The sequence below is a fragment of the Arvicanthis niloticus genome, chromosome 24 (assembly GCF_011762505.2).
Source record: "Arvicanthis niloticus isolate mArvNil1 chromosome 24, mArvNil1.pat.X, whole genome shotgun sequence".
NCBI lineage: Eukaryota > Metazoa > Chordata > Mammalia > Rodentia > Muridae > Arvicanthis > Arvicanthis niloticus.
In genome coordinates, this window is record NC_133432.1 from 677,723 (window position 1) to 799,618 (window position 121,896).

Below are 121,896 nucleotides of genomic sequence, written 5' to 3' on the forward strand. Positions count from 1 at the left end.
TCTGTCTAAAAAGTTCTGTTCAGTTTGTGTAAAAGGTGTTCTGTCTAAAAGGTATCCTCAGCTCAGTTCTGCTTCTTCACTTTGCCTCAGCACTTATACATCTTTTACAATACATGATCACATTGTAAATAGTTCACCACAGCTTAACATATAAATTCAAATCAGAAATCAAATAAGAAGTTTACAACAGACAATGTTTACGTGCATATTTATTAGGAGTGATTATGTAGCTAACCATTCATCATTTGTCACAATTCTACAGGTTCATGTAGAGTTAGAAACCATAACATCTTTGACAAAGTAATTAGTGAAGTTTTGTAAGAATAAAGCCAGTCAATATTATATTTTGTGCACTAGCACTTATAGTAAATTGTTAGTTCCCTTTTAAAGACCTTTGGTTAATGGTTTTGAAAGCTCTTGGAATGTGCTCTGAGTCGTAGTGCCTGATTGCTATCTCAGAAGCAAATAACTCATAACACTAAAGACTGGCAGAGTTCTCATTGCAGTTTTGGCTACCAGAAAGAATTTAATAGCATTGTATTATAAAGGAGCTAAAGATTACTATGTTTTTAGGAACTCCTCATGGATCATCATTAAGGATTAAGATATTGATTTATCAATGTAGCATCACTACAAGACATTATACTTCATCTTCAGAGATCTGCTCAAAAGGATAGGCTAATACCTAGTGGTTGTCATATATATTTACTAACAACAGGAAATCGTATAAATAGCAGGAATCATTCCTAGAATAAATGTCCCCTAAGACTTGCCTACAAGAGAAAATCTATCATAGAGTTTTTTTCTAATCTAAGACAGACCCATCTCAGGAAGATCACCTGCTAGTTTTTACCTTTCTCCTTGTCAACTCCTGGCACTAGTTCAGGAATGGAATTCAGAGATAAAAGAAGGTCTTTATGGATTTTCACAAATATAAAAAGTATCACACTAGAATAACATATTTGCTGAAATATGTAAATCATATTCAAACCCAAAGATCTCTAATTTCTGAGGATTATTTAAGGAAAAGTAGCACTTACACAGAAACTTAGCATTGCTCATAATACAAAGATTACTGCAATTGAGCAGAAATTTTCATATTTTGTACATCCTCGTTAATCTTCTCTATGCCTTCTTGTAGAACACCAGCAAGAAAATACGAGGGTTTTTTAGTAATGCTTTTTGCTACTGATGAGATCAACAAGAATCCTTATCTTTTACCCAACAAGTCATTGATGTTCACCCGTCGTCGTGGCCTGTGTGAAGACACTTTTGGATTTCTGGATGCAATACATTCCCCACAGAACAATGATTTTAATTTTATTAATTATAAATGTAAAATACAGACAACTTGTGAAATACAACTTACAGGACCATCATGGATGACATCCTTAAAACTGGCAATTACTTTTAGGACACCGGAGGTGAGAATGTGTGACACTGGATGAGTTAACAATGTTTATTCCATTCATAGATGCCTAGGGAAAAACCTTGGACAGAATGTGTTTTTTGTGTGTGCTGTTTTATACATATTATAACAGATTTAAAATCAGATCATAGGCACACTGTAGGAAATAGGCAAAAATTTTTTAGAAATGTTCACACTTAAGAAGAATAGTCTAGAATACAAAAGGAATAATACATGCTATTTATAGAATAATTTTACTATCCTTAATGGGAGTTCTGAAAGGTGAGTAATGTTATTTGTATATAAGTCCAAACTTCCTTAAGATCATATTCTCATGTGGATGTTTCATCTTCTCTGCTACATCTTTTAGATTTTCTTTGGACCATTTAATCCTAACCTGAGTGACCATGACCAATTTCCCTATGTCTATCAGATAGCCACCAAGGACACGTATTTGTCCCATGGCATGGTCTCCTTGATGCTTCATTTTAGATGGACTTGGATTGGACTGGTCATCTCAAATGATGACCAGGGTATTCAGTTTCTCTCAAACTTGAGAGAAGAAATGCAAAGATATGGGATCTGTTTAGCTTTTGTAAATATGATCCCAGAGAACATGCAGATATACATGACAAAAGCTAACATATATGATAAACAAATTATGGCATCATCAGCCAAAGTTGTTACCATTTATGGTGAAATGAACTCTACTGTAGAAGTCAGCTTCAGAAGATGGACATATTTAGGTGCACAGAGAATCTGGATCACAACCTCACAATGGGATGTCATCACAATTAAAAAAGATTTCAGCCTTGATTTTTTTCATGGAACTGTCACTTTTGAACACCACCACAGTGAGATTGCTGAATTTAGAAATTTTGTGCAAACAATGAATACTTCTATGTACCCAGTAGACATTTCTCAGTGTATGCTATGGTGGAATTATTTCAATTGTTCGGTATTTAAGAAAAGCAATAGCAAAATGGATCGTTTTGCATTGAACAATACAGTGGAATGGTTAGCGCTGCACAAATTTGACATGGCTCTGAGTGAAGAAGGTTATAATTTGTATAATGCTGTGTATGCTGCAGCCCACACCTACCATGAACTCATTCTTCAACAAGTAGAGTCTCAGCAAATGACAGAACCCAAAGGAGTGTTCACTGACTGTCAGCAGGTAAAGTTTCTTACATTTCATTGTACTTAGATTTATCAATGTGATCTTTTAAATGGCCCCTGAAAAACTCACACAAATTTGTTAGAGATTATTCTTAGAATAAAAAGGTTGCTATACTATAAAACTACCTAATGAGTCTTTTACATGGTTATGTAACATGCACAAGGATAACAAATAATAGAAGACAATATTTTTCTATGAATGTCAGTGAGTTTTTGAAAATGTGTCTCAACATTTCATCAAATGAGTTCAACATTTAAAATAGGAGTCAAGAGTTTTATCATAAAAGCATGAAGTGATAACTAGCTTAGAATAATTTTCTCAAGAATAATTTTCTCAATAATTGGTACATTTGCTGTGATTAATAGTTATTCATTTAAAGTAACAATTATTTATAAAAACATAATTGATGAACAATATGAATTTTAATAAGTTTATGTTTATTTCATATATGAAAACTGTATGTACATGAATGACACACTACCATCTTTTGTTTACACAACTTTGAGATATTCAGACTTCCCACTCATTCTCACCTACATGGCCTCAATTTTAAAAATTATTCTTGACAAACATATGCACACAAACACAGTTATTCAAGAACAGACATACATCTACACACACTCACATCATGTTACTTGTTATTTGGATAGCATTTATTTTAATACTTTTTGTCTTGGAACATTAAAATGAAGTCTATGATTTTTTTAATTACCCATGAGTTATATTATATAAAAGTACATGGGATTATTTTAATATAGCTATGTTTTCTGAAAAACATTAAAAATTAGGGGACATTTTCAATTTTACTTGTCCTTAATCGATATGTGCATGTAATCATCTGATGATGCATCTTATTTAGGTGGCTTCCATGCTGAAGACTAGAGTATTTACTAACCCTGTCGGTGACCTGGTGAACATGAAACAGAGGGAAAATCAATGTGCAGGGTATGACATTTTCAACATTTGGAATTTACCACAAGGTCTTGGATTAAAAGTCAAACTAGGAAGCTATTTTCCTTGTTCACCACAGGGCCAAAAACTTCAAATATATGAAGACTTGGAGTGGGCCACAGGAGGAACATCGGTGGGTATACAACAATTTTAATTTTTTTCAGAATATCTAAATTTTAAAATATGAGGCATTGAAGTTATAGTTCTGTAGTTAATACCAGTTGCTGTTCTTACCCAACCTCAGTTACCAGCATCAAAATTTAATAACTCACAATGTCATGTAAATCTAGGTCATAGGAATCGAAGGCCTCTGGATTCCATGTTCATTTGTACCTGCAAGCCTATCCACCCCACACTACATAAAAAACATTTATTAAATTTAATGTAATATATACATATTTAAATTTTTAAAGCAATATATTAACCATGAAATTTTTGTTTCTGTGTGAACATCATTATATCCTAAAGAAGTACAACACTCATTCATTAACAGAAATATTTCTCCAGGTTGAAGGTTTTTTTTCAAAAACCTTAGAAAAACTCCATTGGATTTATGAGCGTTTTATATGACATGCTTTGTTGATATTCATCAGACAACTCTTTCTTGATTTATCCTACCTTCTCTCCCCACACAACTCAATGACCTCATTTTTAATTTATAAATCTTGCAAGGGAAACTGATGCCACACAATCATTCCTATTGGATTAATGAGTTTAGAAAAAAATTTAAATTGCTACAACCTAAATGTTGCATATAAAATATTAAATGATATAATAAGTATTATGTGAATTGAGCGCATTGCAGGGTAGTAGAAATAATAAAGTACCTGAATTTGATAAGTGATGCTGGTTAGCAGAGAAATAAATATAGCCATATTGGTTAATATCCAATGAAGAAATATATGGGTTATTATACATACAATGAATACATGCATTACAAAAATACATGCACAGGTATATATGTATTGCTGTATGTATATATGTATGTATGTATGTACATATACATAGGTATATATATATATATTTACCTCAGGTTCCTACCTCCATGTGTAGTGTGACATGCACTGCTGGATTCAGGAAAATTCATCAGGAACAAACAGCAGACTGCTGCTTTGATTGTGTCCAGTGCCCAGAAAATGAGGTTTCCAATGAGACAGGTAAATGTTTGCATGCAGAAAAAAAATTGCTGAATTCTAATATTTTCTCATTTCAAACTAAAAATGTAAAATGGCCAAGAAAAAAAAAACTATAGATGGAAAAACTCTTTGTTTCTGAATTTAATCATTTGAATGGTATCAACTTCTTTTGTATCCTGCAAATAACCTGCATTATCTTCTACAAACAACTCATTTCTCTCACAATACGGTGGCTATTGATTTTATATTATGCAGAAAACATTTAGGGGACATACATCTGTAACGATTTTAAACAAAACTTTGGCAAAACTATACATAAGTTTAATCTTACATGATCCTTTGTACAAAGTAACTGGACTGCATGATCAGTCCACAAACTTTCCCTCCTATCATTCAGCTTGGTCCCCAATAAAGACCAGGTGCTTAGGGTAGGAGCTGATGTTTAATGAAATACATGCATGGAAGATTTAAAAGATTAAGTAGTTCTTGTCAAAGAATTAGAGCAAGAGTGAAGATTTCAACAATGCACCCAGAGATGTGATAATGCATATCAGCAATCACAGCTTACATAAGGAAAAGGGATTAGTGTCAGTTCCAGAAATTTCATGACATCTAGCTTGGAATGCATAGTTGGAAAAAATGATATCTTACCTCAATGAGGGGAACATGGATAAGTCTGTGAGGTACACAGCTTCAATAAGGTAAATACTCTTCATGCAAATAATATTTTGCAAGAGGAATTGCATATTGTTATGTCTATGTGAATATACAGACAAAGGGCACAACCCTCAAACCCAACAAAGTTCATACTGCAGTTCGTCAACTGGCATGGAGAACTATGTCTGCACACTGCACATGTCTGTGAGTAGAAAGTTTATGCTTTTAAAAATTAAATAATCTGAGATTATGCATGTTATTATTAACAACATACTAGAAAACATGTTTTCTTTCTGCTTAATAAATAAATATTTTTTCCTGCATTTTCCATGATGGCGTTTTGTTACATCACAAAGCATAGGTTAATACAGAACAGCCTTACTTACATCAGTGCGTCCTGCAGCAATAAGGAATGGAATTAATGCTCAACACCAAAATATGTTGAGGGTGTCATCTGAATAGTACAAATACTTATTAAGTTTATACATATGGTATGATATAAGGGATTTTTGTTCTTAACCAGCAGATATGGAGCAGTGTGTGAGGTGTCCAGATGATAAGTATGCCAACTTACAGCAAACCCACTGCCTCCAAAGGGCTGTGTCATTCCTGGCTTATGAAGATTCATTGGGGATGGCTCTAGGCTGCATGGCCCTGTCCTTCTCTGTCCTCACAGTTCTAATACTAGCCACTTTTATAAAGCACAATGACACTCCCATTGTGAAGGCCAATAACCGCACTCTCAGTTACATCCTGCTCATCTCTCTCATCTTCTGTTTTCTCTGCTCATTGCTCTTCATTGGACACCCCAACCAGGCCACCTGCATCCTGCAGCAGACAACATTTGGAGTATTTTTCACTGTGGCTGTGTCTACAGTGTTGGCCAAAACAATAACTGTGGTCATGGCTTTCAAGCTCACTACTCCAGGAAGAAGAATGAGAGGGATGCTGGCATCAGGGGCACCTAACTTGGTCATTCCCATTTGTACCCTAATCCAACTTGTTCTCTGTGGAACCTGGTTGGTCACATCTCCTCCCTTTATTGACAGAGATATACAATCTGAACATGGGAAGACCATCATTATTTGCAACAAAGGCTCAGTCATTGCCTTCCACTTTGTCCTGGGATACTTGGGCTCCTTGGCCCTAGGGAGCTTTGCTGTGGCTTTCTTGGCTAAGAACCTTCCTGACAGATTCAATGAAGCCAAGTTCCTAACTTTCAGCATGCTGGTGTTCTGCAGTGTGTGGATCACCTTCCTCCCTGTCTACCACAGCACTAAGGGGAAGGTCATGGTGGTTGTGGAGGTTTTTTCCATCTTGGCTTCTAGTGCGGGGTTGCTAGGGTGTATCTTTGTCCCAAAGTGTTATGTTATTTTAGTTAGACCAGATAAAAATTTTAGACAGAAGTACAAAGATAAATTGCAATATTGAAAGTTTAGTAGTATAAAATTTTAGATGATATTCAACATATCTTTGCCTTTATCTTAACAAAAGTAGCACTTAACCATATAGAAATTTAAGTAATATACAAATTTGAACTTACAAACAGGAGAGCACTGTCCATTGTCATACCAATTACTGAAGTTTATTGAAAATGTTTTCATTTGTAAGTACACAAACCTGCAGATATTGAGAACCAGGGATCTCAATTGAGGAATGGCTACCATCATTTTGACCTGTAGTTTTGTGTGTGAGCCATGTACTTTATTAATCATTAATATAAGGTGACCCTACTGACTGTGGACAGTGCCAACTCCAGACAAGTTGTTCTAAAAGTTATAAGAAAGAGGACTGCAGATGACATGGACATGAAGCCAATAATCAGCATTATTCCATTTGTTTTCATGGAGTGCCTACATTTAGTCTCATGCTTTGGCATCATTCAATATACTTTGACAAAGGTATATAAATAAATAAACACATTTCTTACATGTTTCTTTCAATCATAGTGTTCGTTACAGTGATAGAAACTAAAACATCACCTAAACAATAAATTGCTTCTATTAAGATTTGGGATATCATAGACTCCTGATGCAATAAAAGGTACTGATTTGAAAAGGAAAATGAGAGTGAATGTCAGCAGAGTGTGAAGCACAGGGACAGTAATGCATATTTCTATGGTCATCACAAAATATAAAGATATTTTAGAATATCTTTACTATGTACTGGGAAGATGTTAAGAATATTAAGAAGGGAACATAGTTTGAAAAGGGGGTTCAGATTGTGTCTGCTATATAACACACTAACTTTATGTAAAAACACACAATTTCATTATGACTGACATGGTTGTGTTTCATTAAGTAAGGAAACCACTAATGGGAATATCCCACACAAGATCTTTACCAGATTAATGTCAGTGAAGTATACAAACATATTAGTTGTGGGAAAAATAAAACCTCACAGGTGAAGTCCAGCAATGGGGACCCATGGCAGTCTGGCAGCGGGGTCCCGGGCAGGATTCCCCCACCACCGGCAGCATAGGGTCCCACATTCACACAGCCGCTGTGGACAGGCCAGCAGCTGCAGTTCAAGATTCCAAAGGCTGGGAATCTGGCGGCAGGCACAGGAAGGCCCAGGCGACACATGGAGTCTGGTTTTCCAAAGCTTTTATTGTTTATGGTATGGTGAATGGGTGTAGATGGTGCGTGCTCCCCACAAAAGCCAGGGGAGTCTGACTTTTATAGGGAGGGGAAAAAGAGGAGGGAATAACTTAATTAGCCACGCCCCCAACCTTTAGATAACTCATTAATATTTTAATCTCTGGAGGTGGAGACATGATTGACAAATCATGCCCTCTACCTGCATCCTACATGACTGATGGTACAGGTCAAATGGCCAAGGCCCAACAATTAGTCACTGTAGATGAAGGGTCTCATCATTAATTTTATCAAAATATGAGTACTAAAGATTATTTCAGTTTCATATTACACACACAAACATGTGCATACAAGCCCATACACATTATTTCTTTACATCAGGTGTTGCAGGTCAGTGTCAGGTGTCTCCCAATGTTCTATTTGTTGCTCTACTTTTTAAATATTACTTGGTAGTTTATTTTTGACATTGTAATTTAACTGCTTTTTTGTTTACAGTTCCTATCTTAAAAACACTCTTTGTGCCCCTCCCTGAACTCCTAAAATGTACATGCCCTCTTATTTCATCAGTTCTTACTGAATGTGTGTATGAATTTGCATATTCATAATGTTTTGAGATATAAATTGTAGAGAATGTTTAAAATTGCATATTTTTATTCTGATGCCTCATTATTGGTAGGATATCACCAATATCTGTTCTCTGGTTGTCCCTGAGGATGAAAACCTCTTCCATTCCCAGGTTTATAGTTTCCTGAAAATGGTTGTATAGACTATACATTGTCAGCTTCCTTCCTTCCAAGCTGTCATGCACACTGTGACCCTTTTTCTCATTATGTTTTGGAGGTCATATTAGCAAGACTTCATGGTGTACCTTCTGCCAATCCTAGAAAATATATGTTCACAGCTAGCTTCTTTATCCTTTGACTCTCAAGATCTTTCCTACCTTCTTCACTTTTCCCTGAGCCTTAGATGAGGGACCTGCTTCTTTTTAAATGTACATTTTGAAGAGGAGGAATCTTTATGTAGTAGGACCCACTTGGTCTTTTTTCCTTTTACCCTTTCCTCAGGTAGCATGTGGTGTACTTTTTAGCAATTAGAATTCCAGTCACCAGAGGTAAAGCTTCTAGTTGGGGACCACCTCAACTTTTCCATATTTGTTGACATAAGGATGGTTTGTCTTCAGGATTATCTCCTTACCACTGGTTAATATAGAACAACAACACAACTCAGAGCTCAGGGATCTATGTGTAAAAGCATATCAATAAGTATAAGGGACGGAGGTATTAGGTGACGTCAGTAAGACAGTATCATTAAGAAAAAAAGGATGGTTTATTTCTACCCTGAGTTTGATTACTTCCTGCTGTCTACTTCTCATAGGTATATTTGCTTCTTTTTGTTCTAAAGCTTTCTGGTGTGCTGTTAAGTTGCTAGTGTAGGATCTCTCTGGTATCTTTATTAGGGCACTTAATGCTATGAATTTTTCTCTTACCACTGCTGTCATTGTGTTCCATAAGTTTGGGTATGCTGTACATTCATTTTCATTGGATTTTAGAAAGTCTTTCATTTCTTTATTTCTTCCCTGACCAAGTTATCATTGAATAGAGTTGTTCAATCTCCATGTGTATGTGGCTTTCTCATGATTTTTTTGTTTTTGAAATCTAGCCTTAATCTGTAGTGATTTTATAGGATGTGTGAGACTATTACAATCTTCTTTTATCTGTTGAGGCTTGCCTTGTGAGAAATTATGTGGTCAATTTTGGAGAAAATACCATGAAGTGCATATACATATATATATACATATATATGTATATATAATTATATATATATATATATTTCATATATATACATATATATGTATATATAATTATATATATATATTTCATATATATACATATATATGTATATATAATTATATATATATATATATATATATATATATATATAATTGTTTCAGGGTGAAATGTTCCATATAGAAGAGTCAGAGAAAGGACTTACAAAGATAAAGAGGATGGCAACCTCATAGGAAGAACAACACTGTCAACTAACACAGACACTTCAGAGCTTACAGAGTGTAAGCCAAAAACCAAGGAGCACAGAGAGGTTGGTTAATGGCCCCAGGCATGTGTGTAGCAGAGGACTGTCTTGTATGGCCACAATGAAAGAGGGTGCACTTGACCCTGTAGAAACTTAATGCCCCAGGGAAAAAAGATGCTGGTAGCATTGAGGTTCTGGTGGGTGGGTGGGTGGGTGGGTGAGTGGGAGAGCACCCTCTCAAAGGAAGTAAGGAGGGAGATGGGGAGAAGAACTCAGGGGAAAGGGACTAGGGAAGGAGGCAACTTTGGAATATAAATAAATTAAATTTAAAAAAAAAGAAACATAATTGAAAAAATATATACATACATTGACTTTGGAAAAGATCAGATGGTTTCCTGGCAGAGAAAATCTTTGACCTGGCTACTATGTGCAATGTTAGCTGCTGTGATCTGTAACATGACACACAGCTACAGCCAATGGCCTGTGTTTCAATCATCTGCACTTTGAAACCAACTATACAAAGATGATAGAGTCCTTAAAGAGGAAATGACTAAATCACTTAAAGAAATCCAGGAAAATACAAACAATTAGAGGAAATCAACAAATACCTCAAAGACAGCCAGGAAAACACTCACAAAAAAGTAGAGGAAAGCAAAAAATCCTATAAATAAAGCCAAGAAAAGTAACAAATCAAGAGTTGAAGAAAATAAAACTACTCAAGACCTAAAAACAGAAACAATGAAGAAAACACAAACTGAGGGTATACTGGATATAAAAATTTAGGACTGAAAATAAGAACTACAGAGCCAAGTATCACCAACAGAATATAGAGATGAAAGACAAATCTCAAGCATTGAAGAAACAATATAAGGAGTTGATACATCAGATAAAGAAAATGTTAAATCGAAAAATTCCTGACAAAATATCCACAAAATCCAGAACATTGTGCAAAGATGAAGAATACTAGATCAAAGTCTTGGAAAGTATTAACAACAAATCTTAGAAAAAATTTTTCTAACCTAAAGAGGGAGGTATCTATCAACGTACAAGAATCATCAAAACATCAAACAGAATGGACCATAAAATGAAGTCTCTTCCCTGTATAATAATCAAAACATACAGTACCAAGAAAGAATACTAAAAGCTGAAAAAGGAAAAAGCCAAAAAACATATAAAGGAAGATCTATTAAAATTACAGATGACTTCTCACTGGAGTCTGTAAACTCCAGAAGGGCTTGCACATATGTGCTGCAGAAACTACAGATGACCAGATTATTATATGTAGAAAAAAATTAATCACCATAACTAGAAAAAATAAGATAGTACATAATAAAGTCAAACTTAAACAATATCTATCTAAAAATACAGACCTACACAAAGTGATAGAAGGAGAATTCAACCCAAGGAAGTTAGTGATACACATAAAAACACAGCTAGTAAATAATCTCGTATTATCTGCAAAAGAAGGGAAAGCACACACACACACACACACACACACTCACACACACACATACTCACACACACACCACCACCACCATGAGCAGCAGCAGCAACAACAACAAAATACCAGGAGATAACAATCATCGTTCACTGACTCAATATCAATGACCTCAGTTCACCAATTAAAAAGTCACAGGCTAACAGAATGTATGCTAACACTAAATCTATCCTTCTATTACATAAAAGAAATATATCTCAACATCAAGAACAGGCTTTGTTTCAAGGTAAAGAGTTTTAAGAAGATATTCCAAGCAAATGGGGCAAAGAAGCAAGCTGATTTGACTATTTTAAAATATAGCAAACTAGATTGTAAACAAAAAAAATCAAGAATTGGAGAAAGACAATACATATTCCTCAAAGGAAAAAAATCATTAAAATGACATTTAAATTTTTAACATCTATGCCTTAAACATATGGTCACCAACCTTTGTAAAAGGAAGAGTTTTAAAGCTAAAATTACATCATAACTTTCATACACTTATACTCACAAATTTCAACATTTCACTCTCACCAATTGACAAATTCACCAGAACAAAAGTAAACAGAGAAATACTCCAGCTAACTGACAACATGAACATGAATCCAGCTGATATTTAGAGACCATTGTACTGAAATAAAAGAGAATATACCTTCTGCTTGGCAACTCATGAAACATACTCGTAAACTGACCACATATTTTGACACATTGCAAGTTGTCAGAGCCATAATGGGACAAGCTAATAATTGGCAGATGATCATTCTGAAATGCTTGCCTTGGATTATTATATAATCTGTGATGAGTGTGCCCCATTAGCAAGGCTGTGGTGGATGTGATTTTAGGAAAGATTCCTGCTACTAATATGCTTTTCCTATTATTATTATTATTATTATTATTATTATTATTATTATTTCACATATCCAACTATCACTAAGCAATAGCACACCCCTTTGTAGCAGATCTCTGCAGATCCAAGATGTACTGTCTTGTAGTGATACTATATAGACAAATAGATGACTTCTTAAGTCTTGATGATAATACTATAAGAATTCCTAAAATTATATCAATGATTACTAAGCTCTTTTATAACAGGACTGCTATTAAGTCCCTCAGGCATAGTCAAAACTGCAATGAGAACTCTACCAGTCTCCTGAGTGTTATCAGTTAATTGCCCTGAAAAAGATAGTAACAAGACCTTCTCCTGCTTAGAGCATATTCCAAGAGGTCATAAAACAATTAACCTAGGTCACTATAGGGAATCCATGTTTTATTATACGTACCAGGACAGTAGAGAAAATATTGCCTGGGTTTATCTATACAAAACTTCACTAATTTCTTAAGTTATAGTTTCAAACTTTCTGCGAACCTGTGGAGCTAGACAGGTGATGAATGTCTAGCTAGATAATTACTCCTAATGGATATTCATGTAAATGTTCTGTGTTGTAAACTTCTATTTCAATTTATGACTTGAATTTTGGTGTGAACTTGTGATGAACATTGTAACATATGACCATGTACTCTGAAAGATGTATAAGTTCTGAGGACAAAGAGATGAGAGTGAGTTAGAATAGTGAGTTAGAATGAAGTCAGTTAGTTAGAAGCCCTTTGTCTTTTCCTTTTCCTTTTCCCCCTGCTTAGAATTTTTCTCCCTTAGAGTTTTTACTTTGTTAGAATCTTTTCTTCTTCCCCACTCAGGACCTTTCCATATAGAACAGGTGTTAATCACCCTATCCTACAGTCTCTTACACTCAGAAGTTTTTAGGATAGTACAAGGCTACTTAAATTCTTGCTGGCCCTAGGGACAGGATGCTGACTGCAGGTCAGCTAGAGTAGCATAGGGGCTGCCTCATGAAGAACCGGACAGATGGAGGAGGAGAAGAAAGAAGAAGCAGCTGCATCTCTCTCCCCCTCACACCCAAGCCGGGGCTGGCCCCTAGCAACACTCTATCGTTTGTCAATTTGACACATACTTGTATCTCAAGTCCACATGGAAATAATCCCCAGGCCATAATAATGCCTATCATGATACAGTTCTCCTTCACACAACTTCACATCCATATATTTAGGTGGATGGAATCTTGCTATAACATCAACATTTCTTTAATGCCATCAGATATCTTTGATCACAGGATTTAGCTTCATTCAACTTCCTGGTGAGCCTTTTCTCTTTGAACCTAACATTTTCTATTTTTTCCTTTCTAAGGTTACTAAGCATGATCAAAACAATCACCATGAGAGTAAACACAGGCCAAAGGCTATGCCTGGCTTTCCTGAGACTTTATTTGCCAATGCAATCAACATAAACCTCCTCACCTTAGCCTCTAGAACACCCTTCAGACATGGGGAAAAGGCAGCAACATTCTTCACCAAAACATCATTAAAACAATATACAAAGTTCAAATCGCCCTTAGTACATATGTGTTCCATATTCCTAATAGAATGGACCATTAAGTTCCACTTAATGCATGTACCAATCCAAAGTCTAAAAATCCACATTGCTCTAAACAAAAACATGTTCAAGCCTATCATATCAATACTTCTGTCTGGGGTACCAACTTCTGTCTTAGATAGAATTTCCATGGCTAAAAAGAGACACTGTGACCAAGGCAACTGTTTTAGAGGCAGGTGTTTAATTGAGCCTTGCTAACAGTTTCAAATGTTTAGTCAATTTCCATTATAGCAGGAAGAATAGCAGCATGCAGGCAGCCATGATGCTGAAGATGAAGCTGAGAATTCTGCATTTTCATGAAAAGGCAACCAAGAAGAGACATCTTCCAGCCAAACAGTGGGAGGGTCTGTTTTATCCTGGACAGAGCTCCGAAGACCATCATCATAGGAATTCACTTCCTTCTAGACAGTACTATCTATTCCAACAAGGCCAAACATCTTAATAGTGCCACTTCTTAGGTCCAAGCATATTCAAATCACCACAGTACATTTCTACTATGAATTCTTTCATTCATTTAACTGTGATTAAGACATGCAGAGGCTTTAACATGTTGATTACTTTCAGAAGATTTCTCTCTAGTATGTGTTCATTTTTTTATTCAAAGACTACTGTGGCATGTAAAGGATTTTCCAATTTGAGTACATTCACAAGGTTTCTGTTCAATATGTATTTTTTCTGTCTTTGGAAACTACAGTGATATGCACAGGCTTTTCCATGTTCATTTCATTCATAAGGTTTCTCAGAGTGTGTGCTCCTTCAAGTATTTAGAGAGTACAGTGACAAGCAAAGGCTTTACCACATTCATTAAACTCACAGGGCTTCTCTCCACTGTGTGCTCCTTCATGTATTTGGAGACAACTGTGATATGCAAAGGCTTTCTCTCCTACACATTTTCTTTTGTGTATTCAGAGATGACTGCCCTGGAAAGGCGTTACCTCATTCATGACATTCATGCAGTTTCTCTACAGAATGTGTTGTTTTATGTATTGGGCGATAACTATAACTCGCAAAGGCTTAATATACTGACTACCTTCATAGGGTTACTCTCTTGCATGTGTTCTATTATGTATTTGCAGATGACAGTGAATTGACAAGGTTTTACCACAGTGATTACATTAACATGGGTTCTATCCAGAGTGATTTTTTTGTCTGCAAAGAACGATGATATGTAAAGGCTGTACCACATTGAGAGCATTTATGTGGTTTATCTCTTCTATGGATCTTTTATAAGACTGCATCCCATGTGCAGGAACCAAAGGTAGATGCTGATGTAGATGTCAGGAAGCACATGTTGACAAGGGCCTGATATAGCTGTCTCCTTAAAGGTCTGCCAGAGCCTGACATATTCAGAGGCAGATGCTCACAGCAACCACTAATCTGATCAAGGGTTTCCCAATGGAGAAGTTAGAGAGAAGACTGGAGGAGCTGAAAGGGTTTGTGGCTCCATGAGAAAAGCAACAATACCAACCAACCAGAGCTCCCCAGGGTCTAAAGCACCAGCCTGGGAGCATATAGGGAGGGAGCCATGATTCCATCTGTTTATGTAGGGGAGGATGGCCTTGTGGGGCATAGGTGGGAGAAGAGGTCCTTGGTCCCATGAAGGCTGAACACCGAGTGGGGGAGATAACTCGAGGGGGGAAGGTGGGAGTCAGGGGGTAGATGGGGGCACATCCTCATAGAAGTAGGAGGAGGGGGGATGGGATAAGAGGTTCCTGGGAGGTGGGGGAAATTGGCTAAGGGGATAAAATTTGAAATGTAAATATAATATCCAATTTTTAAAAAGACTGCAGATGACTGTGACTTGCAAATGCTTTAGAATGCTGATTACATTCATTTGTTTTCTCTCTGGTATATGTTCTTTTATACTAATAGAGACTACAAGGTTGTGAAAAGTCTTTAACATATTGACTACATTAATGAGGTTTCTTTCCAGTATGGGTCTTTTATGTTTTGGAAAGTAGTGGGACATGCAAAGGCTTTAGCACACTGATTATTGTCTTAGGGTTTCTATTCTTGTACAAAACATCATGAACTATAAGGAAGTTGAGGAGGAAAGGGTTTATTGAGCTTCACTTCCACGTTGCTGTTCACCAAAGAAAGTCAAGACTGTAACTAAGCAGGTCAAAAAGCAGAAGCTGATACAGAGGCCATGGAAGAATGATATTTACTGGTTTGCTTCCCCTGGATTGACATCACACTACTTACTAGAGGAACAATGGATAGAGGCAAAGAGATTATGATGACAACAGATCAAGGTTGTGTAGTGCCCAAAATTAACCTATATGACTCACCTGCTCAGGAAACAGGTAACTTCCTGGAACGCTGGAAGTTACAGTTCTTGGAAAATAACAAAGTCCCATGGAACCCAAGACTACCATCCCAAGGATGATACCACCCACAGTGGGCCCTCCCCACTTATCACTAATTGAGAAAATGCCATACAGCTGAATCTCATGGAGGCATTTCCTCAAATGAAGCTCCTTTCTCTGTGATAACTCCAGCCAGTGTCGAGTTACACACAAAACCAGACAGTACAATTACATTCATAGTTTCTCTCCAACATGGGCTCTTTTATACTTTTGCAGAAAAATAACTTTGTAAAAAGCCTTTTGTCACATGGATTATATTAATAAGATTTCTCTCCAGTACATGGTCTTTTACAGTTTTGAAGACATCTTCCTTATAAATAGGCTTTACCACATTGATTACATTCATGAGGTTTATCTCCAGTATGTGTTCTTTTATGACATTGTAGAGTACGCCGTTGTGAAAATGCCTTACCACATTGATTACATTCATGAAGTTTCTCTCCAGTATGTGTCCTTATATGACTTTTGAGATGATAGGGTCTTGCAAAGGCTTTATTACATTGATTACATTCATGAGGTTTCTCTCCAGTATGTGTTCTTTTATGACTTTGTAGAGCACTCTGATGTGAAAAGGCTTTACCACATTGATTACATTTATAAGGTTTCTCTCCAGTATGTGTTCTTTTATGATATTGTAGAGTATTCCGTTGTGAAAATGCTTTACCACACTGATCACATTCATAAGGTTTCTCTCCAGTATGTATTCTTTTATGACTTTTGAGATGATAGGCTCTTGCAAAGGCTTTACCACATTGATTACATTCATAAGGTTTCTCTCCAGTATGTGTTCTTTTATGACTTTGTAGAGCACTCTGACGTGAAAAGGCTTTACCACACTGATTACATTCATAAGGTTTCTCTCCAGTATGTATTCTTTTATGTCTTTGGAGAGCACTGTGATGTGAAAAGGCTTTACCACACTGATTACAGTCATAAGGTTTCTCTCCAGTGTGGGTTCTTTTATGACGTTGGAGACTATTCTGACAAACAAAGGCTTTACCACATTGATTACATTCATAAGGTTTCTCTCCAGTATGTGTTTTTTTATGATATTGGAGACCACTCTGATGTGAAAAGGCTTTACCACATTGATTACATTCATAAGGTTTCTCTCCAATATGTACACTTTTATGTTTTTGAAGAATAATGCTTCTTGCAAAGGCTTTACCACAATGATTACAATCATAAGGTTTCTCTCCAGTATGTGTGCTTTTATGATATTGTAGAGTACTCCTTCGTGAAAATGCTTTACCACATTGATCACATTCATAAGGTTTCACTCCAGTATGTGTTCTTTTATGACATTGGAGATGATAGGGTCTTGCAAAGGCTTTACCACACTGATTACATTCATAAGGTTTCTCTCCAGTGTGGGTTCTTTTATGACTTTGGAGAGCACTCTGATGTGAAAAGGCTTTACCACATTGATTACATTCATAAGGTTTTTCTCCAGTATGTATTATTTTATGTCTTTGGAGATGACTGGGTCTTATAAAGGCTTTACCACATTGATTACATTCATATGGTTTCTCCCCAATATGACTTCTTACATGCCTGCAACGATAATTGGCACAAGTGAAAGCTTTACCATATTCATTACCCTGATCAAACAATTAATCAATATGAATTAATTTTATAGTTTAATAATAAAAAAGAATCATATCTTATGGTTTTATCATTTCATAGATTCATGGTGTTCTTCCCAACTATGGCTTGATCTGCCTATTTGAAAACACCTGTGATGACAAGAATATTTATTACATGGCTCACAGTTATAACATCCTTTTTCTATATGAGATTTCTGTATTATGTATTTCATGTATCTGAAGGAAAATGAAAAAAGCAGACCTTTATAACACTGCTTGTATTCATAAATTTTCTGCAGTGTGAATCACACTACATTAGCACTGTGAACCAGGAAAAACAGAAAAATTTACAATTTTCTAGTACCCACTGGGATAGATATTCTGCAGTGTAACTTTGGGGATGTTCCCAGTAAAGTCAGAAAACCAATTAATTCCAAACTTCTATCATATTCAGAAAGTCTACCAAAGGCAGAATACTACATATCTTCTCACTGTTCTGGAATAGAGATAGGTATATTGCTCCTTTAAATATTTGTATGCTCACATCAGTTTTTATTATTCTGACACATGATATGCCCATAAAAAGAAGAAATGGAAGGGTTCCACATAGAATTAACACCATTTTACTTTTTGCTTCTTCTAGACATACTGTATGTGGATTGAGGTTTCTCCACGGCAACATTCTTGACTCCCATAAACTGACCTCTCAATAAACTTAGCAATGTCACTACAAGAATATGAGTATCACCAAATTTACCATGGACTATTTACTTATTGGATGGCTTTGGATATATATTTATCACTATTTAATGTGAAACATCTAAATATTATGAGACTATTCAGATTAGTAGTTCCACAGCATAGCTCTAATGGAGCTATAAATCAAATAAAGTTATCTCTTAAGGCATTGTTTCTATGTCTTCTTCCTTAAAGGAATGCCTTGCAAACACAAATCAGATAACTGACATTAAGGCACATGGCTTTGTGAGAATATTTTAATCAATGCTATACTTAAAGGACTGATATTTTACATACATCCTTTTCTTTAGAGTTTCCAGGACATATTAAAATTTCCTTGGAGACAATATTTGTATCAGTTTGCACATTAGTATTACCTTTCGTACCTTCTAGAATATTGAAATTCTTTTTCAATACGGTGGTCTTCCCAATTGTACCCTAAAACACAGTACCAGAAAATGAATGATATACTATTGGAAATTAGGTAAAATTCAAGTTACTGTGAATGTTCACAACACTAACTCTGATTTATTTTACTCAATCTTCTGTGTTCTCAATTGAAATAACAGAGTCTCATCAATAATAAAGAAATATTTGTCCCCTTATTTTGAAAAGCAAAAGAAAATTCACAGTCTTACCTATATCAGTGAGGTTCCTGTAGGTCTCCAGCATCACATCTTTGTAGAGATTCTTCTGGGAAGGATCCAGCAAATTCCACTCTTCTCCAGTGAAGTTGATATGCACATCATCAAAATTTATTGCGTCCTAAAATATGTGTACAACAAAAAGCATGATACTGACATCACTGTAAATAAATGTATGCTTCCTAGACAATATAATCATATATTTCCGGTGCTACCTCCATTTATTCTTGAAACAGAATTTATAATCTAATCGCTATGTCATTTTAGAAGGAACTTGTATTATGAGGATTGTATGTGTCACTTCTGAACCCACCGAATAGGATATAGCTTTGCAAGAAAAATGCCAGTTAAGAGGGAGATAGAGAGGAAAACAGACCAACAGCACTGAGCACACATTAAAGAAATTGTATGAACAATTAGTAACTACATAATGATGGACAACCTGGGTGTGTTGCTCATGTCTTTAATCCCAGAGGCACAGGCAGGTATATGTCCTTGAGCTTGATGCCAGCAGAGTCAAGGCAACAAGTTTCAGGACAGCGAAAGTTGCATATTAAGACACTCAGGCCCCTGTAAAAATCAACCAAGGATACAGAAATGATAGAGAGAATTCACAGTTCTTTACTGAAGTTCCTACAAAGAATTATACATTCAAAGCAGTTCTGTATTCATCTTATAGAAACATAAAGTGTACCAGATTAAAATGCAAAATTAATAAAATTTGACTAAAAGGGATGCATGTTTAAACAGATACAAATGGACAGATAAAATATTAGTTATATAAATGTTGATCATAAATAGGGCAGGAGACTGAGATAACTCAGAAGTGGAAAGCTCTGGCTGGTCTTCCACATAATGGTGGGAAATTTCTAACATCTCCATGGGGACCAACAACTACCCGTAACATGAAGATCAAGAGTTCTGAGGCCACATTCTGACAAAACTAAAGAAGAGGCACATATGATAATCATATTCATCCACACAGGCAAAATGCTCCTATTTGTCCAAAAATTTCAGAAGAAACACAGGACTAAGGCAGAACATAATACACCTGTAATCCAATGACTCTAAAGCCTCAGGAAGTGTTGATATCATGATCATATGTCATTTTTAGAAATAGAATATAACCTATATATTGGGACAAATTTCACAATTAAACATGTGGATGAAGAGCAGCACAGAAGCATGTGCTTATTGTACAATAACATGTCAGGTGGCTTGTGTGGATTCTATAACTACTATCAGGACAGGAAGGGCTTCACAGAGAAATTTTATCTTGAAAAACAAAAAAAAATAAAGTTAAAAATATAAAACCAACAAGCTTGCAAAATAGATTAACATTAAATAGCAAATGTTTATACTATATCTTATGTGATTTAGGGACAGAGACCAAATGGTGAATGTATGAGAGCATGAAAAAGCTTGGGGATAAGATTCAACCACAACACAGTAAACACACAGAACAAAATTTGTGCTGTCTAACAGAAATGCAGGGGGAAATCTGCAGCAGAGAATGAGGGAATGGCCAATGAAAACTTGCCCAACTAGAGACCCACCTTACTGGCAAGCTCTAATCCATGACACTATTAAGGATACTCTGTTATGCTCCCACACAGGAGCCTTGCATAATTGTCCATTGAGAGGCTCCACTCAGCAGCTGACTGAAACAGAGAACCAGTCAAACATAGAATGGTCCATGGGGAATTTTATGTAAAAGTTGAGAAAAGGATTGAAGGTCCTCAAGAGGATAGGAACTCCACAGGAAGAACAAACTCAACTAACCAAGACCGTTGGGGACACTCAGTAACTGAGCTACAACAAAACAGCATACACAGGCTGGACTGAGGCCCCAAGCACATATGTAGCAGATATGCAGCTCAGTCTTCATAACGGTTCTCCAACTACTGTACCAGGGACTGTCCCTAAAGCTGCTGCCTATCTTTGGAATCTGTTCTACTAACAAAGCTGCTATGTCTGGTCTCAGTGGGAGAGCATGCACTTAACCCAAGACTTGATACACCATGGTGTGGGGATACCTAGGAGGCCCACACCCTCTCAAAGGAGAAACAAAAGAGATTGGTGAGGGCAGTAGAAACAGTGATCAGGGTTATAATAAATATATAAATTATTGCAGAAACAAAAAAGAAAGCAAGCAAGAAAGAAAAAATTTTAGGAAAGTACACACTATCCTATTCCCCAAAATGAATCTGGAAAGGCTCCTTTTCTACAAGAGCATCCCCAAGCTCCACACAGAAAGCCAGACACGAGAGACAAGTGCTCAAAAACACCATCCTATCTAGATGCTTTTTGTTTCAATCAATTGGATTCTGACCCTGAAAACTAGAGGCTCATGTCCATCCTGTGAGGAAAATGCATTCAATCTAACTTCTGTGATCCTGATTGTCTGTAGGAGCTCCTAAAGTGTTCAAACGTCTAAAGTTTCTTCTGACACTCAAGGCAAATCTTGAAAGCCACATCTTATAAAATCAGAAAACAAGTTATATCTTTCCAACATACAATGGCACAAAATACTCCTTTCCATTCCAATAGATAGGAATGTGCACATGGGGAGAGAAGATTGGACCAAGGCAAGAAACACAGAAGGACAAACATCCAAATCCCATAGCTTTGTCTCAGACACATTGGACTTCAGATTCTAAAGGCTTAGAGGAACCTTTTGCTGTAACTAGTCGTACATCCCTCAGTTTGGGTACCTCCTCTCCCTGTATGTATCTCTCCATGGCATATTTCTTCATACCTTAGGTATCTCAACAAGTTGTAGTTGCAAAATGCAAGCCAAGCATCATCCTCAACAAATTCAATGCAATGAACTTTCACAGAATCTTCACTGTGGCTTTGACTCTAACAAAAGATGGCTGGAATAGTGCTAAACTGAGACCATAGAGGAAGACTCCATGACCTTGAATTTTTCATCTTTCAGTTTCAAGAAGCAGCATAATATGGGTGATCCTGTCAAGTTTGCCTTCTAAGTTGATGGGCCCTGCCTCCCTTGGACCACAGTTGCAGCAGGTTTTATTTAAAGTTCCTTCCTGGGACTAGGAAACACTTTCCCTACTCTTTCTATTAATTTAAGATTTAGCAGAAGGAAGTGTTACACTTAGGGTACCTTCTCAGACATACACCCACAAGGACATGTGCTCCACTAAGCTCATAGCCATTTTATTTATAACAGCTAGAAACTGGAAAGAATGCAAATGTCCCTCAACCAAAATATGGATACAGAATATGTGGTTTATTTACAAAATGGAATACTATTCAGCTATTAAGAACCATGACATGATGAATTTTGAAAACAAATGGATAGAACAAGAAACTATCATCCTGAGTGTGGTAACCCAGACCCAAATGGACATGCATGTATGGACTCACTTTCAAATGAATATTAACCATAAAGTAGAGGATATCCACACTACATTCCATAGACCAAAAGAAGCTAAGTAAGAAGGAAGGTCCAAATGAGCATGGTAGATCTTACTCAGAAGGGGGAATAAAACAGTCATATGAGGCAGATGGAAGAGGGAGAACTGGATGTGAGAGCAAATAAGAAAGGGGAATGGAGGAGAATCAGGTACAGGTGTGGGGAGAGACAAGAGAGGGCCAGAGGGAGAAAATGAATCAAAATCTGCAGCTGGCTAGGAGGAGGGGGCATCCTAAAGGATGTGCCAGAGACCATGAATGGGAGGGCACCAAGGAGTCTGTGGGATTGATCTTACCTAAGATGCATAACAGTGAGATATGGACCCTAAAGAAGCCACATCCTGCAGCCAGGCAGGACTCCCAGTGGAGAGTTAAAGACACAACCCGAACCAAAAACCTTTCCACCCAAAATTGGTCCTGTTTACAAGAAATGCAGGCACAAAGATGGAACAGAGACTGAGGGAATGGCCAAATGATACCCTGCCTAACTTGCAACCGATCCCATGGGCAAGCACTAGTCCCTGACATTACTGAGGATACTTTGTTATACTTGCAGACAGGAGCTTAGCATAAACATCCTCTAATGGTCTCCATCCAGCACCTGACTGAAACAGATGCATAGTCCCACCGTCTAACATTACACAGGGCTCAGGGAGTCTTTTGGAAGAGTTGGGGAATGGATTGAGGGCCCCTTCTTGTAGACAGGAAGTCCACAAGAAGATCATCAGAATCAACTAACCTGGACCCAAGAAGACTCTCAAGAGACTGAGCCACCAACCAAAGAGCATACACAGGCTAGACCAAGATGCCCACCTCATATGTAGTACATGTGCTATTCAGTCTTCACCTGGGTCCCCCAACATGTGGAGCAAGGGATGTCCCTTAAGTTGTTGCCTATCTGTGTAAACACTTCTCCTAACTTGGCTGCCTTGTCTGACCTCGGTGGGAAAGGATGTGCCTAGCCTTGCAGAGACTTGCCATGCCACGGTTGGGGGATACTGAGGTGGTTTCTACCCTCCCTGGGGAGATAAACAGGAGTCAGAGATGAGGGACTGTGTAAGGTGGAATGAAGAGGGCATATCAAATGAGATGTACATTGAATATATAAATAAATGGCAAAAGTGAACAAACACCTTTATTTCTAAATTTTTACCTATTCAGTATCTCAGTGCATAAGCATATTATGAAAGGCTCACAATATCACACAAATGACCTCTAGCTAAATTTTTCACAGAATCTATTTTCCACGAAATACTATATCCTCAACGTCCTCTGGCTGCATTACTGTAAACACTCCAATCTTCCAGGTCCTATGAGAACAACCGGTTAAGATTCATGTACAGGCCGGGCGGTGGTGGCACACGCCTTTAATCCCAGTACTTGGGAGGCAAAGGCAGGCGGATTTCTGAGTTCGAGGCCAGCCTGGTCTACAGAGTGAGTTCCAAGACAGCCAGGGCTACACAGAGAAAAAAAAAAAAAAGATTCATGTACAGCATTCTATGACTTTTCCATCTCATTTTCTGATATTTTCTACATTCCTCTAAAAGAGACCACAGATCTCTTCCTTTCTTTTCCTGCCTAATCCCTGTGTCACAGCCCCCATTTGGGCAGATACACTCTGTTCAACCACATGCCATGCCTGAAAATATGCAAGGTTAGCTTTCCATAGATCTAACACACTATTTGTTATCCCAGATGCAATTTTCACAGTTGCCTCTACCACTGTACTAAACACCAGAGGCAGCTTAACCTTGCTCCTCACTGTGTCTCTTTGTGATTTGCTAAGATCATCTCTTCCTACCTGCCTCTTCTCCCTGCTTTCAACATGAGCAGGCATTCCCTCTTGAACATTTGCACCAAACAGATCAGTAAAAGAGGCAACATTCAGTCAACACTCTCTGAAAATCCAAATATCAAATAGTAACCCAGGAACAAACTTCCAAACAAACAAGACAAACCCAGAAACCAGTACCTAGACCAATAATCACCTCAAACCCAGATACCTAGATACCAGCATAGGAATATAATAAACAACAGCAAGAAAAATTCATTGTCTAGAAATCCAAGCTATCCTATCACACCAGGTCATTAGAAATCAAAACATGTAACACATATTTTGCAAAAGAGGTTATTTGGGGAAAGTGAGAGGAGTGAGAACCCGGGGAAGGGACAGACATACACAAGAGGACCTACAGACAGGCAGACAGACAGGGAGCAGAGACAGAGCCATGAGGGTAGAGACAGAGAATACAAAGGGGCATGTGAGCCCGGCAGTGGTGGCACATGCCTTTAATCCCAGCACTTGGGAGGTAGAGGCAGGTGGATTTCTGAGTTCCAGGCCAGCCTGGCCTACAGAGTGAGTTCCAGGTCAGCCAGGGCTACACAGATAAACTCTGTCTCAAAAAACCAAAAAAAAAAAAAAAAAAAAAAAAAAATCATGTGCAGAGAACAGAGACAGGGAACAAACATAGAGAGCTGCTATTTTTGGTGGTCAATGTATTTAAAGCACACTTGACAACAGCAGCAGTTGATCGAGGCAGGTACTGACTTAAGCATGTGCTAAGTCCCTGAACGCAGGCAATTGAAATTGCCTGTACACTGACAACCACAGAGGCAAAGTTCACAGACAGAATAGAAAGGGAAGATAAATAGAAAAATGGACATATTGGTCAAAAACAAAAATATTGCATCTAACAGTATTGTGGCAATAAGCAACTAGGAACACTGCAACATATGAGAAGGCAAAAACTACAGATGACTGGAATAGAAGAGAGTATCAGCTGAAAAGTCTAGAAAATACTTTCAATGAAATAATAAATGAAAAATTTCCTAAAAAGAAGAAGATGCCTATTAAGGTAAAGAAGCATTGAAAATACCAAATATATTAGACTAAGGAAAAAAGTCCCTTTGCTGCATAATAGTCAAAACATTAAACATACAAAGAATTATAAACAACTGCAACAAAAAACTGATAAAAACTAAACAAAACAAAAACAAGTAACATATAAAAGCAGACCTATTAGATATACACCTGTCTTCTTTTTTTTTTTTTTTTTTTTTTTTTTTTTGAAGAGGGAGTGGGGGACCACACAGGTGGTCACATCTGACTGATGGCTTCACTCCAGCCTCAGAGAGGACCCACCAACCCAGCTCACACTGCTCAGCCACCTGCTCATCCCCTTTGTGGGCATTTTTTTCCAGTGCTCACCATGTCTAGATTTCAGAGCTCCCCTGGGGTCCTCTCACAGCACCCAACAACAGCACAGCTCAGAGCAGGAAGCAGAGAACCATACAAGCCTGCACAATGGTAGCAAACTTCCAGAGAGGAACCCAGAAGATCCCGCCTCTTTGTCTGACTGGCAGATCCAATTGGAGGCCTGATTGGCCAGTGAATTTTCCTCAAGGTTAAAGTGTGCTTCCAGTCCAAGGTCTGACCTTTCCAGATCTCAGGAGTTGTTTGCACTCTATTAGCATTTCTGCCTCTCCTCCAGGAGGAATCTCACCTCACCCAGCCCTGGGGGAGAACCCAATATTCCAGCTCAGGCTGTTCAGATACTTGATCAAACCCCCCTCTGTGAGCATTGATCCTGCCCTTACCAGGATCTGACTTCAGACCTTGCCTGCACTTTCCTCACAGCACTTGCCTTCTTCTTCCTGAAATCAAGACGAATAGCTTTCATAGGTGTAGTGTATGTATCAATCTGACCCAGAAATGGAAGACTGCCCAGTCTATTAACATTAAAGAGGGATTTTAGGAAACAAGAGTTTTGTTTGTGGCTTCATGCTGGGCTTAGGGAAACTGAGACTCCCTTTCACCAGAAGTTAGGTATGAAACAACCCTGGGAGAAAAGCCAGAAAAATAAGGAAAACAATGTTGAACACCATTGTTAACCAGCTCATCTTCATCAGTGATGAAGCAGAGGAAAACCACACTTGTATTAGTACAGGTTCTTTAGATAAACACATCTCAAATCACAGAGAGAATGAATTTCTTTATACATATAGAAAGAATGTTTAATAGAATGTCCCAATAAAGGCTGTCGACCAAGGGAAAAACCAAAGACTGGTCGACTTCATGTTGCAGGAAATTACAGCTGATCTTCAGTACATACTAGAATTTTGAAGAAATAAGTACTTACTGATATCTTGAGTAGAAGTTATAGTAGTCCTAACAGTCTGACTTTTGTGGATGTTTCCCCACTCACATAACAGAATCCTTCCATGACATCTTCTATGACTGTCTTATTTTGAGAATCCTTGTCTTCTCTTTGGTTTTAGTTTGGTCCCTTAGAGAACTCTTCTCTGAGGCACCATAACTGCTGGTCTTTTACATCACTGATTTGGTCCATATAAAAATGTAGGATGATCCATTTTACAAACACCAAAGAGTACAGTTATCCTCTCAAGACTGACTACAGTGCCAGTCCACTCATGTTTATCTTGCCACAGCATCACCAGTGATGGATTCATGGAAAGACAGGAGCATTCGTGAGAAACTGAAGAATGGGAAAGACTAAATACAAAAATGTAAGACACACTGCCATACAACCATTTCTTCAAATGAGGTAAGGAAGGTAGTTCAGGTATTTGTGGTGGTCATGAAAACCAGAAGATCTGAATTCCATTTAAAACACCCTTGAAGAAAACCTAAGATGCTGATTGGAACTAACATTCTGTGTGAGTTATGTGATTATATACAGATTCATTGAGCGTGCTCAAAAATGAGAGACACTGTTATGCATATCATCCTCTATGAATTTGATACAGCTATCCCTTTGATATAACTTGGTCTCACATCATATAAATAAGACTATAAAATTCCCAACACAGGCATCCTCAAGTACATACACACATGCATGCACACACACACACACACAGAGAGAGAGAGAGAGAGAGAGAGAGAGAGAGAGAGAGAGAGAGAGAGAGAGGTTGAGAGAGAGACACTAAATACACACAACACAGATGCAAACACACAAAACACAGACAAATACAAAAAAAGTTCCTGCCACATCAGGAACTTTCTCATCAGTCAAGTGCTTTACCTACTTTCTACTGAAACTGGAATGAGATGTGCTCTAAACCACAATTTCAAAAGATTTTCTCTCTTTTTGTGTAAGTTACAGAAGCTTGCAGAGTTTACAGAGTAGGGGGAAATTTGGTTTAAGTCAACCTAGGTATAAAAAGTTTATGTTAACACCACAAATTTTGGATATTTGAAAACTACTTTCATTATACAATATTCACAGTGAGTCCAGGCCAATAAAGAAGAAGAAAGGAGAACCATAGATTGTGAAAGCCATACATTACTAGGGAAGTCCCTGGAAAACTATTGAGAAGCCATCTGACAAGTGTTACTCTTTGATGATAGGAAAGGGTTGTGTGTTGTTCTCACTATATGTATTTAGTGATAAATTGTGATGCAGGATGATTTCAAACTAATTGTGTCCTGCCTGAAGATATTCTTCAATATTTTTCTTTCTGTTCCAACTCCTGGGTGCTGGGGTTATAAGCATGGCACTAAGTCTAATTGTACAGTACTTGTGAATCAGATCAGGTCTTTACTCACATTAAACAAAAACTCTACAAATTATCATTTCTATCAATATCTTCTTAAATTAATTAAGACTGCAAGGGGAAAAAGTCCCATAAGGAGAAGTACACATGATAAAATCTACGATGACAAGGTAGATAACAATAAACATTTATATGGAACATAACAATTAAAATTCTAACATTTATTTAATAAGAAAAATTAATAATATGTAGGGGTTCGGCCTGCTGAATGTCTTGTTACCACACACATACAATTCCCACAGAGACCAGAAGCAGGCATCAGATTCCACCAGAATTTGAGTTAAAGAGGTTTGTAGCTGTCATGGGAGTCCTGTGAGACTGCAACAGATTTTCTTAATGGAGAACACATCTCTCCTGCCCACACTACACTTGACTTTTGTCCTTCCAACCATGTGTGCTGGATCACTCCCAATCAAAGAGCGAAAATTCTGGAAACTTTTAGTGACAGGTACATGAGGTAGGCATACTAACTATCTTAAGCTGCCACACATTCATAGAAGGCTCCTGTGAATTCAGGAACCAGCCACGGGATCACTGATTGTCAGTTTGAAACAGACTTGTCACCTTGCATCTAGGATAACAATGCAGATTAGGCCCATCAGATGACATATGCAATTGAGGAAACCCTCCTTGTTGTGAATGTGGGTAAGAGAAAGGTGAACATCTGGGTCAGCAACATTGGGAAGAACCTTACTAGTAGCAGGAGTGGATAGAGCCTGCCTCAGGGTTAACATGCATCTGGTAGAGAGTGTGTCTCTACAAGATTAAGATTAATGCTGGTCTTTTACTACTGGAGATCCCAGAGCATACTGAAGAAGAGTTTCTTCCAGTGCTTTGTTCTTGTGAAGATCCCTAGAAAGATTCCCATTACTGAGGGTGACAGTGAATCAGAGAGTCAATGTGTGGGCCAAGAAACCTTGTGGGACTCCAGCTTGGTGCTGTAAAATCAAGGATAAAAATAATCTACTGTCACCTGATCTTCATGTGCGTGGGGGTGCCAGGTCTTGCCCTACAGAACCTAAGACATCTGGTTTTCCATTCCTCACTTAATCTGGAATCTCTGTCTGATGTCCTCATATAAGTATATTATGTCAGGAGCCATAACAGGACAAGTTGAATACTAGCAGGTTATTTTCCTGAGATGCTGTACTTCAGAGTTTTATATAATCTGTGAGAGATCCTCTCTTATTAGGCAAGGCCCTAAGAGAATCATTTTATGAAAGATTCCTGCTATTAATATGCTTTTCTTGTTATTATTAAACATATATAACAATCACTAAGCAATAGCTCACCCCTTTGGAGCAGATCTCTGCAAATCTATGAAGATGTACTGTCTTGTACTGATGCTGTATAGACAAGTAGATGACTTCTTAAGTCTTAAAGATGATCTCATAGGAATTCCTAAAATTATATCAGTGGTTATTAAGCTCTTTTATAGTGGAACTGCTATTATGTCTTTTTCTGATAGTCAAAACTGCGATGAGAACTCTGCCAGTCTCCAATGTGTCACCAGTTAATTGCTATCCGATGGTAACCAGACTTTCTCCTATTCAGAGCACATTCCAAGAGTTTGTAAAACAAGTAACAAAAGGTCATAAAAGGGAAATAATGATTTATTATAGGTGCTGGGACAGAAGATAAAATATTGACTGGGTTTATCTACACAAAACTTCACTAATAACATAGTTACAGTTTTAAACTTTCAGTGAACCTGTGGAACTGTGACAGGTAATGGATGTTTAGCCAGATAATTACTCCTAATGGATATTCATGTAAACATTCTCTGTTGTAAACTTTTTTTAGTATTTTTATTCGATATTTTATTTATTTACATTTCAGATATTATCCCCTTGCCCCATCCCCCCCATCCCATCCATCGTCTTCCTTTTTTTGCTTTTATACTGTAAAAATGCAAGTATTAAGGTCAGATCTAGGTTGAGGAACTATCAATACAATAGATGTAAATAGTCAAGGAACAAGCAAGACAATAAATACAAATAGTCAAAGAACAAGCAAGGCAATAAACAAAGTTCCATAAGCACTCCTGTGATCACTGTTTCTAAGGGCTTATCAGGATGACCAAAATATCTGAGCCAGCTTCCCTGTCCTAGCCCAAAGTCATTTTCATGTCTGAAGCCCACTTCCTTGTTCTAGCCTTAGGTTTAAATTCCCGTCTGAAATTACTTCTTTGTTCTAGCCTAATGTCAGATTCCTGCCTAAATCCCACTGTTGACCAAAAAGTCTCAACTGCTCAACTACAATTGCCAGTTACATTAGCTGGGTTTTTTTTTTGATTGGGTATTTTATTTATTTACCTTTCATATATTATTCCCTATCCCCATTCCCCCAAAAACCATTTATCCCATACCACCTTCTCCTACTTCTATGAGGGTGTGCCCCCACCCATCTACCCATTCCTACCTCCCTGCTCTCAAATTCCCCAACACTAGGGATATCTTTCCTAGGTTTTTTTTTTATCTCCAGGGTACATTTGTGATTTCTTTATTGTTTCTACTTCCATTTTTGTGTCCTTGATGGTTTTGATAATTCCTTCACCTTTTTGGTTGTTTTCTTGTAATTCTTGAAGGGACTTTTGTGTTTCTTTTTTAAGGGCTTCTACCTGTTTACCTGTGTTCTCCTCTATTTCTTAGAGAGTGTTATTTATGTCCTTTTTAAAGTCCTCTATCATCATCATGAGAAGTGATTTTAAATCTGAATCTTGCTTTTCCAGTGTGATGGGGTATTCAGGACTTGCTATGGTCTGAAAACTAGGTTCTGATGATGCCAAGTACCCTTGGTTGCTAATGCTTATATTTTTGAGATTGCCTTTCACCATCTGGTTATCTTTAGTGCTACCTGAACTCACTATCTCTGACTGGAGCCTGTCTTCCTGTTATCTTGGCTTTGTCAGAACTCCTCAGAGTCCAGCTGTCTCTGTGATTTTGTGATCCTGAGATCCTGGATGTAAGAGCTCCTGGGAGTCAGGCTGCCTCTGAGATCCTGAAATCCTGGTGTGACCAATCTCCTGAGATCTGGTGATCCTATGATCCTATGTTCCTGAGCGTGTTAACGTTTCTGGGAGTCCAGCCCCCTCTGGATTTTGTGTGATTGGTGCAGAGCTGAGGTTCAAGATCTGCTCAGTGCTTAGGAACAGACCAGAAGGAACCTGTGCCCCTAGCAAGGATTGAGTTCCTAGGTCCCTGTGGGTCCCAGTTACTCCCTCTTTGGGGCAGGTGTTGCTGCCTCCTTTCTGTTGTAAACTTCTAGTTCAATTTGTGATGTGACTTTTTGTGTGAACTTGTGATGAACTTTTTTTTTAAGATTTATTTATAATGTATACAGAGTTCTGCCTGCATGTATGCCTACAGGCCAGAAGAGGGCACCAGATCTCATTACAGATGGTTGTGAGCCACCATGTAAGTGCTGGGAATTGAACTCGGGACCTCTGGAAGAGCTGACAGTGCTCTTAACCTTTGAGCCATCTCTCCAGCCCCGTGATGAACTTTTTAACATGTGATCATGTATTCTGAAAGATGTTTAAGTGCTGAGGATAAGAGAAGTGTCAGAACTGAGCTGAGAAGAACTGAGCTGAGAAGAATTCAGCTGAGAGGAACTGAGCTGAGGAGAAGTTTTTTAGACAGAACACTTTTTAGACAGAACTGAAATGAAGAAAAACCTAGAAGTATAAGCAAAGCATTGGGGAAAAGGGCATTGAGAGTAAGAGCGTTATTGTGACATCAGAGCAGAAGTAGAGAGCAAGAGTAGAAGGAGAATGCAGAGTTGAATAACTTAGAAACTATACATAACATAAAAAAGTAAGAGAGTAATGTGCAGAATGCAGAGGGAAAGGGGAATAAAGAAGAAGCTTCAGAGAGCACAAGGAGCAGGTAGCTTTCTCCTTACCTTGGGACAGAACAGGTCCTTTCTTAATAACTAGGAAGGCTTAGTCTTATTAAAAGGAACAAAGCCTTTTTCTCACGAACTGTATTTAATTCATTTAGCATAAAAGGGATAGAAGCTTTTTTTTTTTCTTTACGGAACAATAATTGAAGCTCATTTTTCATCCAGAATGAGTGAGTTTTTTTTTTTCTGCAAAAGTGCTTGGTTTTTTTTGTTCCATATGTATATGTAAGTATGGATGAATGTCTGTAAATATGTAATTATGAGAATGCAGGCAAGCTGTGCCCAGCTAGTTTGAATAGAATGCATAAATGCACATGCATGAATGTGTTTATGAACTTATGTGAATGTGTGTGTATTTCCTTGTGAAAACATTTTTCCTTCTGTGAGTGTTATTCTCTTCTCCAGGTTCAGTAGAAGTTAATTGCTCCTAAATTCCCCCTAGCAAGAGGCATCTGGAGTAAAGGGAAAAGGCACTAGCAATTAACCCTTTACTTAATCGCCTGCTGATTTAGGATGAAGTGCTAAGTGCCAGAGACTAAGTGCAGTTTCTAAGAGGAACACAGAAGGCAGGTCAGCTACAGTAGCATAGTAACTTACACTTAGATGAATAAACTTTTTATTATTATACAGCAACCCTAAATATCTCCTAAGACAAAATCTTACTCTCTGCAGACACTCTTCCCCCTCCATGGCCTCAAGCAGAACCAACAAGAAAGAAACCCCACCACCACCACCACCACTGGGGCTGGTCTGGGAGAATACTATTTGTACTCCGATTGAGATATTTTACACTTTGCAATTGACTTTCTTTTCCAATAGCTATAGAAGCTCAGCATCAAACCATCATCTGAACAAAGGGTTAAGGGAATGTAGCCATTTTGAATTTCTAACTGAGCTAAGATGGTTGTGATGCCTAAACTGCTCTAAAAAGTATTCTGTACTTGTCTAGTATATTAGTCAGAGTTCTATAGAATAACAAACTAATAGAATGAATTTTTCTCTATACAAAGGGTATTGTATAGAATGACTTAGACTCTGTGGTGGTCCAGCTAATTCAACAATAACTAGCTATGAAGACAAAATCCAAGGATCCAGTAGTTGCTCAATCCACAGGATGGATGTCTCAGCTTATCTTTAGAATAAGCTGGGATTTCAAAGAAGCTGGCTCTAATGCCAGTGAAGGAACAGACTTGCTATCAAGGTGAAAGCAAGCAGCTAAAGAACAAAAGCCTCCTTCTTCCTTGTCATTATATAGGCTTACAGTACAATTTATGGCCCATATTAGAGCTGAGTGTGGCTTTTCAAATCAAACACCTAGATTAAAGGTGTGGCTTCCACCATCAAGAGCCAGATTAAAGGCCTGTATTCCTACCTCAAAATCTGGGTTACATGCAGATCTTCCCACTTCAAATAAAGAAAGTATCCCTTTCAGGTGTGTCACTCAATTTTTGGGTTTTAGTTAATTCTAGATGTAATAGACTTACCAGTCGAAATAGCAATCTCAACTGCACCCCATGTCAACGTCACACACAATCATATCTTCTTATGTCATGGTTAATTTCCAAATGAAATAAATATAATAATGCCTAAATGTTACTATTTCAACAGAAAGGAAAGCATTATTTATTTGCCTAAAATGATTGAACTAACACTTATACAAGCACAAGGCAACTAGGCAACACTCCTCAGAACAAAACAGAACAAAAACAAAAGACAAACAAGTTATCTGTTTGTCTATCAACGCTACGCAGAGAAGCCGCATCTCAAATAAACCAAAACTAACTAAGTATGCTGTCACAAGAAAGAGTTTGAAAACTATTCATTATAGTTATCTTTTTAATATGCTTTTAATTAAAAATAAAAAAAAGTAAAATGATTGATTTATTTGGCATTTAAAAAATAGACCAAAAATAGATCAAATCAGCCCTGCTCCACCTCTTCAAAATTATCCATTGTACTCAGACTTACATCTGAGGAGCCTCCTAATTATGTGAAACAACAGCAACACAGCTATGTGGTAGAAAATCTTAATCCCAAACTGGGATTCTTACCCCACTTTGATTCACATTTTGGATAAAAGACAAAGAACTTTTAATATTTACAATAAGCCTTAAACATCACAAGAAGAGCCAGGCAAATATCTACCCTCTATGTTATTAGAATTTACTCTTTTACTACAAATCTCAGTTGATTGTTTATTATGTTATATTTGGGCCGTTTTTAACTTGAATTTGTCAGTGAAGAGTCTAGCTTTAGAGACTGAAGAGATGGCTCAGACAGCAAGAATCCTGTCTGCTGCTCTTTCAGAGGTCTTGATTCCCAGGAGCAATGTGGTGGGTTCTACTAGGTTCTGGTACCCTCTTTTGGCATACAGTCATGTGCAGATGGAGCTCGTATATACACTGAAAAATTATAATCAAACAAAAAATAAATGAAAAGAAAAAAAAGGAATATTCTAGCTTTTGTCCGGCTCTGGTAGTGAGACAGGCAGTGGATCTCTGTAATTTGAGCTCAAGCCTGGGCTACATTATGAGTTGCAAGACTGCCAGGGCAAAACGAGAAACACTTACTTGTGAACAAAATGAAACAAAGCAAAAAATATTCTAGCTGATGAAGACATGCTGGCTTTTATTACAGGGTTTGTTTTTGTGTATCTTTTCAACTGTGATTGCTGTTACTTACCATCTAGTGGGTTTGCATTTATTTCTTTGCTTTTCTAATTCTAGACCTCTGTACTGAAGACAATTATTTGTGGTCTGTCTGTCTGTCTGTCTGTCAGTCTGTCTGTCTGTCTTTCAAATGGTAGGCATTCGGAGCTGCAAATTTCCTCATAGGACTGACTTTACTGTGTGACAGTGTTTTTGTGATATTGTATTGTAATTTTAATTTATTTGAAGCTCTCTCTCTTACACACACACACACACACACACACAAGCGCTGAATTTCAGAACCTTGGAATGTCAACCAATAAGTTTCTCTTTTTCCTCAACTCCATGTCCCGTGTGTGTGTGTGTGTGTGTGTGTGTGTGTGTGTGTGTGTGTGTGTGTGTGTCTGGCCCCATGGCATAACTAGTGCTCATGAGATCCTTATTCATTTTTTCTATTTGGGGTTATGTGGGCTCTGGGCTACTCCACCCTTCCTGAAAACAACAGAAACTAAACAAGTGAGTTATATGTGTCACTTGAAAGGAACATTAGAAACACTGGAATATGTATAGCAAAGCCCAGATACAATGTGTGTGTGTGTGTGTGTTGGGGGTGTCAGGATATATCCACCCCGGCTGCACATACAACTTCCTACAAGAACTTAGAAGAATAGATTGCCCACTGAGCTTGCCTTGCGACATAATCCAGCTGAAACAAAGGTTGAGTGTGGTGGGCTTCCTCTATATATACAAAGCGCTGAATATTAAACTTAGAGCCTTGATCAGAAGACTTTGTCTTGGCTCCGTGTTTCTCTCACCCCTCCATCTCTTTTACATTTCCAGCCCTCCTTTCAGGTGAACCCAGTTCGCCCCTGGCTGCTAGTCAGCTACAGTGGTCTGCAGGAGACTGGATGGCAGCCAGACCTGACAAAAGCAGAGGAAAGTGGAACCATGAACTTGACCCATGCTGCGTAAGAGATGGAAGAGGAAAAGGGGAGGTTGACAAGTGACTTTACCTGCCAAGGGGGTGGGGGTGGGGGGGCAGGCTGAGCCCTCAAAGGAAGGCTGGACCTCTGGGAGAGGGGGAAGACATTGACCAGAGTCCCAACTGCCACATCATGACATGTGTGAATTTATCTCACTGTCCAGGAGCCCTCCAGCAGAAATCACATTACCCACACTCCCAGAGCAGCCCCACCATGCGTGCAGTGCCATGCAGGCCCAAAACGACTTAGACCCTCAGGCGGCAATGGACCACCATTCTCCGAAAGGCCACCCCTAAGGGAGAGATCAATCTTACAAGACATAGACCCTCCTGGCCATGAGGAGAGCAGGACACCTGCATTCAGCGGGGGGGGGGGGGGGGGAACACTGCCAAGAAAGGGGGTGAGGCAATACCACACATCCTAAGCAGGAGAGCAAGCACTACGCACAGCATGTCTGCAGAAAAGGGGGAGGGAAATGAGCTGGAGAGATGCATGCGGCAGCAGGTCTGGGGGATGGGAGACAGGTGTTAACCAGGAGTCCACCTCCTTTTCTTCCTCCATCCCACAGATACTCCAGAAGGGAGTGTGCACCGCCCTTCCCTACCACCACAGGAACTCACTGCTCTGCACGTTGGCAAAATGACAGCTCTGCCCGATGTGATCCTTCCTCGAACTTGGAATAGGGGGGCATGGGCCACGGTAGAAAAAAGAGCAAATGCTCTCCCACACCAAAGACAGGAGTAGAGTAGGGATGCACTTAGCTGAAGCTCTGGGCAGAGGGTTGTCAGGAGCCAACAAGGAGAAGCTAAAAACTAGTAGGTGATCTTCCTAAGATGGGCCTGCCTGTGATTAAGTTCTACCACAGATTTGCTTCAATAGAGAAATTCATTTCAGGAAAGATTCCTGCTATTAACATTCTTTTCCTGCTATTATTAAATATTTGTAATACTAGGTACTGACCCACTGTTTTGAGCAGATTTCTGCAGACCTGCTATAGGATCTTGTAGTGATGCTATACAGACAAATGGGTGATAATTCTTTAGAATTCCTGATACGATACAAATAATTCTAGGAAGAAAATTTTCAGAGATGATCTTAGTTGCTAGAAAAAAAATGCAATATATTTAGAATCAAGAAGAGAATATGCCCACTCCTCAGAATAGCAAGTAACGGCTGCATAACAAGAAATACAATGAGCTTTTATGATCATACTAAAAAGAGAAATAGACTTGGGACAGTTTTGTGTTCAAGGAAAAACATTTTGGTCCAAGGATAACGTCACAGCTGTGTACTATGATAAGGCAAGGCCATGTAAAAACTGTCGATTTCAACTTACAATGAGTATATTATAATGAAACATTACTTGGAAATTAATATCAACATCCTTCTGTAACTCCCATTTTATGTAGTATTATATCTCTGAGGTAATTGTCTAAAGAACTTTTGTCAAGGTATAAAAGACCAGGAAAAAAAAAAAGAAAGTTGTTGGTTGAATGGTATGACTAGGGGAGCTTTACCCCATTCATCCTTCCATTTATCCATCCCTCCCTCCCTCCATCCAGATGTATATGTCCATTTGTATATATGTTTTTGTGTAGATATATGTGTAAGCATGCATGAATACTTGTGGAACTGATTGTGACAGATGGTCAGGCCTGGTGAGAGTGTGGGTGTATGAATGTTTGAATGTATTTGTATCTGTGCATATTTGCCTGTACAAACTATCTTAATTCTTTTCTTTTCCTTCCTCTCTGATTCACAAAGAGTCAACCAGATTAGCCAGAGAGGCTTCTCTGCCTGACGAAAAAAGCACTAGCAAGAAATCCTTTTACTTATCACCTGGGGTTTTATAATGAGGTGGTAAATGCCAGCGCCTGTAGTTTCTGGCCTCAAGGGGACTCAGGCATGTCCACTATAGTAGCAAAGTGACTTAGATTTAGATAGGCAAATATTTTATTATACATAGCAACCCTAAATATATCATAAGACCAAATCTTATCCCTGTTCACACTCTTCCCCCTTCACTGCTTCAAGAAGAACCAAACAAGAAAAAAGAGCCACCAGGGCTGCCTCTCCCTCCCCCACTCACAGAAGCCATTTGGAGGCCCTTGGGGGTAGCATCCATGAGAAGCCCCTTGCGATCACAGCATGCTCCTTTTCTCACTGAGGGCAGGATAGACCCAACCCAATGAGCCCCAGGCCACATCAACCAAAAGCCAGCTGCAGGAGTGATTATCATGACTATAAAAAGAGGGCCTGTCTCTTACTGCTTGTATATGTTGTTTGTTCACTGTGCCTGTGGGCTGCACAGCTGCAGACTCAAAAATGGACTGGAAGTATGTGGAAAATATTACACCTTTAATGACTTTATATAGACTACTTCCATTTATTTTTTCATCAAAGTACAATATAAAATTATTTGCTTCATATTCTGTATTATAAGTTATTTTGGGGCTGTCTTAGTTTGGGTTTTATTGCTGTGAAGAGGCACCATGACCAAAGCAACTCTTATAAAATAAAACATTTAATTGGAGCTGGCTTATAGTTTCAGAGGATTAGTCTGTTATCATCATGATGGGAAGCATGCCAGTACCCAGGCAGATGCAATGCTGGAGAAGTAACTGAGAGTTTTACATTTTGATCCAAAGGTAGCAGAAGAAGACTGTGTCACTGGACATAGCTTAAGCTTATATGAGACCTCAAAGCCTGTCTCTACAATGATGCACTTCCTCCAACAAGGCCACACCACCTAATAGTATCACTTCCATGGGTCAAGCATTCAAAAGCATGTCTATGGGGAGAGTCTCTATTCAAACCACCAGATATGTTATTTAAAGAATCTAGGGTGAGATACCAGCAAGAATGGCTCCACTTTAATTCCAGCATTAAGAAGATAAAAGCTGGTGGATCTCTGCAAGTTGCAGACCAACTTGATATACATATGGAGTTACCAGCCAGTCACTGTACACAGTGAAAGCCTATCTCAATAAATATATATATATATTAATAAATAAAAATCGAGGATGATACATATATGTTACCTGTAATTAGCATATAACATGTTAACAACACACATTAATAACATACATATAATTGATATTAGGTAATATGTATGCTGTTGGAGACACCTCACATTAAGCTCGAGATACCTGGGACCCCCTGATGACACTGCATTTTTTTTCTTCCACTCCTTAAAAATGGAGAAAAAAAACTAAACAGAGAGTTCTTAAAAGATGAAATACAAATAAGTGAGAAATAGTTTTAAATTCTTCAATTAGTCCCAGAACACTCACCACCAGAGACCCTGTAGCCACTACATGTAGCACAGATGCAAATTTACCCAAATCTCACAGTTGCTTGCTAGGGGCATCCACCTCCCCTTGCTCCATCTCCCTTTCTCTGGGACTCTTCAGGTCACCATAGAGAACCTACTGGAAATGCAAGTGAGCAGAGTTTCAGAGCCCTGCCAACCGTCTGAATTGGAGCCTGAGCTACATACTGAGACCTTGTCTCAAAAATAGAAAAGAAAGATCAGAAAAGAGAAAAAGGAGACAAGAGATGGAAGAAAAAACAGATGGGAGGGAAGGGGACTGTTTTCAAGTGGGGGTAGCTCTTATAAATTAATGGTTGAAATTAACTGTAAACAGTGCCAAAGTTTACAGAAAGGGTAAGAACATGAAAGTTAAATAAAGATTGGGGATTTGAACATAAAAAAGCAATTTAGCTTGTGTTTGACTTCACATACTTCTTGTAACAGGCTGGCTCTGCTGTATTTTACAAGTACCAGTAAATAGTGCTTGTAAAATACAGAATATGTTTTGGGAAGCAAATGCTTTTCTTTAATGATTCAGACTCATAAACATAATTCTGGGGAACACGTAATTTGATTGTTCTATTAGTTCCTTGTTAGAGGAAGTGTTCCTTGTAATAAAAAGGCATTTGTCTCATGCTACTGTCTTAAATTTATTTTTCTTTTTGAGTTCAGAATATATGGCTTGATTATAAAACTGGAGATAGGCTCTCTGCTCCTCCTTGTTCCAGAGACAGCCACATCTTGTGCAGTTCCAGCCTTGTCCAGTAAACAAAATGGTGAAGGTCAGCGTGAATGGATTTGGCCATATTGGGCACATGGTTACCAGGGCTGCCTTCTGCTCTGCATCTGGCAAAGTGGAGACTGTTGCCATCAATGACCCCTTCATTGACCTCAACTACATGGTCTACATGTTCCAGTATGACGCCACCCATGGCAAATTCAACGGCACAGTCAAGGCTGAGAATGGGAAGCTTGTCATCAATGGGAAGCCCATCGCCATCTTCCAGGAGTGGGATCCCCCTAACATCAAATGGGGTGATGCTGGTGCTGAGTATGTCATGGAGTCTACTGGCATCTTCACCACCATGGAGAAAGCCGGGGCCACTTGAAGAGTGGGGCCAAAAGGGTCATCATCTCCGCCCCTTCTGCCGATGCCCCCATGTTTGTGATAAGTGTGAACCACAAGAAATATGAAACCCTGAAATAGGTGTGAACTCACTCAAGAATGTCAGCAACACATCCTGCACCACCAACTGCTTAGCCCCCCTGGCCAAGGTCATCCATGACAACTTTGGCATCATGGAAGGGCTCATGATCACAGTCCATGCCATCACTGCCACTCAGAAGACTGTAGATGGTCCCTCTGGAAAGCTGTGGCATGATGGCCCTGGAGCTTCCCAGAACATCATCCCTGTATTCACTGGTGCTGCCAAGGCTGTGGGCAAGGTCATCCCAGAGCTGAACGGGAAGCTCACTGGCATGGCCTTCCGTGTTCCTACCCCCAATGTATCCATTGTGGATCTGACATGCCGCCTGGAGAAACCTGCCAGGTATGATGACATTAAGAAGGTGGTGAAGTAGGCATCCGAGGGCCCACTGAAGAGCATCCTGGGCTACACTGAGGACAAGGTTGTTTCCTGTGACTTCAAAAGCAACTCTCACTCTTCCACCTTTGATGCTGGGGGCCGGCATTGTTCTCAATGACAACTTTGAAAAACTCATTTCCTGGTATGACAATGAATAACCCTAACCATACAGCAACAGGGTCCTGGGCCTCATGGCCTTCATGGCTTCCAAGGAGTAAGAAACCCTGGACCACCCACCCCAGCAAGGGCACTGAGGGCAAGAGAGAGGCCTTCGGTTGCTGAGGAGTCCCTCTCCCCAACACAGCATCTCTTCACAATTGCCATCCCAGAACCCCATAATAACAGGAGGGGCCTAGGGAGCCCTCCCTACCCTCTTAAATACCATCAATAAACGTTTTCTGCACACACCAAAAAAAGAAAAAAAACTGGAGATAGAATGCTCTTTTAATTTAAAGAAAAAATAGCTGATGGAAGATAATAGTAACAGAAATATAGTTACAGAGAAATAGCATCTTCCACTTTAGCAGGGCAGCTACTAGAAGGAGTAGAGCTAGAAATAAGAAATTGGGGACAAAGGGTATCACCCCACTTCGACAGGACCGTGTGGGCATTGGTTTTGCTCTCACAAAGCCGCCATCTACATCATTACAGACTGCTTTGCAGATGGAGCATGCATATTTCCACTTCAGGAACCCAACAGAGATTGTCTGGCATAAAACAGTCACTTAAGTTTCCAACACAGAAACACTGGAAATACTAAGTCAGGATGCCAGGTTAGGTGTCTGCCGAGGTCCATAGATGTCCATTCCCTGACTGCAATCTTCTTGCTGTGTTCCCATGGCAGAAGGAATGCCAGAGTTATCAGGGTCTCTTTTGTAAGGATAGAACCACACTCATGAGTACTCTATGAGGAATACATACTTGTGACTTGATAATCTGACAAAGGCTCCTAATCACATTACCTCGTCATCCCAATTACCATATACACATTTCAGGAGGACATAAACATTCACTCTACAGCACAAAGTATCTAGTATTTCAGTGGCTCATTCTCAAAACTGAGAAAGAAATCTGAGTGTCTAGGTCTTTGGAGAAGACTGGCTTAAGGGCTAATGCTGACAATGTAGAAGCAGCAGATAGGTCCCTGGCTAAGGCTTAGGCTGGGCAGATTGTTCCACGTTTATTCCTAAAAACCACACTTCTAGAAAGCTATGTGAGGGATGGCAACATGGCTAAAGGAGAAAAAAAAATCACTTTCCACATAAACCTAAAGACCTGAGTGCAGTCCCAGAGCTCATGCAAAGGTAAAAAGAACCCATTCCACAAAGTTGTTCTGACCTTCACACATGTGCTATAATATCTATGTGCCCACACATTCATCATACACTGAACACATAATAAAAATTAGTAATTTTGTCAAAAACTTTAAAAATAAATGTTATATAAACACCATATTTTTGTACATTGGATCTTATACAAATTTCAGTGCAGATAACTAACATTAGTCTAGTAATCTCTTTGCATGTTATTTAGAGTAATGCACACACTAGCCAATATGACGTGAGTTGTATACTCCATATTGTTCATATGAGAAAAGCGAAGCTCTCAAAAGAATGGAAGAGTGACATACCAGCATCAGAGGAGTCTACAGAAGAGCCTAAGTACCACCTGCCTGTGGTCCAGAGAAGAAGGGGCTATCAACATGAGTGGCAAAGCTAGTTGTCACCCAATGGACAGGAAGTGAGGACTGCAGAAGCTCAGGGAAGAGATGTGGAACAAGGTGGATGTGGAAGGCAACCTGAGCAATGTAGGTGTTCCCTGAAAAGCTGTACTAGATCCACGCCATGACTAGCTTAGAAACAGAAAAGCCTTCAGTTTTGTGCTGTCTTTCTTGGTCTCTCCTAGGATGTAAACCATCCCTTTGTCTTGTATCCAGTCTGTATATGTCACCCACCCATCTGTTGCTCCATCACTGTCTCTGTCTCAAATCTACTGTCACTGAAATTCTGTGTTCATATATCCCTTCCATAGCTCATTGTTACCACAGTGCTTGTGTTTTCTGGCTACCTTTATCTTACTATGGAGTGGCATTGCCATCTCACATCATCACAGGAAGAACAGTGCAGTAATATTTTAAGGGTAAAACAGTCAGTTTGTGTTACTTTTATTGTAGCATAGATTGCTGTTAACCTGCTACTGTGTTTAATTTATAGGCTAAAGTTTATCATTAACACTCATGTTCAGAAAAACAGCATGCAAAAGGCTTGGTGCTATCCCACTGGAGTCTTGTCATGCATTTCCCATGGATAAGGGATTACTAGTACTACTGACAGACAGAGCACAGTACAAAGATACACACTGAACACACTTACCAGACTTAATATGTTAATGCACACACACAGTCCAAAAGGAGAACACGGAAGCCATCATTTAATCAAAGCCTCCTTAGTAAACATTTTCCATCTATGTACAATTTTCAGCCAACTAAAGCTTAAGTACCGGCCGGGCAGTGGTGGCACATGCCTTTAATTCCAGCACTTGGGAGGCAGAGGCAGGCAGACTTCTGAGTTCGAGGCCAGCCTGGTCTACAGAGTGAGTTCCAGGACAGCCAGGACTACACAGAGAAACCTTGTCTCGGAAAAAAAAAAAAAAAAACAAACAAACAAACATAAAGCTTAAGTATCAAAATATTTTTAAAGTTGTTTTACATGGGAATATTTCTACAATGAGATAATCCCTATAAAGAATGGAACACAAGTCCTGGCACATGGCTCAATAAGTGTTAGTAATTTTTACTGTTAGTTAAGTGTACTGTGTAAGTGCCTGCCTATGAATCAGAGTAAATAGAGTATAATTACTCCTCTTAATGGCACAAGGTCATCATAAATATTAATTACTTAATGAGACCATGAGCACAAGGACATCTTGGAAGTGACCAGGAATTCTGGGGTTGTTGGCTCCTGCACAAAACAGCTCCAATGTGAGGGATGGTTAATGGTGGGACTGGCAGTCAGCTATTACTCATTCTGACAAGCTGTCAGTTCATATGGCTGTCAGTGTGTCTGCACTGGCTATTTCTCACCTCACAATTACCACTAAGCATCTCTGAGCTGAGACATTGAGCTAATTAAATATGGGAAATACATACAAACAAGGACTGGTCTATTTAACCAATCTCAACCCATTTCCTGATTGTTCAGAAACCCTGAAGTTTCCAGAGTGAAGTCTGTGAGTCTATCCAGGTTCGATGCTGCATACCTATAATAACATCAATCAAGAGGCTGAGGCAGGAGGATTGCTAGCTTGAGGCTAGCCTGAGCTACATAATGATACTCTGTCTCAAGTAATAAAATGAAGGAACAGGTAAGAGGCCCACCTACCCTCAGAACTTTTCCACGCCCTCAGTTTGGATTCCAGGAAAACCTAACTAAAAAGGTTCTCAAAATTAAACGGAAAATGTCTTAATTGGAGTTTCTACTGTCATGAAGAGACACCATGGCCATAGCGACTCTTATAAAAGAAAATATTTAGTTAGGGCTGGCTTACAGTTGATAGGTTTAGTCCATTATCATCGTGGTGGGAAGCATGGCAGCATGCAGGCAGACATGGTGCTGGAGATGACTTCTACATTTGTCTAAGCAGGCATCAAGAAGAGAAAGGGAGCAACTAGGCCTGGCTTGAGCATCTGAAATCTCAAAGCCTGCCCCACAGTGACAAACTTCCTCCAAAAAGGCCACACCTCCTAATAGTGCCACTGCTTATGGGTCCATGGAAGCCATTTTCATTCAGACTGTCACAGGTAGGAAGAAACTGCAGAGCTTTAAAATATGTGTGTGATTGATTGTTAGCCACTGTCCAGGTAGGGGGTGGAGGGAGGCACGGTGTGGAGAACATGCAGACTGAACGTTTCTGGGCAGCTATGACCTCAAGACTAGAAATACTTTCTTAAGTAAATAGCTTGCTCAAATGTCCACACGTCTCTTCCTTTGTTTGTCCCTATTTTTTAGAATGCAGAGTTGACATTTAATCAAGATTCTAGAGAAATTAAAGCCCCATACTGCTGTGCTGGACTTGTGGTAGATGCTTGCCTAGCCTAGCCTTTTTTCTTATTCTTTCAGCCACATCCTTTAATGGCACCTTCTGAGAAAAGACTTCCGCACTTGATTCTGCTGATATCACACAGGTGCAGGCCGGAAGGGCCATGGTGGCTACCAGTGGAGAACAGGCCCATTATTGACGGTAGGAGTGGTGTGGGGCCTGGTCATTTCTGTTCCTCCTGAGGATGCAACCGGTGTGTCAGTGACATGTCATGGTGTCACTCTACACATAGGTATAGCAGGAGTTAGCTCACAGATTGTGGATATGGTAGAAGAGACTGTCGGTGGGTGGTAGGTGTGAGAATCGCAGCCTCTTGTTTCTGCCAGGATCTCTATTTCTGTTTTTCTTCCACAGTACTGAATGACTCATTCCCACTGGTTCATTTCCTCTCTGTTAAAGTTTATGTTTTTCCCTGTTGAACTTGTCTAATAGGGTGCAGCATTCCTAGGGAAGTCTATTTTCCAGTGTCACCTTGTGTCCAGAACACCTTAAGTAGGACACAAGTGGAAGACAGTGCTGAGGGCAACCCCTGGTAGCTTCTACTGAGCCAATTTCCTATAATCAGATAATGATGAAAGACTAATTCTGAGAAAGGTGCTATAGTGTGTATAGTAAATTTCCTTTAAACAAATGTTCATGTCTGTTATTTTATTAGAAAAATTTTATAATAGTTTTTATAAATAATTTAATTTAATGGTTATATTATATATTGTATATAAATACACCTAAAAAGAAAACTTTTAAAATAAAAATTAAATTTAAAAAGTTTTCATGGTCTTTAATTTTAAAAGAAAAATTGCTTCCAGGCGATTGAATCTTTGAAGCACATTTTCAGTAGTAGCCTATTTATTCCCAGTGTACTCAGGACTCCAGCTGGAGGACAGGATGTGCAAACTTGCCCAACTACATGTATTTTACATGACTGTCCTCCCACACAAAAGGGAATATTCTGATCTGTAGTTTAAGTATTAATTAAAGCATCTAGGTAACACATCATCTTCTTCAAATAGCCACAGAGCCTTTTGCCAATCTCAAATAAATTTTACCTACCTTCTTAGGGAGAGGAGACACGAAATCTTGTTCTCCCTTTGGGGGGGGGGGGTTGCAAGGGTTTTGCATTTTCATTCTTTTTTTTTTAAGATTTATGTATTATGTACAGTGTTCTACCTACAAGCCAGAAGAGGGCGCCAAGATCACATTATAGATGGCTGTGAGCCACCATGTGGCTCAAGACCTCTGGAAGCATAGTTAGTGTTCTTAACCTCTGAGCCATTTCTCCAGCCCATTTTTTTTTTAAAAAAAAGATTTATTTATTTTATATATGTAAGTACACTGTAGCTGTCTTCAGACACACCAGAAGAGGTCATCGGATCCCATTACAGATGGTTATGAGCCACCATATAGTTGCTAGGAATTTAACTCAGGACCTCTGGAAGAACAGTCAGTGCTCTTAGCCACTAAGCCATCTCTCCAGCGCATTTTCATTCTTAATATAATTTCCAAGTATCACTGTATCTATAATTTAGTTAATGTACTTTAATTTTCTGATAGTGAACATATTTATAGTACATCAAAATGACTAGAAGAAAAAAATATGCATTGCACTTGACAACAGTTTTCAATAGCAGACTCTGTTAACTGAATTAATTGGGAGTTAGATGGTCAATAAATAGTACTGAGTAGCCACAACAACATAGTTGAGTTAAACTACACTCAATGCAGGTAGAATTGTGTAGTAACAGCATAGAACCCAGACACATCCCCCTTACACTGTAAACCAGTTTGACAATATTCAATACCATGTTGATTCTAAGAAAACACATTGAATTATTAGGAAAACATGATCTCTGCATGCACATTAAAGACCAGAATTCATTGCCTGTTCATCAGGCAACATGACCAAGGAGAAACAGTGCAAGGCCTCAGAGACCAATCACAGTTCATGCTTTGCATGACGTAGAAGAACACAGGAAGGAAAGCTTTAAGGAAAACCTGCAGGACTTTTCTTTTCCTGCCCATCACTAACATAGTCAAAGGCACTCTGGTCATTGTGTGTTCTTCCTATGAACCTTCCAAATTCTGGAGAAGCTTGGAATTAAACATTTTGAAAACTAATAGTCACATGACAGTGCTCATTCTGGAACTGCTTCAATGTGTCAGCAGCAGATCCCATATTCTGATGCTCTGTTGAATGACAAGGAAGTGGACATGGAGGATGGTCTAGAAAAACCACCATGTGGATCTTAAAGATACTCATCTCTACCCTACCCCAATATGTGTCTGTGTTTAAATAAACACTAGTGTTTGAATGAAATAAACACTATCAGAAGCTAGAGGGAAGCACCTTGGATCCCTCCCTTACACCTCATAAAACAATGGGGTTGGTCCTCTCTGGGCAAGGATCATTGAATCTGTTAGAGCATCTCCTGGAGTCCCTGTCTGGCTTGAGAGGGCCTTTACTGTACTTTAAACTCTAGTTTCTCTTGGTTAGTTTGGTGCCTCTTATAGTCACAAGTGAAAAGGACTGCTTTAGAACTAATGCCTAGGCTTACTCCATATCCCTATAGTTAGTAATATCCCTATAGTTAGTAATGGGCTTCCAGGAGCTAACAGAAGTGGAGGCATGGCTGTGCTCTCTGAGTCTACTCCTCAATATTGTCACCACCTTAGCAATTTCCCGAAGATTAGACAGTTAATTTGTAGCTCAGGGTTCCATACCCATGGATTTCTGCTTGAAAAACCTGGGCATGATATACACACCTATAATCTCAGCCTTCAAACGGTAGAGGCAGGAGGATTTTCAATTCTAGACTACCCTGGACTACATGTGAGATTCTATCTTAATAGATCACTGTCCTCATGGGAGAAAAAAAGAAATGAAAAGGAAAAGGAGATGTAGAAACATATAGATGAGGAAAAATGGACGGAGATAGGAGAAGGAAGAAGAGACTATTTAAAAGCTGTTATTTCTGTACCAAACATGCAGAGATCTATCTACTTGTCATGATTTCCTAATAATCCAATGTGTTTTGTTAGAATCAACACTGTATTGAATATTTTAAAACATCTGAGTTGATTTACAGTGTAAGAAGGATACAAGCTGTCGGTTCTTATGGCTGTCAATGTGCCTGTACTAGCTAGCTATTTCTCACCTCACAATCTCCTACCACTAAGCATCTCTGAGCTGAGACATTGAGCTAATTAAATATGGGAAATACATACAAACAAGGACTGGTCTATTTAACCTACCTCAACCCATTTCCTGATTTTTCAGAAACCCTGAAGTTTCCAGAGTGAAGTCTGTGAGTCTATCCAGGTGTGATACTGCATTTCTATAATAACATCAATCAAGAGGCTGAGGCAGGAGGATTGCAAACTTGAGGCCAGCCTGAGCTACATAGTAAAACTGTCTCCAAAAATAAAATAACGGAACGGTAAGAGGCCCACCTGTTTATGCTATTACTACACAATTTTACATAGGAGACCTGGCTATCCCTAGATGTGATATTGATAAAGGGGCCTGGAACCAAACTACACCTTATGGAAATTGTCAAGGTGATAATCAGAATCTAGGGGAAGGTCCATTAATACAGATGAGTCTGACCTATGACAGGGTCAGTGTGAGGAGGTAGCACAGAGTCAAACAGTGATCACCAAGAGCCCTCCTGTCTTGTCTCTTAACTAGCCTGTTCTATGACAAGAGTTATCCAGAGAGAAAAGAAGGCAAAACCCAGAGAGCATTGCTCAGTGCGTTTTAACTTCTTTTTGAAGATATCCATTGAGAGGCCACCGACAGGAAGTACATTGAACGGCATCTAACATAAACCTGACCAATCCCTCCCATTCTGTGCACAGCAAGGACCCATTACTCACAGGCGCAATAGCACTTTTCAAAGGAGGACACAGGAAGAAACGCCTGCCCAGTAACTTGAGTTTAGATATGATCATGAATAGAATCCCCATGATAGCACAAGTAGAGAAACCTCATTGTCACATTTGCTCCGTCTCACTAGGTGACGCCCTCATCATGTTCTGATGTAGCAAGAGGGCCCTTATCAGATACTGTTGCTGTGTTCTTGAAACTCCCAGTCTCCACAGTCAGGAGCCCAACAAATCTATTTTCTTTAAAAAATTACCCAGGTTGTGGCATGTGGTTATAATTACAGAAAATGAACTAAAATAGTATCTTTTGTTGTGTTTTCTAGTCAACTTGAGTATAGATACTTTCAGGGATATAAATATAGATTTAAAGAATTTATTTAGGGCCAGTGAGACGTCTCAGTGAGTTGATGATCTGAGTTTTAGCCCCAGGATAGATATGGTGGAAGGAGAGAACTAACCTCTGAATATTGTCCTCTGTCTCTACATGTACATTGTGGTCCTCACATGTTTAAAAGTAGGTACATTCACCCACACACGTTAAATAAATATTTTAAAGTTATTTTATTTTGTAATGCCTAACTCAAAGGTATTAATATATTGATTTAGCCACACTGTATCAGAAAGCACGTGCAGTACTGTATTCATTCAATAATATTAATTTTTCTACTTTTGTTTCCAGTTTTATATTAAAATTTTTATGTGACTATTGGCTATCGGTATTTTTATAATTCCTGCTGTCAATGTTGAGCCACTTACAAGCATTCTAAAGCGCACAACTTTTGGTTCTGACCTATTGAAGACTGTGGCCATGCCAACTATAAAAGAAATTCAAAATACAAGCTTCCATTGACTGGAAAATGATCTCAGATCATAAGCTTCTACCTTATGATTGACTAAGAACAATGATTTTTTTTTATTGATCCTAAGTTTCAGAATTTGAACATTTACCTCTTTCTTTCTTTCTTTCTTTCTTTCTTTCTTTCTTTCTTTCTTTCTTTCTTCTTTTTTTGGTTTTTTGAGACAGGGTTTCTCTGTATAGCCCTGGCTGTCCTGGAACTCACTCTGTAGACCAGGCTGGCCTTGAACTCAGAAATCCGCCTGCCTCTGCCTCCCAAGTGCTGAGATTAAAGGCGTGCACCACCACTGCCCGGCCATTTACCCCTTTCTTAATTGATGTTAAAGTCTGTGTACAATGACTTTCAACAATACCAATGTGAAATCCTTACACTGATTATTAACCCTTTCTCAAGTAGATTTCCTTTTTTTGGTTTTTAAATGATTTCTCAAGTGGCCTCTGTTAGCATCCTAAAGTGATATTATTGAAGGTGTTTCCAGAGTTAAATGTCCAAAATAATTTAGTTGTGATCTCATTCTACATTGTGAATCTTTGTAATGACTTGACATTAGATGCTTTTTCCTAATGAGTAAACTTTACAAGAGGAAAAACAATGTTGTCTCCTCATGGCAGACATAGAATGCAGTCATGGTTGATCATCTCATGGACAAACTATTGAGCTTCTTGTCCTGGGTGCTGAGAACAGAACACAGGTCCTCTGAAAGATCAGCAACTGCTCTTAACCATTTTTTAAAGATTTCTTTTATTAATTTTATGTGTGGGAATCCACTGTCATCATTTTCAGACACAGCAGAAAAGAGCATCAGACTGCATTGCAGATGGTTGTGAACCACCATGTGGTTGCTGGGAATTGAACTCAGGACCTCTGGAAGAGCAGTTCTTAACCGCTGAGCCATCTCTCCAGCCCTGCTCTTAACTTTTTAGTCATTTCTCCAGCCCCCAAATGTGGGTATATTTTTTAAAAATAATAAAAACAGGACAAATCGCCAGGCAGTGGTGGCGCATGCCTTTAATCCCAGCACTTGGGAGGCAGAGGCAGGCAGATTTCTGAGTTCAAGGCCAGCCTGGTCTACAGAGTGAGTTCCAGGACAGCCAGGGCTACACAGAGAAACCCTGTCTTGAAAAAACGAAAAACCTCTCTCTACCTCTCTCTCTCTCTCTCTCTCTCTCTCTCTCTCTCTCTCTCTCTCTCTCTCTCTCTCTCTCTCTCTCTGTGTGTGTGTGTGTGTGTGTGTGTGTGTGTACCTCAAAAGTGCATGTTGAGACCAGAAGACAAGTTAGTTCTCTCTTTCCACCATATGTGTCCCAGGGATTGAACTCTGAACTCTGGTCATTAGACTTGGTGGTAAGTGGCTTTAGCTGAGCCACCTTGCTGTCCCTGATGAAACACTTTATTGCACTATGATTTTTTTTTGTGTGTGTGTGTGTGACAGGATTTCACTGTGTAGCCTTGACTTCCTGGAACTCACTTTGTAGAGCATGGTGGCCTCAAACTCAAGAGAGATCCACCTGCCTCTGCTTCCGGAGTGCTGGAATTAAAGATGTGTGCCACATTACCTGGCTACAACAGAATTTTTAATTTTTTTGTTGAATATTTTCTTTATTTACATTTCAAATGTTATCCCCTTTCCAGGTCTCCTCTCTGAAAACTCCCCTATCCTGTTCCCCCACCCCTGCCTTTATGACCATGCTCCCCCACCCCTCCACCCACTCCCAACTTCCAGCCCTGGCATTCCCCTACACAGGGGCATCGAACCCCCTCAGGCCTAAGGGTCACTCCTCCCATGAATTCTTAATTCTTTTGCTTACTTTATAGCCAAGACATGACACAGTTGCAAATATTTATCTGATAATGACATACGCTTTATCACTACAGTATAGTTTATGCAGACGGGTACTGTAAAATGTTGACATAAATCCATGAGCCTATGACTTTAATGGGACTACCCCTTTCTTAGGGGACACTCACTGAAGCCCATCAAAGTCTTTTCTTGGAATATGTTAACCATTTCTAAACTAAAGCTCTTAGTTGTACTATTAAAAAGAATTTGAAAGGTATGAGTCTCCTTTCCCCTTGAATTCTGATGAATACAATCATCACTAGAACTTCAGTTCAAAAAATACATCCACTACAACTTTCATGGAAGTAAAAACATCTTTTCCTCTTTTAAAGGGAAGATTGGCAAATGTTCTTAACTTTTTAGTCATTTCTCCAGCCCCCAAATGTGGGTATGTTTTTTAAAAATAATAAAAACTGAGGCATGCACAAGCAGCTTGACAAACCGTGAATGAAATATTAGTTGTTACTGAATGGCTTCACAACTATCAAAACCAGGGTTGTTTTATCCTCTAATTTTAGGATGGATTCATTAAAGAAAATTATCAAGGGCTGGAGAGATGGATCAGGGGTTAGGAGCACCGACTGCTTTTCCAGAGGTCCTGAGTTCAATTCCCAGCAACCACATGATGGCTCACAACCATCTATGAAGAGGTCTGATGCGCTCTTCTGGTGTGTCTGAAGACAGTGACAGTGTGCTCATGTGCATAAAATAAATACTTTTTTTTTTTTTTTTTTTGGTTTTTCAAAACAGGGTTTCTCTGTGTAGCCCTGGCTGTCCTGGAACTCACTCTGTAGACCAGGCTGGCCTCAAACTCAGAAATCCACCTGCCTCTGCCTCCCAAGTGCTGGGATTAAAGGCGTGCGCCACCACTGCCCGGCCTAAATACATATTTTTTAAAATGTTCTTTAAGAAAAAAGAAAATTTATCAAACCTATTCTCAAAGCTATTTTGTGTCTAATAATGCATTTAGTGCATTCTGTTCAGAAACACTGTACCCTGAACTTTAAAAGAAAAAAGACCTTCACTAAAACTTTGCCATTGGTAAGCCACTGAGCTGACGTGCAGCAGGGCAGGGTAGAACAGGATAGGGGTGAATGGACTTTCCCTTCTGCCCTCTGAAGGTTTACTGGAATAAAATGTCTAAGATAAATTAAATGGGAGAAAAGTGCATAAATGCATTATTGTCCTTAAGTACAGCCCAACATGATTCAGAAGCTTTGGGCTCCACTCTTTCTAGGGGAAGTGAAATACAGGAAATGTCAGAAAACAGCATACTGGGTTTTTCTCTTGTTGTTGGGCTTTTTGTTTTGTTTTGTCTTGTTTTTACCTGTCAACCTTACACAAGTGAAGCTCATCTTCAAAGAGGACTTCTTAATTGAGAAAAAGCCTCCATCAGACTAGCTTGTGGGCAAATATGTTGGGCGTTTTCTTGATTAATTATTAATGTGAGAAAGCCCAATGAATTGTGGGCAATGTGACCCCTGCATAGGTAGTCCTTGGTCATATGAAAAAGCAAGCTGAACCAACCACGGGGGGGGGGGGGCAAGCAAGTAAACAGCATTCCTCTTGCTTGCCAGGGATACTACCCTGATCTCCTTTCATGATAGACTATAAGTTGTAAGATAGAATAAATAAAACCCTCAAGTTGGTATTGATTGTGATGTTTATCACGACATAGAAAACAGATTCGAATAAACAGTAAAAATCATTTAGGGAGTCACAGGCTTGAAGAATACACAATAGTTTGGTACAACAGGTATTTGCTTTGCAAACTTGATGGGCAATATTGCGTCCAATCTTTGAGAACATCCCATCTGAGGGCTCCATTACTACATCTGATGAAAATCTGACAGAAGGTTGAGGACAGTTAGAGGGACACCTGCTCCACTGTGCATGTCTTCTAGGTCTTAACTGCTAAATCACAACCTGTATTTTTTTAACACCATCTATTGTTTGTGGTAGGCAGTAACCAACACAACACCTTAACAGGTAATATGATACAATATTAAAACAGGTATTTCTTTCTTCACTAAGAGAAGCAGTTATGGGGCTGGAGAGATGGCTCAGTGGTTAAGAGCACAGACCACCATTGAAGAGGACCAAGGCCTGGTTCACAGCACCCACATTGAAAGGTTCACAACTGCTTCTAACTCCAGCTCCAGGGGACCAGACACTTCTAGTCTCTGAGGGTGCCCCCATACATACTAAAAATAAATAGTTAAAAAAGAAAAAGGAGTTGTCAGCTTGCCTTACTATTGCATTTTATATGGTAATTTTTGTTTTAAAAAAAAGATTTTTAAAAGGTGGGTTGAATATTAGCAAAGTTCAGAGTTAGCAAGACCAAGTGAAAAGGGTGTCCTTGAAATCAACCCAAAATGCTAATTTCTAGAGTTGTCTTAGTCTCAATCTCTCATTATTCCTAATGATGTGAAAAAACAAAAGTTTACCGGTGTACAGTTAGTGATGTCACCTATCCTGCATAGGCTCTCTAATAACACTAACACCAGTGACAGAAATAGTCACTAAGGTTTGTTCATTTAGTGTCCGTTAGGTGACAGGGCCTGCACAGTTTTACATATTTCACCCCTAATTTTGCAGTAATCCTGAAAGGTATGTGCTATTTAGTCAGTCTTACAGATGAAGGTTCTAGAATGCTATCTAACACCCCATTGGTCTAGGACTCAGAGCCGGAATCTGAGTCACTCAGTATTGAATGCTAAGTGTAGTGTTGGTTACTGCCTATCCTGTCTTGAGGTGGCTTACCATTCTAAGAGTAATAAACTGATGTTTGTTACATGAAACTTCAGTCTAAATATCTAATGAAGCATTGAGCTTATTTTCTTATGCCGGCACGAATTTAAACATCTCTCCACAGCCAAAGATGACACAAACATTTAGTGAAGAAAAAATCCTTGCATGTTACAGGTCACCACCAGTGCTGCCAGGGGTTTCACATACCCTAGCCTCAGTGACATACCTTTAAAAAAAAAAAGACATTTGAGGACAAAGAAAGCATCTAACGCTGGACATCTTGTGAAAGTACATGTGATTAATCAACCCAAACAGATGGGCATGGAATTTCATTCTATAAAGTTTTATAAAGGAAAGTAAACTAAGTACTGCCTGGGAGTCGGTGCTGTAAACTAAGTACTGCCTGGGAGTTGGTGCTGTAAACTAAGTACTGCCTGGGAGTTAATGTTGTAAACTAAGTACTGCCTGGGAGTTAGTGTTGTAAACTAAGTACTGCCTGGGAGTTGGTGCTGTAAACTAAGTACTGCCTGGGAGTTGGTGCTGTAAACTGAGTACTGCCTGGGAGTTGGTGCTGTAAACTAAGTACTGCTTGGGAGTTAGTGCTATGCAGAGCACTCAGTCTTCATTATGATTTTGTCTTCTTCTCAGCACGTCAGAGCCAACAGCTGCCTCCTTTGCACTAAGTCACTCAAAGGAGTGTCCCCTGAGATTTCAACAGGTACCTTAGAAAAGACCCTGTCAGACATTTTAATGTTACTTTATTTTTAAGATGCACATATATAAACGCAGTGAAACAATTAAGAAACTGACCAAAGTAGATTAACATTGCTGTTACTGAGTAGCAGCTACACAGGGACCACCAGCCTTCCCTATCACTTTATGGTGAGGGAGGACCATTTATGTATTATTTTTGTAAAATATACATGATATGAAAGCTATCACTTTTATCTTTTTAAGTTGATAGTTGAGTGGCATTAAGTACATTCATGGTATTGTGGGACTGTGATTCCCATCCATCACCAGAAATCTTTTAACATTTTGAACTGAAATTCTATACCCAGTAATACTAACTCTTCACTTCTCCCTCTCACAGCCCTTGGCAACCATCATGCTACTCTCCATTGCTACCAATTTGCTGTCTCTAGGCTCCTTGTACAAGTCTTACAATATTTGTCTCTTGGAAATTGGGTTATCTCTTTTTGTGTAAAATCCTTGGGGCATCTATGTTGTGGCATGTGCCACAGCTTTTAGTCTGAATTATCTTCCACTTGTATATAGTGTGTGTGCATGTATGTTTGCATGCATCTCTTGACCAAATGTTGACCTTGGTTATTATTCTTCAGTTAATAGCCACCTTATTTTTGAAGCCAGGTCACTCGCTTGAGATCAATAATTTAGGCTAGGCTGTCTTGACAATGAACCCCAGGGCTTCCTCCACCTGTCTCCACCTCACCACAACTGGAATTGCTGGCAGAACATCATATGCCTGACTGGTGTTTTGACAATATTCCCAACCCCCTTAATTTCTCTTGGGGTTGCACTGAATTTGTAGATTGATTTAGGAAGTATGGCCATCCCATGAGCATGCAAGGTCTTTTCATCTACTGTCTTCTTTAATTTCTTTCTTCAGTATCTAAAGTTTTCATTATAGAGGTCTTTCACTTCCTTGGTCAGGTTTAATTTGAGAGATTTTTTGCTTGGATTTTTAAGGTGTTATAAATGGGATTATTTCCCTGATTTCTTTCAGAGTCTATTTTTCATTGGTTTATAAGAAGGCTAATGACTTTTATATGTCATTTTTGTATTCTGCCATTTTGTTGAAAGAATTTATCTATTCTTTAGGTTTTCTGGTGGAGTCTTTAGAGTCTTTGATGTATAGAATTATATTATCTGCAAATAGAGATACTTTGACTTCTTCCTTTCTGTATTGTATTTCTTATTTGCTTTGTATTGTTATAGGTAAGATTTTTCAGTACCATCTTGAATAAGACTCAGGAAAGTGGGAACCCTTGTTTTCTCCATTTAATATAATGTCAGCTATAGGCTTGCCATGTCTATTATTATGGTGAGGTATGTTTCTCATATTCTGAATTTTTTGGTATGTTTGACATGATTGATGTTAGTTTTGTGAAAAGCCTTCCATATCTATCAAGATGTCATATGATTTCTATTCTATCAAAAACAAAAGATCATTTGTGAAATTTATAAATCTATTGATTGACATTTTGACCCAGCACCACATCTCTAGAATTAGCCAGTCTGATCATAGTGAGTGATTTTTTTTGATTTATTGAACCAAGTTTGCAAGTATTTTTAAAGAAATTTTGCATATATACATATATATTTATATTGGAGATTGGTCAGTAACTATTTATATTTTTAATCTGGCTTCAGTATCAAGCTAACACTAGCTTCATAAAGAGTTTGGTTATATACCCTTGCTTTGCTATTTAATAGAATAGTTTGAGAAGAATTTGTGTTAGTATTTCATTGAAGGTCTGGTAATTTTTTTAATTGGTAGATATATGATACTACTTAACTTTTATTGCTTTCTACAAACCTGCTTAATTTTCTTTTTTTTTTTCTTTTTGGTTTTTCGAGACAAGGTTTCTCTGTGTAGCCCTGGCTGTCCTGGAACTCACTCTGTAGACCAGGCTGGCCTCAAACTCAGAAATCCACCTGCCTCTGCCTCCCAACTGCCGGGATTAAAGGCATGAGCCACCACTGCCCAGCCTGCTTAATTTTCTTATTATCTTCATTATTTACTTTTGGTAGGTCACATACATCTAGAAATCTATGTATTTTATTTTCCAATTTGTTTTCCAATTCATTGGAATATATGATTTTTAAGGTAAGACCTAACAATTTTTCTGAATTTTATTAATGTGTGAGGTAATAAATAGCTCTCCCTACATTCCAGTTTACTTTGAGATTTTTCACCTTGATTTTGTTTTTAATTGTTTTGAGAATTTTATATGTGAATACTATATTTATATAATTTTCATCCCTCCCTTCCCCCAACCTCCTCCCTTTTACTTCCTCAAATTCACACCTCTTTCTTTCTTTCTATCTTTCTTTCCCTAACCCTAAACCCTAACCCCCCTCATCCTAACATAACCCTAATCTGACCCTAACTCTAACCCTAACCCAGACCTGGAGATGCAGAATTTAGAGTTTGCCCAGCTAGTTTCCTGTCTTGCTTTGGGGATTACAATTAAGTGATTGGATGAATCTCAGAAGAGACTTTGAATTTTGGACTTTTAACATTGTTGAGACTGCTATAGACTATGGGGACTTTGGAAGTTGGATTAAACTTATTTATTGAATTTATGTTTAAGTATGTGTTTGAACAAGCCTATGGGGTCCAGGGAGTGGAATGTGATGGTTTGTATATGCCCTGCCCAGGGAGTGGCAGTATTAGAAGGTTTGACCCTGTTGGGAGCAGGTGTGGCCTTGTTGAAGTAGGTGTAGCCTTGTTGGAATAGGAGTGTCACTGTAGATATGGGCTTTAAGACCCTCATCCTAACTGCCTGTAAGCCAGTATTCTGCTAGCAGCAGCCTTCAGATGAAGATGTAGAACTCTCAGCTCCACCTGCACCATGCCTGCCCGGATGCTGCCCACGTTCTGTCTTAATGATAACGGACTGAACCTCTGAACCTATAAGCCAGCACCAATTAATGGCCTTATAAGAGTTGCCTTAGTCATGGTGTCTGTTCACAGCACTAAAACCCTAAGACAAGAACTCTGGTGTGGCTTTAAAGACTTCTGGTCTCCAGACATTCTATTCTAAATCTGAGGGTTAAAAGCCACTGGCTTAGTTGATTAACATATGTAACCTAACTTGGGGGGGGGGGGTGGGAGTTAAGTAATTGTACTAGCTAGTTTTGTGTATCAACTTCAGACAAACTAGAGTAATAGAGAAAGGAGGCTCCCTTGAGGAAATGCTTCCATGAGATCCAGCTGTAAGGCATTTTCTCAATTAGTGATCAAGTGTGGAAGGGCCCATTGTGGGTGGGGCCATCCCTGGGCTGGTGGTCCTGTGTTCTATAAGAAAGCAAGCTGAGAAAGCCAGGGGAAGCAAGCCAGTAAGCAGCACCCCTCCATGGCCTCTACATCCGTTCCTGCCTTCCAAGTTCCTGACCTGCTTGAGTTCCTGTCCTGACTTCATTTGGTGATGAACAGCAATGTGGAAATGTAAGCTGAATAAACCTTTTCCTTCCCAACTTGCTTCTTGGTCATGATGTTTGTGCAGAAATACAAACCCTGACTAAGACAGTAATGTAGTCTTTGTTCTATCTCAGCAGGAACTACACAGCTTTAACTTTCAGCCTGCTAGTCGAAGTCGCAGAAAGAAAAAGGGACACTTTGAAAAGTGATTTTAGCGTTTATTTCTAGGTTGTAAAAAGTTTCCTGTGAAAACTCTCTAAGGGGGAAAACAGAATGAATGAAAAAGGGGAATAAGGGAAAAAATTTCGCTCTCCTCTCTCTGTCCTCAGCACTTATACATCTTTCAGAATACATGATCACATGGTTAAAAGTTCATCACAAATTTACACATAAATTTAAATCATAAATTGAATAAGTTTACAGCAGTGAATGTTTACATGCATATCCATTAGGAGTATTTATCTGGCTAAACATTCATCACCTGTCACAGCTTCACAGGTTCATCATGAGTTAAAAACCATATAACTAAGTTAGTGAAGTTTTGTCTAGATAAACCCAGTCAATATTTTATCTTCTGTCCCAGCACCTACAATAAATCATTAGTTCCCTTTTTATGACCTTTGGTTAATGATTTTACAATCTTTTGGAATGTGCTCTGAGTAGTAGGAAGTATGGTTACTATCTAGAAGCAATTAACTGGTGACACATGGGAGACTGGCAGAGCTCTCACTGAAGTTTTAACTATCAGAAAGAACCTAATAGCAGTCCCACTATAAAAGATCTTAATAAATACTGATATAATTTTAGGAATTCTTATAGAATCAGTGTTAAAAATTAAGAAGTCATCTATTTATCTATATAGCATCACCACAAGACAGTTCATCTTCATAGATCTGCAGAGATCTGCTCCAAAGAGTGGGCTAATACTTAGTGATTGTCACATGTTTAATAACAGAAAAAGCATATTAATAGCAGGAATCTTTTCTAAAATGATTTTCTACTTGCCTATGGAAGCAAATCTGCGCCGGGCGGTGGTGGCGCACGCCTTTAATCCCAGCACTTGGGAGGCAGAGGCAGGCGGATTTCTGAGTTCGAGGCCAGCCTGGTCTACAGAGTGAGTTCCAGGATAGCCAGGACTACACAGAGAAACCCTGTCTTGAAAAACCAAAAAAAAAAAAAAAAAAAGGAAGCAAATCTGCCATGAATTATTATAATAATCCAAGGCAGGCAGACCATCTCAGGAAGATCACATGCTAGTTAAAAGCTTGTTAGCTCCTGACACTAACCTAACACTAACCCCTAACCATCCACACACCCTAACCCTTCAACCCTGACTGTAACTGTAACCCCTAATCCCCCCAAACATAACCTATCCCTAAGCTCAGCCTCAGCCCTAAAAGTCTAACCCTAATCCTTAACTTTATAATACTAACCATAACCACAACCACCTTAAACCCTAATCTTCTAACTCAAACAGTTTGATTACAATAAACTCTTGGCATTTACTTTGATCAGGTGTTTGAATTGTTATGGATCTATGCAGATTTCAAAACACAAAGACTTTACCACACTGAGCACATTCATAAGTTTTTCTCCAGTAAGAGTTCTTTTGTACATTCAGAGATAACGGCGAAGGGTAAAGGCTGTACATTGCTTCCACTTACAGGGTTTCAGTGAATGAAAGTATGAATAATTTTGTTATAATGAGGACTACAGAAATGTGCAAAGGCTTCGCCATATTCAATACATTCATAGGGTTTCTCTCCAGTATATCTTTTATGCCTTTTGTCTTAATTTGGGTTTTACTGATGTGAAAAGGTACCATGACCAAGGCAACTCTTATAAAGGACAACCTTTAATTGGTGGGTGGTATACAGATTCAGTCTATTATCATCAAGATGAAAAGAATGGCAGTGTCCAAGCAAACATGGTGCTGGAAGAGCCAAGAGTTCTACATCTTGGTCAGAAGGCAGCCAGGAAAAGACTCTTCTGTCTTCTGGGTGGAGCTTAAGCACAGGATCTCAAAGCCCAACCCCACAGTGACAAACTTCCTTAAAGAAGGCCATACCTCCTAATAGTGCCACTTACTATGGGTCAAGCATATTCAAACCACATCTTTGAAGATCATTCTGACCTGTAAAGGCTTTACCATATTGGTTACATTCAGAGTTACTCTCTGATATGTACTTTTTTATGTACTTGGAGGTGACTTTATTGTGAATAGCCTTTACCACATTGACTACATTTGTAGGGTTTCTCTCCAGAATGAATTCTTTCATGATATTGAAGTTGACCATGAGAGGCAAAGAATTTACTACGTTGCCTTCATTCATAAGGTTTCCCTCCATTATGTGTTGTTGTATGTATTTGGAGCTTAGTGTTAAATGCAAAGGTTTTACCACATTCATTACATTTGTAAGGTTTCTCTCCAGTGTGAATTCTTTCATGTCTTTTAAGAACATTCTGACCTGCAAAGGCTTTACCACATTGATTGCATTCATACGGTTTCTCTCCAGTGTGTGTTCTTTTATGTACTTGGAGATAACCAGGATATGCATAGGCTTTATTACATTGATTACATTCATAGGGTTTCTCTCCAGTATGTGTTCTTTTATGTGCTTGGAGATAACCAGACTGTGCAAAGGCTTTACCACACTGACCACATTCATAGGGTTTTTCTCCAGTATGTGTTCTTTTATGTACTTGGAGAGAACCAGGATATGCAAAGGCTTTACCACATTGACTACATTCATAGGGTTTCTCTCCAGTATGTGTTCTTTTATGTATTTGAAGATGACCATGATATTTAAAGGCTTTACCACATTGATTACATTCATACGGTTTCTCTCCAGTATGTGTTCTTTTATGTGCTTGGAGATAACCAGGACATGCAAAGGCTTTACCACATTGATTACATTCATAGGGTTTCTCTCCAGTATGTGTTCTTTTATGTACTTGGAGATAACCAGCCTGTGCAAAGGCTTTACCACATTGATTACATTCATAGGGTTTCTCTCCAGTATGTATTCTTTTATGTACTTGGAGATAACCAGGATATGCAAAGGCTTTACCACATTGATTACATTCATAGGGTTTCTCTCCAGTATGTGCCCTTTTATGTATTTGAAGATGAACAGGATATGCAAAGGCTTTACCACATTGATTACATTCATAGGGTTTCTCTCCAGTATGTGCCCTTTTATGTATTTGAAGATGATCATGATATGCAAAGGCTTTACCACATTGATTACATTCATAGGGTTTCTCTCCAGTATGTGTTCTTTTATGTGTTTGAAGATGACCAGGACTTACAAAGGCTTTGCCACACTGATCACATTCATAGGGTTTCTCTCCAGTATGTGTTCTTTTATGTGTTTGAAGATGACCAGAGCGTACAAAGGCTTTGCCACATTGATTACATTCATAGGGTTTCTCTCCAGTGTGTGTTCTTTTATGTACTTGGAGATAACTACGACATGCAAAGGCTTTACCACATTGATTACATTTGTAAGTTTTCTCTCCAATATGTGTTATTTTATGCCTCTGGAGACAACTGTGTCGTGTAAAGGCTTTACCACATTGATTACATTTATAGGGTTTCTCCCCAGTATGAATTCTTTCATGATATCGAAGTTGAACATGAAAGGCAAAGGATTTACTACATTGCTTACATTCATAGGGTTTCACTCCAGTATGCGTTGCTTTATGTACTCGGAGATTAGTGTTAAATGCAAAGGCTTTACCACATTCATTACATTTGTAAGGTTTCTCTCCGGTATGAATTCTTTTATGTCTTTGAAGATGAACAGGATTTGCAAAGGCTTTGCCACATTGATTACATTCATAGGGTTTCTCTCCAGTATGTATTCTTTTATGTACTTGGAGATAACCATGATATGCAAAGGCTTTACCACATTGATTACATTTGTTAGTTTTCTCTCCAGTATGTGTTATTTTATGCATTTGTAGATGACTGTGTTGTGCAAAGGCTTTACCACATTGATTGCACTTATAGGGTTTCTCTCCAGTATGTACTATATTATACATTTGGAGGCTACTGTGATGTGCTAAAGATTCACCATATTGAATACCTTCATAGGGTTTCTCTCCAGTATGAATTCTTTCATACCTTTGAGGATAACTGTGACATGCAAAGGCTTTACCACACTGAGAATATTCAGAGGGTATCTCTCCGGTAGGACTTCTTTCATGCCTGCAAAGATAAGTGGTACATGTGAAGTTTTACCACATTCTATATACCAATGAATCTTTTTATCTGTAGGAATTAATTTTACAATTTGGTCTAATTGTTAAGAGGAATCACATCTTAAGGTTTTATCACTTTGTTTACAATCATGGTTTTCCCTTCAGTATGGGTTCTTTTGCATCTTTGAGAATACCTGTAATGGTAAGAGTATTACTACACGGCTCACATTTGTAGCATCCTTTTTTTCTGAGATTTTTTTTTCACATATTTGAAGAGAAATGGAGGGGCTCAAAGCTTTACCACACTGAGCGTGTTCATAAATTTTCCTATATTGTGAAATATACTACATTTGCATACTACATTAGCAAAGTAAACCATGACAAACAGAAAAGAATTTCCACATTCCTAGTACTCATAGGGATTTTCTGCAGTGTGAGTTTATGGATATATTCCTAGTATGTGAATGAAATGAGACTAAATAGATTGGCAGTTCTACAGAGTAGCTGCAATGTGGCTATGATTCAAATGGTAATATCTGTTAAGGCATTGTTTCCTTGTCTTCATTCTTAGAGGAATGCCTTGCAAACACAAATCAGACACCTGACATTGAAGTATATGGATTTGTGAGAATTTAATAATCATCAATACACTTAAATGTTTTTTTTTTTTTTTTACACTGTTGCTTTTCTTTAAAACTTCCAGGACACATTAACATTTCTTCAGAGGTATATTCATAGCAACTTGCACATGAAAATTACCTTCCATGTCTTCTGGAACTTTGACACTGTTCTTCAATATTACGGTCTTTCCAATTGTAGCCTAAAATATAGTACCAGAAAATGTATAAATATATTATTGGAAATTAGGCAAAATTTAAGTTACTATCCTTAGTGAACTTGATTTATTCACCTCATTCTTTCTTATTCTCAACTGAAATTACAGAAAAGCATCAGTAACAAAGAAAGAGTTGTTCCCTTATTTTAAAAAGTGAAAGAAAATCTACAATCTTACCTATAGTAATGAGGTTCTTGTAGGTCTCCAGCATCACATCTTTGTAGAGATTCTTCTGTGAAGGATTCAGCAAAATCCATTCTTCTTGAGTGAAGTTCACATCCACATCATCATAGGTCACTACATCCTAAAATATCCCATACATGTGTACAACAGAAACCATGATACTGACATCACTGTAAATGTATGATTCAATGACAACGTATTTGTATAATTCTGATGCTTCCCCCACTTATTTCTTGACCCAGAAGTTCTAATGTAATTACCAAGTCATTTTAGAAGGAAACTGAATAAGGTTCACCTCTGTAATTTCTTTGCTCTTTGAATAAGATATAGCCTTGCAAGAGAAATGCTAATTAACAGAGGAGGGGGCAAACAATGCGGAGCATACATCAGAGAAATTGTATGAACAATTACTAACTGCAAAAAATAATGGGCAAGCTGAATGTATTGCCTCATGCATGCCTTTAATCCCAGCATTCAGGAGGCAGAGACAGGGGTATCTCACTGAGTTTCATGCCAGCCTGGTCTATGTAGGAGAGCCAGAAGTACATATTAAGACCCTGTCTCCCCTGTAAAAATCAATCAAACAAGTAAGAAAGACAGAAAGAACTCAGAGGTTTTTACTGAAGTTCCTACAAAGAATTCCATTCACTCCAGCTCTGTATTCATCTTCCAGAATCCTGAAGTGCCCCAGTTTAAACTGTAACAGTAATGAGATCTTACCAAAAGGGGGTGGATCTTTAAACCATTACAAACGGACAGATGAAAATTTTGGCGATGTAAATTTTGATCCTAAATAAGCAACATAGGGCAGTGAAGAGGTCTTGCTGGTCTTGCAAATAATTAGGCTCAATCGCCAGTACTTACAAGGGAGCTTCACAACTCTCCATTACTCCAAGTTCAGAAATTCTGAAGCCATCTTCTGACTCTTATGGGGACACATGGCATACATGGGCATACATGATGTGCACGTTCACGCACACAGGCAAAATACTCAAAATCAAAATCAACACAACAAGTAGGAAGAATGGTATGCACTTGCAATCCAGTGACTCAGAAAGCTCAGGCAATGTTAATATCATGAATACATGCCATCCTGAGAAATAGAATATTCTCTCTCCTAGATTTCAAAATTCATAATGTGGATGTAGATCAACACAACAGCATATACTTGTACCAAAACCCACAGGCCCATCAGCCAATAATATAAAAATAAACAAACAAGAAACAAAGAAAAAGCCAGGCATGTTGACCCATATTTAATTCCAGCACTCTGGAGCCAGAGTCAGGTGGACCTTTAAGTTTAAGGTTTGCAGGTTCTACACACCTACTTTCAGGACAGCTGGGGCTACATAGAGAAACTTTGCCTCAAAAACAAAAACAACAAAGTTAAAATTATTAAAACACCAGGCTTGCAAAATAGTTTAGCACTGAATAACAATTGCTTCAACTGCATCTCATGTGATTTAGGGATATGGTCTATGAATGGCGAAGGCAAGACAACATGAGAATAAAGCTGACCAATCAGGTTCAACCACAACTCAGTAGACGCACACAACCAGGAAATGGGTTGAGACTATAGACACTCAAATCTCATCCCCAATAAAGAATTTAGAAAGGTTTCTCCTACAAAAGCTTTTGTTGAGAGGACTGAATTGGCCAGAGCCAGGCTATCTCCCTGACAGGCTGCAAACTGACAGTTTGGGAGACTAGGCCCAAGTTTCTGTTTCCCAGAACTGGAAAAGTCCAAAACAAGTCAATTCCAGGAAAACCACCTCTCACTTAATCAACAGCTACCAGGAGCTGCCCTTACCACCAGGCCTGAGCCAAGCCTGAGCCAAGAATAGTTAATCAGTTAATGGTTCCAGAAAATCCCCTAAATTCCCCCAGAACCTTGACCAATCCCAAAGACAATCATACCCCCTGAAAAATGAGCCAATCAGGATAAAGGTCACCTACTCCTCTCTGGAATTCCCCTAATTGGGTTTAAATTGAGCTTGCAAAACTCACATGTCTGTCTCCATCCCAGTAAAAGGTAGGCTCCTGCATGAGAGAATTCTGCAGAATAAAATGCTCTTTGTTTTTGCATACTATTTGAGTCTGGGGATTTTTCTTCAATGATTCTTGGACCCTAACATTATAAGCTCCCCCAAAGAAAGCCACAAAGGAGAGACAAGTGTTCAAAGACATCATCCTATCTGGGAGATTTTTGACTCAATCGACTATATTCTTCTGACCCTGGTCACTATAGGCTTGTGGTCATCCATGATGAAAATGCATTTAGTTTAACTTCAATGATTCTAACAGTCTGCAGCAACCCATACACTGTTCAAATGTCCAAAGTCTCTTCTGACACTCTTGATTGCCACATCTTATAAAATCAGAAAGCAAGTTATATCTTTCCAACATACAAAGGCACAGAATACCCCTTCCCATTCCAACAGAGAGGAATGTATACATAGTGAGGGAAGATTGGACTGAAGCAAGAAACCCAGCAGGGCATACACCAAATCCTGTAGCTCTGTCTCAGGCACATGGGGCCTCAGTTTCAGAGGCTTAAGATGGTCCTATTCCTGCAACTTCTCAGACGTCTCTCAATTTGGTTACTTGCACAACCTATATGCAGCTCTCCGTGGCAGATTTCTCATAGCTTAGGTATCTCAACATCTTGTGGTCTCAAAGCAACTCAGGCTTCATGCTCACAGGTTCATGCAATGCACTCTCACAATCTCCTCCCTCACTGGGCCTCTGACTGCCAAACATAGACGGCTGAAACAGTGCTGAACTGAATGAAACCACAGGGTTAGAATCTGTGACCTTAAATATTGCATCTTTCTTGTTTCCAGAACTTGGGTCATCCTGCAAGATCTGGATTCTAAATTGGGATGGACCCTGCCACCCTTGGACCACAGTTGTAGCAAGTTTTGTACAAAGTTCCTTCCTGGGTCTAGGAATCACTTTGCCTACTCCTTCCATTAGTTGAAGACTTGTCTCCCTTAGGACACCTTCTTAGGCTTCCAATACTGAGCAAGGACCTTCTCTTTAGTGGTGATAATCTCTTTGAAAATTCATACCTCTGTCTCAGCATCTGGCTGCCATCTGAAAATACCCAGTGTTGTTTTTCTCTGCAAACCTTACATTTAGTTCTGCCCCACTTGGTTTTTTTTCCACTATAGTCCTGAATAGGTTTCCAGTAATAATCATCCAACAGATTCAGTATTCCATCTAAGAATACAGCCAATTATTTTTTAATTCTGCCTTACTCAATTTCTCAGGGCATGAGTACAGTAAGAAAGACTTGGGGTCAAAATACCACACAAATGACCTCTAGCTAAATTTTTCATGGAGTCTATTCTCAACTGAAATCCTATGACGTCAACTTCTGTCTGCATTACTGGCACTAATCGGATCTTCCATGTGCTACAAGAACAGCTGATTAAGCTCCGAGCACAGCTTTCTATGCTGTTTGCCGTCCCAAGTCCTGATAGTCCCCACATTCCTCCAAAAGAGAACAAACATTTCCAGGTTCTGTCCAGCAACAAAATCACTTTTTGGTGTTTGTTGGTTTGCTTGTTTGCTTGTTTTGTTCTAACTTGTTACTCTGCTGCTGTGATTGAATCCTCTAACCAGGCTCTAACAGGTTCACTTGTTGATCACGGTCCAACATTTTGGGATCTTAGGATAGAAACTCAACCTTCAAGAAAATACGGCAAAAACCATGGATAAACATTGTTCCCTGCCTTGCCCTCTTGCTTGGTCACTGCCTCGTGCTCAGCTAGCTCTCTCATCCAGCCCAGGCCCACGTGCTTAGGGATCCTGCCACCCTCCGTGGAAGAGCCTTCCCACATCAATCATCACAATCCTCACTGACGCAGCAACCAGCCATTTTGATGAGGGGATGCCCTCAAGTGAGGCTCCCTCAGATGACCAAAGGCTCTAAAATGTTGACAACTGAAGCTACTTAGGACACATAGACAATAATATCCAGGAAAGTTTTAAAAACCTAAATCAAATGTGTTAACCATATCAATCACTTAAGAAGCAAAAACTCAAAAATTGATAATTGCAACTGGAAAACACAGGTTTACCAAGAAATGAGGAGACGCAGGCCTTCAGGATCAAGAAAAGGATACTAAAACTGTTTCCCAAACTATCAAAAACTCAAGAAACTCATAACATAGCAAAATTTCAGGAGAAAAAAAAGGTCTATCATTTTCCAGAGAAAAAATATAATTAGATTATAATGAATAAAATCACACAACATAGATGGTACCACAAACAAAAGGAGACAGAAAGACAGACATATAAGTCTCTTAAACATGGGGCTGGAGAGATGGCTCAGAGGTTAAGAGCACTGCCTGCCCTTCCAGAGGTCCTGAGTTCAATTCCCAGCAACCACATGGTGGCTCACAACCATCTGTAATGGGGTCCAATGCCCTATTCTGGCATGTCTAAAAGAGCGACAGTGTACTCATAGACATAAAATAAATAAATAAATAGATCTTTTTTTAAAGTCTCTTAAACATGAACAAGACTAATAAAGAATTAAAGAAATTACACGCCAACACTCATCCTGTACACTCTGTTTTTGTTCTTTGCCAATAATAGAAAGTGAATTAGAAGTGGCAAAAACCCAGTCAACTGGACATAAAGGCATTCCCCTAAGGAATGGGGAAAGATCTTTTTAACCAAATCCACATCTTATAGAGGCCTAATATACAAAATATATAAAGACCTCAAGAAACTACACTTTGCAAAGCAAAAAAATTTCAATTAAAAAATGGAGTATATATCTAAACAGAGAATTCTCAACAGCAGAATCTCAAATAGCCAAGACTTAAAGAAATTGTCATCATCTTAGCCATCAGGGTGTTGGGGGCCGACTTTTAGCAGAAAGCGGCTATCAGCTTTGCAGCCATCTTGAGCCATATACCCTGACATGAGACTTGAATTACAATAGCCTACAACAGCTGAGAACACTCCGATAATCTTGGTTTAGATACCTTGAGATTAAAGGCGCATGAGATTAAAGGTGTGTGAGATTAAAGGTGTGTGACTTAAGAGTATGATTTAGAAGTATAGAGATCAGAGTTAGAGACAAGACCTAAGGGCATGATTAAAGGTGTAACTTAGAGGCGTGGCTTAGAATCAGACTATAGAAGACAGAACCAGACATCAGACGAGAGAGAGAGAGATTCATACACATCAGACATTAGGTAGAATCTGTCCTCACCCTCGCTCTTGCTGAACCCCGACCCGCAGACCAGAGCAGCAGCTTGGGCCGGGATACAGTGGCCGCCCAAACATGGGTCGGCCCAGGCCTCAACATTTTGCTCAGGCCGAGACATTTTTTGGCCACCCCAACGTGGGACTAGTGTGGTCCCCAACATTATTTTGGTGCCCGAACGTGGGGCAGCAAGAACGAGAGATGCAGTGACGGACTTTACTGGAAGAAGGATCTGTTGATTATCGCAGGAATCTGCTGCCTTGAGAAAGGTAAGGAAATGGGACAAGAAATTAGTCAACCTGAATCCAACTCTCTGTTTTGGTTTGCTTCAAGAAAGGTAATGAAAATGGGACAAGAAATTAGTCAGCCTGAATTCAACTCTCTGTTTTGGTTTTATTATTTGCTGCTCACATGTGTTAATTTTCTGCTTTTGTTCTTGAATGCTGTCCTTTTTGTTCAAAATAAAAGGAAGGGTAAGTTAGAATCCAAAATACAACCAAAAGTTGATGACAATTTGTCAGAGCCAGATTGTGCTGACCAAGAGAAAGAGGAAGTCAAACTTTATGACGCTGAAATGCCCCCTCCCTATGCACCTCCACCTCCAAGTGCTCCCCCCAATGGAGATGGTGGTTATAGATCCCATAAGGGAATTACAGGAAAAAATATCTGTTCTTAAACAACAAATAGAGCTAGAAAAAGAGTATCAGGACTTAATTAATCAGCTACAAAAATTAAAGGCAGGAAAGATGTCTCAAGAGGTAAACTGTGAAAACCCCCTGGCTCCTTGCATTCCTCAACCAGGAATCCAAAGGCAGTCCCTATCACCTAGCTTAAGATTAGCCACAGATCAGCCAGAGGAGGGAAAGGCTGAGGCTTTCCCTGTATCCGAGACTAGAGACAATCAAGGAGTTGCTTGGAGACATCACACAGGTTTTAATTTTCAAATTATTAAGGAATTAAAAAATGCAGTATCTCAATACGGTGCCACTGCTCCTTTTACTCTTGCAATTTTAGACTCTGCCACAGAGAAGTGGCTAACTCCTAGTGATTGGAATACGTTAGCGAGAGCAGTTCTTAGTGGTGGAGATTATTTAATTTGGAAATCAGAGTATCATGAGAATTGCAAAGAAACAGCTAGGAGAAACATTCAGGCAGGCAATGGTTGGTCCTTTGATGCCTTAGTAGGAGAAGGGCAATTTGCTTCTAGTGATAACCAGATGCAATATGACCCAGGTTTATTTGCTCAAATTCAAAATGCAGCCATGAAGGCTTGGCGTAAACTTCCGGTAAAGGGAGACCCTGGTGCATCTTTAACAACAGTCAGGCAAGGACCTGATGAGCGATTTTCTGACTTTGTTCATCAATTAATGACAACAGCAGGAAGGATTTTTGGTAATGCAGAGGCAGGTGTAGACTATGTGAAACAACTTGCATATGAAAATGCTAATCCTGCCTGCCAAGCAGCCATTAGACCTTATAGGAAAAAGAAAGACCTTACGGGGTATATCAGACTCTGTTCTGACATAGGTCCTTCTTACCAACAGGGCTTAGCTATGGCGGTTGCCATGCAAGGAAAATCAGTAAGAGATTTTTTGGCAAGTAAAGACAGAAAGGCATGTTTTAAATGTGGTAAGCCTGGACACTTTGCAAGAGATTGCAAAGTAGAAAATGAGTTAAGCCAGAGACAGCCCAGAAAACAGCCTGGGCTCTGCCCAATTTGCAAACGTGGAAGGCATTGGGCTAGTGATTGTAGGTCTAAACAAGACGCACAAGGTAATACCCTTTCCCATAATCAGGGAAATGGCAACAGGGGCCAGCTCAAGGCCCCGAACCGACGCAAGCCAAAACAGGCTTATGGAGCAGTCAGTGTCCTACCAGCAAACACCAATCCCTTTCTGAACTTAGTCGAGCAACACCAGGAAGCGCAGGACTAGACCTCAGTTCTGCCACCCACACAGTATTAACCCCAGAAATGGGACCTCAGGCCTTACCCACTGGAGTGTTTGGACCGCTCTATCCAAATGTGTTTGGCCTGATAGTGGGAAGAAGCAGTGCTACTATGCAGGGACTACAAATTTTTCCTGGAGTTATAGACAATGATTATCAGGGTGAGATTAAAGTAATGGCACAGGCAATTCAAAACATAGTCACCATTTCTACAGGAAAGAGGATAGCTCAACTATTGTTACTTCCATTGAACCCTACTAATCACAAATATAAGAATCCTAAAAGAGGGGATCAAGGTTTTTGTTCCTCTGATGCATACTGGGTACAGCCTATAGTTAAACAAAAACCTATGATAACAATTTGGCTAGATGGAAAGGCATTTCAAGGCTTGGTTGACACAGGAGCTGATGTGACTATCCTAAAACAAAGTGATTGGCCTGCTACCTGGCCTCTGACCCCAACCTTAACCAATTTAAGGGGTATTGGCCAAAGTCAAAATCCACTACAAAGCTCTAAGGTGCTAACGTGGAAAGATAAAGAAGGAAATACAGGAAATATACAACCCTATGTCATCTCAGGCCTTCCCATTAATCTCTGGGGCAGAGATCTGTTATCCCAGTTGGGATTGATTATGTGCAGCCCTAATAAAATAATCATGGCTGAAATGGTAAACTCTGAGCCTTCCCCAGGCAAAGGATTAGGAAAAGGTGAATATGGAATTATTCACCCTACTGAGGTTTATGGTAACAATGAAAGAAGAGGCTTGGGGTATTTTTGATGGGGGCTACTGATTCAGCTGCACCCCTAGGACGTTGTGCGGATCCCATCACCTGGAAAGGAGACTCGCCCATCTGGGTGGATCAGTGGTCCCTAACCACCGAAAAATTACAAGCTGCCCAGTTGCTAGTGCAGGAGCAATTACAGGCAGGACATTTAGAAGAGAGTAACTCTCCCTGGAACACCCCAATATTTGTCATTAGGAAAAAGTCAGGAAAGTAGAGATTGTTGCAAGACTTGAGGGCTGTTAATGCAACCATGATTAAAATGGGAGCCTTACAACCTGGGCTGCCCACACCGGTGGCCATACCTTTAGGTTATTATAAAATAGTTATAGATTTAAAAGACTGTTTTTTTACTATCCCCTTGCATCCTAATGATAGAAAACGTTTTGCTTTCAGTGTTCCCTCTATAAACTTTAGGGAACCTATGAAAAGATATCAGTGGAAGGTCTTGCCTCAGGGTATGGCTAACAGTCCTACCTTGTGCCAAAAGTTTGTGGCTTCTACACTTTACAAAGCAAAAAAAATTTTAATTAAAAAATGGAGTATATATCTAAACAGAGAATTCTCAACAGCAGAATCTCAAATAGCCAAGACTTAAAGAAATTGTCACCATCTTAGCCATCAGGGAAATGCAAATCAAAACTACTTTGAGAATCTATCTTACATGTGTCAGAATGGCTAAGATCAATAATACAAGTGACAGCTCATGCTGGCAAGGATATAGAGAAAATGGAACAACACCCCCACACACACTGCTTGTGAGGTGCAAACTAATACAGCCACTATGGCTGTATCAGTATTTCCTCATAATCGTGTTTCCTCAGAACACTGAGAATCCATCTACCTCAAAACCCAGCTATACTGCTCTTGGGCTCTTGGACATCTATCCAAAAGGTGCTTCATCCTAATACCACAAGGACATTTTCTCAACTATGTTCATAGCATATTTATTCATACTAGCCAGAAACTGGAAACAACCTAGAGGTACCTTAACTGAAGAATGGATACACAAAATATGCAGTACATTGTCACAGTGGAGTATCACTCAGCTGGTTTTTTTTTTTTATGCCATCATGAATTTACAGGCAAGTGAATGCAACTATAAAAAAAAAAAATCACCCTAAGTAAGATAACCCACACCCAGAATGATAAACATGGTATGCATTCACTTATACGTGGATATTATCTGTTAGGTAAATAATAATTAAGGTATACCCCACAAACACAGAGAGGTTAGGTAAAGAGGAGGGCTATAGGGAGAAAGCATGGGGAAATAGAATAGTTTGTGAGTAGAGTGGGGTTTGATGGGAACAGGAATGGGAGGGATTAGTTGGGAGTTGGGGCTGGGATGAAGGGAGAAAGTACAGTGCAGGGAGAAACAGCTGGAATTAGAGGACATTTGGGAATTAGTGTAGAAACCCAATACAATGGTAACTTCCTGGAATATATGAGGGTGACCCTAATGACAGCTTCTAATAATGGAGGGTATGGAGTCTGAACTGACCATCCTTTGTAACCAGCCAGGGCTTCAGTGTTGGGACTGGGTTACATTTGATTGACTTGTTGGCCAAGGAGGTCCCTGGGAGATCCTTAAACAATCCTTGCTGATGCTACGACAAACTTTGCTTTCAGAAAACTGACAGCAGGACCCCATCAATGAGGTCAAATTCCACACAGTTCACTGAATGTAGAGGGCAATCGAATGCAGACTGAAGCCCTCACCCCTATGTTCTAGTCTCTTTGAGGAGAGAAGGTACTCTACAGGCTACAGAAAGAGAAACCTGGACCCCACCAAACACACACACACACACACACACACACACACACACCTACAATTGGTCCTTCCTGCAAGATGTGCTGGGGCATGATGGTAAAAAATTTGAGAGGCCAGCCAATGTTTGGTTTAACTTGAGGCCCAGGACATGAAGGGGATTCATGACTAACACTGTCTGGATTTCCAGGAGCCCTACAGAGACTTAAATGGCAAACATGGAGCCAGCATAGGTCTGTGCCAGGTCCTCTGCTGATATGTTATGGCTGTCAGCTTGGTGTTTTTGTGGGACTCCTAACAGTGGGAGCAGGTATATCTCTGATTCTTTTCTTTGATCCTGAGACTCTTTTCCTCCTATCAGGTTGCATTGTCCAGCCTCAATATAAAGGCTTTCAGCTTGTCTTTTTCTATTTTGTTTTGTCCTATTTGGCTGTCCTCTCCTGGAGGTCTGCTCCTTTCTGAACAGGAAATGAGGCAGGGGTTGGATAGGATAGGAGGGGAGGGGAGGGGAGGGGAGGGGAGGGGAGGGGAGGGGAGGGGAGAGGTGGGGATAGCTGGAAGGAGTTTAAGAGGGGAAACAGTGGTCAGTATATATTGTATGAGAGAAGAATCTATCTTCAATCAAAACATTAATTCAATATTACTTAAATCTAAATACAAAGAAGAAGGCAAGTGATAATGTACAAAGAAAAGCAAACTAGTGAACACAGGGACGATATGATTGTGACAGATACAGTTCTCATTCTGTTTTGGTAAATAGTGACCATCACACAATATCATCTTGGAGTCTTACTTCCTCCTTCTGATAATCTAGGCCTAGTCCTGGAAGTTTCTAGCCTCCGTACAGTCTCATCTAGGTCTAAAATGGTTTTGGCATCTGAGACCTAACTACTGAATAAACTCACCCTTTCTTTTTCTTTCTGAACTCTGGTCAGCTCAGCTGTTCTGGCTCAAACTCCTCTTCATGCTAACTGATTCAAACTGGCTTCTTTCACTTCTGACTGAATTGCTCTGCTTGACCTCAAATGAACTCTAGCAATCTGTTCTCATCTTCTGGCTTATTCTCATTCTCTGGGTGTTCTATTTTCACCTGTGTCTAGCTTGTTCTCTCTTTAACCTATCTCTGTAAAACTTTCCAGGTAAAACTGCCTCCTCCTCTCTCCCTCTTTGCTGTTTCCTCTTATGTTGCCTCTTTCCTCTCTGTTCTCTCGAGAGTTGGGCATATCCTATTCTGTCAGATCTTTCTCTGATTCATCACTTTATCAGACACTCAATCAGACACCACTTTTAAACACAGGTGCTTCCTTCTACAACTAACTTTACCTTCATTGTTTGGGATTAAAGGTGTGTACTAAGGGCTGAGTCACACCACAATTAGAAACAGCTTCCCCCACCCCAGTAAATTAGACGGTCTCAGAGTTCACAATGTGATCAAATACCCTGCGACACAGGAGTTCCTGACAAGCTCATCTTGGGCCCTGTCTGTATCTGTGAAATCAGAAGTTTCGCTCTCAGCAATGTGAAATATTGTCATGCAGTTAACAAAGGCAGGTCATTTTCTTGTGTTAGGTTTCATTAGTTTGGAATGTAGAATTACAAAGCTTTCTTCTCATTTCATTCCCAAGGAATACTCTTGCTTCTTTTAAAAACTAATGTTTGAATAAGTATTCAAATAATATAAATAAATATGTAATGTTGTGCAAAATTGCTACATTAATTAAATTATACATAAGCATTAATAAACTGATGTATAAAAATGTTAGGTGTTTAAACACATTCTCCAAAGCAAAAATGAAAGTGTTACCATCTAAGATAGGTTACTTAATGCGGAGAAAATAGATGAGTCAGTTTTCTAAGACTATTATATTACATGTTCATTCAACTGTAATTTATTGTCAGTATTTAAATTCAAACAAAACAGTTAGTCTGTTTCCTAGCCTCATTTTTACTTTTTCATGCAGTATGACTCATCGGCGGAAAGCTCTCATGCCATCCAAGTAAAGCCACTTCCTGCATTTTTATGGTATAGTAGCACATTTGTCTCGATAACAACTCTTGCTACTTAAGCTCGATATTTCATTCCTCTTCTCCACATAATGTCCTAAAAGAACATTAGAAAAAACCCTTTGAAGGAGATTGCTTCAGCTAGATTCTGTGCTGTCTGCCCTGAGTTTTCTATTGCTACCTGCAGTGTAGACAAGACGGCTGCAGCTCTCACATCATCTGACAGTAAGAGTGCACTAAAGATTAAAATGAGCTGGGGGAAAGAAGTGGGTTGACACTGCTTAAGCTGTAGTCACATGCTGCTTTATGACCAATACAGCACTGACTGTGAGAGTCTTTACAATACTTAATCCTTTAACCATTGCTATTGTCTTCCTTCCTTTAGCACAGTGCTCTCCTGAGGCACCCAGCTTGTCCTCAACAAATGAACACTGAGGTGATTCTCATATTCAGGTCACCATGAATATAACCAAAATGGACATGAGAATTCTGGTACTTCTTAAAACTAATTTCAAGCCCGGCAGTGGTGGTGCACACCTTTAATCCCAGCACTTGGGAGGCAGAGGCAGGCAGATTTCTGAGTTCGAGGCCACCCTGGTCTACAGAGTGAGTTCCAGGACAGCCAGGGCTACACAGAGAAACCGTCTTGAAAAACCAAAACCAAAAAAAAAAAAAAAAATTAATTTCCAGTGCATGGAAAATATACTGAGAAGATTGCTGGGATCCATGACAACTCTGTCATTTTTATGAGAACTCAGTAGAATGGGGTTGCTTGGGAGTACGTATTATGACCAAATGTATCAGAATACATGTATTAAATATGTGCAATTTTACACCAACTATAACACAACATGGTTTTATAACTAATTTTAGTTGATAACTGTGGAAATTCCCAAGCGACTGCTATTAGACTTTATGGCTAATACACAATCCCATGTCACATCCAGAATCATTGTTCAATTCTGGACCATGTTTTATTTTCACACTTTTTGTTTTCTCAATTAAGTCATACATAGCGAGATATCATTTATGTGACCCTAACAGTGTATTCTGTGTCACTAAAGTGTATAATAAAGTACTCTTTCTATGGCTTTGTATATTATTTCACACCAGTTTCAGTTTCACACACTTACTGTAGTTTGCTAATTGAATGATTATACAGAATATCTTTTACCCATTTATACAACTGTAAACAACACCAGGAAAGTGATCTTTTCAAAAAGAGGAAGAAAAAAAAAAGGATGTTGAGCATGTTCAATTTGCAGCATGAATTCAAAACAATCTAAAGAAAACTAACAATATATAACAGGAAAGCTGATTCCAAAGCTATGTGCCATGTGGGGGAAAAAAAAACTCATAATTGTCAATAGAATTATGAAGAAATAGTACACATTTTGGCACGATGTGAATTCCGTCCATACTTACCATGAAACTACATCAAAAGGTTTACAACATTTGTGAAAAAAGAATTGGATGCAGAGAAAAAGCCAAGAACACAAGCTCCAAGTTATAGTCAAGTTTTCATCAAAAGACATAAGGAAACTAAGACAGAAAAATGTGTACCTGACCCAATGTTAACTATGAATGCATGTGTATACACATTAAATGAGCAGACTTCCCACAAAAACTCCCACAATTCCCACAAAAATAACTCAAAGTGACCCCTAAACTGTTATATTTCTGACCCTCCAGCCACTACAGATCTCACTTCCAAACAGAAAGACCCCATGCTCTAGAAGTCTCTCTGTATGGAGGTGATGATCAGAGAGGTGGGCTATAGCTCTGTAGCACCTAGTGCCCCCCGTGATCTCACACAAACCCAGCCCCACTGAGCCCACACACAAACAAAGGTTGAAGAAGAATTTAATGTCTGTGTCCTGCCACGTGGATTATATAAAGTACATGATGTGGAATCTGCCCTACCCACCTGCACACCACCATGCACACTTGAGAAACCTCTGCATCTCAGAAATTCCCTTTGTACCCTGGAACTGAATTTCCCTAAATCACACCATCGTGGCAACATCACTGAAGGGTAATCCCCATCGCCTCCTCTCTACCAGTTTCTAAACTATTTGTAAAATTTATCACACAAGACTAAATTTGCAACGCAATGTTCAGAACTTCTAGAAACCAGACCTTCAGTTTTGAAATCTGTCTCCCCACTGCACACCAAAAGCAATGCTTGTGTGTACATGCTGGGCAATGATATTATAAGTAGCACAGCTTCCCATGGCCAGAGCTGATGAGCCTCCTCCTACCCAGGAAATCTACACTCAGGCAGGCTCAGAGGCCAAGGCCCTCTGCTCAGGTCACCACATGTACCAACAGAACCATAGTCTGGTTCACAGTTCATCCCAGTCCAATCAGATTGGACTCTGACAGCTTTAGCTAACCTGCTCTTCCCAGTGGCCACCACAATCACCATGGCCTGGCTTGTGGTCTCCCTCATAGCTCTCTAATGAACTGCATCAGAGGAGAAGATGGAAAGGATCTGCAGGCTGCCTCCCATTGGTGCTCCTCCTGATTGCTACCCTGCCCAGAGTCCCTCATTAGCTTTGACCACCTAGCTGGGCCTCAGGACAGTGCCAGCTCCTCCACTGGAGGATTAGAGATTAAATGATTCAGAGAGCATAGGCCTTCCCAGCTCTGTCCTCCACCCTAGGGGCAGACAGAGCCCTAGTCTGGTATATTTATATATTAGTAGAATCTTCCACTGTCTCAGGACAGCTGTTCATCTTCCAAGGTCAAGAGGGAAGGGGGAGAGTTATTGGTCTTTTAGGGAGGTTAGTTGTGGTTTGTTAGTAGGTGTGGTCAAAGAAGAAACAAAAGGAAATGTCAGGAGCCATTTGCCTGTTTCTAAAAGCAGAGTAAAGGTTTGCCCCTGCTTCTCTGAAGCAGAGAGAGGAAGAGAGAGAGAGAGGGAAGAAGAGGGAGAGAAGAGGGAGAGAGGGAGAGGGAGAGAGAGAGGGAGAGGGAGAGGGAGGAAGAGGGAGAAGTCTGCCTGCCAGGCAGAGTCAAGGTGAGTCAGTATCTGTTGACAGATTTCCCAGCCTGCTGAGCCATGGACCAGTAAGAGAAGGTGCACCTGCCGGGTGGTGGTGGCGCACGCCTTTAATCCCAGCACTTGGGAGGCAGAGGCAGGCGGATTTCTGAGTTCGAGGCCAGCCTGGTCTACAGAGTGAGTTCCAGGACAGCCAGAACTACACAGAGAAACCCTGTCTCGAAAAAAAAAAAACAAAAAACAAAAAACAAAAAAAAAAAAAAAAAAAAGAATACCATCTTGTGCTGGGCAGTGGTGGTGCACACCTTTAATCCCAGCACTTGGGAGGCAGAGGCAATCGGATTTTTGAGTTCGAGGCCAGCCAGTTTGAGTTCCAGGACAGCCAGGACTATACTGAGAAACCCTGTCTGGGAAAAAAAAAAAAAAAAAAAAATACCATCTTGTATACGACTTACATCAGGGAAATGGAAGGAAACAGGAGACTTCTATGAAGTTGGCAGAAGCATCATACGATGGGACACACTCAGGAGAAGTCAAATCAAACAGTGCCGCATAAGGAGAACTCAGTGTATCTCAAAAACATTACTGACCAAGCCTATAGTGGTCTTGGAACTGATAACCACAGCCCCATATGGTGGGAAGAGTTGTGTTCTCAGAATCTGATGCAGCCCCTCCCTAAGGCCCTGGCCCTTGACCATTAACAGCTCTCCCAAGCATATTCCAGGTTTTAGAGAAGGAGTTCTGTTTTATCTCTATACCTCAGTGCCTTAAGGAAACCTCCCAAGGCCTAGCTAGGCCTTAGACTGTTACTGGATCTGCCAAATATGTTCCTGGGTTTCAGAAGGAGCTATGCCATTCTCCATACATGGGGACCTCAGGGAAAGAAAGCCTTGCTTGATCAGGCCAGCACTCAATGCAACAGTGGTTTTTTAACTTTTCAAATCATTGTCACCAGGTGTCATCTTGTCCATGTGGCAAAACTATGCTTTTCTCAAGGAAAAAAAAAAAAAAAACTGAACCTTTATGGCACTCCAGGCCCTAATTAATGTTGGTTATGATCCTGTAATGCCCTAGTGAGCAACTAGTTGGAAGCCTGCTCTTTGATATGGGGATGAGCCTAGTGACTGGTTGTGTATCAGGGTTGTTTGCTTTCGTATGGCTAGGAGCCGAATTTCTGGACAATCCTGGTGAACAAACATGTGTATCCTAGCATTCTGATCTCTAACAGGCCTAGTTAGCATGCTACTTTTATGCAGTAAAGCGGGGTGTTTTACATGCAGTCCTCCCTCAGCTAAATTCTACTTGGTGTGACTTACTATCTCCTAATCATTAGTAACCTCATCACAACCTTGTTGAGAGCAACCTTGCTTATACACTGAAGGCCTAAGTTAGTCAGCCATACGTGCCTACTAACACAAAGTTTTGGTCTCTGTGGGAAAACACTAACCCGAGAACAGATAGCTATAGACCTTGTAGACAAGTAGCCTTGGCAGAAAACTACCAAAAACATATAGTCATAAATCTTGTACATAGTGTTAGTATTCTGTCTAAACTCCACCCCCACAGTTACGTAGCAACAGCCAGGTAGGCCTGGCCCAGTATAAAAGGAGCTGCTTGCCCCCTCTTCTCTCTTTATCTCTTGCCTCTAGCTCCTCTCTGTCCCCTTGCCCCTCCCCCTTCCCTTCCCCCTCTCTCCACGTGGTCATGGCCGGCCTCTACTCCTCTATTCCTCTACTTCTCTTCTTCCTCTCTCCTTCCAGCTTCTTCTACTTCTCTCCCCCCACCTTTGCCCTATCTCCTGAATAACACCCCCACCTTGGAACCTTTTGGTCTGGTCTGGTCTGTTCTAAGCTGCCCTCGGACGTCTAACAGGTAGCCCTGGTGGACAGTACCAGCTTAGATAAGCACAAATGAATCATATGGACAGAGTCATAGTGACCTGTTCCGCCCTGCTTCTTCTGTGAACTTTTACCCAGCCAATACCTTGTTCTGGAAGATATCTGTACTCCCCCTGAGAACACTTACGTTCCTGCGTCATCCCCCTCCCCACATCCTGCCTCTGTGTATATAATCCGTGTGAAAAAATTAAAATTACAGTTTGATCTGACTTCCAGACAGACTGTCGTTCTTTGCGCTCCCCTGTCCTCCAGTTCTCTCTTCCAGGTCCCCCGGAACCGCGGGCCAGGGCACATCCTCAATTCCACTCTTTTACATCATAGCTTGATACTGGATTGCTACCCAACACATGAGATGCCTTTTACAACCTCCACAAAATTAACTCCAAATGGATCATACACCTTAATGTTAAATGTTAAGAACAGAACTTGCAGAAACTAGGGCTTTCTGAATTTGGCATCATGCCAAAGATGTTTCTACAAGCCATTCTTACAAATGTTCTGTGCAGATGCAGCACCCACAGTGAAGTTATTCAGAGGCTGGGTCCAGCAAGTGGCTAGGACCACAAGGTACCTCATAGGTGGCCGCATTTGACCTCATAGGTGGCCACATCTGGCTGCCGGTTCTCACCCTGCCCCGGGAAAAAAAAAAAACACCACACCAGCTCCCGCTGCCCAGCCCCCTGCTCCTCCCGACTGTGCTCACCATGCCGCAACTTCAGAGTTTGCCTGAGCGCGTTTCACAGCAGCCAGTGGCAGGACAAAAGACCATTCAAGCTTGTTCAGCTACTAAGAGGAACCTGCGGCAAGGCAAACGGAAGAACCTGCCTCCTCTTCTGACTGGCACGCCTGAAGGCTTTGATTGGCCAGTGAGTCTTGAGTGACATGAGCACCGCCCTTAGGGTTAGAGTGTGCGGAAGAGACACAGCGCAGAGGTTCTCAACCTAGGCTTCCAGTCCAGGTCTAGACCTTTTCCAGCTCTGCAGAGATTTCAGCAGCACTTATGTCTGTCCTCCAATAGCGTGCCCATTTGTCTCCCCACCCAGCCCCAGGGAGGACCTATCACTCCACCTCCCACTGCTCAGCCACCTGCTCCTCCCCTTTGTGGGCAGTGACTCTGTACTCACCAGGTCTTGACTTCAGCCTAAATTCCCCTGACAGCACTCAGTAGGCTCTTTCCCTCCGTTTTCCTCCCAGAATCAAGGTAGATAGCTTGCCTAGCCCATTACTCAACTTGCAGTGGAGTTAACAATCTGTCCCACAAGTGGAAGGGTGCCCAAGATATAAACATTTAAAGAGACATTTTTGGAAACAAGATTTTTGTTTTGTGGTTGTTGGGATTCAGATCTGGGACAAGCGGCTGAAGTGCACATTGAACACACCAAAACTCTGGGCTTCTCGCAGAACTCTTCAGTCCCCACCTGTTACAGGGCATGGCTGGCATATCCTGCCTTGTACTTTGAACTTTCCAGCCCAGGGGCTGGGCTTTCCCTTCCGCAGAAGCTCTTCCAATATAATCCGGACATTTTGTACTCTTTGTCTCTCTGTTTCTGTCTCTGTGTGTCTCTCTCCCTCTTCTCCCTCCCTCCCCTTCCCTTTTCCTCCCTCCACTTTTCCTCTTCCTCCGTTCTCCCCCCCCCCCCCCCCGCATTTTTCTCCCCCTGCTTGCCTTGCTCACTTTTTCTCTCTTTCTCCCCACCCCCTCATTCTCCCTCCCCGTAGCGACTTCTCTGACCTCCTTGGAACTAGTGAACCCTCTGGTTCCTTGGGATCAGTGAACCCACTAGAGAGCTGCCCCCCCCCAATAAATCTGCAAATACTCTAAATTAGCTTTGGTTGAGTCCTTCATATTGGGTAAACTGGAGCTAGTTTTTCACCTGGTAGGTATGAGAACCGTGGGAGAAAAACAGGACACAGATGACAAGCCCTGTGGAGCAATAGTGTTAGCCAGCACTATCGTTGTCCACACAGTGGGGATGTGTGAACATTCACACACAGAGCTGTATTACTAAAGGTTCTCAGATTTGTCTGATAGGACGAATCTATGTATGTAGCAAGTGGATTTATTAGACTATTTCACAGGCTGTGGTCCAGCTAGTCCAGCAATGGCTAATAGTGGTTTAGTCCCTGTTGTGTCTCAGCTGGTCTAATTCTGAAGTAGATTCCTGTTATTAATATGCTTTTCCTATTACTATTGCATTCATAATCACTAGGTATTAGCCCACTCTTTTAAGCAGATCTCTGCAGATCTGTGAAGTTGTACTGTCTTGTAGTAATGCTATATAGACAAATAGATGACTTCTTAATTCTTAATGATGCTCCTATAAGAACTCCTAAAACTATATCAGTAATTATTAAGCTATTTTATAGTGGGACTATTAGGTCCTTTCTGATAGTCAAAACTGCAGTGAGAACTTTGCCAGTCTCTGTTACCAGTTAATTGCTTCTCCTACTCAGAGCACATGCCAAGAGGTTGTAAAGCCAAAGGTCATAAAAGGGAACTAACAATTTGTTATAGGTGCTAGGACAGATGATAAAATGCTGATTGGGTTTATCTATACAAAACTTCACTAATAACTTAGTTATGGTTTTTAACTCTCCACGAACCTGTGGAGCTGTGACAGGTGATGGATGTTTAGCCAGATAATTACTCCTAATGGATATGCATGTAAACATTCTCTGTTGTAAATTTCTATTTCGATTTATGATTTGAATTATGCATAAACTTGTGATGAACTTTTTACCATGTAATCACGTGTTCTGAAAGATGTTTAAGTGCTGAGGACAAAGAGCGGAGACAGAACTGAGCTGAGGAGAACCTTTTAGACAGAACACTGTTTAGTCAGATCTGAACGGAACTTTTTAGAACAGAACTGAGGATAATTTTTTTTAGTCAGGACACAAGAGAACTTTTTTTTTTTTTTGACAGAACTGAACTCAAGAAGAACTTAGAAGGAAAGGCATAGCATTGGGAGAAAAGACATTGAGAGTAAGAGCATTATTGTGACATCAGAGCAGTAGAGAGCAAAATTAGGAGAATGCAGAGTGGAGTAACTTAGAAACTATAGGTAACATAAAAAAAAAACTAAGAGAGCAATGTGCAGAGGGAAAGGGGAAAAAAGAAGAAGCTGCAGAGAGCACAAGGAGCAGGGAGGCTTCTCCTTACCATGCATGGGACAGAACAGGTCTTTTATTAATAACAAGGCAGGCTTAGTGTTATTAAAAGAAAAAAAGCTTTCTTCTTACGAACTTGGGTTTAATTCATTTAGCAATAAAAAGATAGAAGCTCCTTCTCTTTCAGGAATGGCATCAGCAGCTCCTCGAAGCCTCCTATGCTACCAACTGAGGCAACTTCTCTTTCCAAAGGGCTTCAGCCCTAGTCCTCACTCAAGATAGAAGGACCCACCTCTACATTTTGGACCATATGTTTGTACTTAATGCAAGGCACAGTACAGTTTTTTGCTTCACTGGGAGCTGGTCATGGAGGCCCAAAACAATATATTTCATTAATGGCTTGGTTTTGTCTAGCCTTCACTGCAGTTGTTCAGGCTCCGGGCTGTGAGACCAGGAAGGCTTTACAGTGGACCACTTCCAGTCCATGGCATTTCATAGGTGGGCAGCACCTGAAGTTCCCCAACAAGGTGAGGTCACGACTAGAGGCGGTTGTCTCCATTGACCCGAGTCCTTCTTTAGGACCTTCATTCCCAACTGTCAAGATGGTCTGGGAGATGCTCCTGGGAAATGTGGACGTCTTCAAGTGGCTGCTTGGTATCTGGCTTCAAAGGACCCTTCCCAGGCCGGACATGGAACACCTGGCTAACCCAAACCCAAACAGGAGGATGGATGAGAGCACAGGACAGCTGCTGAGATCAGAGAACACCCACTGAGGGGATTAGACACCTGCTGAGGGCACAACAGACCTTCTGAGGGTCCTGGACACAGGATACCTACATTGGGCTCAGAGACAACCGCTGAGGGCATAGGACACCTTCTGGGGCACAGGAGACCTGTTGAGTCCACAGAATACCTACTGACTTCACAGGACATCTACTGAGGGCACAGGACACCTGCAGGGTGCACAGGAGACCTGCACTAGACTTGCTGAGGTCAGAGGACACCTACTGAGGGGACCAGACACCTACTAAGGCCCAGGGGACCTGCACTGGGCTCAGGGACACTTGCTGAGGGCACAGGACACATGGGTCTCAGGCAGCACTCAGGGGTTCCCTTGTATATGCAGGTGATCGCTGCCCAGGACAGGGGTCACATGCTGCCCTTGCTGATCTTGCCAGGCAACTCCCGGGTTACCATCAGCAGAGTCCCACAGGCCTTGGCAGGACAAGAGGGAGGGACTGAGGGAGGGAGGGAGGGGTGATGGCGCAGTGACAACTACTCAAGGTAGCCTTGGGCCTCTGGAGGGGCGGATCCCGTGGAGCCCAGAGGCTGGAAGACCTTGGGGGGAGGGAGGGAGGGAGGGAGGGAGGGAGGGAAGGAGGAAGGGAAGGGTGATAGTGGAAGTGACAACCCCACAAGTAGCATTGGGCCTCTGGGGCGGGGAGGGGGCATCCCGTGGAGCCCAGTGGCTGGAAGACCTTCTGGGGCTAAACAGAAAAGGTTGTGAACCTTCAGGGAATGCGGGGAGCTCCTAGGCACTTCCTGTAATTCCCAGGCTCGGGTCTCCCTTTCTGTTCTTCGCAGGGCTCGGACCTCCCACCCACCTTGTGCCCCCCACACACACACCTGCCTCGGGGCGTCCTTCCCCAGCTCCGCCCCCTCCCGTCCCTCCCCCTGATGGGATTCCTGAAAGAGGAGAAGGAGGAAGAAGAGGAGGAGGAAGAGGAGCCTCGCTGGGCCAGGGAAACGGAGTTTACATTCTCCTGTAGCTTTAAAACCACAGCTGGTTAGGATGAAAGAGTAGATGTCCTGCAGTTTGGCCCTGGAGCCAGGACGGAGGAATGCAGGGCTTGTAAGGGCCTGACCCTGGAAGGGAAGACCCATCACAGAGTCTTTGTGAAGGCTAGAAGAGAGGTTGAACCCTTAGTAAAAGTAGGTTTCAATAAATTTATGCCTACACACCCATGATTCTAGGGATTTACTGTGCTCGCAGTGGAGTCTGATCGATCGTGCCTGGTAAGAGAGGGAAGGAGACGAGGGAGGGAGGGAGTCCTCGGGACACGGTGCCGATGCCTCAGTTTCCCCTCTCCCCAGCTACCTCGGTGCCTCCCTTCTTTCCAGCTGTCTCAGTTTACCCCTCTGTATCTCAGATGCTGGCCTGGCTCGCCTGCTAGGGTCATGACTGAAGAATGAGCCACTCAGAATTGGTCCCCCACCTGACCCTTGATCCAGGCACTAGAGCCAAGCAGGGCAGGAAGGTTGGGTGAAGTCTGCCGCTCAGTGCATAAGAACGCGTTGACAGTCCCAGTGCACATAGTAGGCACCGAAGGTATGCATGCATGTGTCTTGACTATATGCGTGACATCACGGCGGCCACGCCCCTGTGGGGGACAGAGTCTTTTGGGGGAGGGAGCTCGGGCCACAGACTCGCTAGCGGGACTGCGTGGACTTCGGTGCTCCCCCTCCTCCATCTCGCGTGGACACCCGCGAGGAGCGGGGACAGCAGGTCAGTGACTGAGCAGGGTCACGGGGTCACACGGGGGGTGCACAAATTTGAGGGTCACACGTTGAGGTAGGGAGAGAGTATGGGTCCTGGGATCAAACGGTGGAGAGTGCGGGTCTCCGGGTCATGTGGGCGGAGCACGGTCCCAGGATCACACAGGGGATGGGGGATGAAGTCCGGGTCTCAGAATCAGGGGAGGGGAGGAGTGGAGAGTGGGGGTCACGAGGTGGGAACGTGGGTCTCAGAGTCACACGGCGGGTGGGGAATGTGGGTCCAGGAGTCACCCAGGAGTGGGAATGCAGACCCAGGGGGACACACGGGAAGGGAGTGTGGGTCACGGGGTGGGAGCGTGAGTCCTGAAGTCACACAAGGGGAATGTGGGGCACGAGGGGTAAGAGCGAGGGTCCTAGGGTCACACTGGTGGGGGGGTGGAGCGTGGGTCCAGGGGTCACCCAGGTGTGAGAATGCGGGTCCCCCAGGCACAAGGGGTGGGAGCGTGGGTCCCCAGCACAGCTCAGCACGCCCAGAGTCACAGGTCTCATGCCTCAGTTTCCCCTCTAGCTCCGTCTTGTATTGTCCTACCACGCCCACCCATGGCCCCGGCCCGCTCCCTCACTGTGCCTTGCCCCCCACTCACTGCGCCCTGTGCTCTGATCTTTGCCACAACTGCAGCCCCCATGGGAGACCAGGCAGACTGGATGTCGCAGCTGTGTCCGCGGCTGTGGGATGTCCCGCTGCACCAGCTGTCCATCCCAGGTGAGTGCGAGGCCCACTCACGACAAGGCTGACTTCTCATGAGGGTCTCAGGGATGCGGGGCCAGGCTGGAATGGGGCTTCCGTGAGGAAGCAGTCAGTCATAGTCAGTGGATAAGTCAGGCTGACGTGCTGGAGGAACACGCCTCTGGCTGGAGGGGGGCAGGGCTGGGGTGACAGGAGCTGAACACAAGGGCCTTAGGCCCCGCCCCTTCTAACCAACCTGTCAGTCACAGGGGACCCTGAAAGGCTTGGGGCTCTGCGGGGAGTCAGGGGCGGGGCATGGCCAGTGACTTTCGTGTCCCCAGGGAGCCACGACACGATGACATACTGCCTGACCCGCAAGTCTCCGATCTCCCGTGCATGCTCTCGGCTACTGCACCTGCTGAGCCGGGTCGTGCCTTTCATCACTGGGCCGGTGGTGATGAAATGGTCAGTTACGCAGGTGAGGGCGTGGGAGCCCGTCCATGGGGGAAGGGGCGAGCCCGGGGGCGGGCTTGGGGGGTCTTGGTGACGTAGTCCTGGGGGCCAGGTGAGACCCGGGACATGGGGTCAGGGACCAAGTGGGCAGGGTTAGGGGGTCCCGGTGACATAGTGGGGGCAGGATTAGGGCCCTGGTGATGTAGCTCCGGAGACGAGGCTAGGAGTCCTAGTGAACCTACTCCCGTGCACGGGTCCGCCTCACCCCGCAGACTCTGGACGTGACCCAACAGCTGGATGCAGGAGTGCGGTACCTGGACCTGAGGATCGCGCATGCGCCAGGGGGCTCTGCAAGGAACCTGTGCTTTGTGCACATGATGTACACGAAGGCGCTGGTGGAGGTGTGGGCACGGGGAAGGGATGGGGGACAGGAAGAAGAAGGAAGAAGGAGGATGAGAGGGGAATTGGGGAATGAGAGCAGGAAGGGAGGGTTGGAGGGGAGAGGAATGCAAAGGGGCAGGATCCGAGGGTCTGAGTGGACGCAGCTCCCGCCAGGCTCACCTAGTGGTCACGTTACCCGTGACCCGGCTCATGACCAGGCCTGTGATGTGACCCACGATGTGTGCGATGAGGCGAGCCGTGACATAACCTGTGACACGGCCTGCTCCGCCCCCAGGATACCCTCACTGAGATAGCTGAGTGGCTGCAATCGCACCCCCGAGAGGTGGTCATCTTAGCCTGCAGGAACTTTGAGGGGATGACGCGCGAGCTGCACGACTATCTAGTGGGCTGCATGGTGAACATTTTCGGAGACACGCTGTGTCCAAGCGGGGTGAGGAAGCATGGTCTCTGTCGCATGGGGCAGTGAGGGTCAGGGATGAGCGTGTACTTACTTGTGTGGCGGCTGACTCTGACCTTCATGCTCCTCCCCACCCAGGAAATCCCCACACTGGGGCAGCTGTGGGCACGTGGGCAGCAGGTTATTGTGTCTTACGAGGACGAAGCCACAGTCAGCCGCTATGATAAGCTGTGGCCTGCAATCCCATACTGGTGGGGGAATGCAGTAAAGCCCGATGTGCTGCTGCGGTTCCTGGAGACCATGAAGGGCCAAGGCCGCCCAGGTGACATCACTGGGGGCGGGGAGATAATGATGATGTCTTGGGAACGGGGCAACTTCACTCAGAAACGGGAACTTCAGTGGTGACATCATGGGGGTCAGGGACAACAGTGATGTCATGGGAGATGGGAATGGTAATAACATTACAGGCATGGTGATGTCATGTAGGGCAGTAGTGATGGCATGGGGGATATAGAGGAGGGCTATGACAACACGGGGCAGTGCAGTGATAACATATCATGGGATGAGGCGGGCATCTGTGTGACATCATCCTGTCAATCACCTCGGATTGGGCAGGAGGATGTCGGCATGGATGTACATGGTACCTCTGGGGATTGGGAGGCCACCCTGTCAGTCCTATTAACTGTGGCATCATTCTAACACCAAAACTACCTTCCCTGGTGATGTCATCAGTCACATGGGGAGGGGGACGAGGGTGTCTCTGGTGTTACGGTGGTTATGTGGCTGTATGGTGTGGGCTTCCCTGTGACATCGCCCCATCGGTCATGTAACATAATGTCACCCCCCAGGTGGTCTGTTCGTTGCTGGCATCAACATCACTGAGAACCTGTGCTACATCCTCCTGCACCCAGTGGACTCCCTGGAGGAGATGACGCGTCGCAGCCTCCCACTCATGACCAAGTGGGTGTGTGCACAGCAGCCGGGGCAGAGCCCTCAGTGCACCAACATCATCGCGGGCGACTTCGTGGGCGCAGATGGCTTCGTGAGTGAGGTCATTAGCCTGAACCGGAAACTGCTGTCTCCCTAACTGGCATGCCCCCAAGACGGGGGTCACCACTTCTGAGTACTTCCGTGCAGCCCAGAGACCTGCGGAACCAGCAGGCCAGGGACCCAGAATGTTCTGCTGTCACGCTGCTGTGTTGCAGAACACACGGTGGCCACTTCTGTTTCCATCACCAGGTGCTCACTGATTAAGGCCTCCATTGATTAAGGGATTTTGAAGTAAGGCACATGTACAGATGTTTTTGTGGTCTCTGGTAGCCCAGGCTAGACCCAGGCCTTAGAAACAGCTTGGGAGCCCCCCACCCCCAATCGCCAGGTATCAGCTTCCACAGGAAGCTCCGCCCCCAGCCACTGAGCACAAGCACCTTTTCTCACGTGACAGGGACTCCTCCAGTCACCTACACAAAGCCAGGTTGGTGAGGGGTACAAAGTGCGTATCCTGCTTTAATAAGCTACTGTCAGTCAGTGTGGGAGGACAGAATGGGCATCAATGGAGAACAGCTTCCTGAACCGACCATAGGCAGCCTGGGTGATGACAACAGTCACGTGGGCCGCATCACCCTCCGGCAGCTCCTGCACCTTCTGCACCACTGCCTCCTTATAGAGCCAGCTGCAGAGACAGGCAAATCAGCACCAGGCATGTTGGGAGGCCTCAGGGCATGCTGAGAAGTGGTACAGGCACGGGTGGGCACCCCCCACAGGACTCACCTAAGCTGGGGTCCCCCAAGGCGCACGTGTAGCGTGAGCACCTGCCTGCCCGTGGCACGCAGCACTGACGCCTCCAGTGCTGCCTTCAGCTCGTCTAGCCCACGGCCTGAGACTGCAGACACGGCCAGGACCCCAGAGCATGGTGGAGTGTACCTGTGGGGGTGGGGAGTTAGGGGATCACAGGTGGGGTTGGCTGGGAGGGCAGTGTGGGCCACCGCCCTACCCACAATGCCACGCTCACCCTGGCACCAGGTCCACCTTGCTGTGAACCTCCAATGCTGACTCCAGCAGTGCAGGGGGCAGATGCAGGCCCCGCAGTGTGGACAGGACTGTGGCCTTCTGCAGCTCTGCATCAGGGTGGCTCACATCAGTCACATGCACCAGGACATCCTGGATGGGGCGTGATCGGGAAGGGTCAGGAATAGGAGTATGATCAGGTGTCTGTTGGGAGCCGACAGAAGGCGGCTATCTTTGCAAACATCTCAAGCCATATACCCTGATAGAGACTTGTTTTTCAACAGCCTACAACAACTGAGCACACTCTGATAAACATCTTGTTTATCCCACATATCTTGTTTTGCTGTTTAGTGACCCCAGCTGTATGGTGCACCTGGTAAAGTGTCTTCAGCTGTGTTCCCCTGCTTGTGCTTATAAATACCCAGGATTTCCTTGCAATGGAGGAGAGAGTAAGAGGGAGATAAGAGATAGGAGACAATAAGAGGGAGGCAATAACAGGAAACGAGACACAATAAACAAGAGACTTGACTACACACTGTTCTGTCTCCATCCTTCGAGTCTCCTCCCCTTCTTCCTCCCTCTCCCTATCCCCCCTCTCCCTCTCTTGACCCTGACCCGTGGACCGGAGCAGCAGAGCAATCCAGGACAGGGGTCATGAAGGGGTATGGTCAGAGGTGGGCGATAGGGAGTGCGAGCAGGAGGCATGGCCAGAGGACAGAGGTGGTCAGTGGACAGAAACTGCCCGAGTACCAGGTCATATCCAGAGGACCCCACAGAGGACAGGCGCCATCCAACCATTGGGTCCGTGACACCTACCGAGTAAGCCACGTCCTCCAGCGTGGCAGAAAACGCATGGATCAGGCTATGCGGCAGCTGGGACAGGAAGCCAATGGTGTCCACATATAAGATACGCAAGTGCGAGGGCAGCAACCCCTCGTGTACCGTGACATCAAGAGTCGCAAATGGTTGGTCCCGAGGCTGCAAAGCAGCCTCACCCGTCAGAGCCTGGATGAGTGTGGTCTTCCCTGGGGGGAAGCAGGTGAAACTGTGGCACTGTCAGCCGCCCAACCACGTGCCATACCCACCCTCATGCGCCCCTCCCTCCTCACCACAGTTGGTGTATCCCACCACTGACACCACAGGGAACTCGCGCCGCACTCGCTCCCTCCGCATCAGCCTCCGCTTATCCCGAAGCCGCTCGAGGACACGCCGGAGCCGCAGCTCCCGGTCCCTGAGTGCGCGGGCCCGAAGCTCCGTGGGTGACTCCCCTGGGAGGACAAGTGACACGGTGGGGGGCTGTAGGGAAAAGCCCAGTGCAGTAATTCGGAGTCTTCTGTGGAGCATGAGTATCACATTCTTGGGAGATCCCGCCTGACCTCGCCCCAGACAGGGCACACAAGAGCGGATCCTCTCATGGGGGATTACACTAGTCGTTCACAGAAAGACACACAGTGAGTGGCCGGTCAGCCTGTGTGTCACACATCAGTGGAACAGTCAGCTCAGAGCAGATTCTCATGTAAATCAATGAACTCAGGGATTAGGAGGGGTCATGAAGTGAGCACAAGGGGGTCATGGAAGGGTCAGGGGTCCCGTGAACTCTCCATATCTTGCAGTCCCTCCTGCTGTGATCTTAGGGCTCAGTCACAACATCAGACCCCGGTCACAGTCCCATGTGACTGTGGCCGTGTTCCCCTCCATGTCTGCCTTCTCTCCAATATCTCCGCTTCCCACCTCTGGCCCTTACCTGACCCCATGATGTATCTGGAGCCCCAGCCTTGCTGGTCCTGCTGCGTAGAGTCGCTGCTCACAGAGGACCTGGAGGGAGACAGGCAGGGAAGGCATGAGGGGAAGACACACAAGGAACACCCCTGCCACAGCATCCAAGGAAATGTGGAAGGCACCACCTGTTGCAACATCCACAGACAGGTGGGAGGATACGCAGAAAGGACATGTAGGGCGGACAATCAGGGAGTACCCCATGACAGCATCCAAGGACGTGTGGGAAGCACTACATGCTGCAGCACCCACAGACTTGCTGGGAGGGCAGGCGGTGAAAAGATGGAGGAGGACATGCGGGGAGTACCACTCGCGAACCTGAGGAGCGGGATCTCTGCCAGCGCCAGCTGCATCCGGGCCTCCCTCGTGCGTGCATTACAGCGAAAGATGTGCAGGACTAGGGTGAATCTGTCGAACACGCGCAAGCCCCACGCAGTCTCCAGCTCTTTCTGAGGAGATGGGGGTCAGGCAGGGATCAGTCAGGGTGTCACATGGTGTCATGGGTCACGTGAGGATCAGGGGACACACGGGAACCTTGGTCGGTGGCGCCATCCTCTCCAAGTTCAGGAACACGGACGTGATGTCCTGGCATCCCTTGATCTTTTCTGGAGCACAGGGAGTGGCCTGTCAGGGGGTTAGGAGGAGGACGGGAGGCAGTCTATCCTGGGACACAACATCCTATACCTGTGCGAGTAGAGGCGGCACGCACGAACATGTGTGTGTGTGTGTGTGTGTGTGTGTGTGCGCGCGTGAACACACACACACACACACACACACACACACACACAGAGGCACACGTGCGTTCGCCTAGAGGCCAAAGAGGCAGTACCGCTCACCTGTCAGGTCCCGAAAGTTGCCCTTGCCAAACACCAGCCTGCTGCCAGGCGCTGCGCTGGGCACCACCAGGGTCCGCGCGACCGACCATCCTGGAAGCGCGCGTACGAGCGCAGCTGCCTCCGCCACCTGCCACTCGGCTGCGGGGACACAAGAGTCTGTCCATCAAAAGCGGCGCGGGGAGTCCCAGGACCAGGGCAGGGGACAGGGTTAGCTCTAGAATGGAACCGTGTCTGCACGGAGCCCACCTCCTCCACTCATACCACGCCCCTACCCTGCAGCTCACACCAGTACTCCAAAAAGCTTGCCAGGCTATGATCCAAAGCTGGACCGGGGCAAGGCACCAAACATCGAGGACACAACCCCACAGCCCAAAGTTTTCCCCAGACTCTGCCTACAAATTTACGGTAGTCCCGTCCCCAAACCGCACCTAGATCTCACGCTCACGTTACACAGACCCCACCCGGTGCACACGAGGCCCCACCCATAGAGCAGCCCCAGGAACCATCACACTCTCGGCCAGATCACGACACGACCTCAGCACACATGCTCCCCAGACTCAGACTCCATGCCAAGAGTAGCCATGATTCCCAGCCCACCCCACACTATCCACACTGCCCACCCCACGCCGATGTCCATCACAGTTCCTTGTCCCCAGTGCTCCTCCCTTGGCTTGCCCTTCTTTTCTCCTGGTCCGCCTCTTCCAGAACTCCACCAGCCTATGTCAGTCAGCCTATGTCAGCACCTCCCTTCCGTCATCAGTACCTACTTCCGTCCTCTTTATGGACTCTTCTGGCCGCGGCGCTCGGATACCTCCTTCGTTTCCGGCCCCGCCCTCAGGCGTCACCGCCGCCCCGGTTCTTTCCCATTAGCCCTCAGTCCGACAGCCTCACGGGAGCACCCGCACGCTTCCGCCTCCAGGTCCCCGCCCCTTCCGCCTTCCCTGCTCGGTCCCCACTCTCGCCCAACCAGTTACCTGTGCTTCGAGGCTTTGTTCCGGCCCGGCGTCTGACGTCAGGATGCAGGACGAGCACGCGCTGTGCATCGAAGGGAAGGAGGGGTGGGGCGCGGAGCAACTCATCCTCCTCTTCCCCTTCGTCCTCACGCGTGTCCTCCCCGTCCCCTCCACGCACGGACCCGCCCCCCGCCCACGCGCTTCCCCAGACCCGACTCCCGGCGTTGACAATGCGGACGGGACTTGTCAGGGTCTCCGCGGGGTTCAAAGCGTGTTGTACGCGGCACACGCACAAGAGGCAGAACCTAGGGAGCGCGGCAGCGCGCCGGAACAGCATGGCGTGTGCGCGCGCGCAGCGACAAACGGGGGAGTGGGGCGGGGAAAAGGGACGGACAGGAAAAACAACACGGCGCATGCGCATGCAGCAAAGGTTGGCTCTTGGAGGACTGACAGCATCGCGTTCGCGCTGCGAAGAACTTGGGTAGGGGCGGGGTCAGAGAGAAAGAACAGCTCGGCGCGTACGAGGGGCGGAGCCGGAAGAACAGTGCCCCTCCCTTCAATGGCTGCTTCTGATTGACAGGAGGCGGAGTCCAATTGGTTTCACTGGCAGGCTAGTCCGGACTCGGAAAGCGAGTCCTCAAGGAGGGGGGTGTAACCTCACGGAGGGGGCGTGGTCGTGTTGAAAGTCACGCTGCTCCTTTATCGTGGTGTCACCGGTGTTATCGCCTGGATGCCGGGGTCAGTACAACCTTTCACACACCTGGGGTTATTGCCCTACAGCAGTGATGAGCCCCAACGAGCGTCCCCTGAGCTCTGGACATCCGAGGTGGGACAGGACCCGAAGAAGGCACCGGCTGAGAGAAAGGAGCCCGAGTGACTGGTGCTGTGACGTCACCCCGAGCCTGTGGAGGACACGGACACGCTCTGCACGACCGGCTCAGGACTGGGGAAACGGGAGGTCTCTTAACTTCGCCCTCACTCTCGAACCCCTGACTGTGCGCTGCTGTGTTTCACACACGAGAGCCTGACTGGGCGCAGCCCACTATTACTCAGGAGCACCTGACAGCGTGTGTGATAGCCCATCGCCAGTGTCCACGAGATCACGTGACCCTGCTTCGGCGCCCTCCTACAGGGCTGGAGGGAGGGTCGTGATTGAGTCAGTGTGGGTGCCCGGTCTCCCGCCCCTCCATTCTGTTGCGACCTATGACCCCTCAGTGGCCTCGCCCCCTATATCAATCGGTCCCTACTAGCCCTGAAGCACACAGCTCGGTCCACATGACCTGTCTGTCACCGCTCAGCCCCGCCCACACACTCAGCCCCACCCCCTACCTGTCACTACTCAGCCCGGCCCTCTCATCCACAGCCCGCCCCCTCACACCTCGCTTGTCACCACTGAGTCCCGCCCCACGCCCCGCCCCTTCACACGCTGCCTGTCACCGCTTAACCCCAACCCCTCACACTCTGTCAGCACTCAGCTCTGCCCCCAAGGCCCCTGCTCTGCCCCAATCTTGGGGCAAGAGATACTGAGCTAAAACTGATTTTATCCTAACGTTTACCTTTAGGTTTCATGAAACCATTGTCCTTGCTTTGTTCCTTCTTCCGTGTAACCGCAGACGACAGTAAATTACAAAATCGATGGATGAAGCTTCCGAGGAAATGGTTTAATGTATTCTAGAGCCATCAAAATGGTTCAGTTGGTCAAGGTGCCTCCCACCAAGACTCAAAATTTGTGTTCAGACCCGGAGACCTACATTTTGAGGGAGAAGACCAACTCATGTAGTTTGTTTCTGACCTCTACAGGCATATTTTCCCAGGCACACATACCTCCTCTGATAGAGAAGAAAAGTTAATTGAATATAATAACACTATTCTGTTTTCTAAACTTTAAAGTGAAAAATCACGTTTTTGTGATTTGGCAAGTATCATTGATTTTTGCTGTACGTATTGTTGTAATGCAGCTATTAATATAACTATGGTTCTCATTCAGTTAGTTGTTTTGCATTTCCCAGTAGCTGTGTACAGACAAGGCTAAAATGCAATTTCACGATCAACCCCACAAACATCATCTAAAATTAAAGAACCCCATACTTCTACTAAATTTTTGGCAAAATTTTTCTCTGTGTTTGTCCAAATGACTCTCCCTGGGTGTGGGAAGTGGAAAGCTAGTTTTCACAGTCACATTGTTCTGATTGTTTCATGATTTACACATACCCAGACTCAACTCATGAATCAAATTCTCCTCACACCCGAAATTGTTAGAGTTTATGTAATACTGAGAAGGGCCTGTCGATCTTTCAAGTTTCAGAGAATACTTGAGTGTATAAATTTTCCTCAGCTGCTGAGTCTTAGGATTCTCCATCTTCCATGTAGAAAGGAAATTTTCAATTCTGAGGAAATTACAATAACCTAGCAGGGTAAGTGACTGCCAAAGGTTCAACTGGGTTTTCTTCATCTGTATTCTTCATCTCACTGTGCATCAGTGGCAGAGTGCTTTGAGATGGCACACTATGCAAGAGCAGTCTTGCTTCTTCCATGCCCACTTTGGATGGGTTTGCCATTGGTTCTTTTATGCTTTGGAGTTTGTTCTGTAGAATTCATTTCCTCAAATTCTATGTTGTTTCCATTTCTGTATCCTCACTGAAAAACATAAAGGTTATATATTTTTTTCTTTTGTGGCAGTCAGTAGCACCGAAGATAAGAAATCTCATTTCTTTTTATATTTCAGAGCTAAGAGACACTTTTGATTCCCATCCGAGGATATTTGTACCAGTGTTATTCAGCAGTATAGTTTTGTTTCATTGTCCTTATTGGGATACATGTCTATCTTTAGAAAAAGGAATTTTTATTATATCTTTGCGCTATGTTTATTTTGATATTTTTTAGTTGGTCTTATTTTTATTTATTTAAAATTAATTTTGTTAGAACCTCATATGTGACTATTGTATTTGAAACATTTTCTCATTTCTTCTCCTTCTAATTCCTATTATGACCCCCCCCCCTCAAATTCATGGCCTCTTATTATTTGGTTAGTATTGTCTCTATGTATATATGTATATTATACATATATGCACACATTTATGAATACAGACTATTGAGCTGCTTTAGTACTGCTCTCTTGTATATCCTTGTAGGAAAGACCGTTTGAGATAGGATAACCTATCAGGGGCTCATCCATGGAGAAAACTTAGATCTCCTCACTCACTATCTATTAGTTGCTTGTAAGTCTTATAATTTAGGATTAGGTCCCTGTGAGATTCCTACCATCAACATTGTTGTATCAGCTGTCATATCAGTCATTTTTATGTCTTATTGAGGCAACCATATTGTTGAGATTTCATGTAGCACAACTTCCTGTCATACAGAGAAGACATTATCTCATAATGTGTTGAACTATCCAGGGCTTGTTGTAGTAGGATAGCTGGGCTCTGATGGTACCATAGTGCCATGACTTCTGTTGGCTATGTTCTCATGCTGGCCTCTAGTCATTGATTTTGCGGTTATAACAGATTCAGATGCTGATTTCTGAGTTTATCTTTGTTAGATGGGGTTTCCCCCCCCCCCAAACCCTGGGTTTCTGCTTCTTCTCTGATCTTTTGGCTTTAGTGAACTGGGGTTTGAGTGGCCAGTAAGACATAAGGTCCAGTAGGTTGTCTCTACTGGAATCTTTGTGGAAGGCATGACTTCTGGGCTTTTAGGTGCTCATGTTGCCACTAGGGTTCCAAGTACCTGTGTGGCCTCTGGTTTTCTGAGTACCTGCTTCATCTCTGGGGTTCCTAGTACTATGTGGCTGCCAATAAAACAGAAGTCTTTCGCCAAAGTTGTGGGTCAGAATATGGGGCCCGGCAAAGGAGTGAACTTGGCATTTGTTGGGCTAGCTTTTAGGGGAGTTGGCAGGCAGAGGGTGCTATCTTTCTGAGGACCTTCATGCTGGCATGGCCACTGGGAAAACATCCAGAGTTGTGGCAGAAATATAGAGTCCTGAGAAGGGGGTGCACTTTGGGGCAGTTAGGTGTGCTTGAAAGAGTGTTAGGGGATGGTTGGTAGTGCCTTACCTGGGGTCTCTGGAACGGGTGTGGCCACTGGGAAAGCAGAAGTCTTCTCCAGTTACTTGCTTTGGATAATTTGGGTCAGGCGTCCTCTTCCTATATTTGGGATTAGCCATTTTTCATGTTTCTTTTTAATTTAAATTTCTTGTTAGCCAAGTATTCCTCTTTTCTGTAGATAACATTCATCTCCAAAATGTTGAGATTTCAAAGAATCCTAAAAACTAATAATAATTAATAAACACACCAACGTTGGCTCAAAAATCATAGAGAAATGGTTATTTTGATGGCGCACCTGAAAGCTAAAAGTATTCTATGCAGGTTAAGATATGAATGGCTCAGGTTAGGTTTACACATATTCCTTACATAGAACACTAGTTATTTCTGATGCTGAGCAGTGTGTAGGTTGGTGATTTAACAACAGAAATGTGAAACAAGTCAAGTTCCAGGAGGAAGAGAATAAGAATGACATTTTAAAGTGAGCCTAGTGGTGGAGGATCAGAATGCAGCAATTTTAAAAGGAACAACACGGGGTTCAAAAGAACTCAGAGTTTGGCCTTATGGTAACTTTTATGAAGACAATAGACTTAGGTATAAAGGACACAGGCTATTGAAATAATCTAGCACTGAATGTTAAAATAGAATTCAAGTAAGTTATAAAATATGTTAGCTTTTATGTTTAAGCATAAGAAATGACAAATATTCATGTTTCTGTTGAAACTTACTTGGGTCACAGGAAACTCTCCTTAACACACAGGAAGATGGAATCACATGGAACCACAGAGGATTGGCTAGAGGATGTTCAGTACCAAGAACTAGAAGGAACTAAATGGAATATATCTGTGACCTGGAATAGCTTCTCTCTCTCTCTCTCTCTCTCTCTCTCTCTCTCTCTCTCTCTCTCTCTCTCTCCTGTGTATCTTTTTTCAAGTCATTTATATATTCTCTAGAGTGGAGTTGTGATGACATATTCATAGAAAGTAGAAACAAATCAAGCCTTGGGGTATGTGCTGCTGACACTCCATTTAGCTTATTTGACTGAAGCAGGGAACTAGCAGATACAAACAAAAGCAAAGCCCAAGCTGGAGATGTCTCTCAGACCAATAAAGAGACTGGCTGCTACACTGAACATAGGCATGATTAAAATAGTTCAAGATAGATCAGCACTGGCTGCTTCTCCAGAGGACTGGGACTCAGTTCCCAGCATTCACATATTTGGTTCTTCATGAGCATCTTCCTGTGTGCAGACAGTACTGCTGAAATGTCAAATTTGGGTATAGAAGCCCGGGAACAGCAAGGGTTTTTAATTACTACCCTTATCTCCATCCCCTACGTGTGTGTGTATGTGTGTGTGTGTGTGTGTGTGTGTGTGTGTGTGTGTGTCAAAATATGCCTGTGGACTAAACTGAGGTTATCAGGTTCTGCAGTTGAGATTCCAGCGCCTGCACCAGCTCCATTATCCTATTCTTACCTTATTTGCAGGCCACTAGGATCTCACACAAAGGTCAAAGGCTCTTAAGAGATGATGCCTGGTGCTATATTAAGTCTCTCTACCCATCACAAGGGAATTATGTATAAATTATTACACAGGTCCAAGCTCTCTAGAGGAAGTGTCTCTAATGACTGGGATAGAGCAGTTTATTTCTGGGCAAGTAATAACAGTGCCATCAGGGTAAGGCTGGCTGTCACTTCCCCACACCTCTGCCTCCTGGGTGCTGGAATTTAAAGACATGTGCCACTCTGCCCAGCACTTAACAGCATTTTAACAATGCTTATTCTACTCAGTGTCTGGGGAGAAGTGAGTTCCCTGTCCATTTGTCTCACCTTAGTCAATCCAGAATATAATGGCATTGTTAGAAATTGGTAGGAAGTAGTGCTGGGCTTGGTAGCACAAGACAATAATCTCAGCTCTTAGGACACTGAGGCAAGAGGATGATGCATTTGATACCATGGACTACATAGTTAGGCTCTGTCTCAAAAGCAAATAAAAAATAAAAGCCAGGTATTGTTGGGACCTACCCCCACACATACTCTATCAACTGGCTATGAATGTGTGCCCCTGTATGCTCGGTTGTTAACTGCTGTGCCAGAAGTGCTAGTGCTGGTGGGATATGTGATATTGTCATTTTTATAGCCCACAAGACCTTTCTATATTTAAATGTTTGTGGGCTTCTTAGCTAGTCAAAAGGCAACACTGAGATATAGAGGTATAGTCCTGCTGCTGATTGGTTCAGAGTAAGCTGTAAGACCACCCCAATGTGCTAATATGTGGTGTAGTTCTGCTGCTGATTCAGAGTGAACTTTGAAATCTTTCCCACTATGCTAATAAGCCTTTTGTATTAGGAAGGAGGAGTGGCTTTTGATGAATAAAGAGTTGGAGACTGAAGCTGGGGGTGGAGCAGAGTAGGGAGGCCTGAGAGATTTGGTGGCAGAGAAGTCTGGATGGCTAGCTCAAAAGACTGCACCCAGCAAAACAAAACAACAACAACAAAAGGCTTATATTATGCAGATGTCTTTGTGTCTTTATCTTAAATCCCAAGCAGGCCTCCCCAAAGCCCCCCGAAATAAGGTATGATGATGTATAGTTTAAAAATGAGGTAGAGAGGCAGGCAGACAGAGGCAAACAGACTTGATACCAGCAGGATGAGCTGGCATTATTGGAAAGCAAAGGATCCAGCCTTTCCATAGGATGAACATTAAGGACATTTAGTGGGGCTAGGGTAGATTAGCAGGGTGGGTTGCTTTAATACATAGGAATATTGTTTCTACAGGTGGAATGAACAGTCAGTCTGGGGCCCAAGAGAGTCTTTATGTTGAGGGGCTATATTACTCAGTACAACCTGACTCAATTCCTTATGACTTGAGGCTATTACCTGGCAATATGTGTCTGTAATCCCAGAACTCAAGAGTCTAAGGAAAAGGATAAAGAAGCTATCCTGGACATTAAGACCCTGTCCAAATGAATAAACAAACTAAAAAAAAATAAACAAATAAAAATTAAAAAAATAATTGAAACCTTTGAAGGTATGTATGGCCTTGAGGCTATATCTTGCTCTGACTCTAAGGTGAGTGGTCTTTTATCATGTGATTCCACATGACTTCTGTAAATAGGAATCAGATTTAATTTTATTTTATGCATATGGTTGCTTTATCTCTATCTAGATGGGGCACTGTTTGCATACCTGGTGTCCTTGGAGGCCAAAAGAGTGTGTTGGATCCTCTGAAACTAGAGTTACAGACAGCTGTTAGCCACCATATGAGTGCTGGGACCCTAACCTGGGTCCTGTGGAATTATTTATTTACTATATGTGCATGCTTGTGCACACACACACATGTGCCACAGTGTGCATGTGAAGGACAGAGAACAGCTTTTGGGAGTTGGTTCTCTTCTTCCACCATGGATGGAACTCAGGTCATCAGGCCTTGTGGTAAGTGCCCTCTGAGCCATATTTTTGGATGTGCACTATTTTTATGTACACATTTTAGGCTTTCTATGATTTAGATATGATTTGACAGTTTCTTAAGGTCCATTGTGATTGGAGGCTTCAATCTTAGGATGTTAGTATTGGTGCTGTATAACTTTAATAGGTTGGGCTGAAAGAGTTAAAAAATTTTAAACCTTCCACACATGGAGTCAAGAGTGTAGATCAGCTTGTTCTGTGCTCTGGGTCCTAGGAAACTAGCTATCCATAAGACAAAATAGATGATAGATTGAATAGGGTTTGAGCTGGGAGTTCAAGTTAGCGTGCCTGTGCACCCTGGATACCAGGAACTTAGCTGACCACAAGATAGATGGCTGATTACGTATAGGCTCTTAGAGAATAGCCTGTTCCTTGTACCCTGTCACAAACTGAAAAATGGACTGGGACTTTCCACAGGTGCTCCCCAATAGCCTTCCTTTACTCCCCCTGGGTTGTGGTCCCCCACCCCCAGTTGTGGTTTTGGGCTTTAAATTCTCTCTGTCTCCAAAGCCCCGGGGTCAGATCCCACTGCCCCTGCGTGGGTCATGGGTCTTGACCTCACTATACTGATTAAAATATGCCTCTTGCTGATTACATCAAGTTCAAGTTCGGTGTCTTACAGTTAATGGGTGGCTGTGAATTCCCGAGGCTTGGGTGAGGTCCTCCATTCATGGGGGCCTTACAGGCCCTAGTAGAAGGCCCTTAATTACTGGCCTGGGCTTCTTCGATGTAGACCTCTTAGTCCATATAAGTAGTTATTATCAGAGCACTATGAGAAAAGACTGAGCCTAGTTCTAACCCAGTCTCTTTCCATTTCTTTTATTTTTTTCATTAATGTATTTACTTATTCACTTTACATACCAATCACAGTCCCCTCTCCTCTCCTTGCTGTCCCACCCTCACAAAACCCACCACCATTACCCCCTTTTCTTCTAAAAGGGAAGCTCCCCTTGGGTACCACCTGCCCTGGGACATCAAGTTGCAGCAAGACTGAACATATCCTCTCTTACTGAAGCCCAACCAGGCATTCCAGCTAAGGGAAGGGAACTCCATTAGCAGACAACAGACTCAGAGACAACCCTCCACCCCCTCCAATTGTTAGGGGAACTAAATGAAAACCAAGCTGCTCATCTGCTACAAATGTGTAAATCCAACCCCCACCCCCACCCCCCGCAAGCTTTGTAGTTGGTGGTTCAGTCTCTAAGAGCTCCCATGGACCCAGGTTAGTTGACCCCATAAGTTTTCTTATGGTGTCCCTCCGGCATGCTCAGTCCTATTCCCAACTCTTTCACAAGACGCCCTGAGATCTGTCAGATGTTTGATTGTGAGTTACTTCATCATTTTTCCATCCTTGAGATATTTTAAAGTTAGTGAATTCTTCCTTTAAATTATCTCCTTTGGGTGCTGGAAAGATGGCTCAGTGGTGCGTTTCCAGAGGACGCAAGTCTAATTCCCAGCACTCACATGAGAGCTCGCACAGTCTTAGGATTCAACAACCTCCTTCTGGCCTCTGTAGGTACTAAGCATGCACATGGTGCATGCACAAACATATGAGGCAGAACACTAATACACATGAAATAAACAAATACATTTTAAAAATAAAAAACAGTTTAAAAAAATAAAATACTTCAGGCCAGTGAGACAATACAATGGTAAAGACCATTGCTGATGGCATCTTAAGGAAACAAGAAGGCTGTGTTGGGGGCGGGGGGGGGGGGGGAGCGGGGAGATGTGGAAGTGAAGCCCACCCTTCAGTCCCAGGCACACTTGCGCCAAAGGATCTCTGGGAAATGTAGTTCTACATGGACACTTCCTCTACTGGGCCACAACGACTCTGCTCCTGTCGGGTCTGCAGTAAGCGGTAGTGAAGCGAGTGACAGTTGACGTGGTCCTGCGGGAGTTAAGTCTGTGTCCATTCTGGTCTTTGGCAAACTCAAAGAGAGTTTAGGCTCTGATTAGAACCCGCGCGGAGCCTTTGGAGAGGATCATTGCGCATGTGCAGAAAAGCATTTGGGGGTCTTGGTTTTGGGGAAGATTAAGGTGAGGGGCGGCCCGGGCATTCTGAGAGATAGCAGCCAAACGCCTGGTAGGAGGTTGGGGAGAGGAGAGGTTGCTGAAGGTGGGAGTGAGGGTTGGGGGAGGGAGTGCGGGATGGGGATGGGGGAAGATGAGGTGTCTTCACTGATGCTGCACCCTGTCGGGGAGAGTGACTCACACGGATTAGATAGAGGAGCATCTGAACATCAGAACATTCTGGCCTGAGAGAATAGGTGTCTATACTAGGTAAACGAAGGACTAGTGGGATTCCCCAGACAAGTCCTTGAAGGGCGTGAAGGGGTTGCTTTGTAGGTTTGTAAACCAGCGAGTCCTGGGCGGCATATATGCGTACCCTTTTTGTTGGTGAAGACAGTAATGGTCAGTCATTTGGGTGCCATAAGGACCCTGTCTTCCTGAGAAACAGCAGAAATTACGAAGCCTTTCACCTTTTGGATTCTAGGAGAGGCTCACTGTAAAGAATTATCATCTGAGTACAGTAGTGCTTAGGTCTGGTTTGTGGCCATCCCGGTCTACAGAGTGAGTTCCAGGACTGCCAGGGATACCATTTTCTTTCATTTCAGGGATTCCAATTTCTTTCATACTAAGTATTTGTGACATGTAGCCTGAGACTTTAAATTATCTGAGTTCCCATTAAGAGAAAACCAAGATTCGCGCCTCCATCCTAATGATTTTTACTAACATAATGTATCTTGTTTCTCCACAGGCCACATCTCTCAGGAATAAAACAGTTCCTATGAGACAAACAAAAGGTTGACTCAAGAGTGAGAATGTGATCTTAGGTTCCAAACATTTCTCTCTGGAATCAGGACAGAAACAAGTCATGACACATTGAGTTTCTTAAGTATAGCAGAAGATGACAGAATCAAAGGTGAGTTATTTGTTTATATCCTACGGCATGTTTTTTTCCCCACTTTACTTAAAGTTGATGAGGTTACATGAATCTGCAACAACAAAAAAGGTCTTCGGTTTAGGCTGATTAGATTTGAATTATAATAAGAGAAAATATTAAAACTTTTTAATAGCTATTTAAATGGATGGTCTAGGGAACAAGTTCCTCAGTAGCAACCCTGAAATTATTATATTTCCCAAGATTGGTTTGTACAGAATTCCTTGATATAAGGTTAGAACATGAATTTAGAGAAACTAAGACAGGAGTCTTAAATACACATTAGTTTAGATTATGGTTTTAGGAAAGAGAACTAAGTCATGTAGCAGGGTGGTCATTATAGCCCTTCACCTAATACTAATAAAGAGATGGACTGATGAGGCTAAGCTTTAGGTTCCAAGTGGTTAGTTAAAGTTAAAGCAGCAAACTACAAAGAATAATGCTTTGGTCTTGTATCACTTCTACAACGAGATAAAGAAGAACCTAAAACCCAAGAAATACCTCCCAACTTCCCTTGAAATTGATCTAACCATTAGCACAAATGAGGGGATATCTCACTACTTACTGCTGAAGGAGCTCTGAATACAATGTCTCTGAATACATACTCTGTAGACCTGGAGTATGGAGTGGGGACTGAAGAAAGGGGGGAATGGAGAAGTACAGGGTCGGGAGTGGGAGTCAGAATGAAGACAAGTGTCCTCAGGAGGTCTGGATAGAAGCACCCCAAAACCTCAAAGAGACCGTCTATGCTAGGAATGCATGAAGGTATGAAACCGTGACCTTGAGAAGGCAACCATGACCCTGAAGTGGGCATGGTTGATTCATATAGTCCCTGCATTCAGAAAGCAAGAAGACCAAGGGTTCCTGAATCTCATGACTTGAATGAGTCTTAGCAGTTGCCTTACCAAGAAAAGATTGCTCAACCCATTGGAGAGCCAGACAGCTTCCAAGTCCTATTTGAACACCTTTCCCCGAGTACCAGTTTCTGACTCCAGAATGTGACCAGCAAGCTGGAGTGATTTGAAGGTCTTTAGGCTGGAACATTGTCAGTAAATGAGAGTATCCACAGAACTTAGTCCCAGATGGGAATGGGAATGTACAGTGTAAGAACAGATATGCAGTTACACTGACAGGGATCCTGCCCTGGAGTTCTTAATGTGATCTAGATCATTTGTTTCATATGAATTTTATTTGTCTGTTTTTGTTTTGTTTCAGAGAGGGTCTTTTTTTTTTTTTTTTTAGACCAAAGACCATTACCATTATCTTTAGTAAAATGATAACCCTTGTATCTTCATATAGCCTTAATCCCTGGGATATTCTGTTTTGAGAGCATATTTGAAAGGCTAGGTCAAGAGGATCAAGAGTTTGAGCTAGCATGGGCTACATTATGAGCTCCTGCTAACCTGGGTTACATAGTAAGATCCTATTTCAAAGTGTGTAGGAGAGAAAACAAAAATAATAGGTGTTTTGTTTACAAAACATACCTGAGAATTTAGCCCATACACTCACATGAGATCTACCTAGTTGACTGGGTGTGAGAGCTCATGTGTTTATTTATTTTTATTTTTTAAAGACTTATTTATTTATTTTATGTACGTGAGTAAACTGTCACTCTCTTCAGACACACCAGAAGAGGGCATCAGATCCCATTGCAGATGGTTGTGAGCCACCATGTGGTTGCTGGGAATTGAATTCAGGACCTCTGGAAAAGCAGTCAGTGCTCTTAACCACTGAGCCATCTCTCCAGCCCAAGCTCATACCTTTAATTTCAGCACTCAAGAGGCAGAGGCAGACTGATCGCTGACTCCAAGACCACCTTGGTCTACAGAGTGAGTTCCAGGACAGGCAAAGCTACACAGAGAAACCCTGTCTTGAAAAAAAAAAAAAAAAAGAAGAGGAGGAAGAGGAGGAGGAGGAGGAAGAGGAGGAAAAAGAAGAGGAGAAAGAAGAGGAGGAGGAGGAAGAGGAGGAAGAGGAAGAAGAGGAAAAAACAAGAAAAGAATAAAAAAAATGGGTCTCTGTAGAAGTTATGGCTGGTTCTTCCTTCCAACCCAATGCTCCCAGAAATAAAACTCAGGCTCATATAGCTAGGCTCTACTCTGATTAGATCAAAACTTAGATAACCCAATAATTTTAACCTACATTCTGCCACAAGGCTGATTACCAGTGCTCAGGTACCATCTGAATCTGTCTCCTCACACCTTCCCAGCAAATCTCCCCGCTCCTGGCTCTCTCCCAGAATCTTTTCTCTCTCTCTCTCAGATGTCCCACCTCTGTTTCCTGTATAAGCCATAAGCCATAGGCTTTTTAATTGACAGGTAATGCATCCATACAGTACACAAGATACTCTCTACAATATACGAATATACATTTACAATGTCTAGTCCATAGTATTTGGCAAGTGCTATTTAGAGAATATTCTATTATCTATCCTATTTTAGTTTGTTCAAAGTTTTGTACTTTAACTCAATTTCTATCCTAATTTGCATTTTCAACCTAATAACATTGTCTTAGACCTAGAACATCTTCTTAAATCTTACAACTTAAGCTTGCAGTAAGACTATGACTATCTACTCTTCAACCCCATCAGAGACCTGAGAAGGAATATTATATTACCTGAGTATGCAGGAAGCTCAGGGATGCAGCTTCCAAAAATTACAGAAATGACACAGACAGCTGATTGCCTGGACAGTCCCTAATATTGTCTCTATAATGTTAGAGCAACTGTCTTCAGCCTTTTGGCCCAGAATGTGACACACTTTTTCTGAAGCAGGACTTAAGAAGGACTTGCTTACTCTGTCTTGGTAGAGATTGTCAGTCTACTTCCCTGTATCCATTTTTCCTTTTTAGGACAGCATGTCTGTAGTTGAAGCATGGGCATTTTCTTTGCCAGTGTCTAGTTTGCCATAATTGAAGCAACTCCATATGGAATTATTGTTGCTTGTCATCTTCTTTAAAGTAGAATGGGGATATTATCAGGAGCAGACTTGTCTCATAGTTAAAAGATCTTTGTGTTGTTGGAATTCCCAACCCTATTAAGCCCATACAAAAACCATATAATTCAGATATTATAATTATAAGCTATATGCCTAGATTGGGCAGATCTAACAGCTATAAGACCTCTTGCTACTTGTGGTTTCTCCTGGCTATGTGGTTCTGGTCCATCATGGCTTCTCCTTCTCTTCCTTTGTCCTCTCTTCTCCATTCCTCCTCCTCCTCTCCTCCTGCCTTCCTCCCACTTTCGAACCTCCTGTCCCACCTCTTCCCTCTACTGACTAATCATAGGCTCTAGTCTTTTTTGACTAGTGGAAATAGGGAGAAGGTTCACATGAGATCACCTGAGTACGCGATGGACTGCTTGCTGAGGGCAGCCCCTCCTGGGGAAGCAGTATTAACACCAGAATACATACAGCATCAGGCCAACCCACTACATCCTTTAATAATGAAGTCGTTTTAAATGCCATATCCTGTGGATCTCTGAGGTTTTTGAAGACCATCTTCTATCTATTTATAGTATATTTGACCAAGCAACAGGATGTATAGTTTTGGGACAATTGAGACTACAATCTAATATGACCATGCATTCAATTGATTGACTATTAACTTGCATTACTTAAGTATCTCAAGTTTGTAATAGCAGCTATTGAAACCAAACCTTGTATTATTAAATGAGTTGCATAGGCACAATACCTAGACAAGAGTGGAAACATACAAATATTATGTTGTAACAAATTAATCTTAAATTTTGTATCAATATACAAAGATTTATACCAGTGAAAACCTTGAACCTGTATCAATATACAAAATTTTGTACCAGTGTGTTGGGGTCCACACTAGCCCCACGTTGGGGCGGCCAAAAACGTCACAGCCCAGGCAAAATGTTGAGGCCCGGGCCAACCCACGTTTGGGCGGCCACTGTATCCCGGCCCAAGCTGCCGCTCCGGTCTGCGGGTCGGGGTTCAGCAAGAGCGAGGGTGAGAGCAGACTCTACTTAATGTCTGATGTGTTTGATTCGTCTGATCTCAGTCTGATGATGATCTGTTCTGTCTCTACCTTTTATTTGTCTCACTTCTAAGCCACGCCTCTAAGTTACACCTTTAATCATGCCCTTAGGTCTTATCTCTAAATCTGATCTCTAAGTCACAACCTTAAGTCACACACACCCAAGGAAAGTCCTGAGTATCTAAAACAAGATGTTATCAGAGTGTGCTCAGCTGTTGTAGGCTATTGTAATCCAAGTCTCATGTCAGGGTATATGGCTCAAGATGGCTGCAAAGCTGATAGCCGCTTTCTGCTAAAAGTCGGCCCCCAACACCAGTGTAGCAAAATATAACCTCATTTCTGCATTGAAATATAAAGATCTCTCCCAATGTAAGATTGTGACTATAAAATGTTTTTTGGTTTAAGAGTAGGCTCAATAATCTACCCCTATTTGTCTAATTTCTTATAATATTTCAATATTCTCCATCCTTTTTTCTTCTCGAGCCCCTTCTTTTTACCTAAGGAAGAAAGAGAAAAGAGGAAAGAAAAGAAATCCTGAATCTAACCTCTTTAGTGCATTTCCTTCCTTTCCAAGACCATAACTATTTGTAAATCATCCCTTAAAATGACCACATATGTATAATTTATAAAAATAACCCAAACTATCCACCCCAGTGTAAGGGACTGGGATTTTTAGAATTGCTTCCTGCTGAATTAGGGTAAGAATTCCTGTTTGGGAGATCAAGAAAATTAGAAAAATGGCTAGTCTTAAGAAAGCTAGCTCTAGGATTTGTTGTTGAGACTCTGTATGTTAAGAAAATGTAGGCTTAAATGAAGTCCTAACTGGATCAGGTGGACCAACCAAAGACATCTAGGATCAGCAGCCTTTCCTGAAGCTGTTCTGGAAACGGGTCTCTCGAAACGGGCATTCCAACATCCTCAAGGGCAGATTTTGCCAGGGCTACTGTTTTGGCCTTCCATTCTGCAAACTTTATAAGCAATATATAAGTCTATAAAGACATTTGTATGGGATATGCAAGGTGTACAGATCTATTAAGGATGATGTACTGCTCTCTGAGCAGGTGAAAGACAACAATCTTTCTTTAGAAGTTAGTTTGATCATATAATCAAACTGTAATATAAGTCTACATTCATAACATATGAAAGATGGTATGTAATAATAAGTCATGAGAATTCTATAGCCAACAAGATCTATTGGCCATGTAAGCTGAAGTTCTGGCTAGAGACATATATATGTCCCAGACAGTTTCAGAGTTGTTTTAATAGAGGGTTTAACAATATATATTACCAGTGCATTTGGTCCTTTTGATTTTTCTTCTGTCTGAAGCTGAGATTTTCAGGGGGTCTCCTTCTACCAAATCTAATCCTTACTACTTTGGAAGGAGTCCAAAGCCTTTTCTTCTTTCCTGTTAACATAAATACAGCGTTTCTCTTCCAACATAACATGTCCTTTGGCAGTCTGAAGTCATTAAAAGTATAGATTGATCCTTTCCTACCTAGGTCTGTTTTATTTTGTCCTCCCTCATAGAGAGTGTATAATACCATCATAACCACTGAACTTATAACCTCCTTCATTTTGATAATTTAAAATAATTAAAACAATCGGAAACAATTATTATTTATTGAGACAGGGTTTCTCTGTATAACCTGAGCTGACTTGGACTTGTTTTGTAGATTAGGCTGGCTGTGAACTTACAAGGAACCTTTCTATCCATGCCTTTGTCTCCCATGCATTGAGATCAAAGGCTTGGATTTCTTAATTTATTTATTATCTATGTACCCTTGAAAACATTTATATCAATTCTTATTGCTTCCTCCTGTCTTTGGCGATTATTATCTATGTGAATTTATTTAGCATACCCTTTTTTCCTCTTAATTTAATATCCTCTATATTCAATTTTATTCAGATTCTCTTCCATTTATTGTATAAACATATTCCCAAGTAACATTGTATATGCTTAAAGGTTTTTCCTTGTGTTTGTTTATGTATCTTGTGCTAGTGTGAATTGTAACCAGTTCTCCCATGGAAGCCCATGTTGCTCAGACCAGTATGATACGGTTTTTTATGTTAGCTCTCATGAGCTGCTATTAGTTCTCCTATGGGAGCCCCACATTCCAAGGAGAGCAACTGGCTGCTCAGATTAGTGTGAAACTCTACCCCCTGTTAACTCTCATGAGCATAGCTTTTCTTTTTCTATTGATAAAAGCAAAACGACTCTGCCCAACCCCAACTCTGGGTCCCCACATTGATCAGCAAAATCAATCTTTCCTAGGGCAACAGAAAAGCATTATCTGTCTATTTGAAATTATAAACAAGCCGGGCAGTGGTGGTGCACGCCTTTAATCCCAGCACTTGGGAGGCAGAGGCAGGCGGATTTCTGGGTTTGAGGCCAGCCTGGTCTACAGAATGAGTTCCAGGACAGCCAGGGCTACACAGAGAAACCCTGTCTCGAAAAACAAAACAAAACAAAACACAAAACAAAAAAAAAAAAAAAAAGGAAGGAAGAAAGGAAGGAAGGAAGAAAAAACATAACCTTATATGAATAAATATGCCCGTATTCCCTTTCTCTTTATATAACTTTAAGATTGCTGTGTATTTTTTAATTACTCAGGCCCCTCCTATTTATTATTAAGCAAGAACCTGTATAGTACCTTTAAGGAAAAGAATGTCGTTTTGAATTTTAGACTGTTGTTTGCAAGTGGCTGTATCTATCAGTAGAGGGTCTTCTCCTGATTTCATTGTATACACCTGCCTGTCTCTGTCTCCAGCGTCTGCTGTGTTTTAGCTCAGACATTGTGCTGCTCCTGTCCACAACCCTGTCCCTTTGTTTACAAGGAGAGGCATTTCTGCCTTCCTCCAGATTCTGGCTGAAGCAGCCAACTTAGAGCCGCATTTCTGCATGCCATGAGCACAGGGTGTTAATTCCCACAGGACCAGACTGGGCTGACCTGCATGCCAAGTTTGGGAGAACCTGAAGTGGCTTATCCCGAAGCTGTGGTGTCCAGGAAGTCTCCACAGGTTTTGTCATCCACCCTTGCACTGGCTACATTCAGTCTGTGTGTGACCTGGAACTGGTTCCTCCCCCTCAGCGGCTACCACTGTGCTCTGCCTTTAGGGAAAGCCCCAAGTTCTGCGTTCTGTTTTTAAATTCAGTGGGGGCTTCCTTAAAAGCAGTCTTCTGTACGATCTCTCTGTAGGGCCCTGCTCCTTGGCTAGGAAACCTCCTTTCCAGCTGCTAGTCTTGTGCTGTTCTGGAAAGCTTTTGCTTTGATCTTTTCATTCTTTTTTTAATTTTTTTTATTTTTTTAGAGACCAGACCGCTTTTTCTGGCTAGCCTAACTATTCCCCACTTTTTACATGGGCCTTTTTAGGGTATAAGCTTGGGTACTAATTGTGGTAAGTTGAGCACCATTTTGTAGAAGTTATGGCTGGTTCTTCCTCCCAGCCCCATGCTCCCAGAAATAAAACTCAGATTCAAAGTATACTTATAAATACCTCGGCCATATAGCGAGGCTCTCCTCTAATCAGATCAAAACTGTTGCAGTAGGCATAAAGTTGCTCGGTCACCCTGGCAGCAGCAGAGCAAGTTCCTCAATGTTCTGAGGTCCTGAATGAAACACACCACACACACACAGACACACAGACACACAGACACAGAGAGAGAGAGAGAGAGAGAGAGAGAGAGAGAGAGAGAGAGAGAGAGAGAGAGAGAGCCCATTGGCTGGACCACTCCCAAACATCCACATGGCTAATACACTCTCCCCTCCCATATTCCTGAGTTATTACTTATTAAAACCTATTTTCCATCCTGGCCACCCAGGACCCAATCGGGGGAGCCCCCTGGGGCTGCTCTTTGCTGGCTCTTAGATGTTTGGCATTCTCTCTTCCTGAACTTCTCAGGCCTGAGCTTTTTGCTTTCCCAGCACGGTGGTTCTCCTTTTGCTCTTGATCCCCTTGCCTGTGAATCCTAAAGTCTCATCTCTGTCTCCTTGCCTCTGGCAACTTTATTTACCAGTCAGAACCAACCAGGGGCAGGGACCCTCAGTGTCTTACATATGGAGTCTCATGAAATCTTGGGAACCCAAATAACATAATGCAAACATTAGACCAAATCTACAACAAAGCCTTAGATAACTCAGTTATTTTAACCTACATTCTGCCACGTGGCTGGTTACCTATGCTCAGGTACCATGCATCAGTCTGTTTCCTCACACCTTCCCTCTGAATCTCCCTATACCTGGCTCTCTCTCAGAAGCCTTTCTCTCTCCCAGATATCCCAACTCTATTTCCTGCCTAAGCCATAGACCATAGGCTTTTTAATTGACAGGTGATGCAGCCATACAATACACAAGGCATGCTCTACATGTCTCACTGTGTGAATAGGCTTGGCCCCCATAGACTCATGTGTTTGAATACTTGGCTATAGAGAGTGGCACTATTAGGAGATGTGGCCTTATTGGAGGAGGTGTGGTGTTGTTGGAGGAGGAAGTGTGTCCCTGTGTAGGTAGGCTTTGAGGACTCCTATGCTCAGGCTCTACCCAGTGCAAAAGATACAGGCTGCCTTTGGATAAAGATGTAGAACTCTCAGCTCCTTCTCCAGCACCATGTCTATCTGGACATTGTTGTGTTTCCTGCTATCATGACAATGGACTGAACCTCTGAAACTGTAAGCCAGTCCCAATTAAATAGTGTCTCCTCTTGCCTTGGTTATGGTGTCTCTTCACAGCAATGGGAACCCTAACTAAGATATTGAGTACCCTTGGCTGGCCTAGAACTTGATGTGTAGACCACCACTCCTAGCCAGGGAAGTCTTGCTATGTAGCTAAGGCTGGCTCCCCACCCCAGTCTCCCTAGTACCTTGGATTACAGATGTGAATCAACCATACCCAGCCTACAATTATACAAATTTGAATAACATTTTATTTCATCTTCAAAGTATAATGTAGTATTAGTATATCATAGTATTTATTCATCTCTGAGTGATTAATTGTCCCAGTGCTCAGTGGCTGAGAAAAACATTTTTTTAAAAAACATTTACCTTACAGTTTCTGTGGTTTATTTGATGCTTATATCTTTGATTCTTGAACAGAGTCTTGAATAACACATCACATCAGATGTTCAAAAAGATTGAGGCCATCTCAAGATGAACTAAGGAGAAGATCTGGTTCTTATATCCTCATAGGAACGTTTGAGCCTTGGTTTCTTGCTGTATACGGCTCTGTGCTAGGTTACCTTACAATGTTACTGCCAGACTTTCCTAGGGAAGAGAAAGAACTCTTTTCTTTTTCTTCTCCTCCTCTTCATCCTCTTCCTCCTCTTCCTCTTCTTCCTCCTCCTCTTCTTCCTCCTCCTCCTCCTTCTTTTTTTGGTTTTTCGAGACAGGGTTTCTCTGTATAGCCTTGGCTGTCCTGGAACTCACACTGTAGACCAGGCTGGCCTCAAACTCAGAAATCCACCTGCCTCTGCCTCCCAAGTGCTGGGATTAAAGGCGTGCGCCACCACTCCATTCTCTGAGAATCTGATACATGACAGAGCATCCTGTCTCTTCCACTCTTGTCCTGTGGTCAGTGAGGTCAGCCCACACTGAAAAGCCTAACGCCAGTTCCAGGAGTCAGAGACCACTGAGGTTGTCTGCCACAGAGACACAAGCCTGTGTCCTGCAAGGCCCCACGAGAGTCAGTTCACATCAGAGATTGTGCTTTTCAGATATCATTTGAGGATGTGGCTGTAGACTTCTCCTGGGATGAATGGCAGCTGCTCAGCCCCACTCAAAAGAGTTTATACCGACACGTGATGTTGGAGAACTGCAGCAGCCTTGTCTTCTTGGGTGAGAGTTTCTGCTGTAATTTAGTGTGTGGCCAGTAAGCATTCCTTTGATGTGTTTACCGATTTAGATATTAGTTTCAAATTTCCAATTTCCTCATTTCTATACCATTTCTCTCTCTATATATATATATCTAATGATTTTTTTCAGTCACTTGCTTTATTTTATGGTCTTTAATGGTGTTTTTAGATTTATTTATTTTGTGTACATGTGTGTTTTGCTTGTATGTGTTTGCATCACATACATGTCTGGTGCCCACAGAGGTCAGAAGAGGTGGGTTGGATCCATGGAACTAGAGTTACAAATGATTATGAACCACCATGCTGGGACCCGAACCCTGACAAATGCTCTCTTAACCGCTGAACCTTCTCTGCAGCCCTATATTTCCTGGTCTTTATAATAAAATTTCTTTATGTTTGAGTCTCTCGACTAAAGCAAATGGGTTCAAATTCTCTGCTTCTAATCTGTAGGTAATCAAACCATCAAACCTGATGTAGCTTTCAAGCTAGACCAGCAAGAGTCATGGATTATGGATGAAGAAATCCTAAGTCAAAACTTTTTAGGTAAGAACTCACAAACATTAGGAAGAGTGAAAACTAAGTCTTAAAACTTTCAGGATCAGGTAAGTACATTTGAAGCATTGTTCATAAATTGTATTTTAAGTTCCTAAATCTTGAGACAACTGTGGTGGCAAAGGTCCCAGGGCAGAAAAATATCTTTGTAATTAAATATCTCAGAGTATTATGAGATGTAGCAGAAGGATCAGGGGAGAAAAAAGGGCTATAAATGCCTAGAAATCATGATTAAAACTGAATCTGTTAGAGTTTTTAAAGCTTACTAGATGCTGTGCTGAAGTCAGAATTATAAACTAGACTGGGAGTAGGACTATTATTTTATAGAAGTAGATAGAATTAAGGATTCTGTATGCCACTGTGTGACAGAAACAAAGCGCAGAAATATACATGTGCCCCTCACAATAGCAGCAATGGCGTGATTTAGTCAAACTGACTTAAATAATTTTCAGCTTTCTTATATAGATTCTCAGTCTACAGCCCTGGGTGGCTTGAAGCTCACTGGGCAGCTCAGACTAGCCTGGTATACATAGTACTTTTTCCATCCAGCCTTTAGAGTGCTGGGATTATAGGTGTAAGCTATTATGCCCAGTTCAAAGGTTTTCTGGGTATTTTTTTTTTTGACACAATTCTATTCCAAAACCTTTAAATAGATAAATTGTTTTATTATTATTTATTATGATTTATTAATTTAGATTAAATAGTTTGTTTACACACAGGGTTTGCAGTCCTAGGGATTGATGCCTGTATTCTACATATGCCAAGCAAGTAATCTACTACTGAATTACAACCCAACTCCTTTCTGGTTTGTTTTTGAGACAGAGTTTTACTGTGTAGCCCTGGCTGTTTTGGAATTCGATTTGTTGACCAGGCTGGCTTTGAACTCACAGTGATTCTCCCGACTCTGCCTCCTAAGTACTGAGATTAAAAACGTGTACCACCATGCCTGACTTTTAGCTTTTTTTTTTTTTAAAGACGGGGTCTCACTAAGTTTCCCAGATGGGATTTGAATTTGCAAGGCTCCTGAGTAGTTGGGATTAGATAAACATATTCTATAATCTTATTTGGATTTTTTTAGACTTACTTAATTTGTATGTGCGAATATTTTGCCTGAATGTGTGTATATGTACCATGTGTGCCTGGTGCTCAAGGAGATCAGAAGAAGGATCATATCCCTTGGAACTGAAGTTATGAATGATTGTGAACCACCATATGAGTACTGAAAACCAAAGCTGGATCTTTTGCAAGAGCAACAAGGGCTTTTAACCACTGAGTCATATCTCCAGCCCTTTATTTTTTTATTTTAAAAGTTCAGTCTTTGAGTCTGGGCATAGTAGTGCATGCCTTTATTCCCACCACTTAGGAAGTAGAGGCAGGAGGATAAGGAGTTCAAGGCTATCCTCAAAGCTATCAGTGAGTTTGATAAATGATAAATGAGTCTGATAAATGAGATATTGTCTCAAAAAAACTCACAAAAACACAAAATTACTATGTCTTTCTCTCATAGTTCATAAAATGACTTGCTGTAAGTTCTGCAAGTAGACTCCGATTTTAGCTTATGATCCTTGTTTTTAATCACCAGATTTAAGCTGGGTGGTGGTGCATGGTTTTAATCCCAGCACTTGGGAGGCAGAGACAGGCAGATCTTTGTGAGTTCAAGGCCAGGCTGGTCTACAAAGTGAATTTCAGGACAGCCAGGGGCACACAAGAAACTCCATCTCAAAAAAGCAAACCAAACAATAGCAAAAACAAAACCCTAATGAACAAATCTATAGACTTTATTTTCCTTTGTATCTATGCGTTAACCATCAAGTCTTTATTTTGTTCTCCTTCATATCAGCAGCACTGGTTGTTCCCTCTCTCAAATTCTAATATTGGATAATTGGATAGTACCTTTATCCCCCATCAAAAACCTTCTCACTCAGAAAAAGAGTAATAGCCTTTTATTGGGAATCCTGGCAAGTCTTCCATCACGGAACTAAAGTAGAAAGGATGGAGGAGCGCTACTTATTGACCTGTTCCTCCTGGTTTGCTCAGTTTCTTTTCTTAGACACTCCAGGACCACCTACCCAAGGATGGCACCGCCCACAGTGGGCCACATCAATCATCAATCAAGAAAACGCCCCACAACCTTGCCTACAGGCAAATATATTGGGACATTTTTCTCAATTGAGATTTCCTCTTCTCAGATGACTCTAGCATGTATTAAGTTTCCCAAACCTAACCAACATGACTATCTTCTGTGATGGAATATCATCAGGCCCTATGTTAAGGAGCTCAACTGGGTCATTGAAGGTGATATTGCTGTTATACTCAGAGGACAGTGATCCACAATGTCACTTTCATGTCTTTTATTCCAGCTCTTAGGAGGTAGAAATAGGTGGATCTCTGTACGCTTGAGGCCAGCCTAATCTACAGAGAGAGTTCCAAGACAACCAGGTCTACATACAGAGACACTGTCTCAAAACTCTCTCTCTCTCTCTCTCTCTCTCTCTCTCTCTCTCTCTCTCTCTCTCTCAATAAAATCCTCAAAATATTCAGCAAAGCCACCAAGCCACCGAGGAGGCACATGCTTCTAATCTTAGCACCTGTGACATAGAGACAGAAGAAGAGTAAGTTGGAAGCCAGTCTAGACTTTATCATGCGTTTGAGTCCAGAATTCGTACAGAGTCCTTGTCTCAAAAAGAGAAACAGATAGGACTAGATGGATTTGCCTAACCTGCACAAGACCTTTGGTTCAATTCCCATTACCAGAAAACAAGCATAATTACAGAAAAATCAACCCAGCAAACAAGTTTAAGAAGCAGTCATGTGGAATTCAGAAGTAATTGCACTTAAAAGGAAAAATGCTATCCTAATGTAATACAAATATTATTTTTTCCTTTGAATAGGGTCTTCCAGGCTAGTCTCAAGTTTGTTAAGTAATCAGGAATAACATTGATCTGCCCATTCTAAAGTTATATAAAGCATTCTTGTGGTTTGCAATAACTTCTATTATTAGCATCACTTATATAGGTTATATGTATGTATTTGTTTATAGGTTCACTTATTGGCCCAATTAAAAAGGGATAAATATAAAACTTTGATAACGGTAAACTTGAGAGGCTGAGACAGAAGGAGCATCACAGTCTAAGCTCAGCCTGACCTACAGAGCAGATGTTGAGATGGCTCAGTCAATAAAGGCACTTTCAACCAACCATGACATGCTTAGTGTGATTCCTGAACCCCACATGGCAGACGGAAAGAACTGACTCTTCAAGTTGCCCTTTAATTTTCAAACATGCATGTGTGCTTGGGTATGTGCACACACACATACAAATAAAAAGTGTCATAGAAATATTTTAAAGGCAAAAATTTGTTTTAGTGATGGTCAAGTTACTGATGCCAGTGATTCAGTTGATTTTATTTTTTAACAAAAGATTTGTTTACTTTAGTTATATAAATACACTACAGCTGTCTTCAGGCACACCAGAAGAGGGCCTTAGATCCCATTACAGATGGTTGTGAGCCACCATGTGATTGTTGGGAATTGAACTCAGGTCCTCTGGAAGAGCAGTCAGTTATCTTAACCACTGAGCCACCTCTCTAGTTGATGATCTTAAGGGAGATTATTTAAAAGCTTTTTTTTTTTTTCATTTTTATTTTGTGTGTGTGCTCGCTTCCTTCACTGTGTGGGTTCTGGGAAATAAACTTAGGCCATCATGCTTAACAGCAGACACCTTTACTCACTAAGTCATCTTGCTGGCCCTGAGATTGTTTCCTTCCTTCATTTATTCATTGATTGATTGATTGATTGATTGATTGATTGATTGAGACAGGATCCCACTGTGTAGCCTGAAACTTGCTATGTAGACCAGACTGGTTTCAAACTCACAGAGATCTACCTGCCTCTGCCTTCCAAGTACTAGAACTAAAAACATGTGCCAACTTCAGGCAGTAGTGGTGTATGCCTTTGATCCCAGCACTTGGGAGGTAGAGGCAGGTGGATCTCTGAGTTTGAGGACAGCCTGGGCTACAGAGGAGTTCCAGGACAGCCAGGTCTACATAGATAAACTCTTTGTTAAAAAACCTTTTTTAAAATATGTGGGTCACCATTACCAGCTACTGTGGGTTTTCATAATGTAATTATCATGTGGAAAAATAGTGCTTCTCATCTTTCAGATATAAAGTTGGTAGCCTGTACTTGCTCTGCATCTCAGCCAATTTCTCTTTCTATCATTCAAAAGCAGAGTGTGTTATGTTTATATTTGTTTATTCTCAGTTTCTAGTATATTTTGTTTGAGTAATTACCTGCCTTCTATAATCTTTTGCAACTGAGTTCTGGACGTATATTCAAAAATCACAGGTTACTGCATATTTATAACATTTGTAATTCGAAATTTAATTTTCATGTTTCATTATCCAAGACAAATGCCTGGAGTTCTAGTATTTATGAGATTTAAGTCAGGAGGAATTTTTAATTTGAGGTCTGTGTGAGCTACGTAGTAAAACTGTTTACAAAACAAACAAACAGAAAATCAATTAGTTCTAATTAGTATATATTATTTGAGGGCTTACCTTCTTCCCAGGATAGTAGGCTTTATTTTAGAAGTTTTATTTGTAACTGCAATCATTGAAGGATTTATGTAGTGTGGTACATTTCTTTTTTCTTTCTAGAAATCTGGCTAGACAGTTATTCTGAACTATGGCCTCAAGATAAACAAGACAAGCTTATTAAAAGAATGGAGAGAGGCAATGGAGATAATGTTTTAGAGGAAATATGTCAGCCAAGAACGAACTCTGTTTATTTAGAAATGAGATTCCATATATGTGGTACATGTGAAAAGAGTCTTAAAAATCCTTTAAATTTTTTTATTCTAAAAAGTAACTGTGGAAGAAAAAAAAGTAAAGTCAGTAAAAAATTATTATTTTATCTAAAATTTGACAGACCCTACAGTAAAAGAAAATCCCATGATTGTAATAAGTATAGAAAAGCAAGCAGTAATGAGTCACAGCTCGTTAAAAATCAAATGACACATCCAGGAATCTTTTTATGTATGGAATGTGGTAGAATCTTTAACAAGAAATCACAGCTTATTGTACATCAGAGAAATCATACAGGAGAGAAGCCCTGTCAGTGCACTGGATGTGGAAAAACTTTTGCACAAAAGTCCTTGCTTGCTGTTCACCAAAAGACTCACTCAGTAGAAGAACCAGATGGTTGTGATGAACATCAGAAGGATTTCAGTGGGAAGTCCCTGGTCATTCAGCAACAGAGAACTCATACTGGACAGAAGCCCTGTACACGTGGAAAAGCCTACAGTGGGAAACCACAGCAAAACAGGCAGGAGATCATTCACACAGTAAATAAGCCTTATCGTTGTAGTGACTGTGGGAAAGCTTTCTCTCAGAAATTGAAATTTATCATTCATCAAAGAACACATACAGGAGAAAAACCCTATAAATGTAGTGAGTGTAGGAAAACTTTCATTTGGAATTCACAACTTATTACTCATCGGAGGTCACATAGAGAGAAGAAACCTTATGTATGTAGTGAATGTAAAAAAGCCTTCAGGAGGAACTCACTTCTCATTAGGCATCAAAGAATTCACACAGGAGAGAAACCACACAGAAGCAGGGAATGTGGTGAGACCTTCATCAGAAAGCCCCAACTTGCTAAACATCTCATGACCCATACAGGAGAGAAGAACTGTCAGTGTTATGACTGTGGAGAAGCCTTTTTCAAGAAGTCACAGCTCCTGACACATCAAAAAAGTCACTTAGTAGAGAAACCACATAGGTTTGCTGAGTATGGAAAAACATTCCCTGAAAAGTCACAGCTTTTGACACATCAAAAAAGTCACTTAGTAGAGAAACCACATAGGTGTGCTGAATGTGGAAAAACATTCCCTGGAAGGTCATCGCTCCTGACACATCAGAGAACTCACACTGGGGAGAAACCTTACAAATGCAATGAGTGTGGAAGGGCCTTTTCCCAGAGGTCAAGCGTAGTATCGCACCAGAGAACACATACGGGTGAGAAACCCTACAAATGCGGTGAGTGTGGGAAAGCCTTCACTGAGAAGTCAAGCCTCCTTCACCACAAGAGAACCCACACTGGGGAAAAACCCTTTGAATGCAGTGACTGTGGGAAAGCCTTTGCATGGAAGCCACAGCTCCTTCGGCATCAGAGGATTCACATGGGGGAGAAACCCTTTGAATGCAGTGAGTGTGGGAAAGCATTTGTTCAAAAGGTGCAACTCATTAAACATCAGAGACATCATACAGGAGAGAAGACCTATAAATGCAGTGGTTGTGAAAAAGCTTTTTTTGAGAAGACACAGCTGATGATCCATCAGAAGATCCATACGGGAGAGAGGCCTTATACTTGTTGTCAGTGTGGGAAATCTTTCACGAGGAAATCACATCTAATGAGGCATGAGCCAATTCATACAAGAGATAAGTGCTATAGGTGCAGTCAGTGTGGCAGTATCTTCAACAACAAGTCACACCTTATCAAACATCAAAAAGATCATATAATAAAGGCCATATAAATGCAGGGAGCTTGGATAGGTGCTGTCAGGTTCAGATGTCCCCCTAACTCCTCTTGAGAATATGCAGAAGGGCCTATCAAGACCATGACTGCTGAAAAAGCTGTAGGAGTTGGGAACCAGAATGCAGAAAAGAGGCTGTTTGTAGAGATGGACGAAATAAAAGCAGTTTTCCCAGAAGACACAGCTTAGTGCACCTGAGATAAGTTGTCATGGTAACAATGGCGTCAGTACTTCCAGCGATAGTGCTAGAGCCTCTCGGCAGAAGTTTCAAGTATTAAACAGGAGAAAAGCTATTACGGCAAGTGAGCCGGAGAAGTCATCTGAAAGAGACAACTCACTGACCACTAAAGAATGCTAACAAAGGATACTCTGAGTAAGAGTTCTAACCGATGATTCAAAAAGTGTAGTTAGTGTGATCCTACTCTGTGAGGAGCCGAATTTGCCATTAAAAGATGGCGCAGGCTTCTGCTTCCTGGTTCTTCACGGAAGCTTTACTTGAGAATGCGCCTGCGCATGGCGCGAAAACCGAGTATGACAATTGGATGAAAGATTTGAGCCAATGAGGGATCTGCACGTCTCACAAAGCTCTATTTAGGCAGCGGGCTTTCTGAGCTTGGCGTCCTTCGTCCTTCCCTCCACCTCACCATCATGAGAGCTATTCAATAAATGCTGTCAGAAGAATCCTGAGTGTGGCGTGCTCCTTATCGGCGAGGCTGTGCGCTACACTACTCAAGTGATTTTTGTGAGGGAGTTGTGTTCATTATATATGAATTACTGCAAAAAGTTGTCTGTTTTAACCAGCAACTGTGTTTGTGAAGGTATCTGCTTTCTACTGTGGAGGAGTAATGGACCAGATGGACTGTCCTGCCTTAAACAGCTAGAAACTGTTATATATGTTAAATATGTAAAATATATATATATATATATATATATATATATATATATATATAAAATATATGTGAAATATTGTTTAAGGTTTTTAATTGCCATCTAGAAGTTGTATGTATTTTGCAGGCACAGTATGTTATTTCAATACACATACATAATGTGTAATGATCACACCTGGGTAATTGACACAATGTGTATTACTTTATTTATCATTTTTCTGTTAGGAATAGTCAAAAAAATCTTCTCTATTAGCTTTATGTTGTTGTCCAGACAGGGTTTCACTGTATAGCCTTATCTGGCCTGGAACTCCCTATGTAGACCAGACTGGCTTTGAACTCACAGAGATATGCCT

At 41.7% G+C, this 121,896-nt stretch overlaps 5 protein-coding genes and 1 pseudogene across 14 annotated transcripts in view; 4 read left to right on the forward strand and 2 right to left on the reverse strand.

Annotated features, from left to right (window-relative positions):
• The window catches only part of LOC143437522 (vomeronasal type-2 receptor 116-like), an 11,716-nt gene extending 4,892 nt beyond the window's left edge, over nt 1–6,824 (forward strand). Inside the window, exons 1-5 of one of the 3 annotated variants that reach the window (XM_076922302.1) lie at nt 1,091–1,424; nt 1,779–2,585; nt 3,448–3,672; nt 4,573–4,696; nt 5,856–6,824. In XM_076922302.1, coding sequence (XP_076778417.1) covers nt 1,128–1,424; nt 1,779–2,585; nt 3,448–3,672; nt 4,573–4,696; nt 5,856–6,763 — 2,361 coding nt within the window. In that variant the 5' untranslated portion in view covers nt 1,091–1,127 and the 3' untranslated portion in view covers nt 6,764–6,824. Of the gene's footprint in view, nt 1–1,090; nt 1,425–1,778; nt 2,586–3,447; nt 3,673–4,572; nt 4,697–5,855 lie in introns of those variants that run through there. The other 2 variants (XM_076922299.1, XM_076922301.1) reach the window with 2 other exon arrangements.
• A 9,105-nt stretch (nt 6,825–15,929) lies between these two features.
• On the reverse strand, nt 15,930–81,133 carry LOC143437525 (uncharacterized). The gene is given in 5 exon segments (XM_076922303.1): nt 15,930–17,797; nt 60,438–62,477; nt 63,230–63,290; nt 63,483–63,609; nt 80,822–81,133. Coding segments are annotated over 5 exon segments (3,462 nt in total). The 5' UTR covers nt 80,825–81,133; the 3' UTR covers nt 15,930–16,566.
• LOC143437523 (glyceraldehyde-3-phosphate dehydrogenase pseudogene) lies at nt 39,856–40,886 on the forward strand (annotated as a pseudogene).
• Nucleotides 81,134–84,608: 3,475 nt separating the features above from the next.
• Nucleotides 84,609–89,166, forward strand: Plcxd1 (phosphatidylinositol specific phospholipase C X domain containing 1). 7 transcript variants are annotated; one of them, XM_076922310.1, is made up of 8 exons: nt 84,609–85,245; nt 85,380–85,558; nt 86,405–86,488; nt 86,794–86,930; nt 87,178–87,306; nt 87,582–87,737; nt 87,843–88,026; nt 88,553–89,166. In XM_076922310.1, the coding sequence occupies exons 3-8, from the start codon at nt 86,410–86,412 to the stop codon at nt 88,789–88,791; spliced, it is 924 nt and encodes a 307-aa protein (XP_076778425.1). In that variant the 5' UTR covers nt 84,609–85,245; nt 85,380–85,558; nt 86,405–86,409; the 3' UTR covers nt 88,792–89,166. The 7 variants fall into 7 exon arrangements, with proteins under 7 accessions (XP_076778425.1, XP_076778427.1, XP_076778423.1 ...); XM_076922312.1 differs by having other exon boundaries at nt 84,609–85,558; XM_076922308.1 differs by lacking the exons at nt 84,609–85,245; nt 85,380–85,558 and adding an exon at nt 85,572–85,735 and having other exon boundaries at nt 86,794–86,917.
• A 17-nt stretch (nt 89,167–89,183) lies between these two features.
• Nucleotides 89,184–93,656, reverse strand: Gtpbp6 (GTP binding protein 6). The gene is made up of 10 exons (XM_076922304.1): nt 93,298–93,656; nt 92,324–92,461; nt 92,022–92,092; nt 91,806–91,936; nt 91,456–91,526; nt 90,821–90,979; nt 90,528–90,736; nt 89,716–89,864; nt 89,475–89,627; nt 89,184–89,376 (listed from the first exon to the last, which is right to left on the reverse strand). The coding sequence occupies exons 1-10, from the start codon at nt 93,611–93,613 to the stop codon at nt 89,229–89,231; spliced, it is 1,545 nt and encodes a 514-aa protein (XP_076778419.1). The 5' UTR covers nt 93,614–93,656; the 3' UTR covers nt 89,184–89,228.
• Nucleotides 93,657–102,514: 8,858 nt separating this feature from the next.
• Nucleotides 102,515–121,529, forward strand: LOC143437528 (uncharacterized). 2 transcript variants are annotated; one of them, XM_076922313.1, is made up of 5 exons: nt 102,515–102,820; nt 103,542–103,706; nt 113,434–113,554; nt 114,022–114,114; nt 118,780–121,529. In XM_076922313.1, the coding sequence occupies exons 2-5, from the start codon at nt 103,692–103,694 to the stop codon at nt 120,654–120,656; spliced, it is 2,106 nt and encodes a 701-aa protein (XP_076778428.1). In that variant the 5' UTR covers nt 102,515–102,820; nt 103,542–103,691; the 3' UTR covers nt 120,657–121,529. The 2 variants fall into 2 exon arrangements, with proteins under 2 accessions (XP_076778428.1, XP_076778429.1); XM_076922314.1 differs by lacking the exon at nt 113,434–113,554.
• Nucleotides 121,530–121,896: the final 367 nt, after the last annotated feature.

Coding starts and splice junctions, on each gene's coding strand:
- Plcxd1 (XM_076922305.1), top strand. CDS start 85,998: ATGTGGGTCCAGGAGTCACCCAGGAGTGGGAATGCAGACCCAGGGGGA. Junction 86,489..86,793: donor GCACCAGCTGTCCATCCCAG/GTGAGTGCGAGG, acceptor TCGTGTCCCCAG/GGAGCCACGACACGATGACA. Junction 87,307..87,581: donor ACACGAAGGCGCTGGTGGAG/GTGTGGGCACGG, acceptor CTCCGCCCCCAG/GATACCCTCACTGAGATAGC.
- Gtpbp6 (XM_076922304.1), bottom strand. CDS start 93,613: ATGCTGTTCCGGCGCGCTGCCGCGCTCCCTAGGTTCTGCCTCTTGTGC. Junction 92,093..92,323: donor CAACTTTCGGGACCTGACAG/GTGAGCGGTACT, acceptor CCTGTGCTCCAG/AAAAGATCAAGGGATGCCAG. Junction 90,737..90,820: donor GGTGGGATACACCAACTGTG/GTGAGGAGGGAG, acceptor GCTTCCCCCCAG/GGAAGACCACACTCATCCAG.
- LOC143437528 (XM_076922313.1), top strand. Junction 113,555..114,021: donor CAGCAGCCTTGTCTTCTTGG/GTGAGAGTTTCT, acceptor TCTAATCTGTAG/GTAATCAAACCATCAAACCT. Junction 114,115..118,779: donor CCTAAGTCAAAACTTTTTAG/GTAAGAACTCAC, acceptor TTTTCTTTCTAG/AAATCTGGCTAGACAGTTAT.